The sequence below is a fragment of the Saccostrea echinata genome, unplaced genomic scaffold, assembly GCF_033153115.1.
Source record: "Saccostrea echinata isolate AGI-Se365-2 ecotype Australia unplaced genomic scaffold, CSIRO_AGI_Sech_v1 ptg000034l, whole genome shotgun sequence".
Taxonomy (NCBI): Eukaryota; Metazoa; Mollusca; class Bivalvia; order Ostreida; family Ostreidae; genus Saccostrea; species Saccostrea echinata.
This window is the reverse complement of record NW_026889783.1, coordinates 2,274,127-2,418,305: the sequence shown is the minus strand read 5'-3', so window position 1 is coordinate 2,418,305 and position 144,179 is coordinate 2,274,127. Positions and strand designations below refer to the sequence as shown.

At 34.3% G+C, this 144,179-nt stretch overlaps 4 protein-coding genes across 7 annotated transcripts; 1 reads left to right on the top strand and 3 right to left on the bottom strand.

The window, feature by feature from the left end:
- Positions 1–26,547: 26,547 nt before the first annotated feature.
- Positions 26,548–37,869, bottom strand: LOC133199543 (extracellular serine/threonine protein kinase FAM20C-like). Its single transcript, XM_061335358.1, has 8 exons — positions 37,093–37,869; positions 34,021–34,145; positions 32,330–32,408; positions 30,092–30,184; positions 29,668–29,780; positions 29,287–29,577; positions 28,398–28,479; positions 26,548–28,311 (listed from the first exon to the last, which is right to left on the bottom strand). Exons 1-8 carry the CDS (start codon positions 37,560–37,562, stop codon positions 28,026–28,028), a joined length of 1,539 nt encoding a protein of 512 aa, XP_061191342.1. The 5' UTR covers positions 37,563–37,869; the 3' UTR covers positions 26,548–28,025.
- A 7,795-nt stretch (positions 37,870–45,664) lies between these two features.
- On the bottom strand, positions 45,665–101,497 carry LOC133199542 (tubulin-specific chaperone D-like). The gene is made up of 36 exons (XM_061335357.1): positions 101,335–101,497; positions 99,632–99,682; positions 99,442–99,539; positions 99,248–99,349; positions 94,036–94,182; positions 93,719–93,857; positions 93,116–93,211; positions 92,901–93,033; positions 88,556–88,692; positions 88,177–88,237; positions 87,618–87,724; positions 87,446–87,508; positions 77,754–77,910; positions 77,429–77,516; positions 75,792–75,877; positions 75,316–75,393; positions 75,117–75,190; positions 74,908–75,025; positions 74,722–74,782; positions 74,497–74,614; positions 73,971–74,026; positions 73,452–73,533; positions 73,245–73,299; positions 72,821–72,976; positions 71,516–71,650; positions 70,313–70,396; positions 70,000–70,101; positions 69,853–69,906; positions 69,564–69,702; positions 69,297–69,418; positions 68,117–68,194; positions 67,088–67,177; positions 56,504–56,591; positions 54,799–54,908; positions 54,322–54,409; positions 45,665–45,882 (listed from the first exon to the last, which is right to left on the bottom strand). Exons 1-36 carry the CDS (start codon positions 101,495–101,497, stop codon positions 45,871–45,873), a joined length of 3,528 nt encoding a protein of 1,175 aa, XP_061191341.1. The 3' UTR covers positions 45,665–45,870.
- A 2,649-nt stretch (positions 101,498–104,146) lies between these two features.
- Positions 104,147–118,463, bottom strand: LOC133199541 (mitochondrial Rho GTPase 1-like). Of its 3 annotated transcripts, XM_061335354.1 has the most exons (20): positions 118,171–118,463; positions 117,706–117,846; positions 115,477–115,520; positions 114,253–114,306; positions 111,186–111,296; positions 110,808–110,858; positions 110,594–110,695; positions 110,435–110,476; positions 110,245–110,301; positions 109,991–110,099; positions 109,540–109,660; positions 108,898–108,982; positions 108,250–108,395; positions 107,722–107,908; positions 107,513–107,635; positions 106,990–107,115; positions 106,571–106,767; positions 106,316–106,384; positions 104,925–104,936; positions 104,147–104,395 (listed from the first exon to the last, which is right to left on the bottom strand). In XM_061335354.1, exons 1-20 carry the CDS (start codon positions 118,211–118,213, stop codon positions 104,278–104,280), a joined length of 1,938 nt encoding a protein of 645 aa, XP_061191338.1. In that variant the 5' UTR covers positions 118,214–118,463; the 3' UTR covers positions 104,147–104,277. The 3 variants fall into 3 exon arrangements, with proteins under 3 accessions (XP_061191338.1, XP_061191339.1, XP_061191340.1); XM_061335355.1 differs by lacking the exon at positions 104,925–104,936; XM_061335356.1 differs by lacking the exons at positions 104,925–104,936; positions 106,316–106,384.
- A 70-nt stretch (positions 118,464–118,533) lies between these two features.
- LOC133199369 (F-box/WD repeat-containing protein 7-like) lies at positions 118,534–132,833 on the top strand. 2 transcript variants are annotated; one of them, XM_061335177.1, is made up of 9 exons: positions 118,534–118,622; positions 122,942–123,162; positions 126,744–126,886; positions 127,765–127,945; positions 129,821–129,927; positions 130,451–130,597; positions 131,284–131,364; positions 131,682–131,894; positions 132,137–132,833. In XM_061335177.1, exons 2-9 carry the CDS (start codon positions 123,111–123,113, stop codon positions 132,251–132,253), a joined length of 1,041 nt encoding a protein of 346 aa, XP_061191161.1. In that variant the 5' UTR covers positions 118,534–118,622; positions 122,942–123,110; the 3' UTR covers positions 132,254–132,833. The 2 variants fall into 2 exon arrangements, with proteins under 2 accessions (XP_061191161.1, XP_061191162.1); XM_061335178.1 differs by lacking the exon at positions 118,534–118,622 and adding an exon at positions 118,629–118,695.
- Positions 132,834–144,179: the final 11,346 nt, after the last annotated feature.

Here is a 144,179-nt window from a genome sequence, read left to right as displayed (position 1 = left end):
GCTTGGCTTGAAAAGCAGTGTTTCTTGTATTGATTTGTTTTGGCTTTGGCTTGTTTTTTTTTCCCCCTTTGAAAATTTATTCGATTGAAATACTCACAAAATGGTATGTGGAACCTATCAATAACATAAATTGTGAGATTTCATACTAAAAATATGATTTAAGCATTGATAATAGAGGGAAAATCCTACTCTGAGAAAGAAAGAAGGGGAAATTTGGCTCTAGTCTGAGATTTCCCCTTGGAGGAAAATCCTATTCTAGAGTACAGATTCCGGGAGAAAAGCTGGCTATGTGGGAAACTTACCCAAAACACCGGTACTTATCGAAAACGAAAATAAATACCGTGGTTATATTTTCCCTGCAATTCAACCCTCACCCTATCTTGTCCACCCCACCCTACCTTCATAATTACAAGGGCAAGCTATAACTGTTCAGGAAACAAGTGTAGTCATGAGAGTCTTATCACTTGCAACTATGAAGAAATAGAGGATTGATTATTACACGTCAATATTAAAATACAGAATACTTTCGTGACAAACCAATCTGAATGGAACGTAAATATCTTGTCATTTCACTTACATGTGTTGTAGTCAGGTGACTAATCAATACGTCTACATAGGTATGAAGTGAACATGTAGACTCTGCTTAGTGTTCATCAAGGATAATGTTCCAGAGATCGAGAGTTCGCATGAAACCTTCCAAAATAAATTATACCTGTTCCGCAATGGGAATATCTGACGAAGACATTGACAGCAAACTTAACAAAAGGTTTAATAAATTCTCTGTTAATAAGAATGTTCCCAAACTCCAGGTGTTTTCACAAAATGGACATTATTTTACTTTGAACAATGCAGAATTACACTGGTGTCGCGGACTGGAAAAACGAGGAACTATTAAAACAGTTTCTGTGAAAATGATCTCCAAAAACAAAGTTCCAGAAAGTGTGCTTGAAATGCTGGTACCTGGCGAAGGACCTCCCACTAAACGTGATATTGCAGAGTCAGGTATGTTATAAAATGTTAGTTATGATCAGGTCTCAGTGAAAAACACTGGTGTTTTTAATTGAAATACATATATCTTGATTTCAAACTGATAGCAAATAATTAATGATTCATTTCAGCATGAAATAAAGTTCAACGATGTAGGATAGTTCGTAAGAATATTATCAATAAATTTCATGAAATTTAAATGTAAATTTTGATATTACATATTCAAGTATATCATTGAAAGAAACATCTTGGTAAAATAATACGTGGATTTAACATCCCTATTATCCGTTTAGCCGAGCGTTCGCCTCAAGTGAGGAATTTTTATTTATTTTTGAGGGGAAAGGGCGAGGGTGGGTGGGTGGGGGCACCAGGTCTGGTCTAAGATTGCAAAGTGTAGTGTTTGTTCCTTGCCCTAACTATCGGCACTTGAAGGTTAAAGTCACTGGTTTTTTGGATGAATTCTTATAAGTATTCCTCTAAATAAAATGATCGGGAAATGTAATACTAAAATCCGTTTAAGCCTTCTAAGAACTTTATGATTAACTTGAGGCTATCTTTTTAATGCTAGGTCCATACTTCATTTAAGCTTACTTTTTCCCACACTTTACGGCTTTAACTGAATTATCTGTAAAATGAAATATTTCTGTGGAATTCAATCTAAAATCATATGAAAAGTAATAAGGATATCTATATTCACATTATTAATTTTACAAAGAAGAGGCCAGGGACATATAAATTTCAGACGTTTACACTTCATTTGTCTGAAAAGGGAAAAAAAAAAATAAAATTAAACTGGTTTCCTTCATTTATTAGCCGACCTGTTTTCATATTCTTATCAAGTAGTTTGAATTTGTTCAAAAAGTTTACATGAGACGAAAACTCTTCCTGTGGCCTTCAATGCCACATTTTGTTATATCGAGGATATTCAATCATTTTCATTTATAAGTCGACTCGGTATATCCCATTGAACTCGAAATAAAAGGCACCACAAAGCTTGCCACATCTTTTTAATACTCGGATATTTAACTGACCATAGACGTTTATGGGAAGCTAACAACTAAGCTATAGGACAAACAGGTGACTTCAGTTTTTCCATCATCTATGCTTCTCTATTTAAAAAGCAATATTCCACTATCACTCGCATATGGTATTTATGTCTTCTAACCGATTCGGGTACCGAATGTTCTGAGTACGATAGTTTTTTTAAACAGAGACAGGCTACTAACAAATAAATAGATGTTACAAGCTTTCAACAATCTCATTTAAAGTCAGCATTTTGCAAATTTTATGGTCGGTATAACATTATAACATCATTGACATTATTTTCAAACACAACCTATCGTTGGGTCGTATTTCTACTGACATGTTTCATGGCAATTGTTAGGCCATTGTGTACATACTAATTATGATTACGGATTATTTTATCAATATAGAGGTCTAAGGGCGGATGTGACCGGTCGACTTTGGATGCTTACTCCTCCTAGGATCTGATGTTTTTCATAGGTCTGTGTTTTTGCCCTGTTTACGACTCTGGACCGGATATTTTTAGAGGTCTGTGTTTTTTTGCCCTGTTTACGATTCTGGATCTGATGTTTTTAGAGGTCTGTGTTTTTTGCCTGTTTGCGATTCTGGATCGGATATTTTTAGAGGTCTGTGTTTTGCCCTGTTTACGAATCTGGATCTGATGTTTTTAGAGGTCAGTGTTTTGCCCTGTTTACGATTCAGGATCTGATGTTTTTAGAGGTTTGTGTTTTGCCCTGTTTACGATTCTGGATCTGATACTTTTAGAGTTGAGTTGACCTGTTTGCGATTCTGGATCGGATATTTTTAGAGGTCTGTGTTTTCGCCCTGTTCATGATTCTGGATCTGATGTTTTTAGAGGTCTGTGTTTTGCCCTGTTTACGATTCTGGATCTGATGTTTTTAGAGGTTTGTGTTTTTTGCCCTGTTGAGGATTCTGGATCGGATATTTTTTAGAGATGTGTGTTTTGCCCTGTTTGCAATTCTGGATCTGATGTTTTTAGAGGTCTGTATTTTGCCATGTTTACGATTCTGGATCGGATATTTTTAGAGGTCTGTGTTTTTATGCCCTGTTATCGATGCTGGATCTGATGTTTTTAGAGATCTGTGTTTTGCCCTATTTAGGATTCTGGATCGGACATTTTTAGAGATCTGTGTTTTCGCCCTGTTCATGATTCTGGATCTGATGTTTTTAGAGGTCTGTGTTTTGCCCTGTTTACGATTCTGGATCTGATGTTTTTAGAGGTCTGTGTTTTTTGTCTGTTTGCGATTCTGGATCTGATGTTTTTAGAGATCTGTGTTTTGCCCTGTTTGCGATTCTGGATCGGATATTTTTAGAGATATGTGTTTTTATGCCCTGTTTACGATTCTGGATCTGATGTTTTTAGAGGCCTGTGTTTTTGCCTTGATTACGATTCTGGATCTGATGTTTTTAGAGGTCTGTGTTTTGTCCTGTGTAGGATTCTGGATGGGATATTTTTAGAGGTCTGGGGTTTTTTTTGCCCTGTTAACGATTCTGAATCTGATGTTTTTAGAGGTCTGTGTTTTTGCCTTGATTACGATTCTGGATCTGATGTTTTAGAGGCCTGTGTTTTGTCCTGTATAGGATTCTGGATTGGATATTTTTAGAGATCTGGTTTTTTTTTTTTTTTTTTTTTTTTTTTTTTTGGCTTTGTTTACGATTCTGGATCTGATGTTTTTTTAGAGGTCTGTGTTTTTTGTCCTGTTAAGGATTCTGGATCGGATATTTTTTTTTTCAGAGATCTGTGTTTTGCCCTGTCTACGATTCTGGATCTGATGTTTTTAGAGGTCTGTGTTTTTTGTCCTGTCTACGATTCTGGATCTGATGTTTTTAGAGGTCTGTGTTTTTTGTCCTGTTTACGATTCTGGATCGGATATTTTATTTTTAGAGATCTATGTTTTGCCCTGTTTACGATTCTGGATTGGATATTTTTAGAGATCTGTGTTTTTGCCCTGTTTACGATTCTGGATCTGATATTTTTAGAGATCTGTGTTTTGTCCTGTTTAGGATTCTGGATCTGATGTTTTTAGAGGTTTGTGTTTTGTCCTGTTTAGGATTCTGGATTGGATATTTTCAGAGATCTGTGTTTTTTTTTCCTATTTACGATTCTGGATCTGATGTTTTAGGGGTCTGTGTTTTGTCCTGTATAGGATTCTGGATTGGATATTCTTAAAGATCTGTGTTTTTGCCCTGTTTACGATTCTGGATCTGATGTTTTTAGACGTCGGTGTTTTGCCCTGTTTACGATTCTGGATCGGATATTTTTAGAGATCTGTGTTTTTTGCCCTGTTTACGATTCTTGATCTGATGTTTTTAGAGGTCTGTGTTTTTGCCCTGTTTACGATTCTGGATCTGATGTTTTTAGAGGTCGGTGTTTTTGCCCTGTTTAGATTCCTTTTCAGGATTTGTGAGGGTGATCATTGTTCGTTATCTTTACATTTTTTTCATTTTCATTTAAACTGACGGTTTTAAACACTTTTTTCTCATCTTTTCTCATCTCTTTTTTTAAATCTAAAATTATGCACCGATACACCTTGTTTGACCAGGCTTTAGTTATTAGGCATCATCAAAAAAATTAATTTCTCAACTTTGAGAAATCTCTGGACCTCTTTCGTTTACACGATCTTCACATTAAGGTAAAAATTACAAAATGGCACAGAATGTTAAAAATATTTTTTTTTTCAGAATTGGACTCTTGTCAGAAATCTGATGAGAGAGGATCTGAAGAAAATGAAGACAAAGACAGCTTGTCATCCATTAAACTTGACTCCGATGTTGAGAGTGGTATGGAAATCATAACCGTTTTTTAACATACACGTAGACTTACAACTTAATATCACTGTTCGGCGAGTACGCCAGTCTTAAAAACGCACATAACTTTGAACAATGGAAAAAGAGCACTGATTTTTAAAAACTTTTCTGAGAAATGTTTTTACTTTTCCTCTTTATCTTTGATTTGCATCAATTACAACTGGAATTTTATATGATATAGGTACACTTCTTCATTTGAGTCAGACAAAAGCAACATGTTAAAATAAATTTCAAAGATTTATAGATTTTTAAGCTACCTTTTCAATTTTTCATAGAAAAACAGCGACAGTATTCATCGAAATTAATTAACACCTTTCCTTGATATTTAACACTATGCATAGGGAAGTACACTAGACAGACGTGTTACAGCTTTTTTCCAATCAGCGTTAATTAACTGTAGGAGGGTTAGCAACTGTAATCAATATGATCTTATTTCTATGAACTGATGCAACTCCTTATTTAGGATCAGAAATCAATTAACTGAATGGTGAATCTTGATGTCAAGACTTGTATCAAGTTTGATTGGAGTCAAGCTTGCAAGGAATATCGTTTTCAAATTAATTAATAAAATGATACTCTTTTAGTAAACGTCGATTTAAAGGACATTCAACGGTGTTGACGTCATTGCCGAGTTAGAACGGCAATCACGCTTAATTAATGCCCTTTGAAGTAACAACATTTGCATCAGGGTAACTGCGCACCAAAATCTGGTTTCGTTCTTTCCATTTTCTGGTCTGTTTTATAAATAACGATTCTGTATACTTTACTGGCTCTCTTTCAGTCGACAGCATCCCTGATCCTTATCTAAGCTCGCCGCCAGAGAGCAGCACGGACGCCAGCACGGAATCCGACCTCGGGGAAGATTTGGAGAGTGCTGTTTGACCTCTCCTTCATCCAAGTTTCCTCTGGTATGATGGTCAGGTAACCTGTAGAAATGCAAACACATGAAGCCAAATACAGCTCAGCCAGTGTCTCGGCTATAGTTCTAGACCAATTGTGGCCGTATTTTTTCTGCCTTGAGGATTATTTAGTTGTATACTAATTTTTCCAATTTCAGTTGCGGTGTGGTCTCAGTCCACAAAATAAGATAGGGATGGCAGATTTGCTGAATTGTGCAGTTAAATATAACTAATTTTGTAGGACGAAATCATCAAACAGAATCAGAGGATATGAATTCTCATTTGTTTATATATTATTAACGAAGAAAAAGTCCGAAGTACTTAAAAAGTCCTGAAATATTTTCAATATAATAAAATTATTCTCTTGTATATACAAGATATCTACCACCTTCATGGTGGACAGTCACATATTTTGGGGTTCATTTTTATCTATATGTCCACTATACTCTCTTTTACATAATGATTGGAGACATTTTATTAATATTATAATATGCAGGACTTACCCAAGTTGTAGGGGAACCTGTTCAAGCAATTAAGATTAATGTTAATACATGTACTAAACTATTCTCTTTAGAGAAGTGGACAGGCTTTCGCCTACATCCACTTCTCTTCGCAAGCCTTCATGTTTTGATTCTGGAAAACGTGTAAATTTCGAACCGGTGACGGCCTACACTTCAACTGACATTTCGTCTAAATTACGTCTGAATGTACGTAATAGACGTGTTATATTAACAATTTTAACATGAATACACACAATTGTCACTAGAAAAGTGACTTTTTACGTATTGTTAAATCCATTTTCACAAGTTCTCCATCCGGGATTTAAATCATGTGCCAGTAACTCTTGAAGGATTAAAAAATCTCTAATTCGGATAAAACTGGAAACTATTTTTACAAAATAATAATGAAACAAGAGAAATCGTCCACTCTATTTAAACTAACGAGACAGTATTTCCCCAAGTTTCGTTCAAATTCTTTCGATCTTTGTTTTAAATCTTTTTTTCATTTCTCGGGAAAGGTAGAGTTAATATCGTTTAAAAATGAAAGAAAATATTTTTAGTATTGACTGAAAGGAAGTAATGAAGTATTTTTTAAAATAGTAAAAATAAGTATAAGTAATAACATTCATTTTGAATAATATGCTAAATCAAAAGTGAATTATCAAAAACTTTTTGAACATCAAAATACGTTTTCGCCAATTTTTCCAAATTATCCGAATTAAATTTTTTCATTTTTTTCTAATAAGCTGTGGTAGATAAACATTAGTTTAAATCCGGGATGGAGAACTTGTGAAAATGGATTAACAATATGTAAAGGTTGGTTTTCTTGTGACAGTTGTGTCTATTTTTGTTGAAATTGTTAATATAATACGTCTGTTACCGTACATTCGAACATATTTTAGACGAAATGTCAGTTGAAGTGTAGGCCGTCACCGGTTCGAAATTTACACGTTTTCCAGAATGAAGGCTTGCGAAGAGAAGTGGATGTAGGCGAAAGCCTGTCCACTTCTCTAAGAGAATAGTACTAAACTTGAAACTCAGCACATAAATAAGCCATGCAAATGAGAGGAATATTGTCCTTCCTGATATACCTTATTTTAGCAAATAAAATATACAACATGAAAATAAAATATACGACATGACTATCTTTTTTATTTGCTAAAATATTAAATAAAGCATATCAGGGAATACAATATGAATTTCTTACAAGCAACTGTTAGTGGCATTGTAGTAAAATGCAGCTTTATATAAATACATATCTATAAAATTACTGATGTGAAATAAGAAAATGTGTGAATTCAGGAGATAGAGCAAGACTCTACCATAATCCATTTTCTGTGGCTGGCGCTCTGTACAGAACTTGTTTTTTTAATGAATGGTGGTGTTGATATCGTATGCAAAAGTGTATATGAATTTTCTTGATATTGATCACTATATATATGTAAAAGTAGAGGTAAATCAGTCACAATCAGTCCTATAAATACATTGTATAAGACTCTTATAACTGTGGTTTAGGTATAATAAATTATGTAACGAACGGTATTGCACGTATAGTAAACACAAATCTAGAAGAAAAACGATATTTCTATACCATCTAACTGTATTCAAACGAGATTACCAAGAAGGTGTAATGCATATAGAAAGACATATAACACTATGAGTATCAACATTTCTAAAGGTCTGACGACACGTTCCTCGAATATCTGTTTTGTGTCTCTTCACAATGTAGAAAAATAAATGTTCATAATCATCGTTATCTTGTGAAACTTTTTTTTCTGAAACTGAATATCCAAACTATTTTCAAATTGTCTTAAAAATAAATACATCAAAAATTGTAAAATTGACAATTCAAGAGATTTCCAATAGGATTATATAGGAAACACCATCCTCTGTTATCTTGCACAAATACCTGGTAAGACACCTCAACCTTTATATATAACTAACAGTATATATATAGAGAGAGGGAGAGAGAGGGAGAGAGAGTGATTTTGAGCAGAGATGACATAAAAAATAAATCCCTAAGATATAAAGAAATCGTAAGTTTTCTATTCTCTGGTGCTTAGATGTGCAACTTTGTATGGTATTCTATGCTATCCTATACAAATATTTGCACACATTTTTAATATTGTTTATTTTTCAAATTGTAACTTTTGAAAATTCAGAATTGATTTTGAAATTTTCTTTGAAAGAAAAATTTCTCACCTACCTACCGACTCAATTTTTTCATCCTGAGTCGGGAGAGGGCAAGCAAACATTATTTTAAAGTTGGCCTAACAAAAACTTTTTAAAAAATTCCACTTTACATGGCAACCATTATTTAGGTTACCTATTGAAATATAAATCTGCGAGAAATGTTGCTGATTTCTGAAAAAAAAGTTTGTGTTATTTATCCTTAAAGTTGCAATACTTCTATGAAAAAATTCTTGGGAAAAATTATATATATTATTGAGGAAAGTGTCGTCTGACTTTAATCATGAACATTCTATGTAAGTGACATCCTCTAACGTTTTGAGTTTTACCTTTTCTCCTTAATCAAATATTTTCTAGTTTCAAATTCGCAGTTAAAACACTTTTAATTTATTCAGTGCTGCTTATATTGTTTGCAAACACATTGAATATATGTTTAATACTCCACAAAGATAATAATGGAAACTTATGCTGAATGCAAAGTCCTCTTATTGTATAATTTTGCTCTTTAAAAAATCACGGAAATAAATTTAAATGTGAACTGAAAAAGCACATGATATTTTAATTTAATTAGTTTCAACATGACTTTATTACATTTTATATACATACCCCAGTTTCATTTTCACTTACTCTGACAAATATCGAGAGAGCAAAATTATATAAACCGAGGATTTATTTTCCAGTTAAAAGTTGTGTATAGGCCCTATTCCTTCTTTAAGTGCCATAGAAACAGTAGTACCATTCCTGACAGTAACTACATTTAGGTCATTGTTAATCGTGTCTAGTAGTTGAGATAAATATATTCCTTAAATTTGCTAAGAACATTCAATCTGTCACAATTTCGTTAAGTAGGTACAATTTACAAAGAATTCGGAAACTTTTTTTCTTTTGAAGAAATATTTTGTGATGGGTGACATTTTAAAATTGCTAGATAAATCATCAATGAATTTTTAACCACAAGCTTTTTGTAAACCAAAAAAATACTGAAAGCAGGAAGACCAAGGAAAATGTTGTAAGAAGGCCTGTAGGAACTTTTCCGTTTGGGAAGGGGGCAAAACTACATTTTCAGTTTGGGGAAGCTACCAACAAAAATTCCTTGACAAACAAGCCACAAAAAAAATTAAGGTCATCAGACTTTATTATTGAGGAGGGGGGGGGGGGACAACCGTAGCTTAGCTTTTTAGCTTTTTTTCTATAGTATACTATATATCGGCAAAATTATAGGGGGGGGGGGGGTTACGGCCGATTCCTATGGGCCTAGTTAGAAAAACATTTAATTTAGTTAATTACAATAAGCAATTTCAAATATCAAACCTCTGTTTCATATAATAAATGTGGAACGTGTCAAGTATCTGCGGTATCCTCGTTAATGTCAGATGTGAAGTGTATTTCGGGTTATTTTACTTAATGGAGAGTGAATAAGAATCACATTGTGTGTGTTTATTTATCTGAAAATACATTTTTTAAAGATATGTGATACTCTAAAGTCCACACGATTTGGGTGTAAGTTTATCGCTTATTTAATAATCTATTTTTTTTACAATTCTTGTGGTGTCAGATTTGTGTACTTTTGCTAACTTTTTTTCCAGGAAGTAGATGCATAAAATATATGGGCGAAATATCAAATATATGAAAAGGTTTATACAGTAATAGAGCTGCAATTTTTGTTTTGATTTTTTTTTAATTGTAAAATTGTAATACAGTAAATCAATGACAGAAAAATTGCAGGCTTATACACTTCTGTTACTCAAATTTACGTTGGAAAGACTGTTTAGAAGCTCTGATTGAAGCAAAATACATTTTTGTTATCCTGTACAAAACTTGATTTTTATATAAAACTACATGTATATTAAACTTTATAATTCAGAAATCTTTCTTCCGGTAAAATCGAAAGCTTAGTTTTACTCATATTAACCACACATTTTAACAACAATATGAAATTCTCAAAAAATATAGCTTGTACATGTATATATAACAAAAAGTAATCTATGTCAGAAATCCAATAAAAAGTACGTATAGTGAAAACAGTAAAAGGCGGACCTCTGGAAACAGCAGAGGTTGGATCAGGTGCCTACAAGGAGTAAGAATACCCTGTCAACCGATCACAAGAGTCCTGAGCCCTCAGGTAAAAGGAGTAATAAGTATGTGAACTACTGTGGAATCATCATTATTCGTGGGGAACCAATGTTCGTGGATTTCGTGGGTCAACCGTACCCACGAATTTACATCCCCACGATCGTGTATTAGTAAACATATTAATTCGTTAAATCTACCGTATATACGAGTAACCCACGAAATTTAGTCCCCTCGAACAAGTAAAATTTTGCTTGCCCACGAACATTGACCCCCACGAATTAAAATGATTCCACAGTATGGCCTTACAATTTTGTCATGTTACATGTGTAGTTTAATTGTTAGTTTGCCATTAATGTCCACAATCAGTAAAATATTCAAATATGAAACAGACTCTGTGTTGTGTTTAATGCGTGTTCAATGGAATATATAGAGTCGACATATGAATAAAATGAATATTGTAAATTGATAAAACATCTTATATCTAAATGTCAAATTGAAAGTCACAGCAAGACCTTTCCATGTAGGAGATTTTGAATCTGTGCCATTTGATAAATTTCAACAAGATCTATAACTTCTTTCATATTATTTGGTCTGAGCTCATGCACACATATCTGGAAATCCTCAATAACTGTTTTTTTAACACTAAATCGTAGAAGCTGTTTAATTACCCATGAACTTCTTTTCTGCCATACTAATGAGATAAATACTTTTCTGTACGCTCCTGATAATCCTGAATGATTCTTTAAATCTTAATCTTGCATGTTGGAACTTTTCTCTATAAGCTTCTAAAGTTAAATGATACCGATAGTATAACTTCTTTGATCTTAACAAACTTGCCACTTTCATCGTCACTCACGTGAGGATAAGCTTTATATAATGTCTTACCTGTTAGATGTAAATAAAAGATAAGCCCATTCTGACTATTCTATTAGCCCATTCTGACTATTCTATTAACCCTTTCTGACTAATCTATTAGCCCATTCTGACTATTCTATTTGCCCATTCTGGCTATTCTATTAGCCCAATCTGACTATTCTATTAGCCCATTCTGGCTTGTGCAATTCTGCCAAGTCCCCAAAGGACATGAGGAATACATCTACATCCTGCCATTCTTCCAGTACTGGAAGTTTTTTCTGAGACTTCTGGACGGATGAACTAATATTCACTTAACTCTAAGTGTTTTTGCTAACTGAATCTCCTCCTTCTTTACCTTAAGCTCTTGTTCCAATGCAGCTTTCTTTATCTCAGCATATCTATCCTGTTCGGGCCTTTTGTCCTTTTTGTCCTCCTCATTAACAACCGCAACATTTCTTAACACCCAGACAAAGGCACACCCTTCTTAATGTAAAAGGGGACGATAACGAGTAGTGATCAATCTTATAAATCTAGTGAAGAATACGAATGGTGAACAGGGGAAAAGGGACCCCTTGAAACATCAGAGATGGGATCAGGTGCCTAGGAGAAGTAAGAATCCCCCTCGACCGGTGTTGTATAGTAGCTTTTCCACATCGAAGATTTTCTTTCCGGAAAACTGCGTGGCTATATAGTAGCTTTTCCCCTTAGGGAGAAACTAGAAAATAGTAGGTTTTCCCACATAGCAGGGTTTCCGTCTCAAGTTTTTGGTTCAAATTTAAAAAAAAAAAAGATAATAGAAAGCCAGTCTTCCTTTGATGTTTTGAAAAAAGAATACAGAAAGTTACATTTATTGGAAACTCTTGAAAAAGTGTGTGTATTTCATGTATATAAATGCATATAAATCCATAAATACAATGTTTTAATTTGTTTCATCGAATCACGAAAAAAAAACTTGAGTAATGACATGATAAATCTACAACAAATGATATAATTATGCTAATACATGCAAGCATATACCCTGACTTTGGATCGGCTTATTTGTAAATGACAAGGACTTGTTTATTTCCAAATAATTCGAATTTTAAACGTTAGAATAATGATAATGATGATGAAATATGGAGATAACGAACAGTATTCAAGCTCATAGTCCACTAAAACAATACAGATTGGAAGCAGAGCAAACAGGGACCTCCAAAAACATCGGAGGCGGGATCAGGTGCAATAAAGGAGTGAGCATCCCCTGCCGTGTGCTTCTTGTATTGATTGGGAAACACGGAAAAATCTGTAGACAATTCGGTCTGAAAATAATGGCGTAACAATTAGTATGAAAAACGTCAGTCAGCATTTGACTTAATCATAGATTGTATTTGCTGACAAGGTCATTGTATCGACCATAGAGCTTGCGAAATAAAGACTTTAAAATGATGACTGAAATACTTTTGGAAAATTTGAAATCACAAAATTTTACCAAAATCAACAACATAAAAACTACGACTTTTCAACTTTTCATACAACCATTCCCCATAAATTAAAGTCCAGGCTTTTTGATGAAATATATGGAGATAACGAACAGTATTTAATTGACAGCTAACGAACGATAACGATACGATAACGATGTTGATAACGAAAAAATATCATTCACAGCTGCTTTTTCAATAAAAATGGAATTCATAAATTTACTTACCTTGTCATTGGTCATTTGCAAAATTCTTTTGTTAAAAACATTCCGATCGTACACACAAGTACTCTGAAGTTGATATTAAAAAAATGCTTGAGTTTCTGATTGACAATATCTTTGTGGTTTTCGAGAACAGGTCTTCCAAATATCTATTGGAATTCCCGTGGGAACCATTTGCGCCCCGTTATTAGCAGACTTATTTTTGTATTCATATGAAGTAGAACTTTTTCAAAATCTTATACGTGAAAAGAAGAAAAAAATTGCTGTGGCCTTCAACTCGACATTTAGATATATCGACAACGTATCGTCAATTAAGAATGGTTATTTCATTCTTATGTCGATACGATGTATCCCAGTGAGCTTGAAATAAAAGATACCACAGAGTCTGACACATCTGCTTCATATTTGGATATTTTACTAGAAAAAGACGTTAATGGTAATCTAACAACCAAGCTTTGTGATAAACGTGATGACTTTAACTTTTCAATCGTCAACTTCCCTTACTTATGCAGCAATATACCTTCATCACCTGCATACGGGGTTTATATTTCTCAGTTGATTTGATACGCAAGAACATGCTCTACTTATGAACAATTTCTAAAACGAGGTAAAGTCGTCATTTCGTAAGTTCTATGGTCGATACAATGACCTTGTCAACAAAACAATGTATCATTAAGTCAAATGCTGACTGAAGTTTTTCATACTAATTGATAATTATTTACACACTGAATTGTCGTCGGATTTTTCCATTATTTCCCGATCATGACAAGGAGCACACGGCTGATGTGATCGGTCGGCAGGGGATGCTCACTCCTCCATGGCACCTGATCCCACCTCTGATGTTTTAGAGGTCCGTGTTTGCTCTGCTAAAAAAATTGTATTATTTAATGGACTTTTGAGCTTGAATACTGTTCGTTATCTCCATACATTTCATGATATTTGAAACGAAATCCTTTTACATGGTCAGTATAATAACAATGTTCATGCAAGTATGCGCCTTTCCTGCTTTTTGTTATCTGTTGATAAATTGCTTTCAGATGCTATATTTATCCGACGATATAGTAAAATAAGAGAGCAGAAAATTTGCAATGTGGGCTTTCTGAATTCCTCTGACCTCTATGTTAATGAAGACAATACTGTTCTATTGTAAAAAGTTTCAAGAATTTAAAAGAGCGCCAAATTAACAGTAACACAAAAAAACGATTACATGCCGGTACTTAATTGTTTGAAGATATCATCAAATGAAAAATTAAATGATTATAGATCTCTTCAATTTTGAATCACTATGCGATTTATCTCAATTGTTGATAGCATTTATTACATGTAATTTGTTACATTGATCCGTGCAATAATTCAATTGTTGCTCTTTTCAAATAAATTAATATTATTCGATTAATGTGCGCGTGAATTTTATGAGAGAGAGCAACTATGTACTTTGTAATATCTTCAATATTACAAAGCTATAATTTAAAGAATGATCTAAAGAATGATTGAATGTACTGTCCTCTTGAAAAGAATTGTTGCGAGCATTTATTCTTGAATATAAGATATTTTCAATTAAATCAAAGAAATCGTTTATGTAGGGTTCGATTTCTGATGGCAATAATTATACAAGTTTCTTTAGCTATACATCATGTCAAATGAATTAACGCGAGCTTCGATTTTATTCTTATTTTATATTTTTATACTTTTATAAGAGCATGGATAAACTGTTGCACCCATTAAACCGTTTGTAAAATAACCACCACCCCACCCCCACCAAAAAATAAGACAAGAAAAAACTAAACTTAAGCTCAACTATGGAAATAAGATAAGAATGTTTATTATCTAGATGTGATTACAGATAACAGGTCTTGTAGAGTAGACTTTCCCCTCTAAAATCCTTTCCCCTGGAAAACTGGCTCTAGAGTAGGATTTCCACCACGACAAAATGATTGTAGAGTACTAGAGTAGGATTTCCCCTACGGAAATCCCCCACCAGATTCAATTTTCCGGGGGGGGGGGGGTTCCAACTCTGTGTAATAGTTCTAGAGTGCAATTTCCCCGGCCCCAGATCCAGTTTCCCTCCAAAAAATATTCGGGAGTAACATCCTTCTTCAAAATGGCGACCAGTTCCATTGAAACATGCGAAATATGAACATTGAAAAATTTTCAGTCTCATTTTTCTCAGTAATTGTCCAACCAATTCTTTTAAAGTATTAAAATCTTATTCTTTTCATCTGGTCAAAGTAGTTTCTGAAAAATAAAATATTGGTACAATGTAATCAGTTGGGCAAATTTTTAACTGTATCCATAGGAAAAAGGGAATTTTGTTTTAAATGGATTTTTTGCAAAACTTTAATATAATATTTCCTCTCTGCTTTCAAATCTAATATTACACCGTTGAGGTCGAGGGGACATATTCCCCGGCTTACAAAAGCATCGTTTCTTGTCTTTTACTTTGGTTTTGGCTTTTTTAATTTTTTTTTTAAAAGAGAGTCTTCAGATTTTTGAGAGACTAATTTTACAGTTTCTTATGAGTTAAAACTTTGGGTTGAGACTCCATGATTTGAAATATATATTTTAAGATTTTATACTAAATTCGACAATTCTTGAGTCGAAAATACTCATATTTCTATTAAATAATCATGTGACTTTCATATAAACTTACCGCCAAAATATTGTCGATATGATTTAAGCATTGATAAAAGAGCGGAAATCCTAGTCTGAGAAAGAAAGAGGGGAAAATTTGGCTCAAGAGTGAGATTTCCCGGGGGGGGGGGGGGGGGGTCCGGATCCCCCTAGAATTTGCAGAGTTACTAAAAGTATATACTGAAGTAAATAAAAAAGTCTTTGGACCCCCCTGGAAAACGTGGACCCCACCATCACCACCACGAAAAAGGTGTTTTTCACGTTATGAAAATGGTTTTTAGGTTGTTGTTTTTTTTTTTTTTTTTTTTTTTTTTGTTTGTTTTTTTTTTTTTTTTTTTTTTTTGTTATTGCTTTGTTTTTTTTTTTTTTTTTTTTTTTTTTTTTTTTTGTTTTGTTTTGCTTGTCAAGAAACTTTGGGTTTGAATTTTTTTTTTACTGGGGTGGACCCCCCCGCCTGAAAAAATTCCTGGATCCGCGCCTGAATCCGTGGGTAGGGGGAAAGCTGACTATAGGGGAAATCCTGGGGGAAAACCGGTACATTTGCTTTCTTTGAGACTTACCTTTTTAGGATTAACACCCATACTTTTTCAAGGTTACAGGATACCAAAGGTAAAAGGAATTTCATTCATGATAGCAGTCTTTTATTTTAAAATTGATTTGTTACATAGGAAAATTTGAGTTAATCTATAATAATTTTGGTTGGATTTCATTTTTTTGGGCATAATTTTGCATTGAATTTTTATTTAATCATTGAATTCTTTTTTGGTAGTAGGTCGAATAACAGCACCTGGTCGTGTCGACAATTTGAATATTGCGCGGTATGATAATTTGTCGGCACGGACAGGTGCTGTTACACGACCGACGACATCCATAAGTAAGAATTCGATTCTTATATATACATTTTCTAATTTTCTCTCTTCATAAATATTAATTTCCTTCATCTTTATTATAAATTTAGCACCTTTCAGAACTGGTGTGGTTAACAGACGTAAGAGCCGTTTTGACATAGATCGTTAAGTAATGAATATTGAGAGGAAAAATTGACAAATTAATTTTAAACGTACAATTGTTATATTTTCACAATAATTTAATAGGGTAATTGTTTCTAATAAAATTGAGCCAAAACAATATACAAATTGGTGTTCCTAGTGTATTTAAAATGCATGTAGTTCGTATTGTGTATTCTACCGCACCGCAACACGCGCTTTCATTTGTGTTGCTGTACATGTATATTTTCAATTGATTTCATAAAGAAAAATTACTCTGAATGTAAGCATAAAGATATATAGACAAGGAGAATGCAAAAATAACGTTAGCTTGATAGAAAAACTTTGTGAAAAATATGTTGTGGCAATGATAAAACATGTAAAACTGTTTTTACAAAATTCTATAACATATTTTTTTCAAGTGTCCCATGTCCATGATGAATAATTTATCAATCGGTAAACTAGTTATAAAACCTAGTAATAAAGTTCAATCAAAACGCAAGAAGAAATTAGAAGATGCTGATAAATGTTGAAATCTTCGTCATTGTTACTACATTTACTGCTAAAAGTCCAAAGAAACCAAGTCTATTCTTAATGACATTTAATCAACTACTCTTTTTTCAGGTAAACTATGATTATTGAGCGGCAAAGCTAATGTACAATTTGAATTAAAAAAAACATAGATGAAATTAAATGTACATGGTTATGTTTAAGAAACAATCTTTTTAAAGGATTTTTACTTTAATGTTTTACACAGCTTAATATATATCTTATATTACTTTAAATAGACGTTAATGGTAATCTAACAACCAAGCTTTATGATAAACGTGATGACTTTAACTTTTCATTCGTCAACTTCCCTTACTTATGCAGCAATATACCTTCATCACCTGCATACGGGGTATATATCTCTCAGCTGATTCGGTACGCAAGAGCATGCTCTACGTATGTACAATTTCTGAAACGAGGTAAATTATTGACAAATACGTTGATGAGACAAGAATATCAGCTGTCTCGTTTAAAGTCATCATTTCGTAAGTTCTATGGTCGATACATTGACCTTGTCAGCAAATACAATGTATCATTGAGTCAAATGCTGACTGACGTTTTTCATACTAATTGTTAAGCCATCATTTACAAACTGAATTGTCGAGGATTTTTCCGTTATTTCCCGAACATGACAAGGAGCACACGGCGGGTGTGACCGGTCGGCAGGGGATGCTCACTCCTCCATGGCACCTGATCCCACCTCTGATGTTTGGAGGTCCGTGTTTGCTCTGCTCCTATTTTGAATTGTTTAATGGACTTTTGAGCTTGAATACTGTTCGTTATCACCATATATTTCATAGCTAAATCGGAGGTGATAAAAGAATTGGAAAGACTACAAGAACAATATGTTATGGTTCCAGCATACAAGGCTTGTAACAATATCGTCTTTGTTTGTAAGGCTCATTATTTTAACTGTATTTTAGAAGAACTTGGTTTTAATTCTACGTCTGGAAATTCTAATGATGAAATTCTTCAAAATCACATTTCAGTAGGTTTTTTTCGGCATTCCAGTCAACCGAGGTGAGTTCGATCTACCCTACCTATACTGGATTCCTAATCTTCATCAAAATCCTTACAAACAACGCTATATTGCCGGGTTCAGCAATGCTCTACCAAGCCCCTATCTTTACTTCTCACTAAATATGAACTGCTGTAAAGGAGAACCTTCAGAAGTACTGTGCTCAAGCATATTCTAGAAGTGGTGTCAATCAGACGTGGATTCTCAAAAACAAGAATTTTTAGAAAATTCAATTCACCAAATTTTTCAAAAGTCAGTAACATCAAAACGTACGACTTTTCTACACGTTATACACCTTCCTCATGATAAATTAAAAAATAGGCTTACTGATATCGCAGACAACTGCTTCTTCAAATAAAATGGTACTTAGAAATTTTCATTTCTTGTGATTGGTCATCAACAAAATTAATTTGTTAAAAATCACTCTTATTCTACACACAAGTACTCGGAAGTAAATCATATACGGTACCAATTTTGATGCACCAGATGCGCGTTTCGACAAATTGTCTCTTCAGGGATGCTCAAGCCGAAACGTTGGAAATTCAAAATATTTAAATAAAAAAGACTTAGAAGAGCTGAAAAAGATGCCAAAAACTTGAGCCAAATACGTCGAAGGATCAGAGCTATGCATAAGGGAGATAATCCTTATTCTTGAAATAAAGTTGATATTTGAAGTTGATATTAAAAGGAGATGGATTTTCTTCATTGACAACATTTATGTAGTCTTTGGAGACCAGGTCCTCCAACAAACTTTTGGAATTTTGTCGGGCACTAATTGTGCTCCTTTATTATTTTTATATTCATATAAAGGCAGAATTTATTAAAAGAAACTTCTAAATGAGAGGAAGAAAACATTCGCTGTGGCCTTCAACTCTATATTCAGATATATTGACGACGTTTTATCAATCAACAAAAGTTATATCAATTCATATATCGACTCGATATATCCCAGTGAACTCGAAATTAAAGACACAACAAAGTCTGCCACATCTGTTTCATAATTGGATGTTTTACTGACTATATACGATAGGACCAACTAACAACTAAATTGTATGACAAACGAAATGACTTCAGCTTTTCCATCGTCAACTTTCCTTATTTATTTGGTAATATTCCGAAATCACCTGCATATAGAGATTTCATCTCCTAACTAATTCGTTACTCAAGACCATGCTCTAAGTTACAGCCTTCAACTCGACATTTAGATCTATTGACGACATATTATCAATTAACAATAGTTACTTCCATTCATATGTCGACTCGATATGTCCCAGTGAACATGAAATAAAAGATACCACAGAGTCTGACACACCTGTTTCATATTTGGATATTTTATTAGAAAAAAGACGTTAATGGTAACCTAACAACAAAACTTTATGATAAACGTGATGACTTCCACTTTTCTATCGTCAACTTCATTTACTTATGTTGCAATATACCCTTATCACCTGCATATGGAGTTTATGTCTCCCAGTTGATTCGATACGCAAGAGCATGCTCTACGTATGAACAATTTCTAAAAGGAGACTGGAGTTTATGTTTCCCAGTTAATTCGATACACAAGAGCATGCTCTACGTCGGAACAATTTCTAAAACAAGGCAAGCTATTGACATACAAGTTGATGAAACAAGGACATCAACAGTCTCCTTTGAAGTCAACATTTCGCAAGTTCTATGGTCGATACAATGACCTTGTCAGCAAATACAATCTATCATTCACCAAAACGCAACACATATTACAAAATCTCTCCTACCGTTTTCTATAAACATTTGAACAAGATGATATCAATTATCTTGAATTTGGTCGTTTAAGACACAAAACAAAATTGGGAGCTAGGTCAACCAACCTTGGCATATTCATGCCCCCTTCCACCCTTAAGGACATACGCAACGTACCTTACCCACTGATAATTTTTCAAGATATTCTTAATTATGTTCCCCAAACGAAGTTTGGGAACATATTGTTTTTACTCTGTTTCTTATTATTATTATTATTATTATTATTATTATTATTCTTATTCTTTTTTTCTACTTTCTTCTCCGGTACTTTTTTGTCCGGGAGTGTTCTCATAGAACCACTCATCCGATTGACATGAAACCTTTTTAGGGTTAATAGGCATGTTGTGTAGGTGTTCGGAACGAAGGTCATTTTGCGCGCACATGCATGCACGTGCGCGCGCGTGCGATGAGTGAAATGACTGATATACTTGATGAAGCCGTAACTTTTATATTTCTTGATGAATTGCTTTGAAACTCAAAGTATAAAGATATATTAGTAGTCTAGACAAGAAAACATGGTCAAATTAGCGTGAACTCACGCGCATGCACGTGCGCTCTTCTCTGATTGGCTGATACAAAAATCTCAATAATTTCCTTGTTTTTTGACAAAATACTTTGAAATTTAGAATATAAGTATATATTATAAAGTGCTACAACATGTTATATAGGAAATTTCTTGAAAACACGCGCATGCAGGTGTGCTGCAATCTGATTGGTTGAAACTTTAAATGTCTATAACTCCCTTGGTTTTCAACAAAACAGAATGAAATTTACGACATGGATAGGCACATAGAGCCCCCACATTATGATACTATCAAAATTGAATGCAAGGCCATGCATGCGCTTATGCTGAATTCTGATTGGCTAATACCTAAAAGGTTACATCTCTTTTATTTTTCAATGAGATCCTTTAATATTTAACACAAATGTATGTATTGTGAGACACTATAAGAAAATTAATGTGAAAAATGTAGAAAACATGTGCAAGCACATGCGCTGAAATTTGATTGGCTAATACCCATATGGCTATATCGGAGTAGTTTCCAATGAAATACCCTTAAAAATAAAGTGTCCATCTATATTACTAAAGTATTGTTTAATTTATTTAAGCTTGTAGGGAATGGAGCATCATAAGGGATTGGGGAGCCGTTTGGGGAACATCTGTAACGGTTCCCGTTACAATTAGCACTAGTTTAAGATTATAGTGCCATTAGATGTTCGTAGACAAAAAAAATCAGCATGCATTACCAGGGGTTTTGAAAAGATATCAATTGATGAAAATTCATGTATAATTCAAAGAAAAATATACAAAAAATACTAAACATATATTCTAGATGTTTTATTTATCCAAACTTGTTTTAGAAGAAGTGTACACCAGCATAAATAGACATCAAAATGGAGCACACAGTTCCTTTAAGTATTGGAACTCTTCAACTCCAGGGAAAAGACAATAAAGTTCAAACTACGTTGCGTATGTCCTTAAGCTTGAGAAAGGGGGCATATTGCTTTGCACCAAGTGGTAAGGCGATGTGTCGATCAGTCTGTATAGGTCTGTAGACCAAGTGTAGTCCGTTCAATACTGTATGTGTGGGCTTCATATTTTAGCGGCTTTGGCGCGCACAACAATGCGCTAATTCATGAATACCGCTTATAAATCATTTATTAATACAATATACGGCGCGTTAGTATGTAGCGCTTATTCATGAATACGCCAACAACTCAATACATAGTGATTGCGCTAAATTTTGAATACGCCAATTTATGTACACGTACAAGTATCATGAGAACCTTTTGCTTGACAGACATCAAACTTGGTACATTGGTACCCACTGGAAAAAAGATGACCCCTATTTATTCTGAGATCACAAGTTCAAAGGTCAAGAGTCAATCTATTCTGGACTTATGAAGATATTGTCTGCTTAAAAACCCTTTGCTTGACAGACGTCAAACGTTTTACAATAGTTTCCCATAAGGAGTAGATGACCTCTATTGATTTTGATTTTACAAGGTCAAAAGTAAAGGGTCAAACTGGACATAGGAAGATATCTTAAGAACCTTTGCTTGACTGACATGAAACTTCGTGCAAGGGTTCCCCCTGAGGAATAGAGGACAACTATAGATTTTGAGGTCACAAGGTCAAAGGTCAAGGGTCAAACTTTTCTAGACATAGGAATATATCTATATTGTCCGTTCAATATCTGAGAACCATTTGCTTGAAAGACATCAAACTTACTATAGTAGTTCCCATTAAGGAATAAATGACCCCTATGTCTTTTGTGGTCACAAGATCAAGGTCAAGGGTCAAACTGGACATTGGAATATACAAACCGCTCAATATCTTGAGAGCCCTTTGCTTGACAGACATCCAACTAGGTACACTGGTTCTCCTTAAATAAATATATTTCTATATAGATATAATTTGTTGCTGGGGAATTTTACATAGTAAACGTTAACCACAAACGAGATGCTTATAGATAGCATTCCACTTCCCATTACAAAAACTTTAGTCCCCAAGGAGTATTCATTTATGTGTTTTTCATAAATCATTCAATTATTTTTCCAGCACATATTCACAAAGTACTCAACTTGAATCATCTAAATATAAAAAATAATAATAATGTAGAATAAAACGTTCATGAAAATAATTTAAGAAACAAATGACAAATCCCTGCAGCCAGGTTGTACATGGATATAAATTCGGGGTGGTAGGGGGATGTTTCCTGTCTGCAAGTACCTGTTTTTTAATAGTAATCTATAAAGTTCATTTTAAGTTGTTTTTTTTTTTTAAAGTTTACGTCAGAAATCCTGTCACATATATATCTGAATATATCAATGTATGTATTTAAGCAGTTTCTTCCTAGCCTAAAAATTGAGTCTAGGTTAAAATGCCCTTATCACCTGCATAGGATGTTTATGTCTCCTAGCTGATTCGATAGGCAAGAGCATGCTCTGAGTACAATTTTTTAAATCAAGACAGGCTTGTGACAAATTAATTGATGTTTCAGATATTTCAATCAGCATTTCGCAAGTATTTCGCAAATTCTTTATTGACTTTTACAAATACATCCTATCGCTGGGTCGTATTTTGTCTTATATATTTCATAACAGTTGTTAGGTTATTGTTTTAATACTTAATTTGGCTACAGATTATTCCATCTACATGATCAAAACATAACGCTTACGGCGGGTGTGACTGGGCGACATAAGATGATTACTCCCCCTAGGCACCTGATCCCACCTCCTGGTATTTCCAGAGGTCTATGTTTTGCCTTATTGAAGATTTGTATTCTATACTGGATTTAGGAGATTGATCACTATTCGTTACTTTCGCCGTTTCAGTAAAATCGAAATGGATTATACTTTTTCTTCAATATTTCTTCAGCTGACAGCCTGTACATCGATATCTTATTATGTAGTTGACAATTCTATCTGCATTTGTATCCCTTTTGCCGTCTGAAATGAAAATGTATCTATAGAGGAAAATTTATTTTAGAGTTGCCTCTCTTGCGTTACCCTGGTTTCTCTCATTATTTCTGGATACAAGAATGTACTATGTTGTTTTAATATAAAGATAGATGCTGCATTTCCTCGCTTTATGTATAAACAATCAGAGTGGGAAGGGTCCAAATAACAATTAATATAATGATAAAATAAAAACACTTTTGAGATGGGGTGGGGTATATTTCTTTACTACAAATGAATATTTTTTACATACTTTTTGGAAGATGTGGACAGTGTGATATTTTGGATTGAATGCTGTCTTCTACATAAAGAGACAACATGCCTTCCGGTCAATCTTATTTCATTTTGAAGCAAAATCATGTTTAAAAAATAATACAAACATTGTTAATGCAACCGCATTTTAAATTTGTAATTATTTCCAAGTGTTGCAGTATTTTATCTTTGAATTATATAAGGTATGCTTTTTAGACAAGCATGTTTTTGTATTCAAGTTGCCTAATAAGTGATAATTTAAAAAAAAAAAATAAGAAAATTCAGTAGAATTTTCTAATTCACTATTACGCAAGCTTTTACTAGAAATTACATTGCATTAAATGACAATTTTTTTTTTTTTTAAAATATAAAATCTTATCTTAGGAATGTTTAACCATTTCTTCTTGAATTCTATACATCGTACGAAGAAAATCTAATGCTGTCGAAAAGTAGAGTATCGTACTTGCATAGACAAAATATCAGTCATATACATGTATGTTACGACTAGACTCGGGGTAGAAATACGTCGTATTTTGAGATTGTTTACAAAAACATTAACAATTTAATCAAAACTAAAACCTATGACTTATATAAAGTTCATTCTGTAGACAGAAAAGAATATACCTTAAGCAGTTTAAATTTTACGGCACCAGTGCAACTTTTTGATATTTCAACTGCTGAGGGACACAGCTTTATATTTACATGATTATATTGCTGTTTTAAGTGATACTGAATGGGCAGATCCTGGATTTTTTTTCGGGAGGAGGGATGGGCAAACCCCCTCCCCCAAAAGTATTACTTTTATGCATTATGCAAAATTTAAATCTACTTTCTTATATTTAAGTACATGTATTCTCCATTCTGCAAAATCGATATTCAATACTCAATGTAGGATGTAGAATACTGAAACATAAGAAAGTAGATTAAATTTTAAAAAATGCAAAGATTGTTTTTCCTTACATCATATTTTCTTAACTTTGAATCTGAAGTAAAAAAAAATGTTTTTACCAGAACCACCATTAGAATTGGCTTAAAAATACTTTTTAGAAGGGGGTATGGGGTATGGATATCATAACCATATTCCAAAAGATAATAAGTTCCTGCATATAATGCATATGTAAGAAGAATTCTGAAAACCAGGTTTTTGTAGAATTGAACAGGAAATCGTAAATCGTATTCTTTTTCCAGAAGTTCTGGAAATCAGGTTTTCGTAGAAAAAAAAATTCTTTTACGATCCCAAATGGCCCCTAGGGTGAAAATGAAAATTCTAAAAACCTTACTGCACATCTACAGGACACCACCAATCAAATTCCGAAAGATGAAGTGGTCATAATACATAATGTAAGATCAGGTTTTCGTAGAAAAACATTTTTTTTTACCCCCAGGGTGAAAATAAAAATTTAAAAACCTTTGCACATCAACATAACATTACCTATCATATTCCAAAGAATGAATTGGCTACTGCATAAGATGTAAGAGAAATGCTGGGAACTAGGTTTTTCTAAGCAAAAAAACGACGATGAGGGAGAAAATGGTGTGATGGACGGACGGACCAAGATACCAAAAATAGCTGACGCCTGAACTTTCTTTAGAATGTGCGGGTTTCATAAATGAAACAACCAAAAAAGACTTCGTCGGCGGATCTGATCCGACAGGTAAGATAAAGTAATAGGTTAAACTGATTTGCTTGCTTGTATCTTTTATCGTCACCTTTTGCACAGGTATTAAAGATTACCGGAAACACAGAAAAGGGTAATTAGCTGCATGCAGAAATGCTGGAAGATCCAGTTAACCTTGCCACATAGGAAAAACAATTAGCACTTAAAAGTGTCAGAAAAAAAAAACAATTTGAAAGACCATGAAATTCAATACAAAATCAATGACTTCTTTATTTGAATTCAACGAAAATAAAAGGAAATCAGAGAATTTAGTAATTACGGTATATTGAAATTCTAGAAATAAAAGCTCAAAGACGTCATCACTTACTAATGTCGAAAGGTCCACAATAATAAATTACCGAACCAGCGAAAGAATTTACAGGCGCAATGTAGGCGGGGTCCTTCCTATAATCATGATGACAATTTTCATTCTGATGCAAATACTGAACATTCCACGGACAGAGTGTGAAATAGGAAATATATATCTTATATCACAAGAAATTATGTAACAGGGACGGCGCAGGATAAAACAGGTCTACCTGATTCCAATCCAAAGGCAGCAGTGAAATTGACACTTATTGAGAAAACGAAGACCAAAATGAAGATCTAGAAGGACTAAAGAAAAAAATACTGTACATGTACATAAATTGACGTATTCAAAATTTAGCGCAATCACTGGGTATTGAGTGGTTGGCGTAATCATGAATTAGCGCTACACACGTCCGCGTCATATTTTGTATTTAGAAATGATTTTTTACGGTATTCATGAATTAGCGCATTGTTGTCCGCGCCAAAGCCGCTAAAATATGAAGCCCGTTTTTTTAAGTACTCATAATTAAGTAACTGAAAGAAACAAAGACAGTACAACACAAGGTAAAATTGATCCCAAAACAGGAAGCAGTAGAAATCCCTTGTCCTTTATGTGCAACACAGAAGGAAAATTGATAATCTCTTGAAGCGGACCTCATTTTCTGTGATTCTAATTTTTTGGAGCTCAACTTTTTTTTTCATTTTTCACAATAAATGACTTAGGGGCCCTAATCCCCCCCCCCCCGTAAAATTACTTTTATAAGGACATAAATGATAGCAGGAATAAATCCAACAAGCCTCCGTAATAAGACGGACTATTTTCATTTCATTTCTGCTGTTCCATTATTTAGATAAATACAAGTCATATATAGCTTTCAAACCATTTTATTCATGTGCATTACTCAGTAACAATCATATACATACAGAAGAGACAATACAACTCCAATAAATTATTGCACCAACAAACATTATAGATTTCATCCCAAACATTCTTAATAACAGGGCACACATGCAATGATTCTCTCTATGATATGATAATGTAAGGCCTCATTTGGCGTGGAATGTCACTTAGACGACTAACTCTATCAGGAATGTAGGTTCGCAGACATTGTCAATGACTGTTGATTAAAAAAAATAGGAAATTCAAACAAGCCTTCATTTCACTACGCTTGGTTGTCATACTGTGGTATAATATTTGTATTCTTTTGATCTGGTCTAACTCTTCCACTGCCCACTGTTTCATTAATGAAACATTTTTAAAACAACGTTATGGTATCACATGAGTAAATCACTTTGAAACCCGTCGAGGGTAAGTAAAATCATTTTTACTTTTCTAAATCAGCTGAATAACATTAATCTAGATTTTATAAACAAATGAAAAAGTTAGAAACTCTTTTACCTTAATACTTTTCTTTCATTTACTTAGTTTGTGTAGAAAATAAGACTACAGAATTTAAACATTCTTAGACTAGATGACCAAGTACTTTGAACAGCAAGTCAGGTTCAATAGCTACCACGTCAGGTTCGCTAGATCCTAGAATCAGATTCACGATCTCCAGTCATGTTCACTTGATCTAGACAGGTTGTTCAATAAATCCCTAACCAGTTCACTAGATCCTCAAGTTGGTTCACAAAATACCAGTCAGGTTTAATATTATATAGACTCAGGGTTAAAAATCGTTAAGAGGTACAGTATAACCAGCTTGAATAATTAACGATGTCAGCACCACATGAAGTAAAGACAGATATCCTCTAATTAAAATACCTCCATGTAAACAAATACATATGATAAATAAAAATGCAAAAATACTCTTCATATGCTTTCTTCATATCTGCATATGTGTAAAATTTCGTATTTTTCTTATTTATGGCATGGAAATGTAAACAAGTGCTATACAACATCCGACAATAACCTGTATCTATATCGTCTTTTTTTTGGGGGTGGGGGGGGGGGGTGGGGGGTGGGAGGGGTCAATAACAGCATGATGTAATTTCATTAGAATATACAAAAGTTGAAGCCTTTATACAAGGGTTATCCATATATAAAAGCAAATATAACATCAATTTTTAAGATGATTCACCGCTGGTAGAGATGTAAACTCGGTGAGCTAAATCTTGCACTACAAAGACGACCTCAATTAACATGTAAGAAGTATTAATGATTTATAAGAATAGTCTGTCACGAAGCATACGTTTTGTAGAAAACTGAAGCACTATTCCTGGGTTAATTGCGTGGCCAGCACTGGCCCTTAGTTCCCGTATGAAGAATCAGGTCCTCGGAATCCTTCAGCACTTTTCCTTTGAATCTACTGAAGATTTTAATACCTTAATAAGGTTTGTAACAATTCTAGAAAAAGTCGTCGACTATAACTTCACTGACTTCTAGTCCTTTTTCCAGACATTTGGCAATTTCTTTAAGAATAATTACAACTCGTCTGTCCAGTGCTATCAAATGTGGCTCCAATAGGATAGGTCGTACGCTGTCCTTTTTGAGAGATTTCCTTAGTGAGTTACTCAGTCTCTCTGGACCTACGTAAAATTTGGACAGCTTGATGAACGTAGAAAACCTTATTACGCAGCACTGAGTTAATGGAGCCAGAATAGAGAGGTCGTCTTTCTTTGACTTACCAAACCTGAAGTGCACAAATAAAAATATCCATCACTGAAAGTAAACAAATAAACAGGGAAGTACATATTATAAGGCGATGTTTCTACTTACGCTCGACCATTGTCTAAGTGCATGTGGAATGTAACGTTTCCGAAATCTCTGAACGTTTCGTAATGGTGACGATCAAGATTTCCTGCAACATAAAACAAAAAAATCTGATGTGAAATCCTTTGTGGTAGAAGCTCTGCGAGAATCTTAAGGGGCCTTTGACCATTAATGTCTGTATAAAAGCAACATACCTTTGGCTTCCAAAAGAATGATCAATCATATTGAATATCACTATACACAATGTACTAGACATAGTATATACTAGATCTTAATAGGGAAAATATTAATTCTACTAAAGTCTAAGTACATCAATCTATCTGATGGTCAAACAGACTGTTCAGAAGCAGATTACTTTCAGGTACCCCTGATATATTGAGAATTATCTTATATGCACTCTTGATATATATTGGTTATGTATACTGATCATATTAAATAATGAAAGATAATCTGATGAACGACTATAGATGGAGAAGAAATGTCCTTGGGACTGGTTGTTAAGAAGACAAGACTTTAATTAATATGGAAATAGAATTCGGTGTTTTATGAATAACACAAAATCGATGCATAATTTCAGGAAACCATTCTTCCTACACCGGAAGTAGCTGAGTACAGCTGTTGACAGGGCTTATATTAATTACCCCCGGAATTGTACATGCTGAGGACGAACGTCATCTGACGATGCTAAAACAAAACCTAACGGAAATGTCATAGGCTACAACTTCTTAACTTCACTTTGTAGTAGAATAAACGAGCTGTAACGTCACCACGATATAGACACAAAGTGACAGATATTGATTTGATACTTTATGGCCGAGGGTGTAAAATCCAAAGTATTGCCAAAAAAAAATAAAAACAATGTATAGTTTATCTATCATCTCGGCCGTCAACTTACCTGTTAAAAAGTCAAATATATGCATGTCTATGAGATCCTGTAGTCTTCGTTCGTTGTTGTAAGGGGGCTTAGTTCTAACCTTGTCACAAAGGTCATCATATACTTCCCAGTATGCTTTGCGATGTTTGCTGTATGATCTTTTCCATGGGTTCCTCCATGTCTTTCTCCTGGCTATTTTTTCTGGGGGTAAGAAAGCTGCTAGGGACGCTTCTACCGTGTCGGGGTTACCACAGATCGCATGACCAGAATCACAATAGTAAGAGCACGAGCCATGGAAGCAAACATTGTTGGCTGAAATTAAAAAAGAAAGACAACCCCTACTGAATAGTCTTCAGACATTTGGAGGAGATTCGGGAGTGTTCTTTATATAATGGCATTTACCAGGTGAAATGAAGAAAGTTTTGGCGAGTTTTCGATCTGCTAGTCTTTTGATCTCTGATGTCATGTTAAATCTTCTTCCCGCCACGGGTGGAACTCTGTAGAAAGCCAGTACTCTAAAAAGGAGAAAGAGGTTTGTTAATCGTTACCTTTTCTGTTCCATTTCTTTAAAAAGTTAGGCTCTGAAATATTGTTGCCGATTTCATTTTACATTGCCTTACAATTGAGAACGTACTGGAGTATTACATTACAGTGTATCAGATATAAAATGATGCTTCTTTGTAATATTAAGTGATAACCAATTTGTGAAGTAATTCTATATCCATAACTTCTATCTTGTGTTAAGAATGCATCACAGAAATTGGCATTTATTAATAAAATTCCGTTATATGTCATTGTCATTGTGAAATAGAAGGTAATTACCGACCTGTCTAAGTGGAAGGCCCCTATTTCCGCGTAATGGCGCTCATAGTCACTAAAGTAAAAGTGATTTGGCAAAGTTTCAACTTCCCGAGGAAACCTGAAAAGGATAAAGTGATCATAGGAATAGTACCTAAATAAAAGAAAACTGGAACTACTACTTCATTAACGTTTCAATAAAAGTTAGTCTTGTAGAGGAAATCAATCAACACGACTTTTCTTCCATAATTAAGTGTTGTCTATATGCATTTCAAAGCTGCATGTCGTCAACTTAGAATTAACCATATAAGGTTAATTTGTACAGCTGATTAAGCCGGTGTCTACATTGTATAATTAGCGTAGGCATTGTGATAAATCATTTACTTCCGTTCAAACTTTTTTCAAACCTTTAGTTTTACACGTTGTAGCGTCATATACAGACTCTGTACAAATACATATACAGACTCTGTACAAATGCATTACGCCATCACAGATAATTAGATGTCCATTTCTTCATATGTTTTTTCCAATGCAGACTATCTCGCCTTTTTGTTAGGTGCTACATGTATAGTTTGTTTTTTCTGTTCATTCATTGATGTTTTTTCTGAAAGTCCTTTTGCAAAGACAGAATTTTTAGAGTGCATAACAAAGCCTCAATATGCTCTTAGATATAAATGTATAAAATGTAATTTTTTGAAGGGGGTGGGGTGGGGGGGGGGGTAACAAGTAACCGATAAATGATGAATAATTCCTGTATTGCTTGTGTTGTGCTTGAGAAATCGGAATAATTAGGTAATAATTTAACATGCATCTTGGAGGAATGTGATTCAATCAACCCCTCGGTGCATCAAGCACATGAAATGTTGCGGTTACCACATTTAATTAACTCTGCAGTGTATCTGTAAGCTTGGATTATTTCAAAGCTGAATATCATCACTCGCTGATTCTCAGGCAATATTGGAACGGTTCGCTGATAATAGCTTGAATATTAAAATTTCAAACCAAAAATTATATCAACAACATTGAATCATTTGCAATACAAAGTTGTTCATCCTGCACACCTGTCCTTTTCACAAAACTTGAACTATTATTTTGTTGCAGTCGACTGACATTTTTTTAAAGAAAAGAACATTGTATGACAGCATATAAAATTATGAAACCCTAGGATCTTAACGCTCACCTGAGTCCGTTTTAACTTCATGCATAATGAATATATACATGTTTACAGATAAATGATGATTCTTTATATTTAAACTAATTCATATTGAACTTAAAAATATATATATTACAGTGGACCGTTGCATATCAATGTGATAATTTGTTACCCTTTTACTCTTGAAATCAGTAAAGATTTTAACCTATTATCCCTACGTATAAGTCAACACCTTATTGTAGCCCCATCATACCCCGGGGGCATAAACAGAACACTACATAGGGCTATATTTAATACTTTGATTAACTATAACTCTGTTGTTCTTGAGAAGATCGTTCCTATATCATGTCTTAAGTTTAACCCCCTATTTGTAGGCCCACCATACACCTATATCATGACTTAAGGTATAGATGGATACTTAAGGTTAGAAAATTATGTCCTTTTATGGATCGGATACCTAAGTTTAAGCCCCTATTTGTAGGCCCGCCTTAGCCCAAAAGGTCATGATGTGTACAAAGTTGAACTTACAAGCCTAAACTATTTAAGGAAGCTTACTTAATTATAAGCTTGTTTTCCTGATCCAGTGGTAAAACTTTTTTTGAACGATATAATTACATTTTTACTATTATTTGATTCAAACCCTTGAAAGGGGGCATTGCCCTTTATTGAAGAAAAAAAAACAAAACAAACAAACAAAAAAAAAAACAACAACAAACAAACAAAAACAGAAACAAAAAAAAAAACAAAAACTTGCATCCCTTCTTCTCAAGATGATTTGTGGTTAAAACTAGCCATTTCCTTGATGAAAGGACAGAAATATGAAAACTTTACAGGTACTTTACAAAGGTAGGCACAGACAGACTAAATTTAGATGAGAATAGCGTATTGTGCCTTTGGCTGAGAATAGCTCAACTGTGCCTTTGGCTTAGGTAAACAAATTGAAACATTTAACGGGACATGCTGGGAAAAAAAGCAATCTGAATCTGAAGACACCACTCCGAAAATGGATACTAGCACATTTATATCATATCCTGTACCAAAAATAACGATGTTTCATTTCATTCCAGTTGATTGACATGTAATTGGATGATATTGGTAACATTATATACATACCTCATTGGTTTGAATAATGCCTGCCCCTCGTCCTCGAAGGTGATGATCAATTTGAGCTGTGTGCCGCCATCTTTTTGCTCTGTAACAAAGAGCGCACATGTTTGCAGTTCTATTGAAGGAATTTGAAAACGGTAGCATTCATGTCTTACGTAAGTTCTATATTCGTCTGTTCATTTTGTAGTAATAGTTATTATAATAGTGAATAATAGTTTTTAAACCGGGGCAAGCTACTGACAAATAAGTTGATATTAACATGGATTCATCAACCCTGTTTAAAGTCAGTTTTTCGCAACTTCTACGGTCGTTATAATGATTGTTTATAAATACAACCTATAGTTGGGTCGTATTTTGTCAGACATGTTTCATACCATTTGTTAGGGCATTGCTTTTATGCTAAATTTGACTACGGCGTATTCCGTCTACTTGATCTGGCTATACACAGGGCTCACCACGGGTGTGGGGGATACTTACTCCTCTTAGGCACCTGATCCCACCTCTGGTGTTTCCAGGGACCTGTTTTTACCCTGTTCACGATTTGTTTTGTCTACTGTATTTATAAGATTGATCAGTTTTCTTGATCTTCACCTTTTACATATATGACGTTGGGGAAATTCATTTATATTCAAATTCATAGTTACTGTAAATAGAGACATACCAATCTAGTTCACTCATAATCAACTAATCATTAGTATGGTAGTATCCGTTGTAACTTTATATTGTTATTACACACAGTATTTCAAGTTTACTTACTAATATATATATTTTATATTCATTTAAGCACATGTTCAAAAAAAAAGATCTCTAGGAAAGTATATTTCATTTTCAAGCAAGGGTACTTTGAGAAATACTTGTAACTATGGAAGATTGAATGAAATGGAATTTCTAAAATATAGGAACTAAGTTACATTTGGGCCACAGAAAATGAATTCTTTGTTTTACGTTCCTGGGAGGATAGCTTTTTCATAAAGATCCAGTATAAAATCAAACGAAAGTTTGTCAATTTTTCAACTTTTTTTCCGGGCATTTTCTGTAAATTTTAGACAACTATTTACTTTATCTTTTAGTCATATTTAAAGAATAACAACACAAACAACTTTCTTTCTCACTTATTAGGCTTAGTCAAAATTTTGCTTTTTATTGAATGAGGTTTCAGAAATGAGTTTGTTTTTTAGTCGGATTAGAGGGTACCATTCAGAAAAACCAAGGGTCGTTAAACATATATATAATTTACCACGGCCTTATTTGTAAACAATTTTAATCAGTGATGGACTACATATTTCGTTTTCCATGGATTTCTACACAAAATAGTCGGCTACATATATTCAGATTATTATAATTTTATTTTTCTTTCGGTATTCAATGTAAATGATTATTTTTAGCATCGCTTCTGCAAATAAATGAGTTGAACGTCTAGCGATTGAATTTTACTACTCTACATTTTATGTCACTTTTGTGTTTTATTAATGTAACATATTGCAAGTTAAATATATATTTAGACAGTTATTAGAATTATTTATGATTTTATGCTTGCATATTGTAAGTTAATGAAATATTTGTTGAGTTTCCTTCATGCTGAAATAATGTGTGCAGGCTATGAATAATTCAATATGTGTTTTTGCAGTCATTTTCTAAAAATAGATTATGAAATAAGATTTTTTTAAGTACTCGATTAGCAAAGTCATAATACATACCAACATCAATAACGGTTTCCCTTTCCATGTCCGTCAACAAACCGTCAATGGCGGGGTCATCGGGGTCATACATATAATACTGATTGATTCCCCTTTGAAATTTCTCCCAGTTATCGGATCCACCCCTGAAAAAAAGATCATACCATCTACTGAAGATGTTCGTACCATCTACTGAAGACTAAACGTGTGCTAACTTACTTTTATTTTCAAAACACTATTTAGGTCAGAGTGGTTTATCGGAGTAAAAAAAAAAAAAGTTTCTTACTCGGTATCTTGTTTACTATGAATAAAGTGATGTGACGAAAAAACTTTGCGTCGCTGTTTTATTAAGCAATGTCTAAATTGTTGAAGGAACAAATATTAGGCACCTTGTAAAAACGTACTAAAAGCTATGCAGTTAGTGTAACAAGAAATTTGACTATTTAAAGCAGAAAAATGGTGCTACAATCGCATCTCCAAGGCCAAAAAACGAAATCGAAGCCCTTAACCCTGGTCAACTTACAAAAAGTCAAAGAATTCCGTTTTGAACAGACCATAATTTACATCTTAAAAATTCAAATTATGGCATAGCAAATGTATTTCTGGTCGCAAAGGGGAAACTGTTACAAATTAAATCTGTTTGTTTGGAAAGAAAAATTAGGTATAGACTAAGTGAATATGCAGAAAAATTGTCGAGAACTAATGAATTTGTTAACTTTCAGATCCTTTTCGCATTAATAGATTTATGTACATTTTCTCATCATATTTAAAACATAGTTCTAACAGCTACTGCTGACCCACGGAGGTGGGGGTCAATGACGAATCATCAGATATATACAGTACAAAATGTCTCATTTATGTGGTGCTAGGTAAAATATCACATTCTGTATGGATTCGATATATTTTTTTCAGTCTACGTAATCTATGCCACCAAATCAGGAAATCGGCGTAAAAGTTTCACTTTATGTGTAAAAATGGTAAATACAGATATGATCTACAAATTTTAGATGAAGGGGTACCTTGCAAAAGAAAAAAAAATAATAATGACCAATATTATGTCCACTGAACACGATTCTTTTCTTCTTTTTTTTTCTTTTTCTTGCAGAATAATATACATATACATTGTATTTTTTTTTAGTTTGAACATATATTACTGTAATTTATAATTACAAATGGATTGGGCACAAGTTCTAAAAAATTAATGTGCATTTATTTTATTTTTCTGTGTAAAATGCAATTAAAGAAGAGCGACTTAGGTATGCCCAAAACGCTTTTCTTTCAAATCAAAGAATGAAATTAACTTTATACAAAAAAAGAAGTCTGAAATTATTAACACTGGGATGTTAAACAATTACCGTTGTCATCCCTCATCGTTTGTCGGGTGAGAGCGACACAGAAAGACAAATGGCGACTGACGGACAGCCTGGGGCCAGCATTAGAGGACAGTGACGTCTTTCTTAAGTGTCAATTCTAGCACAAGAATTAGTAACATATGTACAAGGTGGTATTGGCGATTATGCTTGTGAATTAGAACAATGTATAATTTATACAAATGTTAATGAGATGTTACTCCTTCACAAATCTCAGACGGTTTAGGAACATGTTTTTTTTCCCAAGAATATTGACTGAATATTTTAGTTATATATTCCAATCTCTCACTTGTATAGATTCAATTTAATTTTATTTTCGATACAATTAAATAAAAATCCATCTTGTAAAAAAAATATCCATCGTCTGATGCTTTCAGTGAACATAAAGAAAATATTAGCATAATTGAACAATTAAAAAAATCCAATCAAATATGTATATATAGACATTCTTTGTGACGCATTTAGCAACAACAATCCACAAAAACGTTAAAATGTTCAACCGGAATTGTGTTAAATAAAAATTTACATAATGACATTCTGTGATATTTCAAATGTAATTTGCTAACGTGTCATAAATATATGAGTTGGTGTTTCGGTAGAACATTTGTTTCGGTTGAAATGATCCTGTAGTGTGTATATGGTGGCTTTCTTAAGGTTCTGCAAATCAAACTTCTGGATGTCTTGCATAAAAAGGTTAATAAATAATTAATAAGCTACCACTTGTAAAAATGTTTACATAAAACCCTGACAATAAAATGTAAGAGTCCTGCTTCCTTACATCGAAAAGGTTTTCCATGTCTTCGCGCGATTAGAGACTTTAACACTTGTAACAGAAGGACGGTTGGGGCGTGAAGTGTTCCAGCAAGCTTATTTACATCCATCAGCCGAAAACCCATCATCATCGATTCCAATAATACCATGGCATGAAATTCATCTTGTCGGTTTGATAATGGCTTATTACGAATCATTTTCACGGGAATAAATATATAATTCTATTGTGTGGTTTTAATCACTCTCTTCTTTTCTATATTATTGCTTGCACTTTGTGGACTCTTCAAATCGATGGAAAACTATTGCCCATTTCGTATCGACTTTAATTAAGGCTCGTTTGTGGTATACAAACATAAAATTCTTGCAGATAATAATACGTCAATACTTCAAACTCAAAATTTATTTTTAAAAACCATTTATGCTGATGTATCGAACTTCAAAAGAACTTCGGAGATATTGAGTCTGTACCTGAAAATTTAAAAACTTTACACAAAGAACAAAAAAGGTGACGAAAAGGGAAGGATAAAATTGAAGTCGACAAATTGGATAAAGGTTGGAGAGTGTCTGAATAAGATCGATGTCACAAGGCGAGGAACTGAATGACAGGTTTCAGACATAATGGATAAGGGTCCTCACCAAGCTTTAATGAATGGAACATGAACTAATCTCATTACCTAATCTGTAAGAAAACCGATAGAATCAGTTGGGCATTGAACTTATTTATTTTAGGGGGGAAAGAAGACTGCAATTAATTGATACCCACAAGTCAATGTGTAAGTCTATATAGGTTCCTCTCCCAAAGGATAAACAAACCTAAGCCTGACCTTGGGTACAAGTAGTGCTGTAGCTATGCCATTCCAAAACTCACCGGCATAGCCACAAACAAAATTGCTAAATAAACAAAACTAGAAACATCAACAATTGATAAATCTACCCCGACAGCAGACCTTACCCGGCATCCTTCTGATCAGCATATCCAGGTAAATAAATCCCTTTTTTATGACTTCGTTTCTTAATGTTCCACAGTACAGTGTCGTATGGAGTCACACGTAATTCATCCATATCAAACATCTTAGGATGTGTCCTCCCTAACTTCTGTAGCATAGAGTCCACATCTTCGTCCGTAAACTTGACGGGAATTTCCTCGTGGGGTTTCCCGTCTTCCAATCCCCTGGACTGCCCTCTCTCCCCTTCCACAGCCTCCGGACTGAATTCATCACTCGTGTAATTACTCTTGTTTAACCTTTTCCTCAGAGCCGAGAAATGAGCGTCCGTATCCACAATTCTAGGAATTAGTTTCCTGACATGATAGGACGGTTTAGAGTACTCTATGATTTTTGGCAAAGTTTGTAGTAAGTAGATACAGGTTAAAAGAAATGAAAGTCCTACGATAGAACCCAGCACACGGTGCTTTAACTTCATAGTAAAGGTGACCAATCCCCGTCTCACTTGATAGCAGTAGCACCCTTAAAGACAGGGACCATGCTTCTGTTACACAGAGCCCGCTACTGATGACATACCTCTGCCTGTCACTCAACTACCACTACAGCACGCCCTCCCAGTAAGGCGTTCAACTTATAAACTGCCTCAACTTCTGTTTTGCTAATTATTTCTAAGCTTCTCGTAAATCCAGTCAGTTATAAAAAGTTTAAAAAATATTCGACCACAGAATAAAACACACAGGTAAATTACGGCAAGTAGATAGAGACATTAATCCAATTTTCAGAAACGATAAAAGTTAAACCTTCAGAATCTCTGCACTTCAACACGCGCTATTTAACTCATGCTGTTCTATATATTTGCGGTCGATTGAATCTACCAAAGTGACGAATGCATACGCCGTGGCTTCGAAGGTAAACTGTACATAAATATCTGTCATAACCGTCAAATATTCTATAAAGAATGTTTTCCTCTATCGAGATCAATACGAAACAATATCATATGTAATTCAGGATTTCTCACAGTTTCCAGTGGAAACAGAGTATTATAATCCTCCAAGTATTGGTGTCCATACTCATGACAGTAACACGAGGACTTTGTTTGCGCGGACAACAATAACTATGCCACGTAATGTATGTTATGTACAGAGTGTAAACAATAAGTATATTACATCGCCCCGGGGTCGGTCACAACATGCACGTACAAAGGACACCGTCCCTATCGCTTGTACAGAGAAAAAGTCAAGCTAGCTTTATATAGTTTGTGCCCCGACACAACCATACGCCTCCAAGAGGAAACATAACATCAGATGTGCATTATAATTCTGTGTTGTTTCTTCTCGTTTATCATCACTTTATCCTGTGTAAAACAGTTTTAGTACAATTTATCCATCGTCAATAGTCTCAAACGTCCGAAATTCTAAAATAATTTCCTTTCAGACACATTTTTTGTGATAATCTATTCTAAAGTCCTTAATCTTTTACTTTGAAGGCTGCATGGTCAACAAATGACCCAACAGGTCCACCTATAAATACGAAATATGATTTTTTTTTTTTTAGCCATAAACTATTATCTAGTGAAGAAATAAACCCCCATATGTTCAAGTTAAAGTTTTATACAGAGCTGGTTTAAAAAGTCATGACAACCCAGTCCTCTTAAATGCAGTTTGTTTTCAGAGTCCACCCTGATCTAGTCAGTATTTATTAAAATACAGCTGTTATTGACGATAGCTACCCGGTAATAGGAACAAATATGGATGTTGGTCTTTCTGTAAAATGTACCACATAAACTGTATCTATAATAAGTATCAAGATACTGAAGTTATTCGTCAGTCCGGGATGAGGTAATGATGCGTAAGATTTGCTCTTTCTTTCTCGTGGATTTCAGGTAAAGGATACATTACAGTTATTCGTTCATGAGTGATTTAATAGTTACCCATTCAAAAGTTATTCAATAATTATTTATTCAGAGGACTTTCAATGATTCAATATGTAAATGTAAAAAGATTATCATATTATCTGCATGTTTTTGGATGAAATGTGCTAGAGAACGCTTGACGATAAAGTCAATAATTAGGTAACGAATAAACACCCATGCGTCATCATAATTTGATGAATAAATTCATGGATTGTATCAAAGAAAAAAAAATCTTTCATGGAAGTGTAGACATCGATCATCATACGACACAAAGAGGGCGTCCGAGTCATTAATTCTCAATAATAGTAATAATTATCAATCACACAAAAAAATCACAAGGGGCTTTATATTCAAAGATAAACTCAATAATTAGGATTAAAAGGTTGTGAAAGAATTATCGCCACTAGATCAGATGATATCTGTGTTATTCAGTTAATAACATGTATATATACTGTCGATGACCAGAAATCGGAATTCTTATTACGTGACGTGAATCAGCTGGGTGGAGGTGTCAAAATGAAGGTCGTACAAGGATTAAAATTGCCGCAGTAATCCAGTAATATCAGTTATTTAGTCCACCAGGCTCAATACTCACAAGAAATATTTTTTACATTTATAATATGGATCTATTATGGACTAAAGAGTAAGTACATTGGATAGACACAATTGTGGCCATTTTCATAAGACAAATCAGCATTTAGAATCCAGCAAAAGTATCAGCAAGGGCCAGTCAACCAACAGTCAGCACTGCAAACAGCAACCGTTGTAAACAACAAGCCTTACTCGATCACAATCAGCAATGCCAAGCAACAAGCAATCAGCGGTAAAAGGAAGCAACTAGATTAACAGTAAGCAACTAGAGTTAACACTTAGCAATCAACGTTAACAGGGAGCAATCAGTGTTAACAGGGAGCAAACAGAGTAAACAGGGAGCAATCAGAGTTAACAGTAAATAATCAGAGTTAACAGTAAGCAATCAGAGTTAACAGGGAGCAATCAGAGTAAACAGGGAGTAATCAGGGTTAACAGTAGGCAAACAGAGTTAACAGTAAGCAATCAGAGTTAACAGTAAGCAATCAAGGTTAACAGTAAGCAATCAAGGTTAACAGTAAGCAATCAGAGTTAACAGGGAGCAGAGTTAACAGGGAGCAATCAGAGTTAACAAGGAGCAATAAGAATTAACAGAGAGCAATCAGAATTAACATTAAGCAATCAGAATTAACATTAAGCAATCAGAGTTAACAGTAAGCAATCAGAGTAAACAGGGAGCAGGGTTAGCAGAGAGCAATCAGAGTTAACAGGGAGCAATCAGAGTTAACAGAGAGCAATTAGAGTTAACAGTAAGCAATCAGAGTTAACAGGGTGCAATTGGAGTAATCAGGGAGCAATCAGAGTTAACAGGGAGCAATCAGAGTTAACAGTAAGCAATCGGAGTTAACAGTAAGCAATCAGAGTAAACAGGGAGCAATCAGAGTTAACAGGAAACAATCAGAGTTAACAGAGAGCAATCAGAGTTAACAGTAAGCAATCAGAGTTAACAATAAGCAATCAGAGTTAACAGAAAGCAATCAGAGTTAACAGTAAGCAATCAGAATAACAGAGCTACAGCAATCAGAGTTAACAGGGAGAAATCAGAGTAAGCAGGGAGCAATTACAGTTAACAGGGAGCAATAAGAGTAAACAGGGAGCAATCACAGTTAACATGGAACAACCAGAGTAAACAGGGAGCAATCAGAGTTAACAGTGAGCAAACAGAGTAAACAGTAAGCAATCAGAGTAAACAGGGAGCAATTAGAGTTAACAGTAAGCAATCAGAGTTACCAGGGAGCAATCAGAGTTAACAGGAAACAGAGTTAACAGAGAGCAATCAGAGTTAACAGTGAGCAATCAGAGTAAACAGGGAGCAGGGTTAACAGGGAGCAATCAGAGTTAACAGGGAGCAATCAGAGTTAACAGGGAGCAATCAGAGTTAACAGTAAGCAATCAGAGTTAACAGGGAGAAATTACAGTTAACAGGGAGTAATATGAGTAAAGAGAGTTAACAGTAAGCAATCAGAGTTACCAGGGAGCAATCAGAGTTAACAGGAAACAGAGTTAACAGAGAGCAATCAGAGTTAACAGTGAGCAATCAGAGTAAACAGGGAGCAGGGTTAACAGGGAGCAATCAGAGTTAACAGGGAGCAATCAGAGTTAACAGGGAGCAATCAGAGTTAACAGTAAGCAATCAGAGTTAACAGGGAGAAATAACAGTTAACAGGGAGTAATATGAGTAAAGAGAGTTAACAGTAAGCAATCAGAATTAACAGTAAGCAATCAGCGTTAACAGAAAGCAATCAGAGTAAACAGAGAGCAATCAGAGTTAACAGAAAGCGACCAGAGTTAAAAGTAAGCAATCAGAGTTAACAGGGAGCAATCAGAGTTATCAGAGAGCAATCAGAGTTAACAGTAAGCAATCAGAGTTAACAGTAAGCAATCAGCGTTAACAGTAAGCAATCAGAGTAAACAGGAATCAATCAGAGTTAACAGGGAGCAATCAGAGTTAACAGGGAGAATTTAAAGTTAACAGGGAGCAATTAGAGTAAACAGAGTTTACAGGGTGCAACCGGAGTTAACAGTAAGCAATCAGAGATAACAGTAAGCAATCAGAATTAACAGTAAGCAATCAGTGTTAACAGTAAGCAATCAGAGTAAACAGGGAGCAATCAGAGTTAACAGAGAGCAACCAGAGTTAAAAGTAAGCAATCAGAGTTAACAGTAAGCAGAGTTAACAATAAACAATCAGAGTTAACAGGGAGCAATCGGAGTAAACAGGGAGCAATCAAGAGTTAACAGTAAGCAATCAGAGTTAACAGTAAGCAATCAGAGATAACAGAGCTAGAGCAATCAGAGTAAACAGGGAACAATAAGAGTTAACAGGGAGCAATCAGAGTTAACAGTAAGCAATCAGCGTTAACAGTGAACAATCAGAGTTAACAGGGAGCAATCAGAGTTAATAGAGAGCAACCAGAGTTAAAAGTAAGCAATCAGAGTTAACAGTAAGCAGAGTTAACAATAAGCAATCAGAGTTAACAGGGAGCAATCGGAGTAAACAGGGAGCAATCAAGAGTTAAGAGTAAGCAATCAGAGTTAACAGTAAGCAATCAGAGATAACAGAGCTAGAGCAATCAGAGTAAACAGGGAACAATAAGAGTTAACAGGGAGCAATCAGAGTTAACAGTATGCAATCAGAATTAACAGGGAGCAATCAGAGTTAACAGTAAGCGACCAGAGTAAACAGGGAGCAATCAGAGTTAACGGGGAGCAATCAGAGTTAACAGTAAGCAATCAGAGTTAACAGTAAGCAATCAGGGTTAACAGTAAGCAATCAGAGTAAACAGGGAGCAGTTGGAGTTAATAGGAAGCAACCAATTTTAACAGCAAATGATGAGTCAACGGCAACATGCAATCAGACTTAATAACAGCAAGTAATCAGTAGTAACAGTGTTAACAACGAGTCAAAGTTAACAGCCAGCAATCTGCTAACAAATGCAATCAGCATACCAAAAATGTTCATAATAACCAAGGATATCAATTTTAATTGCATATGGACAAAAAGTATTTAGAATTCAAATGCTAAAACAGCAATCCTAAAATTTGGTACATATACATCATCTGGTATTGGTAGCATCGATGCTACTTCTGGTAGCATTGATCTCATTTATCCATCATGGTCGGAAAAATGATAGAATTTCTTAATTAAAAATATTCATCATAAAAAAACTTTTATTGAGCTTTGGGTGTCTTATTTCGTATAAATTTTACTAAGGACAGTACATTATACACTTAAAGGCTATCCACCGATCCCAAAAACCTGAGAGATTGCTATCCACAAATCCTATAAACGTTGTTATTGATATCCACAGTCCTACAAACCTGACATTGCCATCCACCAGTTCTACAAATCTGACATTGCTATCCACCAATCCTTCAAACCTGACAATATTATCCACCAGTCCTACAATCCTGACATTACTATCCACCAATCCTTCAAACCTGACATTGCTATCCACCAGTCCTTCAAACCTGACATTGCTATCCAACAATCCTTCAAACCTGACAATATTGTCCACCAGTCCTACAAACCTGACATTGCTATCCACCAGTCCTACAAACCTGACATTGTTGTCCACCAGTTCTACAACCGTGTCAATGTTATCCACCAGTCCTTCAAACCTGACATTGTTGTCCACCAGTCCTACAAACCTGACATTGCTATCCACCAATCCTACAAACCTGACATTGCTATCCACCAGTCCTACAACCCTGCCATTGTTATCCACCAGTCCTACAAACCTGACATTGTTGTCCACCAGTCCTACAACCGTGTCAATGTTATCCACCAGTCCTTCAAACCTGACATTGTTGTCCACCAGTCCTACAAACCTGACATTGTTGTCCACCAGTCCTACAAACCTGACATTGTTGTCCACCAGTCCTACAAACCTGACATTGCTATCCACCAATCCTACAAACCTGACATTGCTATCCACCAGTCCTACAAACCTCACATTGTTGTCCACCAGTCCTACAACCGTGTCAATGTTATCCACCAGTCCTACAACCGTGTCAATGTTATCCACCAGTCCTACAAACCTGACATTGCTATCCACCAATTCTGCAAACCTGACATTTCTATCCATCAGTCCTACAGTCCTGAAATTGCTATTCACCAGTCTTACAAACGCTGTTATTGATATCTACCGGTTCTGTTATTGCTGACATTTTAATAAAGTTCATCTTGTTGACACACATACTTTACTCTGGGGGATACTTCATTCAGTATTGCTGAAAATGAATATCGCTTGTCTATTGCACCTTCTTATATCAGCATTATGGTAGATTCAATTGATTGTTTTATATATAAATTGTGTATAGAACAGAATTTAGTAGTATATACTGTATTTCTATGTTGTGAGTCAATTTATTCTGTACAAACAGTTGGACACATCTAATTCCATTTTTGTGATATTACATGCGAATCAAGTTTTTAGAATTTGTGCCCAATCCCATGGGATACATTAATTGCAATAAAATATGTTCAAACCAGTGCTTCGTATAACCAAGAATACTGATGCACATTATTATATATCAGACCGGGAGATTTTAATGTCTCAAGTTTATCTCTATATGATATAATATGTGCAGTGTTTGAACAAGTCAATTTTTCATTCTTTGTACAAGGCCTTTTATTGTACACTATATAGTCTACTATACAGTATGAAATTACTGTTCCACATATAGATAGAAGTCATAAGCTATATAAATGTGTGTAAAATGCCGTATCCTGCATCAATAGGCCAAGGTATGAGCAATCGGATAGTACTAACCAAGTGTGTTTAATGGTTAAAGTGTTAAAGCTGGTTCACAGGATAATATCAAATTGTTGCAGTCGAAAAAATAATCGGCAGTAACATGTTGAATTTTTTGTCAATAGTCTCTCCCGTTATACCTTTGTCAGCTTCCGCATCAAACAAATGGCGATCAAAAGCGCTTATTTACAATGGCGGACAGGATAGCATTACAATGTAAACACACGTTCAAAGTAGGTTCACAAAAGCAATCATAAGAAATCAGACAGTGTTACATCGAGTAATTAAATGTAAATACCCCAGTAATTGACAAAGACACTATGCTATAATCAAATTCCCCCTTCACGAATCGATGATTTTGCATCCTTTTCCAGTGAACAGACAATATCCAGAAATCATTCCAATTTAAAAAAGCTGTAATAATTTCATCAATTAATTATTGTTCAAGACTCCCTAGGAAGGTTTATATAAAGTAATATTAAAAACAATCTAGAAGTAGTAACCACAAGCTACCCTTCAGTGTATTTAGCCGAATTAACCTAGTAAAACTTGTTCAAACAATGTCGTATTTCCTTCAACTTGAACAAATTTATACATCTAAATGACAAAAACAAATCAATGAATATAGCAAGTCATGTATATGTGTGAATGAGGTTATTGCTCGTTCTACTACATATTGGATCCAGGCGCACTACTCCAAGGTGTCATCAAAATTATAATTACTTTGCGACGCCGCGAGGTATGGTAATGAAAAGAAGCAATTAAAAATCCTCGTCTTGGTTTGTGTTCTCTACATGGTTCTCGTTTAGGACTCCAAAATGTCTGCTGCAAATTCTCAATGAATTTTGCCTTAAAGGCATATAATACTCAAAAATTATCAAATAAAATTTTGTAAAACAGATTTTGAAGGCTTTACTTTTGAAAAAAAAAAAATGTATTTACCATGAAGCTTTCCAAAAACCCATCCATTTCCTTGCATTCTCACAATTTATACTTTATATCTATATTGAAATTCAATGCTATACAGATTTCTATACGGTTTTATATGAAAACTTCCTTAATCAATAATTAAGCATATATATATATATATATATATATATATATATATATATATATATATATATATATATATATATATATATATATATATAACTTTTCTTTTTTATCCTATGATCCTAAAAAATAAAACAATTCACCTGTCTTCAGCAACAGAGGGTGTTTCTTTCAGAAACAGCACGAAGGACCATTTCACATTTTTGGTAAGTAATCAAGAGTCAAATCATCTTATATTTGTACTTCATTAAGATAGGAAATCCAATATTAGTGTTTCATATTGCTATTTTATTAACCTTAATGATGCGATTTAAGCGACAGACAGAAACAATAAAAGATATCCGTGATTGTTCATTAGCAAGGGATGAAGAAGACGATTGGTATCCGCGGTCCCTGTGAACACCGATTTTTCACCTAGCGTGACATCCTGACACGATCGTGCTTCTTTGAGTCCTCCTTCGTGTTTAATATCTCTAAGTTCCCGCCTGAAAATGAAAAACAAAAATATCAAAGTAAATTAAAAGCCTCTTTCCACTGGTTGCCTACAAAGCAGAATTGAAATAAGGGAACATTTCGCAGGCTTCCATACCGAAAAAGTTTGTGTATGTAAACCTAGCAATCTGTGTACATGACGGTCTACAAGGATATAAATGGATTGGAATTTTTCTCTTTCAAACCTGAAATAGGCTCATTTAATAACAATGTACTATATTCAGAAATTAATTTTTGTGTACGGCGCATATCACTTGTCACGACGTTGTCAGACGCAGATACGGGGCTGTTCTTAATAGTTCGGAAGATGAATTTCAGGACATTTAAGTTGAAGGCAATTAAAAAAATGATGAAAACGATGAACACAACACAATGAGAACAAGAAAACGGACAAAGTCAAGTAGGACCTCCTACATTAATCGCCTTGAACTTCCGATGTTGACCTTTGGCTCAAAATCTAAGAATGTCTTGAAAATGTGGAGTGAATATTTGCATACAAGAACTTTTCTAACTATGGCGATACGGTACTTTGCTAACTGTAACATCTAAATACCCGGTAGTTTTGACTCTTTGACCTTTGTTCAAGACATAGACAGTTTTAATCCGGATAATTCGTTCTCCAAGGAGGAATGTTCGAACTCGAGGAAATTACAACTACTAAAATAAACAACATGGACGTAGTATTTATTTCAGTCACAATTCTAGTCTATACTCACTGAACACCAAGTACCCCCACTGGCTTGTAAGTTTATTTAGAAGAGACACTAACTCTAAATACGATCCCTTACACTGTGTTGTTGTCATTCACGCACTTTATCACAAATAGACACTAAATTCAAAAAATGTCCTCTGAACATTTTTCTTGAACTATGTAGTATACATGCAGGTTATATGTTTAAAAGTAGTCAAGTTCCTACATCATGTGTTAAATTACTTCGAAAGCTGACCTTGACTTTTGAGAAAGTAACCATCTAAAAAGTTCCAAATTATTTTTCACCTTTGTAGTGATTATAAAATCGTCTAAAAAAGGACAAAAAATGTACTAGTAGGTAACAAAATATATTGTATCACAATGGTCATACAGGTTAACAGTAATTTAGCCTTTGACCTAGCTTTGAAAGTATGACCTAAAAAGTAACTGAATGTCTTCTAATTATCCTTCATTTATGCTGTATGCATTTTTTTAAATCTCGATGTTCGATCCAGAAATGTACTTTGTTCCTATATAAAGTCTGCTGTTAAATGGCATGTAAGTCATAGCCCTATGACAGACGGAAAGGCGCGTACGGTGATGTGGAAACGTATTCCACTTTCAAGTAATATATATTTTGCTTCCAGTTCTACAAACACAGAGCCTATACAGAATTTCTTTATTATCCAGTTCTCTTTTCTTATCCAAAAAGTACAATTGTTGCTTAAATTAACATGTACAGAAAGACTGTACTGATTTTTTTTTTTTTAAAGCCGTTTGTACACTTTCTCCAAATAAAATATGCATTCATGTAACAGCTTCGATGGATGTTTTTGAAGTAACTCTTCAATGTTACTTCTAAACAGTAAGAGCATCAAAGACAAGTTTCTTAGGAAATTATTTCTATCAAGTGCAAACATTTGTGTGCAGTTGTTACTGCATAGAAGAAACTCAAAGAACGTCACGTGATCGCTGATGCTAAGATGAAATCTTAGATAACTATACGATAAGAAATCATAGCGATATTCAAACGCTTTAGAAGTATTTTAATTAGCTTCCGTATTACATCCGTTATCGTTGAACATTTTCAATTTTCTTTTGAGGGGTGTTTGCTGATGTAAATTAATGGCACGGTAAAGAAGTGCATTACTCGCATACATTTTATTGCCATTAAATACGTATATTATAAGAAGGAAGGTTCTTACTGAGGCGCACACAAGGAGAAAAGTTAAGTGTACACACCGATTTATTGCGTCTAGAGAGACTTATTGTCCTATCTAAAAATTCATGAAACAATGCTTACATTTTTATTCAACCATTATTAAATTTCATGCTAAGTAATTATTATTGAATTGATAACTGCCTCATTGATATTTGGTACTACACATCTGTGACGCCTTATACCTGATTCCGACATTACAAAGTAACAATGAAGTACGCAATGGAAACGTTTCTGGGGCAATTAAGCAATATTTCTCACCAATAAGAGTAATGCATCTGTATTAAACAGAAATAACAAATAATCTTTCTAAGCTTCTAACCAAGAGAAATCTGGAAAACTTACACAGAAATCTTGGTCTTAATTCTTGGTTTTGCTTTTTTAAAATCCATAATAATTCACACTACAGGAACTTGAATTGTTGAGGAAACATATCTGACTTGAACAGTATATCTTATGAATAAAACATGGTCCCATATGTGGAAATTGATGTTGTGGTTACTGCTGTACAAATGACAGCACAATTTTTTTTTATTTCCAAATTAATCGTGCAAAAAACAGTTGCATTAAGTCTACTGTTCTAAGGCGACAGGTGCGCTTTACATGAATTGGAGTTTGCTGGCGACATTAAGTTATTTGCAAGCTTTCTTCATAAAGCAATACGTCTTAATAAAGCAGTGTAACACTGCACAAACTATTAAGTGTGTTTCTTTCATCAATGAAGAGGAAATTTGCTGTGTCTGTGAAAAGCCTCATCTAAGCAGTTGTAAAAGTGATTCTACAAGCCACCGCTGTAGCTTCAGTTCCGACTGACTGCCTTGTACCTCTAGAACTCCCCATGCCTCCCATCCCCCACGTCTAATTGAAGTCTTATAAGCTCCGACGATTTTAATATCACCTGCTTTTTCATGTTTCCCACAGCAAATTCTCATTAAAAACAGCATTGTTTCTACAGAAAATCTGTTTATAATGCAATAATTATTTTGCATAAATTATTCTAGCACACAGCAGATCGCAGACCCTCTTCAATATACAGATTTTACCCTAACTTTGGTACAGTGAATGATATGATCACATAAAAGACAATCTCAAAGCAGATATCAGAAATATTTTCACCATGTAATATTTTTGTTAACTGCCATGTATTACAGCGTTTTACGGTTTTAACCTTTCGATACACCTGGTAACTTATTTGCCAAAGGTCATCTTCTGTTTCGGTCAAAACACGAGGTCTCTAATTTAGTGGAAAAACGGCAGTGGAAAATATTTTTGAAACATTATAAAACTATCTTCAGATCCATGTATCTGCCAAAGTGAATCATGTCATTCCCGAATGACAAATAAAAAAAATCTTGCTTTTTAATTCACATATTTTGGCCCCATCTATCCTTTCTTAAACACAAAGAGAAGGATTTCCTATTAACTCGACCTTCTTTATACATTGATTGCATAAAACGTACATGATGTACTAGCGGTATAACAATATTTCGATGCAGTAAATAAATAAATAAATAAATAAATAAATAAATAAATAAATAAAAAGAACAAAAACGACAGAAAACAAAATTCCTAGGGAACTTAAAGGAATACAATCCTTTTTTTAATTAAAAAGGTCGTATGTATGGTAATCATGGCTATAACTTTATGATAAAAAGGAATAACACTTAATCTTAAAAGGAATAACACTTAATCTTAAAAGGTATATGAGGGGATACATAATTAAATTCATTTTGTCATGTGTGGTTTTTGACATATTCACACATGAGAAATAAATAAAGTTTATTTCACCAATATTTCAATGTTTTTAATGAAATATGAAATTCAAAGAGGTCCAATCGCTTAATTTTGTGTTTGATTTATGTACAAGACAAATATCTAATAATTAAAAATGCAAATGTAAGAAATAACAATAAATATTCCATACTAAAGAAGGTAATAAAATCTAAATCATTTATGTTTCAATTTCTAGGTTTTGCAAACAAAACATCTCTAAAGGTGCTCTTTAACTCATCATAAGGACTGGGATTTTCATATCCATGTAAGTTTAAACACAGTAACCAGACATGCTATAAAATTAACCCATGTTTCATTACTGCAAATAAAAGATGTACAGGGAAATATCACAGAGTTAAACAATTGAAACCGAGGGAACATTTTGAAGGGCTATGTCACAATTAACATCCAAACATGGTTCCACATATTTTAACATACAATTTTTCACTATGTAAATAACTAACTTAAATGTTATAACTGTGTTCCATAACATTTTATTTGCTCAGTATAATTTACTTGGCGGGTTTAAATCCGTGCCGTTTTATAGTCAGTTTGGTTGTAGCAACTGAGTAGAGCAGACGGACTTGCTCGAGTATTTACAGTAGTATTCTTCATAAAGAAGTAGTGACCAGACTTTCACATCTCTTCTGAGGTAAGTTTGTTTTATAATTTAAAGGTTTTTATCTTATACAGTTTCCTGAAATGACCAAGGACCTTAGTTCTTAATTTTGATGTAAATTATGATTGAGTAATTTGTGCATTGCTATCATTTCATGTATTATTCTAATAGTATACAAGTATATTAAAGTATGTAGTAGCTACAAGGTATGGTGTAAAATATGTGTGTATAGTACGCAAATATTTCGTATATTTTGTGGATTATGCAGTAAAATGCTTGAGTAGTTGCAGTAAAATGCAGTATCAGTAAAATGCTTGAGTAGTTGCAGTAAAATGCAGTATGCAGTAAAATGCTAGAGTATTTGCAGTAAAATGCAGTATGCAGTAAAATGCTAGAGTATCTGCAGTAAATTCAGCATGTAGTAAAATGTAAATTATACAGTAAAGGTTATGATACGCACGACCACGAATCAAGTTAATATATTTTAGATACAAATGTTATAATGTATGTAATTTACAATAATTTTGTAGATCCCATTTGGTCCAGGAAGGCATTCAACCCAAACAACGTTCCATTTTGAAATTTCAAATTTGTACAAAGCCAATAAAATGTGATTCATTCAAAGAACTTAGTCCTTGTTTTCCTATTGTGTGGTGACCACTCGGCCTACCTACTGCGACAGACTACATAGTCCAAAACGATTCACACAAAAGATTTTGCTAAAAATATTTCGTTGAAAAAAAAACATTCAACCTTCCACTGGAAACTGTGGGCATGAAATGAATTTTACTGATAAAACAAATAGAAAGGTAAAATAAATTCAAAGCTCTAGGTAAATCAGTAATCCTTGAGTTCTTGGAAGAAAGATACAGGTCACCATACAAAAAATAGAAGACAATTAAATTTTTTTCTTCAATTTTTAAACATTGGTGTACAACTTTTCAAAATTCATTCATAAGTAATGAAAATTTTCAATTGTTCAAATAAAACTGATGCCTATAGTTTACCAATACATTTCTTCATATTTACCAATTCACTACTAAAAAAATTCAGAGAAATGTGAATAAACCAGTAATCACCAGGGATCAGAATTGCTTTATTTTTTTTACCAAACTATAAATTAGTTACTTCACTATAAATATCATTTAAGGAATGAATGTCTAGCTTTTGGTTTATGATGTGATCAATCAGTATGCTCACATGATAATTTGCATTAACGCTAAAGGTGTTTATGCATAAAATTATCATGCAACCTTGACCTTGTCTAAATGACTTGCTAAGGTCGTGACAATGATATCCTTTGATCACTTCCACTCTAAGGGTAAAATCTTCTGGAGTTATTTTATTATAAATTAAATAATGCTTATATGGAGAATTTTATATTTCACAATCAATCAATGATCTTGACCTTTTCTAAATAACAATGATGCAAGGATCTTACATATCCTCTGGTTACAAGCAACCTATGTATGGGTTCATTCGCCGTAGACCAGATAGCTCAGTTGGTGGAGCACCTGACTGGTGATTCAGGGGGCCGGGGTTCGAATCCCAGTCTGGTCTGTCCTTTTTCTCCTGTTATATTTGGTGCCATGCCATGCCCTGGAAGTAACAGGTGAAGAGCCTGGGTTGGTGTCTTTGGGGGCCAAAGACTTTTAAAGAGGAATGAATGTGGGGATCAGATGGGTTCAATTGCCTGTGGCCAAATAGGTCAGTTGGAAGAGGACCTGACTGGAGATTCAGGGGGCAGGGTTAGAATACCGGTCTGGTCCGCTGCTCCTCTCCCATTACAATAGTATAATCTATTGCCCTGTTGACACAAATGCGCATTAAATTTTACTTCATAGAAAATTAATTCGAAGCAAAATAATGTGATTTAAATCAATGCAAATTTAATAGCATCCACACATAAATGAAAGTAAACCAAAGTGCATTAAAATTTGATAGTATGACGTTATTTGAAAATAACATCATCTTATGCACAGCAGATATATTATAAAGTCTGTATGTGTTTTTTGTAATTAACATTTACATGTAGGTACCTATATATATCTGACCACCATCATGTTGACATTATTTTGATATTATGCATCAAAATTTAATTCGAGTTACCTCTGTTTATTGTTCACATAGCGATAATGCGAAGTTAATTAATTTGAATTCAACTAATTCACATTTAATTTTATGTGTGAATGCGTTCAAATTAAATTCACAGTAACTTATCTTTAATTCAAATTAAACTCTCCATGTGAAGAGGGCATAATATTTTTCTCCACTAAAGTCCTAGCTAGCCAAAGTAAGATTGTTTTACTTCTAGAACCTTTGACCTTGACCTTGTCAAAATTACTTTGGATTAGGGTCAAGATATACTCTTGAAATGCAAACAACCTTTGTCTCCTGTAAATGCTTGTTTAGTTTCTCCATTAGGATTAGAGTCAGGTCAATAACTCTGCAATACAGAAACACTGGATGCAGAAATTTTTTTGGGGAAAAAAGCTGCTGGAGGGTCTCATTTTGTGAGCTTGCTCATACATGTAGTTCCTCTAGTTTTCATTTGCTGGTATTCTTTGTTGAAAATTTTATTTGACATTATGTAGGATCTCTGTAGTCCAATGTTGATGATGGTTTTGTCCCCATCCCTCAGGGGTCAGGGACCATGAAATTTACAAGTACTGTTCCCCTTCATCCAAACATTCTAAAACTGGTTGGAAGTAGTACAGCCATTACTGAGAATTTTTCCGTGAAATGTCTTTTCAAAATACTTTAAAAATAAAATATTTAAAGATTGAAACAAGTTTTTTCTCAAATGACAAAACTTACTACTTTCTTATTTTATAAGCAGTTTTCAGGAATAACTCATCGTTTTCTTTGTATACTTCCAGTTGATTGCTAATATTCAAAACAAGTGTGTTTGAAAAAAGAAAGCCTATTGTAGATGTTTATTATCAAAGAATTGCAAAACTAGCTATACTTTTGAAACACTGAGTATTCCACTGTCTACTATTGATTCCAAGGGACAAAATATTGAAAAATGGAAAAGAATTTTGCAGAGGGAAAGAGCTGGTAGGACCAGGACTGAAACTCCATTTTTGAACTACATGTAATATCCAAGTCCTCTTTGATCCATGAATGTTAGTTTATTAGGCCTACAAACTCTTTTCCTTAACTGAATTTCTCTTCTTTTTTAATATTTTGTACCACACAATACAAAGCAGATGTACTGACACAATACAAAGTAGATGGTGAAATAATCGGTGTTTCAGAAATATCACTAGATTTAACAATGCCTTACTTATACATTACTTAAATAGGCTTTCTGTTTTCAATGGCAGTAATTCTGAGCATCAGCAGACAAGAGGAATTATATTAAATAAATGGGAGTCTATCCATGAAAACTTCATATATCATTGGAAAGCACTATTATACATTTATTGACTGGGTTCAAAGGCAACGTGTTTTGTTGGAACGGCCTCAGGCAAACAGTTTGGTTCGAGGGGTCAACAAAACACAGTCAGTAAATGTTTTGTTATACCTTTTTATTTTCTTGATATATACATGTACATGTATCTTGTGCTGGCTTCCCTTCACCTGCACTTAAACTCGTTCAATTCTGTCATTGTCGAACATCAATGAATGCATATAAGATTTAGCTGATCCCACCCACAGTGTGACGTAAGCAGTACATCCTATATCTCATCGACAGGTCCAATATCTCACTCTGCGGTCAAACATTTTTTTTTTATGACCGCTCAGTAAAACATTGGAAATGTTAGACTTTTTTAAGTATATTATATTTATATATTATATAAGAACCAACTTTTAAAGGTAAAACAATAAATTATTTTGGTTATGAATCCAGTTATTTTATCAAATGTCCTTGAGGTTTTTATCAAGGTTATCCCACTTCCAATTTTTACTTCTCTCAAACACTAAATTTAATAAATCCTTCAATGCTGGGAGTAAAATTTTAACCAATATTAGAAATGCATTCAGCATAGTAATGTTTTTTATCTAATTTTTCACAAAAAAAAAAAGTCAAACATTCCATAGGAGTGAAAACCAAAACTGGTACCGATTTTCTTTCAATATGTAGATATAAGACTTTAAATTAACTTTCAGTCATGAGTTCGTACCTTTTTCAACACTGGACAAGGAATTTTCATTAAGTCGCACAGGTTATTTCTGACTGGTCTTATTTTAACCACGTCTACTTCATCATCCCTAAAATATAAGTATCCTTTTTACAGGAAATCAAAAATTACATTATCAATAACATTCTTATGAGAATAGCAATTAGTGAAAGCCATTATTATAAGATCTGAAAGCACAGAAAGGAAGTTTAACATTTACACCAAATTAGAGGTGAGATTTCACCATCAAATATAGATATGCTAATAATAAAATTCATCTGCAGCTGCTCTGCTTTCAGTAAATCTCTTTAAAGTTAGTATTAAGTATAACCTGCAATATTGCCCAAAAGCATTAAATAATTCAGGTAGATTACCAGCTGACATTATTTAAGGAGACACCTTTCTACTAGTTTATAGGTCACTCCTGTAATATTTCTGGGGATGGTCACGACCCCCCTTTTTACCACCTGAGCTACTCACCAGGTGAACTCACTGAGGATGGTAGTGATCTCTTCTAGACTGTCCTCTGGCACGATGTCGTCGTACGTCACTAGGGCCTCGTATAACTTATTAGCTGTTGCCTTTCTAACCTACAGCATCAAAAGAGGGGAAGATCATTACTGTGTGACCTATAAATGACTCCTCATGCAATTTTATCACCTATTCTATAACACATCTAAGTGTTATGGAAAAGCCACATACTCTGTCTCATTCTATTAGATGCATTTTGCCCGACAGCAAATGGCAAAATTACATAATTCCTTCATCAATTTCCATACTGATTGCAAAACTTTTATAGAAAAAACGTAGGTATCAGAGACTACAAAGCTTACATCGAACAATTTCATCCAGTAAGTAGTTATTAGTATTAAAACAAAGTTCACAATTATTAAGAAATAGACCTGTTCTAAAACCTTTGACCTTTTCACTCATCAAGCAAAAACAGTCTAAATGCAACCTGCTAAGCATGTCTAGGAATATGCATCCCAAGATGCATCATCCATGCAAGTTTGCTCAGAATAGGTCTCAAAGGTATTTGATACATTTGGTGGTGTATTCTATTTAGCACCTTTGGCAGAAAGTAAAAAACTAAAAGTAAAAAACTAAATCGCTAAATGTCTCGTATGTGTAGTAAAACTCATTTAATACAAACAAAGATATTTCAATTTGATGGATATGGCAAAAATTTTTTTGATCCCTGTCAAAATTCTTAACAATTCTTTGTAAAATTTTTACGGTTATTTGTGTCCTGTAGAGGTTAAAAATAACAAATTTACATCTTTCATAATGAATTTTTAAATATCTTAAAATTTAAATTATAGAAGTGACATTTTTCTTCATAAGTATTTACAACTGAACTTCAATATCTCAAACAATGATGTCTTGAAAATACCATGAATATGTCAAAGAGATTTGAAAGTCCCAACCACTTATTCTGTAAGTGTTTTACCCTTGATATCTCAAATCCTCAAATATTTCTTGGTCCCAATAAGTTGGAGATAACAACATATCTCACATCTCTAGTATTAGAGTTTACCCTTGGATATCTGAGAAACAAGATGGTAGTATGGCCACAACAGATATCTTTTGTATTAGAGTTTACCCTTGGATATTTGAGAAACAAGGGATATGTTTTATATTAGAGTTTACTCAGGCATATCTGCAACACAAGACTGGTAGAGTGATCATGACAGATATCTTACATCTCTTATATTACAGCTTACCAATTGATATATGAGACATGAGAGTGGTAGAATGACCATTGCAGGTATCTGTTATATAAGAGCCAATTACCATTGGATATCCAAGACACATGTATTGTAGAATAATCATGACAAATATCTCCTACACAAAAGCTGTAACTGGAATATTTGTGAAACAAGTCAGGTAGAATGTTCAAGTCAGATATCTCTTATGAGATTTTATCCTTGGATATATGAGACATAAGACTATTAGAGTGGCCATGACAGACATCTCATATTTTTTATGATAGAGCTTACAAATGGATATCTGAAAAATAAGACCGTAGAGTAATAATGACAGATATCTCCTACACTAAACCTTACAATGGGATATCTGTAACACAAGTCTGGTAGAAAAATAATTTTAGATATATCTATAATTAAGATAATTTACCCCTGTGACACAAGTCTGGTAGGGATATCTCTATAAGTAGAGCACTTACCCTTGGATATCTATGACACAGCAGTATAGTTAACTGTTGAAGAGATTTCTTTCTGGCTTCTCCTTGAAACTGAAGGAGACCACAGTACCTATAAGTAAAGAGGAATGTGTAAGAGTAAATATGAAACAACACTATAGTGAGCTGTCTACCCTGCACTACCTTTCAGGGGTTGAAGGGATTTGTCAGTTATTAATTTCTGGATACTGCCAACTTGGGACTGATAAGCTTGTGATAAAAATAAAATTTTGGAATCTCTTGTCACAAATAATGTGGTACCGGTTTACTCACTAAAAACTGTCAAAACTGGAAAAGGGCATCTATGTCATTAAAATATGTTGCAGTAAATATATAACATCTGAAACATATAAATTAGACTCATCTTCACAAACTGATGATCAGTGATGGCATACTTTTTTGTTAATCACATCCACTTTCATTTTACATAGATTCTTATTATATGACAAACTAACAATCTTTTAAAACACGTGAAATTTTGGGCCATGACTTTGATTGACCTTTCTAATTAATGACAATGCCTACTGGAAAGTTTGATTATAAAAGGAAAATGCTGTTTCTTACTTATTCACTATGCTTTCATAAAATTTTTAGTAATCATGAATGTAGACTTTATACTCAACTTTTCAGAATCTGAAATAGAAATGTCAATGAACTATGTAAAAAATAGTGTAGCTACCTAATACAAAGATTACAACCCAACTGAAAAAGCTTTACATTAAGAAATTACAGCAAATTTTATCAAGAAGTCCTAAACCAGAGGCCCATAAGGCTCCCGAGTCACTACATCCTTGCTGTTCTTCAGCAGATTTATCTCATATATTCCTATGTAAAACTATGATTGCATACTATGGCCCCATCCTACACCTGGGGGTCATGAATTGAAGGAACTTTAATTTATACAACCTGAGGATGCTTCCATATCCTTATCACTAATCATGCCTTTGCTATTCTTGAGAAGAAGATTTTAAAGAAGATTTTTTTCTATGTAGTCCTATGTTAAAGTTTGATCACTGTAGTAGCCCCACCCTAATCCCGGGGGGGGGGGGGGGGGGGGGGGGGGGGGGTCATGATTTGAACAAATTTTAATCTACACTACCTGAGGATGCTTTCTTATCAGTATAACTAATAATGCCTTTGCTTTTCTTGGGAAGAAGATTTTTAAAGGCTTTCTTTCCTATATATTCCTATGTAAAACTTTGATCATCCATTGTGGCCCCACCCTATCCCTGGGGGTAATAATTTGAACAAACTTGAATCTACACTACCTGAGGATGCTTCCATATCAATATGACTTATCATGCCTTTGCTGCTCTTGAGAAGAAGATTTTTCCTATAAACCCCATTTTCATTCCTATATAAAACTTTGATCGCCCTTTGTGGCACCAGGGATTTGAAAAAAAAATTGAATCTACACTATAATGAAGCTTTCACATAAGGGTTCTTGAAAACAGGGTTTTTAAAGATTATATACCTATGTACAGCTTTGTTTGCCCATTATGGCCCCACCCTACCCCGGGGGTCATGATTTGAACAAATTTAAATCTATACTAGAGAATGAAGCTTTCACAAAAGTTAAAAGTTTTCTAGCTCAGTGGTTCTTGGGATGAAGATTTTTGAAAGATGCTATTAAATTTTCACTAATTCTTCATTTTCTCCCCTTGAAAGAGAGTGTGGTCCTTCGTTTGAACAAACTTGAATCCCTTTTATCCAAGGATACTCTGTGCCAAGTTTGGTTGAAATTGGCCCTGTGGTTCTTGAGAAAAAGATAAAATTGTTTATTATGACAATGATGACTACAATGACAGACAACAGACAAATTTTGATCATAAAAGCTCAATTCAGCCCTTGGCTCAGGTGAGCTAAATATCTTCACCAATTAATTAGATATGCTACAACAACCAGAACAGAATTGTTTAATAATAATAATAATAATTATCATTATATATGTCTTGACAGATACTTCATTTTTAAGTTTCCAATGAACATTCCAGACCTATAATTTACATTTTGGTTGTTTTTGTTTTGAGGATGTGAAGTTTCACTGCCTCCACCAGTGGGTTCATGTTTTTAAGTTTGTCTGTCTGTCTGTCTATTGGAAGGGCTGTGGGTTTTTAAGCCAACAGCTTATAGCCTAGTGACTGACATGGTCTTAGATTTTTCTTCTTTGGAATGTGTAAAGATGGAATGTATTGGATTTGTCTGAAAATTCACAGAGAAATGAATTCTAAATGTTGTTACAGTCTTTATATGAGTTATCTTTCCTGTCAGTAATTTGTCAAATATTTACTGACAAACAGAGCAGTATTTCAGCTACCCTGAAAATATACTTGATAAACTCTCAAGATGTTAGAGAGTCTCCTTTGCACATACCTCTTTTTGTTTTAAATAAGCCTCTCATTTTAAAGAAGTGAAAATATAAAAAAAAACAAAAAAACATACATGTGTACATTCTACAGAATCTGAAACTTTATCAACCAGAGGCTTTTTATTGTTTTAACATCTTAATGGTGTGCCAATAAGGGAAAGAAAAAAAACACTCAAATCAATCAATCTTGCACATAGGTTAAAAAATCTGGACGAAAGTGCAAAGGTGCACCACTTTAATACATCTTTCACTAAAGGCACACACCTCATTAGAGATCTTTTTTTAAACCTTATTCATTAAATTCTTCTGTAAACAACCTACAACTTTGATACATGTTTTGCCATAAACAACCAAGTCCTCAGACCTCACAAGGACACTGGGTCTGTAGCTAATGTCAGTTTTTCAATGTATGTACAGACCACTCCCACTGTTTTTTACTGAACCAGTCAAGCTGATAAAATATACAGCATCCAAAGTGATTACCTAGCCATAGATTACACAGAACATGACAGAAAGCCTTCCTCTGAAAAGTGACCTTGTGACCTTGATATTTATGGTCTTTAAGGTCATTTGTCTTGTTCAGGTTTGCCTTCTCTGTGTTAAGGTGACACAGAGATGTACAAGTCTCGGTGACATTTAACGGCATACAATTCGCCATGTGACATATGATTATAGTGACATTTATACTACATCAGCTGTTGATTTAATTTGTTCCACATAAAAGAGATAACATCATCTATCATTATCTGTAGAAAATGCTTTTAGATTCAAAGAAACACAAGCCTGATGTATCATTTTCTAAACTCTACTGGTAAAGTCCAAAAAGGATTTCCAATATGATGGATTATTTCTGACCTTTTTAACAAATTTCATGTGATGATAATTTAATTGGGCCAATGTTTCTCTAAATTGTACGTGCTATGGACTTTAACATTTAACTTTCTAATTTAGAAACATTCATTTAATGGTACTTCTCTACTACTAGAAGTAACACACTCAGTTAACATCCCCATGCTCCTTATATACCTCGGCGCCAAATCAAAAGTACTGTAGATTCCTAAATATATGCAAGAAATAAATTATCGTGTATTTTAGCTAGAAGCATCATTTGGGAAATAAAATCACTCGCTATTATTTTTATAGTGCTTAAATGTATGCAAAATCTCTAGACCAATCATCCATTCATGAATTACTTGCGATTTGATGCCCCTGGGCCATTTCTCGGTATTAAGTACTCACAAAAATAAGGAATCTACAGTATCTTGCCTTGAACCACTAGCATAACATGCTGGAGTAGGGAATGTTCGACCTACACTTGCACTCTGTTCAGATAGAGAATTTATTTTGAATTAAACATAAGTTCCTGCCAATTACTGTAAACATATTTTTTTCCACAGGGTCACATTTCTGTGGAATCATAATTTTCTAATCAATCAGTGGGTAGAAACTTTTATGGATTTCCTGGATTGTTATTATATTTCCTTAGTACATTTTATGTATGCTGTGACAAATTTCTAAGGAAAAATTGTCATTGCGTACAAAGTGTAAATTAATACCAAACGGAAAAAGTACATCTACAGTAAATTTGAACAGCGTTCACACAAAGAAGTTAAAGCAAATTAATTATTTGGATTTAATTTACTGCACATCAAATTGCTTTGCATGATATCCATGTCAACACTAAGCAAAGCTATAAAATTTGAATTAAATTTTGTTGCATGCATAATAGCAAATAAAACCACATGTCTCATGTCCATGATGCTCTCCAACCAGCAAGAACAGACAACTGTTCCAAAATATAGAAATTCTTCATATCTTTGTTCTTTCTTTGTTCATGCAAAATTGACATATTGACTCATATCTAAGTTAGCAATATATATTTCTTCATACCTAGTTCTTTACAAGGAAAATTCACTGTTTACCTACCCAACAAAATTTATATGAGAAAATGTGATAGATATAGAGATTGTATTATCATTATTGTTCAGTTGACCCCAAAATCTACAGGTGTCTTTCTTTTACCATCCTTTACCTACATGTGTACAGTGCCTACAGTGTGAAGTGAGTAATATTTTAAATGTAAGGGTCATATTAATAATCTTGACCTTTGACCTAGATCTTCAAACAAATAAACCCAACATCTACTTCCTGACTTCCTCTAGCCACCCTCCTACATATAAGTAATGTGTGTTTGTAGTTCTAAGGGCATTTAAGTAACTGAATCACATAAAAATGTTGACAGACCTTCCGATCTAGAGCACTAATACTGTAAACATATTACATTTAGCTGTGTATTCTTTTTAGCACCTTTGGCGGAAAGCAGCTTCCGCTAAATCAAGTACATAGCTAAATGTCTAGAGTATATATATTTATAACTAGCACATTCAGATATGTACTTAATCAGATTTATGCTAACTTGTTGAAAAAGCAATTTCAGCCAAATATTGTACATGCTAAATAATATACATTTACAGCAATTGTCTTCCTCACCCCACATCCTCTTTTTAAGATTTAAATGGTGTATGCTCTGAGTTTAACTTCTTTAAATATGGTAAACTATAATACCCTGTGATGGGAACTTTACAATGTAAAAATTACTGAAATTGGTCTTTGTACACATTAACCATTCCTCACAAGGTAAACTCCATGAATAAATTTATTTTGAAATGTAAATTAATACTTTTAAACTATTCTAGGCAGGAAAACTTTAATTCTTTCAAATATCATAAAAAAGATAAAATTCAAGTTTGAAACAAGAGCACCATAAAGTGTGGTGTTTCCTCCCAACAAAAACATAAAATAGAGTGTATTTATAACTATGCCTGCACTGTTATGTCACTATATCCCTTGTTGCTATAGGATAAATGAGTGAAACATTAACAGTACACATAAACCAGAAGTCTCTGATGAAACTGTAGCTCTACTGGTTTGTACTTACGACAAAGGAAGAGTAAAGTAGCACTTGGACTTGAAACTATGGCAACAACTGTACAATGAATAATTATCCAAGGTTTTATCTCTTTTTATGGCAAATTTTATTGCAATTGGATTAAAACTGTAGAAGGAGTAACCTTTAGAAAGAATTTCATAGAAATTTCTATTCTTAGTAACCAAGGCAACACTGTTCCTCAAAATCAAAAACTGATACACAGAATTTTGTATCTTAGACTGTAGTCTACTTGTACACTAAGTATTTGAAATCAAGCCTAAACTGTGGGAGAAGTAGCATTTTGAAAGAATTTCACAGAAATTTCTATTTTTAGTAACCATGGCAACACTATTCATCAAAATCAAAAACTGATATAAAGAATTGTCTACTTGTGAAGAAAGCTTTATTAAGATCAGATCAGAACTGCTGGAGGAGTAGCATTTTGAAAGAATTTCACAGAAATTTCTATTTTTAGTAACCATGCCAACACTGTTCATCGAAATCAAAAACTGATAAACAGAATTTTGTATCTTAGTGTAGTCTACTCATGTAGAAAGTTTTATTGAGATATACAGAATTATGTAGCATAGTCTACTTGTGTACCAAGTTATACTGAAATCTGACCAAAGCTGTAGGAGAAGTAGCATTTCGAAAAAATGTTCACAGACAAACAGACAGAAAGAGGGATGATGGACACCTTACCATCACATAAGCTCTTCTGGTCTCTGATCAGGAGAGCTTAAAACTGACAATGTCACACAGGGCTCCCCAGTATTCTTATTTCAATAATCTTGACCTTTTGACCCTGACAATTGTGCAAATGGCCCAAAAATCAAAAGGGTTCTGCTTGAAATGTCTAGTGAATAATAAGTTTGGATGTTAAAATATTTTTTGGTACCATTTATATGACTTGATCAAACTTAAATCCATACAACATAGGGGAGCTGAACATTAATATGACTGTGGCCCTGCTGTTCTGGACAAGATTTTAAAGATTTTTTTTAAAATTTATTACTGTCTAAAACTTTTATCCAATTCTAACCTTGATGGGACAATAAACTCATGATTAGAATAAACTGGAATCTACACTACATTTGTAAATGAGGATGCCTGTATACAGTATGGCTTGTAGTGCTCCTGCCATTCTTAGAAGATTTTTAAATATTTTTCATATCATATACCTAAGTAAAACAAAAACCCTCATTTCTAGACCCATCCAAGCCCAGGATGGGGGCATAAATTGAACAAACTTTAATCTATACTATGTAAGGAAACTTTCATATATGTTTTGCCTTTTCTGTCCCAGTGGGTCTCAAGAAGGTGTTTAAATGACCCCTCTCCCTATTTTTGATATTTCATATTTATCTCCCCTTGACATGAGACTTAACCCTTTATTTGTATAAAGTGGAATCTCCATTTCACAAGGATGCTTTGTGCAAAGTTAGCTTGAAGTTAGTCTGCTGGTTCCTGAGAAGTGAAAAATGTGAAAAGTTAACATACACCAGACAACAAATGACAGATAAATCAGAAAACCTCACTTCAGTGTTTGGCTCAGTGAGCTAAATAGTAAATAGAATAGAATAGTAGAAATAGCAAAGGTCTCCTCCTCTAATCCATCCTCTGTATATGTAGGAAATATGAAGTTTTAAAGTTGAAAGGTACTCTTTTTATCATTTAACATAAATGTGTTGATAGATGGACAGAAGATGAACCTGGTTATTGCTTAAGGGTACCTTAAAAGAACATCACACATAACTGTACATGTTTAGTCCACTGAAAGCTGTGTTTCCCCTACCTGAAGTTGATCAATGGCAGAGAAAATGCATCATGGTTAAATCAGAATACTGACTTAAGATCACCTACCACCCTTTACCCTGGGACACTCACTGATGAAGTTTAAATAATATAGGGTCAGAGGGGGAAGGGGCATAACTTCGAAAAAGAATCTGCACACCTTCTATAATGCTCTTGACCTTTTAGCTTAAAGCTACAGTAGGGGGACAAAAGTGTTGACAAAAACATGGCGCCCGTAGAAATTATGTCGCGTCTGTCCTATCGTAAATTTTTATTTTTTATTTTTATTTTTTACCGACTACGTCATAGGGATTCCCTTTAGACACAAATAGATCAAGACTTGATCATGTGATTTCATACGTCATGTTTTCGTCTGCTGCATATATTGTTTACATTTTGATGTCAAACAAGTGATGGAGGAGAAAAGGAAAGAACTGTCGATAGCTTTGAAAGAGGTCATCGTGCAGCTTTACAGAAATGGAGAAAAAATTGCAGACATAGCACAGGCGGTGAACAAGTCCCTGTCTTCCATTTACCGTGTGATTAGAAAATTTCAAAATTCAGAAAGTCTGGAAAATAGCCATAGATCAGGCCGACCACGACTGATTGACGAACGTGAATATCGAAGGTTGCAAAGGTTAGTTAATGTTGATCGTTGTGCACCTTTGGGTGAAATTACTGCTAAATTCAACGAAAACAGGAATGTTGCGGTTTCTAAGAAGACTGTAAAACGTAGATTGAAGGAACATGGGTTTTCCAGAGGCATTTATAGGAAGAAAGTAACAGTTAAAAGTGTGAACAGGAAAAAGCGGCTGTCATGGTGTCGGGAGAAAAGATGGTGGACTGTTAACTTTCAGTGGAGTAAAGTAATTTTTAGTGATGAGTGCCAGATATGTGTTGGGGAAAATAAACGTGTGTATGTGTGGAGAAAAGCCGGTGAATGATGGAGACCGGACTTGGTTCCAAAACAAAATGGACTCAAATTCAGTGTGATGGTATGGGAATGTCTATGTTTTAATGGAGTTGGAACTTTATCTAGAGTTAATGGCAATATTAATGCTCAGAAGTACATAGAGATTTTAGACAACAATCTCTGGCCTGTCATTGCCCGTCATTTTCCAGCAGGAAACTATCTTTTTCAGGACGACAATGAACCGGTTCATCGGGCGCGGATCGTACAAGAATTCATAGCAAGAAATCATATAAAAAATATGAGTTGGCCGGCCCAATCACCGGACTTGAACATTATTAAAAATATTTGGTTGTACATTAAAAGAAAACTGCAGCAACGTATAGTATAAATTCGGATCATGAGCTGTACCAACAAGCACTCAACATCTGGCAAGATATTACTCGCAATTACGTACGGAACCTCTACCAATCTATCCCTCGCCGAATTTTGCAAGTAATTCGCTTGAAGGGACACTTGACTAAATATTAAGGTAAGTTTTTTCGTATTTTATTTCATCCAACTAAAGCAGTTACCGTTTTTCTATCCGAGTTATCTTTCTTACGACGGTTGCGCGGCGCCATTTTTGTCAACACTTTTGTCCCCCTACTGTAAGTTCAAGGACACTAAGTAAGCTTGGAAAAAATATGATGTTCTCCTTTTTCCTTGACCTATGAGTTAGAACCTTGGTTCAAGGTTATTACACACCCTATACTGAAGGACATTGTAGGTAGAGTATAACTGATGTTGAGTCATAGAAAGAGAATATATACCAAACACAAAAATTTCAAACAATGAATTGTTCTGATCAGGACCTTTGTGTAAGAGATTTGTTTTGAGGTCACTGCACATCCCCTATCCAAGAAAATTTTATAATAACAAATGATACTGAGGTAATGGACAATAAAAATATGATTTGCTTCTCACAGGAATGCTGGACGTGAAACTGGATGGAAAAACTGATTGCTACTGGACGCCTACAAGGAAGTCCTTAATTAATTTTGTTATGTCTTCAGGGTTGTAAATCTCCTAAAACACTGAAGTGTCTATGCACAAATGAGATGAATTCTTGCACAATAAGTTTTTCTTCATTAAAAGTTCACCACAACACACATTCAGGAATTCAAAATAAGCATGTCCTTTAGGTGTTGACAATAATACTTGCAATTTTCTAGCAAGAAAATTCAATTTGCAGTTTACTGACAGAAAAAATACATCTTTCATTTTTTTATTAGTCTGACAATTATATAAAGTTTACTGCTGGTACAGGTATCTCCAATATTTGAGATTATGGAGACCAGGGCTGACAATGGTGCACATTTCTGATTAAATGGATAATCCATTTTTCAAAAAAGGATTATGTAGATTTTGAAATCATGAGAAACCGTCATCAGACTTTAATCACAAGCTGAATAAGAAAAGGTAACATTTTTCTAGGGAAAGAGGCTCATGGACAACAGAGCTCACATAATTCACATTTCTCTCACAGTCTTACAAATGAGCAGAAATAATAAAGCCTGTACTGTGGACCTTACCTAAGACAAAGATAATGTCTTCATTGATTTTAATAAACATTGTTTATTAAATTATAAACTTAAACCAAGATAACCTTGTTCTTGTATAGGAAGCTAAATATACTCTAAATCCCTACTGGAGCTCTGTTTATCAAGCTGAATCTACTATATGCTTCCATGTTCATAAAAAAAAAAAAATAAAAACAAACAATGAAAAAACAAGAAATATCTTTATTTTTGAAATATGACCCACACCTTAAATCATCAACTTTAAATTTATAGGGGCAACCACAAAACTGAGTTTGATCTCTTTCAGGCAAACGGTTCTAAAGATATTAAGTACTGTATATGGGATTAATTCCAGTTGTAATTTTCACATTTTTCCCTCTTTTGGCTCAATTGTGGCTTGATGAGTTCACAGAAATTTTGTGAAAGAAAAGAAGTTACTTCCCTTTTGCTGGTGTAATTACATTTGTATAGCAAAAACAACAATTTGGTATAAAATGAACTTGACCTCAACTTCACTAGACTTGATTAAATATCCGTGGTTCACTGAATGACTCAATAATTTAATTTAATTCAAACAATCTTTCTATTGCATCCAATCCTAAACCCGAAGACCATGTTGTGAATTAATTGAATCTAAATCACATGGGTGTCTTACATACCAATTACATCCTTCAGTCTTGAGGACATCTTAAAAGATTTTTTTTTCAAAATAACTGCTATGATTGCTTCATGCAGTAACCTCATATGTAAGAGTCTGACTCCAACATCAGTAGTTAATGACAAAGTGAAGAAAGTTTGATTGAATAAGCCTGAATGGTTCTGGAGAAAAAGTCAAAAATGCAAGAAGTTATGCATGACACTAGATGAAAAAAAAAACAGAATCACATTTCCTACGCTACAGGACTCTTGTATACTCATATAAAGTTGGGGCATGTCTGGCATCAACTACAAGTGAACTGATTCTGTAACCTGCCACATATATATTATTTATATAAATGTGACTTACACATCCACGCTAGCGATGAGTTTATGGGGGTCTCCACAGCGTGAGATTTCTGTACGTACTAATTCTATCACAGACAATGGGAACTGATGTCTGAAAATAAACACATTAGGTAAAAATGAAACTATTTTTTTATTCTTTATTGAAAGACATTCATCAGATAGTTGATTTTAAGTGAACAAATTTCAGGTGACAATTTTCTGCCTTGCCAAGTTTTCTTTAGTTTGCATAGAGGTTTTCTTTAGTTTGTATAGAAGTTGTGATTTCTTATGTATTTTTCTTTAACAGTTTACATTATTTTTTTTCACACAAATGATTGTTTTGACTATTGATTCTTTACAATTAAACACTCAACAAAATCAACTTTCCTCTAAAAAAAAATGTTCCTCTTAAAACATAAAGATGCCAAAGCTTGACAAAGTTAGTTTTTTGATGTACATCATAATGAATCAAAATGTAAAACTCATTTCAAAGAGAGATTACTCTAAGATCTGAAAACTTAACTGTTCTATGCTTGTGAAAGATTACCCCAGGATCTGAGAACTTACTGTTCTATACTTGTAAGAGATTACCCTTTGATCTGAGAACTTATTGTTCTATACCAATGACAGATCACCCTATGATCTGAGAACTTATTGTTCTATACTTGTGAGAGATTACCCTATGATCTGAGAACTTATTGTTCTATACTTGTGAGAGATTACCCTATGAACTGAGAACTTATTGTTCTATACTTGTGAGAGATCACCCTATGAACTGAAAACTCATTGTTCTATACTTGTGAGAGATTACCCTATGAACTGAGAACTTATTGTTCTATACCAATGACAGATCACCCTATGATCTGAGAACTCATTGTTCTATACTTGTGAGAGATTACCCTGTGAACTGAGAACTTATTGTTCTATACTTGTGAGAGATTACCCTATAATCTGAGAACTTATTGTTCTATACTTGTGAGAGATTACCCTATGATCGGAGAACTTATTGTTCTATACTTGTGAGAGATTACCCTATGAACTGAGAACTTACTGTTCTATACTTGTGAACACATCAAAACAACCTTTAGACAGCAACTGGTCCAACATTTTCAACATAGGATAGGACACCCTAGAAAAAAAACAAGATGTGTTTGTGAAACACTGATGCCCCTGTATGGCAACTTATAGCAAAGGTTAAACTTTCTCAAATGCAAATCAAATATGTTGGTACCCAAAGTAAGGTCTTGTCTCGATGAATATACCTGTGCAATATGAAAGCCCCAGCAGCAACCATTGAATAGATATGGAAAAAGTTAACGTTTTTTCAAAAGTATGTCAAACATCAAGGTCAAGGTCAAATGGTCAAAACTGATGGTGCCCAAGGAAAGGCCTTCTCCCAAGAAATACACAGGTGAAATATGAAAGCTGAAGCACCAATCATTCAAAAGTTATGACCAAGGTTAAAGTTTTCCAAAAGTAGGTCAAACCCCAAGGTCAAGGTCAAAGGGGCAAAGCTGTTGGTATCCAAAGGAAGGTCTTGTCACAAGGATTACATATGTGAAGTATGAAAGCCCTAGCATCAGTGGTTCAAAAGTTATGGCCAAGGTTAAAGTATTTCAAAAGTATGTCAAACTCCAAGGTCAAGGTCAAAGAGTCAAAGTTGTTGGTATCAAAAGAAAGGTCTTGTCACAAGGATTCCATATGTGAAGTATGAAAGCCTTAGCACCAATCATTCAAAGTAATGGCCAATGTTACAGTTTTTCAAAAGTAGGTCAAACTCCAAGGTCAAGGTCAAAAGGTCAAAGTTGTTGGTATCCAAAGGAAGGTCTTGTCATAAGGATTACACATGTGAAGTATGAAAGCCCTAGCACCAATTGTTCAAAAGTTATGGCCAAGGTTAAAGTTGGGGAAAATTTTGCAAAACTGGGTCAAACTCCAAGGTCAAGGTCAAAAGGTCAAATATGGTGGTACCCAAAGAAAGGTCTTGTCACAAGGAATACACATGTGAAATATGAAAGCCATAGCTCCAACCAATGAAAAGTTATGGGCAATGTTAAAGTTTTTGCGGAAAAACAGACAAACAGACAGACAGACAGACGGATGGACATGGCAAAAACTATATACCCCTGAATCTTCGATACGGGGGCATAAAAAGAACAGTGCACTGAAAAATAACTGTACTCTTGTTTCTATATAACAAAATTAAATTATTAAAATAGATAAATACATACCTATCTATTTTCTGATAATCATTAAATATTTGTAACACAACTTCTCCAAAGTGGGTCATCTTCTGTAAGTCTTTACTTATAGATCTCAGGTAAACATGCAGAGAGGAGCTGGAGTTGATCACCTGTAATTAATGGGAGATAGGAGTGAGGCCAGAGCTCCACCTTAGTACAGAATTACAATAGAAAAGTAGGAAAGCTGAAGACAGAAAAGCCTAACTAAGGGTGTGATAAAGATACATATCCCATGCTGTTATAAATGATACTGACCAGTGACTCAGTCAATCCTCCTACACTGACTGTGAGGCCCAGCAGTACATTATACATGTAGGTGTCCAGTCCAAGAAGCTGAGTAAATCTACAGAATGTGTCTGAAGGAGCAGACCAGTTAATATCTTCTATCTCATTCCTAAAAAAAATTACAAAATATAAAAGAATAGGACATTTTTCCATCCAATATATATTTACTAAATATTTTTAAACCACTTGTATTCAGATTTTCAGTCTCTGGTCCACATGGATGAACTTCAAAAGAACTAATGATTAAGAAATATCTTACCTTGGAAATATACTATGTAGCTCTGTTCTATGGGGGATATCAGGAATTTCTGGACTAAAAGAAGTGTCAAATGAGACATTTCAAGGTTTATCAATAAAATGAATTTAATTTGAGTTTTTCTCAGATCTGCTCAGTAAGAATACTAACTCGTGATACAGAAACTGTGAGAACACCTGTCCAGCATGAGCTCGAGTGCGGTCAATCTTCTCACAACACTGCTGAACCAAACACTGCATGGCTCTCTTACAACTGAAATATTAACAGATCAAAGTAACCAAATTTTGTAAAATTTACACTAAAAATGGAATTAAGTCCCCGGACAAGGAATGTGTGGTTCTATTGGCAAAATTCAAAATAAGAAGCAAAGAGCAATCATACACAATTCGGAGTTCGGGACTAAAAGACAACAGGAGAGAGAGAGATAAAAACCAGCGTGTTTCAGCATGAGATTTTTACTTACATGTCACTAGTGAAGAGATCAGGTCTGTTGTTCACCAGCAATGAGGTCACCTCTATCAGTCCAGTCATGCTTGCTTCTCGGACCCTGTACAAAACATTTCCATGAAAACAGTCATCTTTCAAAGCACAATTTTGAAATACAGTGCGCTAACTCTCCTTTGTAGCTGCGATATACATTTGTTCAGTTTTGTCTTTTGTGCATTTCTATTTTGCCAAACATTTTGTTTATAGTAGTTATTGCTTTGTACTTATACTTTCTTCAAAACAAATATTTGTGAGTTCCTTGCTCTCTTGAATCTTATTTTAAGATTCCTTTCAAAGAAAATTGAATTACAGAATTGCACTAAAATCAATTCAAATTACGGTATAACCATAAAAAACATTATACTTTGAGAAAATGAGTCAAAAACTAGAGGTACTGTGAGCACTGAGCTCACTAAATGATACCCCCGCCTCCCTTATGATTATAAATGCAAAGTCCATGTTTTGCTCCAGGAGACCCGAAATAGTGTCAGATCAAAAAGTAAAATAAGAGGTGCACAATGGCATTATGTAATAAAGAATCTGTGAAAGAATCATTAAATTTTATTCAGTGGTACAAGAGGAGTTGTGGATAAGAGATGGGTACCCCAAAGTGTAACATACGGATGTACAGACAGAAGGATGGACATACAGGAGGAGTTGCGGATAAGAGATGGGTACCCTTCAATATAATAGAAAGAATGACAGTGTCCATGTTTTGCTATGGGAAACCCAAAATATGTGTCTGAACAAGAAGTAAAACAGGAGGTGCACAATGGCACTATGTAGCAAAGATTCTGTGAAAGTCTCATTAAATTTCATTCTGTGGTATAAGAGGAGTTGCTGATAAGAGATGGGTACCCCAAAGCGTAACAGATGGAAGGACAGACATACAGATGGACGGAAGGACAGACAGACGGACATCCAGATCACTATATACCCTCTCACTTTTCAAGTGGGGGGTATAAGTCAGGAAAAAGGATGAAATATAAGAATAATTCAATAAATTAGAGGAGTCATTCCTTTCCACAACTTTCTGTATTGCCGTACTATTTAATTACATACTGAGTGATTTTCCTTCATTTGACATTTATCCCTCTGTTATAAGATTTAATTTTTGATACTACTAAATATTTAGAACTTTTTGTCCACTTGCTAGAAACATGTCAGAGTTGACACCTACCAGGCTCCAACATCCCCACGACTATCTAAGGTGTAGTCTGTCATGGCCGTTAGCAGAGAGTTGTAGACTGCTGGAACATTGTCAGCACACAGACTGTCTGTAGGTGATTTACCTACTCCCACCGTCTTACACACCCTGTAATAAATAATACATAGACACCCTCACAGACAAAACTTAATATCTTACTCCCACCGTCTTACACACCCTGTAATAAATAATACATCGACACCCTCACAGACAAAACTTAATATCTTACTCCCACCGTCTTACACACCCTGTAATAAATAATACATCGACACCCTCACAGACAAAACTTAATATCTTACTCCCACCGTCTTACACACCCTTTAATAAATAATACATAGACACCCTCACAGACAAAACTTATGCCCTGTTCACACGGAGAGTTTAATTCGAATTAAACGTAAGTTACTGCGAATTAAATTTGATGCGCGTTCACACGGAGAATTTAATGCGAATTAGTTTAATTCGAATTAGTTTACTGCGCATTAAATTACTTCGCATTAGCTCCGTGTGAACGCTAAGCGAAGCTAATGCAAATTAAATTTTGACGCATGCGTAAGGGCAGAATTAAGTCACAGGCCACATGTCGATGATCAAATATGGGTACTTGTGCTATTTTTGAGTGGAAAATAAAGGAAAATTATTTTAATCACTAAAAGGTGCACAGACACTGTGACATAATGTCAAATGTATATCTGCTCTGCACAATATGACGTGATTTGTAAATGACGTCACAATAGCCTCACTGAATAGCCATGTTGTGGAAATAAAATTATAATTCGCATTAGTTTACTTCGCATTAGCTGTCGTGTGAATGCAATTTAATAGGCATTAGTTTAATTCGCATCATTTTACTTCGCATTAATTTACTGCGAATTAAACTCTCTGTGTGAACAGGGCATTAATATCTTACTCCCACCGTCTTACACACCCTGTAATAAACCATACATACACACCCTCACAGGTTAAAAACTATCCAGTCTTAAATGTACAATCTCTAAAGCATAATTCAAAAAATTTTTCAGATTGGAGTACATAAATGCTGAAATTATTTCTTCCTTCTGAAACATATATGCATAATACTTTCATTATACTGTCACTCTTAGTTTGCTTAATCCATTGAAATCTCCTGCTTTTCAAAAATGAAGTTAAGCATGACAATATCAATTAATACTTTGTTCTTAGCTTGAGTTTGTTAGACTAACACACTGTACAGACAGAATATGAAACTCTTCCCTATTAAAACCAATATTAGAAGTCTCAATGCTCTTTGACACTTACTCTGTAATGGCCTTGACAGCGTCTCTCCGTGCCTCCACCCATTTTTTCTCCTTCTCAGTTATGGCAGTGGCCTCCATTAAACTTGTTAATACAACCTCTAATTTTCCTTGAATAAAAAACTTTGGTAATGCTCCAAGAGCCAAAGAAAATCCCATTCTGAAAGGAAATATACCTGTACAAAATCTTTACTCTCTGAAACACTGTACTCAAGCTAGAATTCAAATATGGCATTATTAGCAAGAGTGTTAGGGAACACTAGAATTGACATAATTAACCCTTCATTCTGCATCGCAAGTAAGAGTTCCCTTTCTTGGCATAAAAAAATCTCTAAATTTACTTCAGCCAATTTTTCAGGACAAAGTCCTTATTTTACTTCTCACTAAAAATTCCACATATACAGTATTTAAAGGGAGACAATACACACCTGCAAGATTCCACATTACTCTTTAGTTCCTGTGTGTACTTATTTATCACAAACTCTGAAACATAAATCAACATGTAATCAATGTTGACATTATAAATTCATGTACATTTAAAAATGAGAAAAAACTATTTTACTGACTAATAATTTTTAGGCCCAAGGAAAGAATTTCCCACAGATGTAACTGTAAACAGAAAACAATGGAGTCACCCTGTTTATCTTTCTTTGGTCCTCCATCACCTTCCATGTAATACTCTCTGTAAAACGCAGGAATCGCCTGAGCTGCTGCCACCTTACAATAAACATAAACAAATGTGAAAAATTGCTCAACTTTGAATATACCAAATTCAAATACTGCGAAATCACTAATTTTCTTGAGGAATTCATTTTTCTTCAATTTCTTGGTATGAAGAAACCCACGAATTCATGTCGCCTACGAAATGTAAAATCTCAAATATAAAATAACACAGCACTTCATCAACCATGAAATCACATCCCTACGTACCAATATTTTTTCTCCAAACATTGAAAATTTGACCCCATGAAAATATGTGATTTTACAGTACATTTACAGTAAATGTATATCTATAAATTAGAGTCAAACAATGCTTTAAGTTTTCTTTTCCAAGAAGCAAATTCACAGACAACACATTTGACATTTAAAATCTGAATGTGACCTAAAACTGAAAAAGACTGAAGTAAAACTCAGTGACAAGAATTAATAACTACCTGAATATCCTGCTCTATGTGTTGTAAACATCCACTGATCAACTCCTGCCACAAATCTGAAAAAATAAGTCATATTAATCGTATTGTATTATGCAACATTAAAATAATGTAATTTACCGTATAGGATCCCCATGGAAGGATAGTTTAGCCAGGTGTTTTTTATTACATGTTGTATTAACTTACCCAGTATAGGGTGCCCATGGAAGGAGAGTTTAGCCAGGGACAGCTTCTCTATCAGACAGGTGTTTTCTTATTATTAGTAACTTACCCAGTATAGGGTCCCCATGGAAGGGTAGTTTGGCCAGGAACAGCTACTCTATCAGACAGGTGTTTTTTTTTATTATTAGTAACTTACCCAGTATAGGGTCCCCATGGAAGGGTAGTTTGGCCAGGAACAGCTACTCTATCAGACAGGTGTTTTTTTAATTATTAGTAACTTACCCAGTATAGGGTCCCCATGGAAGGGCAGTTTAGCCAGGAACAGCTACTCTATCAGACAGGTGTTTTTTTATTATTAGTAACTTACCCAGTATAGGGTCCCCATGGAAGGGTAGTTTAGCTAGGGACAGCTTCTCTATCAGACAGGTTACTGCCTTCCTCATCAAGTCCCCACCCCATCCACGGAACAAACGGGCTTCATTCAACTGTCAAAAAATAAGTAAATATAACAATATTTAATTGCATAGTGTTAATTGCAATTCTGCAACTCAAATCAATTTGGACCTCAGAAAACATCCAATGACATTATTACCTGTTTTACTATGTCCTTCATATCACCTATAACCTGTTGACTTAATACATCTGTAATTGATCTGAAACACAAAGTATTATTGTCTTTAAAAAAATGTGTTAAAGATATACATGTATATCTAGGGTATTTCAAATTACATTTGATATTATGCAACATGCATAGTAAACATGTCACTGAGACTCTTACTTGTTCTGGTCCTCTGCAACTTTAGCGAGGGCATGTGTAATCTCTGCTACCGCTAAAATGGAGCCATGCCTAGCAAACAGATCCATACCCGTTGTCAAGGTGATCAGCCGAGGCAGCACTGTTATACATTTAAATATCATTACTACAAACCCAGTATTATTTACAATTTAGTTAACACTTTTCTAAGAGAGTCTACTCAGTGAAAATACCTTGGCTTGCCATGTACTCTGGTGCTTTAGGGGTCAAATTATGGAGTCCTCTAGCTGATAACTCTCTTACTGCACTGCACACAAAAATAAAACCCATTAGCAACACATTTTGCTTGGTATTTTGTAACAAAGTAATTCATTTCTTTAATCTTGATTTGCATGTGTTGTTTGATAAAGAGATACAGGATGTTTTCCTTACCTATCCCAGTGTGTGGCCTTGACCTCCAGGTGGTTAATCAAGGCAATAGTGTATTCTGGAAACTGGGCAATGTACACACTGAAATCAAAGAGATTTATTTAAAACCCTGAGGTACTGTGAGCACTGAGCTCACAAGATGATACCCTTCTCCCATAAGCATAATGGCGAAGTCCATTTTTTGCTATGGAAAACACCAAATATCTGTCTGATCAGAACATAAAATAGGCAGTTCACAATGACATTATGTAATAAAGATTATTTGAAAGTCTCATTTAATTTATTCAGTGGTATAGGAGGAGTTGGAGATAAGAAATAGGTACCCCAACAATTCATATGTCTGATACCCAACACTATATATATATATACCCCCTCCCCACCCACTTTTCAAGCAAGGGGGGGTATAATAACAATATACTATTTACAAGCTTTATCACCATAGCAAATCTCTTGCAAAAATAAGCAACAGGAGAAAATACCTCAAATCCAGATAGCAGTGTGCCCTGTTTCCCACAGCAAAATAATCAGCATGTGTTAGAATATCAATACCATGTGGGAAAATCCCCTGTAAAGATTATAAAATATTATCTTTTAAAGCACTGAAATTGAGAAAAAATACTATATGGCAATAAAATATCTAAACAAGTACCTTTTTTTTTACATATAGATTTTATACTTTCTTGTTATGCCCCTGAATTACTTTTTTTCTGTCACACCTCAATATTACATCTTACATGTCACCCCACAGAATTATATACTGTAGAAGCATAAATTTGTGGGGAAAAATTTTGTTAATTTGTCCTCTAAAAAGGTTTCATGGGCATTTAATTTCGTTGTTTCGGAAGTCATCCTATTCAATATATAGTCATATAAAAATTTTGTGTGGGATTTAATTTTGTTGATAATCATTAACACTGAAAAAAAAACGAAATTTAATCCCCAACGAATATTTCTGTTTTTACAGTATACATGTAATGTGCCTGTAATCTCACAGAATAACAATAACAGAATAACATCCTACAAAAATTATATCTTACCTGTTGTCCTACAAAAATTATAGCTTACCTGTTGTCCCACAGAATTATATCTTACCTGTTGCCCCACAGAATTATATCTTAACTGTTGTCGCACAGAATTATATCTCACTTGTTGTCCCACAGAATTATATGTTACCTGTTGTCCTACAAAAATTATGCCTTACCTGTTGTCCTACAAAAATTATATCTTACCTGTTGTCCCACAGAATTATATCTTACCTGTGTTCCCAAAGAATTACATTTTATCTGTGGTCCCACAGAATTACCTCTAAAATGTTGTCCCAAAGAATTATTCTTACCTGTCCTCCCACAGAATTATATCTCACCTGTCCTCCCACTGAATTAAATCTCACTTGTTGTTCCAAAGAATTATATCTCACTTGTTGTCCCACAGAATTATATCTCACCTGTTGTCCCACAGAATTATATCTTACCTGTTGTCCCACAGAATTATATCTTACTGTTGTCCCACAGAATTATATCTTACCTGTTGTCCCACAGAATTATATCTTAACTGTTGTCCCACAGAATTATATCTCACTTGTTGCCCCACAGAATTATATCTCACTTGTTGCCCCACAGAATTATATCTTACCTGTTGTCCTACAAAAATTATGTCTTACCTGTTGTCCTACAAAAATTATATCTTACCTGTTGTCCTACAAAAATTATGCCTTACCTGTTGTCCTACAAAAATTATATCTTACCTGTTGTCTCACAGAATTATATCTTACATGTGCTCCCAAAGAATTACATTTTATCTGTGGTCCCACAGAATTACCTCTAAAATGTTGTCCCACAGAATTATTCTTACCTGTCCTCTCACAGAATATCTCACCTGTCCTCCCACAGAATTATATCTCACCTGTCCTCCCACTGAATTATATCTCACTTGTTGTTCCACAGAATTATATCTCACTTATTGTCGCACAGAATTAGATCTCACCTGTCCTCCCACAGAATTAGATCTCACCTGTCCTCCCACAGAATTATATCTCACATGTCCTCCCACAGAATTATATCTCACCTGTCCTCCCACAGAATTATATCTCACCTGTCCTCCCACAGAATTATCTTACCTGTCGTCCCACATTCTCTTGAAAGGCTGCAGCAGCTGCTCTTCTGACATTGACCTCTCTGTCAAATATTGACACCTTTACCAAGGCACTTTAAGAAAAACAAATTTCAAAGGTTAAAATGTGTAAATAGTTAGTGCATAAATGAAAAGTATCTTCATACAAATGAAAATCTTGTCAAAGATCATATCCATGTACACTTTCTGTGTTTGCCCTTACTGACATGTACATGGACATTAGACATTATATTTCTATGAGCAGTGGTTTTATTTTGAGTCTCTGAACATACATGCATAATTAACTATATATGGTGCAAACATAAACTTACTTGGCAATATCTTTGACATACTCTGCCAGATCTCCAGGTTCATAAGCACGGGCAAATGCCCAGCAGACATAACAAGCTGCATCCCTCACATTGGCTCCCACAGAAAAATCTCCCCTCCTCTCATCATACTCCAAGGACTTTAACACAACAGGCACCACTGAAGATGAACAAATGAGTATATCATACCAGAACAACGTACACTCACCAGAGCAAGAAATTCATGGAAACTGACTGTAAATCTAAACAACATGTACCATTTACAGATATCAATTACACTTCATCTTAAATAACAACTTTCCTTCGCTACTTTCTTTTAATTAAGGTCTTCCGTTTCCAACGGAAGACCTTCTACTGATTGTGATGATTAAGATTATTCTTATTATTCTTTTTTTTTTTTTTTCCTAGACGCCAACTTTGACGCTTCATATCTTCCTCATTTTTAAACAGATTTTGTTCAAATTTTCAGAGCTTTTAGACTTTACAAAACACTGTCAGAATACCGTAATACAATTCCGAAATTACCTTCTGTTCACGAGTTATTCCCCTTTGATTGAATTTAGCATGCCTCCGATTTCCAGACAAAGGCTCAGAAATGGTTATAATTGGAGCACAAAACGCTTTGAAATTGAAAAGAGGAAGCATTGAAGTTGTGCACATCGGTTTTTGTTTTTTGATTTTTGCATTAAAAATGGCGCTAGAGAGGGGTCAAAAGTTAGAACGCGGAAAACAGCAAAAAATTTGACATATTTTCCTTTATATCTTGAAAACTAGAAATATTTTGTTAAGACATGTAGAACAAAAGTTGTGCATAATTGCAAGGGCTTTCATATCATACTATTTAAAAGGGGCTGGTCCCTATGATTAGGGATCTTGGGCCCTTAAAAGTTTTTGCTTTATAACTCAAAAACGGTAAATATTTCGATCTGGATCTTGGGAACAAAATTGTTCTTTTACACCTTTTTGATCTAATGAAAATGTTGTTTTGTTCGAGTATACCATGGGTATTGCGTAATACGTATTAGAAAGCAGGCCAGGTAAACAGGTAACGTTTTTCATTCGGCAAGGAAATCAGACCTCTTCATGTGTATAACTTAAACAGACTTGCTATCAATAATATACCCTGCGGTATTTAATGTTAATTTTCTTTTTAATAAGGTTTAAAACGTGGTTTATGGTTCACTATTAAATTATTTATTACAACTAGTCTTTCTTTTCTTCTTTTTTAAATTAGATTAATAGTGTTCAAAAGCGGAGAATATTAAATCTATCTTTCTACGTTTATTATTACAACAAACTTTGTAAGTGATTTTAAACTGTATGCATTGAATAATTCACGATCATTAGCTGTATGCATATTACGGTCTCCATGTTCAGCTCGATGTTTAGTTATGTAACCCAACGCGCGAATCCCACGCTGTTGATCGAGGTCACCAGTGTACTAGCCACCTGTGGCCATAAACAAAGCTAGTATTTGTGATCGCGTATAATGTCAATTTTGTACAAAGAGCTATTAATTAATGGAAAGGTATGTTTTTAATTATATCGAATCAGTAAGATTACTTTACCGATCTTTTATAATCTTAATTCCAAACACTGGTGCAAAAAATCATTTTGAATTTTAATCGCTGTTTTTGTCTGTTCACACATAATACATTTTAAAAAAAGTTGCTCTATCCCGTGTTGTTGTATTTTAATTCATCTGCAATTGTAATTGAATGGGGGCTTCGGTAAATAATTGTAATTACTACGCATGCTACGCACATATTATTTTTACCATCACTCTTGTGAATGTCCATTTATTATTTATAGAATTAAATAAACATTAACATAAATAAAAATTCCTTCAAATGTACTATAATTCAAGTCTTTGTAAGATAGCAAACAGTTTCATCCATCTCTGCCGCTTTGTGTCTTAAGTGTTGTAGTCCAGTCCTCGTTTACATACACGGTGCCACAGAGAGCCGCGGGCACCTCGATGTTGAAATACATTGTGTACTCTGATAGTTGCTCTACACCGCACAAACAACTAACGTGTACATGCAGTGTAGTAATTGGCAAAGATTGTTTGAAAAATATAAACTCGCATGTGTTCGCTATGAAGCATTCAGTTTAAAATTTTATTTACATGTAGATACCTTATAAGAACAAAATAAAGTAAATGTATAACACCTAGAACAATGTTTAAAAATTAAAATACAAATATCGTGTGCTCGGAAGGGAAGATGGCTTGAAAGGGTGTGTCTGTGAATGCTTGGATCTAGCAACACACTTCGCAAAAGTAAGCATACTTGTGTCCAAATTCTTTAAAAGTGGGGGCAATCCCCAATCCTCGCACCCTTCCTCTTTGAATCTAAAAATATATACCATACTGAGAGTTGTATATAGAGCGGGAATGTTATTTTATTAGTCCTTAAAGGCACAACTTAAGAAATGACTTATAAATTTTTTTTAGCTAAGATTGTTTCGCGATACAGCTGTGATAAATCTTAGGAACTTCTAAAGTTATAACTTAGGCATATCTTAAGATAACTTAGGAAACGTTTTTGAAACAGGCATGTCAAGCATTCAGTCAGATCTATTACGACGTCCATATTACCATATAAGAGAATGAAATTTTGTTTTGTATATAAAGTGGTTATTACAAATATGCGTGTTACAAAAATGTATGTTGAAATCTTCAAAAGCTATCGAATTATTTGCATACGTGTACTCGTACATATGAACATTGATCAACACTGATCAAGTGTATACCGGGACCCGGGATAGTCTTATTGTAGCTCTTGCTTTGTCAAATCATTACTTTCATACCCCTTGCATTTAAGAAAAACAATGTTATAAAAAAAATAATAATCTGACATAAAACAAGTATACATGTAGCGTGTGCAATTTATTTGGCTAGGGGCATGTACACACGTGGTTCGAAACTGTAGGGGGCTACAAATGCGGCCATAACTAGTATATTTTTGAGGTGTTATAAAAAACAAATAATACTCACAAAAGCTTATAAAATTGCCGTTCTATCGATACCTTATATGCCATGTTTCATCCACCAACAACGCCACGACATCGATGAGAAATACGTTTCTACACGGGCATTTTCTTCGAAAAGGATAGGAAGTTAATGAATTAAAATAATTAATTCTTTTAGTTAACGCATTATGTTTACCTCTTTATTTGTTGTATGCAATAAGTATAGACCTTACTAATAATGACTGTTTGGTTGTCACACCTGTGCATGTGTCGTGTGAGGTACAGCGGTAAGGTAAATTACCGAGAGTCGCGATGTGCGGGGTGATTCGGAATACCCTAAATGACTGTGGTCCATTGAATTTCTACTAGTAAATCAACCTGTCAAATCTAACATGGGCCCACATCACTGGCGGATTTAAGGGGGGGGGGCGTGGGGGGCGCACGCCCCCCCTAAAATTTTCAAAGTATGATATGACTAATATTAATAATGCCATACTGTGGTATATAACTAACCAATACCACTATTTTTGTGCCTGGTTTTACTCTTAAAATACACGAAAACCCAGGAGCTTCCGGGGGCTTCGCCCCCTGGGCCCCCTCTATTCAAAGTATGATATGACTAGTATTAATAATGCCAAACTTTGGTACAAATAAACTAACCAATACCACTATTATTGTGCCTGGTTTTACTCTTAAAATACACGAAAACCCAGGAGCTTCCGGGGGCTTCGCCCCCTGAGCCCCCACCAGGGCTTTGCCCTGGACCTACCCCCAGACCCCCTGCCTAAACGAAGTTATCCACGCCCCCCCCCCCCTAATCACAAATCCTGTATCCGCCCATGCACATAATACGACTAAATTCGTTTCATGAATGAACTGGTTCTTAACAAATATATGTACAGTATACACTATCTTTTCTTTAGATCTGTTTGTTTATTATTTTCAACCACAATCTGCAGTACATGTATAGTTACACGAAATCCATGCACAACGGCGCTACACCTGTCAATCAAAATCACTCGATATTGTGAACTCAGTCTGGTGTTACGGCAGCATTTCCGAAGTGATTCAAAATATTCTATCGGCTAATTCTAATTTTTCGCGTTGAATAATAATATTCTGGAACAAAGTTGGAATTAAGGCTGGAGCTGCATGCTGTGAATTTATCACACCTGCAGTCTGCAGTCTTCCCTTCTTACATGTATATGAAGCATCTGTTGAGTAATGAATCAGAGAGCATAATATGCGGAACAAGTTTGATTGAGATTTTTACTTTTCCTTTAAGATAAAATGATTAATAACATAATTTATGCATCTAATAGATACATATAAATGTACATGTATAGCTTATTAAAAACAAGAATCTGTAATTGAAAATGTGAAAGTGAAGAGTTTAGGTAATAGTTCTTAGCCAAAATTTAATGACAGTTCATTCCTTCCTAGTCTCTATATAACTTTTAATTACGGCCGTGCCCTCTCCCCTTCAAAAGATGTCTAATACATGCTTTTAAATTCTGTTTATGTATCAAGAAATTTATACAGGTACTTGTGGACAGGATCCCCCCCCCCCAAATTCAACCCCAATGTTTGTTGGACATTTTTTTCCACAAATTATATTTATTACACTTATTCATCATGTGTACCATAGGAAAAAATCGAGTACAAGTACCTGTGGAAATTTCTATTTGCCCCCCCCCCTTCCCAAGAAAACTGAAATTGTTTTCTACGGGCTTGACAACAGGTACTTGTGGACAGACCCCCCCCCCCCCCCCCGATATTCAACCCCGGGGCTTGTTGGACATTTTTTCCACAAATTATATTTATTGCACTTACTCATCATGTGTACCATATGAAAAAATCGTGAAAACCCCAAAATAATCGTTCCACACAAAAAATGCCTCACTATGTATAGTTAAAACATTAATTTTTCATATTTCTTGATGAAATTAACATTAATAAAATCAACACAAAATTAATACCGAATTACATATCACTTGAATTTATCATAAAGCAGAAAATCTGTTCTGCGGGCTTCAAGGCCAGCTCAGGAACCTAAAGATGTCCTCATTTAATTTCCAAGTCCAGTACAGAACGTAAATTAAATGAAATAAATCACACGATCACTGGGAAGAACTCAAAGAAAGAAGACTCTTGAGGAAAAGATATTTTGATTCGACTTATAGACTGAAATAAACCGATATTCTCTTTTTGCCACTCTTTCCTGGTGCCCTGGGACTCTGAATGTAGGATCAGTATTTTTCTCACAGGTCCGTTGTACGGATTGTACGGGGGGGGGGGGGGCAGACCTTCTGAAAATAGTCTTTTGTTGTAGTTTTAATATGTAAATTTTGATTTAGTTGCTGCTTGCACCCTCCCCACTCTTTGTTTCTCTACGGTCATACATAGGCGAATCCCAGCAAAAATGTAATGACCCCCCCCCCCTCCAACACACACTTTTTTTAAAATGTGTATTGCGATAGGACTTAAAATTGGAAAAATTTTCTGTATATCTCTACATCGAAAAATATAAAACAAATATTTTTTTTATATTTCCTTTTTAAAACAACATAGATAATTATGCATAGCTAATTAAATACTGAATTAAATATTTATCTTTGCAGACAATATGCTCTGGGTTATAGAACATGATGTGAAAGCGTATCGTAATGCACCTTGTAATCCTTTGGATTTTCAGATTTAAGGCCAATGCGAAAACCCAAAGACGCCGATATTTTATTATGCTACTGTAATCGAAGATCCGGGGGGCATACAGTTTTTGTCCTGTCCACCTGTCTATTTGTCTGTTAGACTGTGTTAGCCTCTTTGTCCGCAAAAACTTTAACTATGCCCAAAAAAATTGTTTGGTTGGAACTACTGCTTTCATATTTCTTATGTGTATTCCTAGTAACAAGGACTTCCTTCAGGTACCAACATATTTGACCTCTTGACCTTGAACTTGGAGTTTGATCCTCTTTCGCAAAATTTTACCAAACTATAACCTTGGCCAAAACTTTCGAACAGTTGGTGCTATGGCTTTTATACTTCACATCTGTATCCCTTGTGATAAGTCTCCTCCTTGGGTATAAATATGTTTGACCATTTGACCATGACCTTGGAGTTTGACCAACTTTTAAACAACTTTAGCCTTGACAATAACTTTTGAATGACTAGTACTAGGGCTTTTATATTACATAGGTAATTTTCTTGTGACAAGGCCTGTCAATGTATACCTTTAATTTTGACCATTTTACCTTGACCTTTGAGTATGTCCTACTTTTGAAAAACTTTAACCTTGGTTTTAACTTTTGAACAGTTGGTGCTAAGGCTTTTTTAATACCACATGTGTATTCCTTGTAACAATTAAGACCTTCCCTCAAGTACAAACAATTATGATCCCTTGACCTTGGAGTTTGACCTTTTAAAGAAATTAACCTTGGCCATAACTTGTAAACTGTTGCTGCTGTGGCTTTCATACTAGTATATATTTCACAGTATATTCTTTGTTCAAGACCTTTATTTGGGTAATAACATTTTTTTTTTATCTTTTGATCTTGACCATGGAGTTTGACTTGCATTTGAGAAACTTTTAACTTTTGCCATAAGATGCCATATGGGGCATCAGTGTTTCAAAAATCACATGTTGTTCAGTATCCAAATCGGGCATAAAACATTTACAATGATCCTTTAAAGCAGTGAGTTGAACCTAATAAATTACGACTATAGAAATTATGATAATTTATTTCGATGTATGGTCTAAAAAAACGTTTATTATACCTCTGTGAAAACTAGCTTACAAGTGAAAAATCACTAGTAAAATAGAATTTGATTGGCCGAGAAAGTCACGTGTCCATCATGTTTGCCCTGCAACAAAACGTCGTGTTTCACGATTGTGACGTCACAATTAAACGAGTGAGGAGTTAGATTGTTTATAGCGACGCTGCTAACTTCGTTCGCGCGGTAACAACAACTAAAAATTCACCCCAAAAAATCACCTTAATTAATGGAATTGCATACAGATAGTAGATTAAACGTTCTTTGTTAAAATGTTTGCACTTTTCAAAATTCGTTTATGGAAATACAGCTAACATACGTCATGAGACGTCACAGTCTAGACGTTCCAAATGTCTCGTGCTGTTTGAAGAGGCGGATCTTAAAATTAAGTGAACAATGCACTCGCCCAACGGTCGCACCGTCAACATATTATCGTTGATTGATTGTGTCGATTTAAATATGTAAAAGTGTAATGGTGTTTGAATGTTACTGGTGTGATCACACAAACTTGTCACGTAGGAATTTTTTTTTTAATGAAGCGAGGCTATTGGTGTACCTGTAACTTACATCTCTTTCATATCGTTCTCATCAAATGCATGTTTGCTTTATTCATTGGATCTCCTTTGTAATTCCTGCATTTTGGTTAATTCGGTATTAAAAAAAATTTATTGCATAATAGTGAGGGAGACATAAGATTTCTTCGCAAATGAAAAATCATATTTCCCTCGGGCGTTGCCTCCGGGGAGTATGATTTTTCATGGGCGAAGAAATCTTCATGTTGCCCTCGGGGAATATGATTTTTTATGGGCGAAGAAATCTTCATGTCTCCCTCACTATCATGCAATAAATGCAAACTGTGAACTTGTCAATTCCGAAACACACAAAAGGGTATCGCTGATATCATACAGAGTGTATCATTGCCTTGATCAGGCCTATAGGAAGCAAATTCAGGGGGGGGGGGGCAGCCATACATTTTCAGTCGACAGTTCAGGGGGCACTACTACCATAAATTTCCTGACAAGCAGAAAAAAAGGTCACCAACTACCAAAAATTCCTTGACAAGCAAAAAAAAAAAAGAAGGTTATCAGACGTTTTTATTGAGGTGGCACAAGCTATAGTATCTATGTCTACTATAGTAATCTATATATCGGCAAATTTATTGGGGGGCCCTCCCTCGGTTCCTACGGCCATGTTGATTAAATTTAGGGTCACTAAGGAAAGAATGTTTTGACTGGATGAATGGTCTGAAAGAACATGTGTTAACTTGTCGAGTCGGTAACACATAGATGGGGTTTGCTTATAACCAGAGTGTGTCATGGTTTGATGCAAGGTCATTTGAACGAGTTCAAGGTCATCAACGGAGAAACAACATTCCTTAACTGTCTTTCTACTGGTGAGACATTGCAAGTTGATACCCCTTACAAGATTGCTTATAACCTTAGAATGTGGCATGACCTTGACTCAAGGTCACTTCTTCCTGTTCGCAGCTCCAACGGAAGACCTACTCGTTGCTTTGCAACGAGCTCTGCTCTAGTTTTTTTTCTTTTTTTTTTTTGCCATTTGAATACACTACAGATTACCTTGTCTTCAGTACTGGTAGTCTAAGTACATGTAATAATATTTTCAAGGTACAAAGAGCATTTTTCATTCATGGTAATGTGATAAAATGCTACATTTTCTTACTTAAATAAATGGCATAAAATAGAGCTGTTTTATTTTCCTGCTAAATATATCCACACAGGCAACACCAAAGTTTTTTGTGATTTCCGTGAGATTATTAATTGTTTCTAGTGATTTTCCATGAGATTTTTTATTGTTTTTTGTGATTTTCTGTGAGATTATTAATTGTTTCTAGTGATTTTCTGTGAGATTATTAATTGTTTTTTGTAATTGTTCCGTGAGATTATTAATTGTTTTTTGTGATTTTCTGTGAGATTATTAATTGTTTTTTGTGATTTTCTGAGAGATTATTAATTGTTTTTTGTGATTTTCTGAGAGATTATTCATTGTTTTTTGTGATTTTCCGTGAGATTATTAATTGTTTTTTGTGATTTTCTGTGAGATTATTAATTGTTTCTAGTGATTTTCCATGAGATTTTTTTATTGTTTTTTGTGATTTTCTGTGAGATTATTAATTGTTTCTAGTGATTTTCCATGAGATTTTTATTGTTTTTTTGTGATTTTCTGTGAGATTATTAATTGTTTTTTGTGATTTTCTGTGAGATTATTAATTGTTTTTTGTGATTTTCTGAGAGATTATTCATTGTTTTTTGTGATTTTCTGTGAGATTATTAATTGTTTTTTGTGATTTTCTGTGAGATTATTAATTGTTTATTGTGATTTTCTGAGAGATTATTAATTGTTTTTTGTGATTTTCTGTGAGATTATTAATTGTTTCTAGTGATTTTCCATGAGATTTTTTATTGTTTTTTGTGATTTTCTGTGAGATTATTAATTGTTTTTTGTGATTTTCTGAGAGATTATTAATTGTTTTTTGTGATTTTCCGTGAGATTATTAATTGTTTTTTGTGATTTTCCATGAGATTATTAATTGTTTCTAGTGATTTCCCATGAGATTTTTTATTGTTTTTTGTGATTTTCTGTGAGATTATTAATTGTTTTTTGTGATTTTCTGTGAGATTTTTTATTGTTTTTTGTGATTTTCTGTGAGATTATTAATTGTTTCTAGTGATTTTCTGTGAGATTATTAATTGTTTTTTGTGATTTTCTGTGATATTATTAATTGTTTTTTGTGATTTTCTGTGAGATTATTAATTGTTTTTTGTGATTTTCTGTGAGATTATTCATTGTTTTTTGTGATTTTCTGTGAGATTATTAATTGTTTTTTTGTGATTTTCCGTGAGATTATTAATTGTTTTTTGTGATTTTCTGTGAGATTATTAATTGTTTTTTGTGATTTTCTGTGAGATTATTAATTGCTTTGTTTTTACCATCAGGAAGCCTCTGCGGTAGTAACAGGCCTCTTCTTCCAAGTTCTGCTAATGTCAAACAACCTACAAAGTATCACGTACATGTAATCTCTGCCATAATTATTCTAAATCAGAGACAATGATCAAAATAAATGTACAGCATAAAATTGAATATTGTGAATTGATTATTTACCTCCATGCCAAGCCCCTTCAGTTTCCTGTAGAGTGAACAATTGAAGAACAGACTCCACAACTTCATCTGCCAAATCCCGTGGTAGACGCCCAGTGACTCTACCAATGCTGAAAATTAGGAAAATACTTGAAGTTTTATCATCAAAAAAAGCACATTTTATGAGTATGGTGGAACTTGTCTAATCCAGATGTTGTGTCCTTAAGTCCCTTGCAGTAAATTCAATTCTTAAAAATATTGTCTAATCTTGTCAGTTTCTTTGGAACTGGTGGAGTCTGGATTAGACAAGTTTTACTCTATATCATTTTTGTAATTTCAAACTCTACCAAAATTATAGGGAACAGATTATCTGACACATTCATGATAATAGCAGTGTTTTATATATGGTACGTACTTCATATACTTGTACATGCATGTAATGTGTATTTTGCATTGTCCTGCTTTAAGCCACTCACAACAGAATAAAGCTACAGAACATGAATAATGCAAGTATAAGTTATGACTCTAGAAGTAAATGTATATACTGATAAGAACTAGCTCTGAATGAAAAACATGTCATTACCCTTTTGCAGCAGACCATCTGACAATTGTGTCTTTATCCTTGAGTCCACCAAGCAAAGTCTCTGAAAAGGATGAAAAACTTTTCTTTCAAAATACAAAACACCATTAAAATTAAAGCACATCTTTCATACAGATATGATCAATTACAATGTAACAATATTTTAATTACATATTTGCCTTTATTTTGTATGGATTATCCATTGATTACATATTTGCCTTTATTTTATTTTGTATGGATTATCCATTGATTACATATTTGCCTTTTTTACATTTTGTATGGATTATCCATTGATTACATATTTGCTTTTATTACATTTTCTATGGATTATCCATTGATTACATGATTGCATTTATTACATTTTGTATGGATTATCCATTACCAATGACATCCTCCAGTTCCTCTGGAATATCGTATTCCTCTTCTTCCTCCTTGACTTCCTGTCTCTGGTTTATGGTCTGCTGAACAGATCCTCCTTTCTGAAGATTGTCCATTAAAGAACGATTACCACGCTGGTATCTGAAAAACAAGAGGCCCAAGGGCCTTGAATCACTCTTCTGATAAACTGTATAACCTATCACTTCTATTTGAAGCCTTTAAGTATCCTGTATAGTTAGATAAACCCTTAAAATTCCAAAGGTAGGTCATCATGACCTACATTTTAGATGAAACTCTGAGAACCCAAGATGATTCTAAGCCAATTAGTACTTGAGAGTTGGTCATGGTGACCTACATGTCACTTGTCATTCTCTGAGAACCCAAGATGCATCAACTAAGTTTGATGATTCTAAGCCAATTAGTACCCAAAATATTTAATTAAAGCCATAAATTTTCAAAAGTAGGTCACAGTGACCTACTTTTCAGTCAACTTACTCCAAAGACCCAAGATGCATCAACTGACAAAGTTTGATGATTTCAAGCCAATTAGTACCCAAAATATTTAATTATAGTCATATAAATTGAAAAGTAGGTCAAGGTGACCCACTTTTCAGTCGACCTACTCAGAGGCCCCAAGATGCATCAACTGACAAAGTTTGATGATTCTAAGCCAGTCAGTACCCAAAATATTTAATTAAAGACATAGATTTTCAAAAGAAGGTCACGGTGACCTACTTTTTAGTCGACCTACTCCGAAAACCCAAGAAGCATCAACTGAAAAAGTTTGATGATTCTAAGCCAATTAGTTCCTAATATATTTAATTAAAGCCATAAATTTTCAAAAGTAGGTCACGGTAAACCTACTTTTCAGTCGACTTATTTCGAAGACCCAAGATGCATCAACTGACAAATTTTGATGATTTCAAGCCAATTAGTACCCAAAATATTTAATTATAGTCATATAAATTGAAAAGTAGGTCAAGGTGACCCACTTTTCAGTCGACCTACTCAGAGGCCCCAAGATGCATCAACTGACAAAGTTTGATGATTCTAAGCCAGTCAGTACCCAAAATATTTAATTAAAGACATAGATTTTCAAAAGAAGGTCACGGTGACCTACTTTTTAGTCGACCTACTCCGAAAACCCAAGAAGCATCAACTGAAAAAGTTTGATGATTCTAAGCCAATTAGTTCCTAATATATTTAATTAAAGCCATAAATTTTCAAAAGTAGGTCACGGTAAACCTACTTTTCAGTCGACTTATTTCGAAGACCCAAGATGCATCAACTGACAAATTTTGATGATTTCAAGCCAATTAGTACCCAAAATATTTAATTATAGTCATATAAATTGAAAAGTAGGTCAAGGTGACCCACTTTTCAGTCGACCTACTCAGAGGCCATAAGATGCATCAACTGACAAAGTTTGATGATTCTAAGCCAATTACTGTAGATTCCTTATTTTTCGCGAGTACTTATTATTGCGAAATGGCTCTTTCACGTCAAATCGCGAGAACAATAATTCGCGAATGCACGGTTGATCAAGGGATTTTACTTTGATTTCAGCACCATAAAAATAAAAGCGAGTAATTTTATTTTGCGAGTGGTGCTTCTCGCGTAATTACGCGATAATTAATTCCTCGCGTATATTTAGGAATCTACAGTAGTACCTGAAATATTTAATTAAAGCCATAAATTTTCAAAAGTAGGTCATGGTGACTTACTTTTCAGTTGTTGTACTCCGAGGACCCAAGATGCATCAACTGACAAAGTTTGATGATTCTAAGCCAGTCAGTACCCAAAATATTTAATTAAAGCCATAGATTTTCAAAAGTAGGTCACGGTGACCTACTTTTTAGTCGACCTACTCCGAAAACCCAAGAAGCATCAACTGACAAAGGTTGATGATTCTAAGCCAATTAGTTCCTAATATATTTAATTAAAGCCATAAAATTTCAAAAGTAGGTCACGGTAAACCTACTTTTCAGTCGACTTATTTCGAAGACCCATGATGCATCAACTGACAAAGTTTGATGATTTTAAGCCAATTAGTACCCAAAATATTTAATTATAGTCATATAAATTGAAAAGTAGGTCAAGGTGACCTACTTTTCAGTCGACCTACTCAGAGGCCCCAAGATGCATCAACTGACAAAGTTTGATGATTCTAAGCCAATTAGTACCTGAAATATTTAATAAAAGCCTTAAATTTTCAAAAGTACATGTAGGTCACAGTGATCTACTTTTCAGTTGTTGTACTCCGAGGACCCAAGATGAATCAACTGACAAAGTTTGATAATTCTAAGTCAATAAGTACCTAAAATATTTAATTAAAGCCATAAATTTTCAAAAGTAGGTCACAGTGACCTACTTTTCAGTGACGTTTTTTGAGGACCCAAGATGCATCAACTTACAAAGTTTTATCATCATAGGCCTTAAAATGTCTAAATTATGCCTCTTAAACACTTTGAAATTGAATGCCTGCAAGGTTCAAAAAGTAGGTCACTGTGACCTACTTTTTAATAAATATATTTTATGGCCCCAAGATGCATCATCTTACAAGATTTAATGATTCTAAACCTCTCAGTATTCGAATTAATGACCTTAATTGTTTTGAAAAAGATTAGCTATAAAATTCAAAAAATAGGTCAAGGTGACCTACTTTTTAGTCGATGTACTCCGAGGACCCAAGATACATCAACTGACAAAGTTTGATGATCATAGGCCTTAAATTGTTCAAAATATGCCTCTAAATCATTTTGAAAAAGAATAGCTGCAAAATTTAAAAAGTAGGTCATGTGATCTACTTTTGAGTCAACATGATATGAGGTCCTTAGATGCATCAACTGACAAGATTTGATGATCCTAGTCCTTATAGTAAGCAAAATATCAACATTTTAATAAAATGTAATTTTTGGTCAACTTTGAAGTGACCTTGAGACCACACCCTTTGCCCCAGGGTAAATCCCCATGCAAATTTTTATCTACAACATATCCTCATCCTTTTGTGTAAGTTTGGTGATAATCTGCCCAATGGTTCTTGAGAAGAAGATTTTTTAGCAACCAGTGCTTTTGTTTCTATTTTCCTAATTATCTCCCCTTGTTTAAGGGTTACAACCCTAGTTTTAGTATAAACGGGAGCCCTTGGGCCAAGGATACCCTGTGACAAATTTGACAATAATTGGCCAAGGGGTTTTTGAGTTATGGCCCATATTCTAAAAAGTTTACGCACACCGCACACCACACAAATGGCCACAGCATTAGCTCTTTGAGCCTTTGGCTCAGAAGAGCTAATAAAACATCTATTTTGACATGATAAAGTAACCCAGAAAGAGAACTGGTTGATTACACAGGCTTAACTACAGCTGAATAACGAGTATCTAGGTCTCTTCAGTGACCAGTAGATAAAATGCTGGTTGCCAGTTTTGGGTAACAAATATCTCAGTAATGATAATTACTGGATCTAAAGCTTAAATGAGCAAATCCAAGCAGAAATGTGAATGTGTATTTTTTCATTTAATTCAAAAATAAGGGGGAAACACAAAATCATGTAAATACATGTATTAAGAGGGAAATGAAGTCGTAACTGAGATTATCATTAAATCTTAATTACTTAAGCATAATAATTTTATCCCCCCCTGAACTGCACTTAAAAAATATGTATTATATTTATTACATTCATTTATTACAATCACATCTTCCTCATCTGATAACATGTCTAAAAGAAGGATATTCACAACCTCAGACAAGAGGCCAAAGGGCCATATTGCTCATCTGCATCATCTTACCTTTCCAACAAGAGCCCCAAGGGTCACGATGCTTATACTAGTCACTTAACCTTTCTGACAAATATGTGCATAAATGAATAACCTTAAAGTAGTCAACAACATATTAAATTCCATGATTTAAGCCATCTTAATTAAGTATATTGAGTCTTGAAGTCAAGGGTACAAGCTATAGCCTTGTTCCTGCAGAAGTTTTATATCTGTGTGAAACTATGACACATTTTGAGGTCCCAACCTAGCCCCAGGGACCATGAATTTTCACTACATGGGGATACACACATATCACTATGACTATTATTGTAAATCTTTAGTGATGAGAAGAGGATTTCCTAAGATTTTTTCCCTGTTTACTCCAACATCAAAATCTGACCTACTGGGATGGCCCCATTTTTGCCCAGTTTTGCACAAACTTGAATCTTTACTTCATAGAGATTTTTGTGTAATTGCAGCCCTTCTTTTCTTGAGCAAACTTGAATTCCCTTTACCCAAGGATGCTTCGATGCAAAATGTTTACTCGAGCCTTTGGCTCAGGTGAGCTTAAAAGTATACAGACTATAAACACACCTCCATGTTGCCACCCTTGCCTTCAGAAATGTCAATCCAAGCCTCTGAGTGACTTTAATGGAAGCCTTCCTCAGCAGTGTGTTGTTGTTCTTATTTAATTCTAACCTCTCTACAACTTCAAGAACTTGTGCAGCTGGAAAACAAATGGAATCTAATGAGTTTGTTTACAAAAGAACAGTTGCCTAGATATTATCAATATATCTTTTCGTTCTTACCATACTGTAGCAAGTCTTCTCTTTTCCCTTGTTTAAACAGTAGAGCCAGCATTGTTAATACTCCACTGACTTGATTGTTCCCAACTATTGTGTCCACTAAAATAAAAAAACAAAACTTTCAAGAAGTGAGCTAAGAATCCTCTTAAAGCATTCATAATCTTGTGTCCACAGTGTTTGTGAGGAACTTGTATATACTGTTTGCATTGCAAAAAAATTGTACACACATGTACTGTTGCATTGAGTACCTGTACATACTGTTTGCCCTGTAGGGAACTTGTACGCACTGTATGCCCTGTAGGGAACTTGTACATACTGTTTAAATTGTGAGAAACTTGTACATACTGTTTGCCCTGTAGGGAACTTGTACATACTGTTTGCATTGTGGAGAACTTGTACATACTGTTTGCATTGCAAAAAACTTGTACATATTGTTTGCATTGTGAAGAACTTGTACATACTGTTTGCCCTGTAGAGAACTTGTACATATTGTTTGCCCTGTAGGGAACTTGTTCATACTGTTTGCCCTGTAGGGAACTTGTAAAGACTGTTTGTCCTGTAGGGACCTTGTACATACTGTCTGCATTGTGAAAAACCTGTACCTACTGTTTGCATTGTGGAGAACTTGTAAAGACCAGTCAAGGAATTCTGGCAATTTCTCTCGTTTGACATCAGGACGAGTACAAAACTTGGCAGCAAGGAAGGCAGCTGCATCTCGACATTTATCATTTACTGTTAGATAAATCTGTAAGAGATTCAAACCAAACATGAAAGAAATTGGGCTTGTTAAGTTAATCAATGTAAGTACAACCATAAGATTTAATAATTCCTAAAAAGATAAATTTAACCATTAGTATTTAGATAACTGCAGCTTTAAGGACCTGTCTGAGAAGATGCTAACATATCATTATGGCACTTCTTACCCGAGCGGTGTTCAGGATTCGCTCCATCACAGGAATCTTTTTCTCTCCGCCCTGAGATGGAATATTGCTGTCCAGTCTGGCCATGTCAAACGGGATCATACATACCACAGACAACCACAACAACAGCATGTACCGGGTCTCCCAAGTCTATAAAACAACAAATCACTACATCCTACATTACTGTACAGTCTGACTATGTCAAAAGGAATCTTACAAACTATATAAAACCACAACAACAGCATGTACCGGGTCTCCCAAGTCTATAAAACAACAAATCACAACATCCTACATTACTGTACAGTCTGGCTATGTCAAACGGGATCATACACACCACAGACAACCACAACAACAGCATGTACCGGGTCTCCCAAGTCTATAAAACAACAAATCACAACATCCTACATTACTGTAAAGTCTGACTATGTCAAAAGGAATCTTACAAACTATATAAAACCACAACAACAGCATGTACCGGGTCTCCCAAGTCTATAAAACAATAAATCACTACATCCTACATTACTGTACAGTCTGGCTATGTCAAACGGGATCATACACACCACATACAACCACAACAACAGCATGTACCGGGTCTCCCAAGTCTATAAAACAATAAATCACTACATCCTACATTACTGTACAGTCTGACTATGTCAAAAGGAATCTTACAAGCTATATAAAACCACAACAACAGCATGTACCGGGTCTCCCAAGTCTATAAAACAACAAATCACTACATCCTACATTACTGTACAGTCTGGCTATGTCAAACGGGATCATACACACCGGGTCTCGCAAGTCTATAAAACAACAAATCACTACATCCTACATTACTGTACAGTCTGACTATGTCAAAAGGAATCTTACAAACTATATAAAACCACAACAACAGCATGTACCGGGTCTCCCAAGTCTATAAAACAATAAATCACTACATCCTACATTACTGTACAGTCTGACTATGTCAAAAGGAATCTTACAAACTATATAAAACCACAACAACAGCATGTACCGGGTCTCCCAAGTCTATTAAATAACAAATCACAACATCCTACATTACTGTACAGTCTGGCTATGTCAAACGGGATCATACACACCACAGACAACCACAACAACAGCATGTACCGGGTCTCCCAAGTCTATAAAACAACAAATCACAACATCCTACATGACTGTACAGTCTGGCCATGTCAAACGGGATCATACACACCACAGACAACCACAACAACAGCATGTACCGGGTCTCCCAAGTCTATAAAACAACAAATCACTACATCCTACATTACTGTACAGTCTGGCTATGTCAAACGGGATCATACACACCACAGACAACCACAACAACAGCATGTACCGGGTCTCCCAAGTCTATAAAACAACAAATCACAACATCCTACATTACTGTACAGTCTGACTATGACAAAAGGAATCTTACAAACTATATAAATTAAACCACAACAACAGCATGTACCGGGTCTCCCAAGTCTATAAAACAACAAATCACAACATCCTACATTACTGTAAAGTCTGACTATGTCAAAAGGAATCTTACAAACTATATAAAACCACAACAACAGCATGTACTGGGTCTCCCAAGTCTATACAAGAGGCCCATGGGCCACAGTGCTCACCTGAGTAACTTTGGCCTTGCTGTTTTTCACCTGATTTTTCCCCCCCCCCCCCCGTAGTACTTATTGTGGCCCCGCCCTATCCCCAGGGGTCATGATTTGAACAATTGGAATCTACACTACCCCAGGATGCTTCCAAGTAAGTTTCAGCTTATCCGGCCCAGTGGTTCTTGAGAACAAGATTTTTAAAGATTTTTCCTATATATTTCAATGTAAAACTTGGACTCCCTATTGTGGCCCCGCCCTACCCCCGGGGGTCATGATTTGAACAATTTAGAATCTACACTACCCCAGGATGCTTCCAAGTAAGTTTCAGCTTTTCTGGCCCAGTGGTTCTTGAGAAGAAGATTTTTAAAGATTTCTCCTATATATTTCAATGTAAAACTTGGATTCCCTATTGTGGCCCTGCCCTACCCCCGGGGGTCATGATTTGAACAATTTAGAATCTACATTACCTTAGGATGCTTCCAGATAAGTTTCAGCTTTTCTGGCCCAGTGGTTCTTCAAAAGAAGATTTTTTAATGACCCCACCCAATTTTTGTATTTTCTTGATTATCTCCCCTTTGAAGGGGACTTGGCCCTTCATTTTAAGAATTTAAACTCCCCTTCACCCAAGGTTGCTTTGTACCAAGTTTGGTTAAAATTGGCCCAGTGGTTCTTGAGAAGAAGTCAAAAATGTGAAAAGTTTACAGACGGACGGACAGACGGACAGACGGACGGACAAACGGACGGACGACGGACAACGGGTGATCAGAAAAGCTCACTTGAGCTTTCAGCTCAGGTGAGCTAAAAACAACAAATCACTACATCCTACATTACTGAACAGTCTGACTAAGACAAAAGGAATCTTACAAACTATATAAAACCACAATACTGTATAGGGGGAAAATAACTCGCGGTGTAAATATTCGCTATATTCACGGTGTTAATAAATCCGTGAATTCAAGAAACAGTGAATAAGTCTTTATTAAAAATACGTTTTTTTTTAGTATGAGTCCACGCAAGCGGTAGATATGTAAAGATATACATGTAAATTACATACTCTTTCAGTAATTAAGAGTGGAAGTTGACGTTTAATTATTTAATTTCTTTTTGTTCAGATCACCCGATAATAACCTACATTTATCATTAAACACCTGTTAGAAATAGCCAACTACCTGTTTGTTCAATAAAAACATATTGTCAGTCATGATTACCCGTGCGTCACAAAAATGACCTCGGGCACTTGTCGCATAACGGCAATGTAACTGAAGATTAATTTGTATTGTTTTGTTTACATTTTATTTATTGAAAAAAAAAATTGTTTTTTTTAAATATGTACATTACAGACTTTACATGATAAATGCAATCAAAAATCTCCAATCGAATATTAACTTCATCACTGAACCAGGCTAACAAAATCCAACCATTTAAACCACTAAACCCGCACTTATAAACGACTGCATTATCACATCCTTTTGTTCGGCTAGTTTGTTGATGGAATTCACAATCCACTGAGCATGTTTTTCTTTAATGTAGGACAGTTTAAGGTTCACTTCTAAATCCTCAAGACCGACTTTTTCAAGTGATTTTTCAATTTCTGCAGCGTAGTATTTTTTGAAACTCGTTTCGCAAATGCTGTTTGAATAAGTTGTTTGGAATCAAATCTAGCGGTTGTAATTTATCCGTGCATGCAGCTGGTACAAAAAGGACTCTGATTCTTTTTTTTTGCAAGATAATCCAGGAAGTCGTCACTACGATGAGCTGCAAAAACGTCAAATATGCACAGGCCTTTTTGTCCCAAAGGATAGTCATTTTCTTCTCGGATTTTCTGTAGATATGGGATAATTATTTGGTCAACGTAGCGAATCATTGTATTAGTATTTGACCAATGGTTTTCGCTATGATATATGTCGTATCCCGTCGGAAATGGAAACCTCGGGTGACATGTGTTTGTTTTACCTTGATAGAGCAGTTGTGGAGGTAGGACTGCACCACTCCTCGAAATGGCTAGCAGGGCTGTCATATGACGTTTGTCGTCGAAGCCCTTTAAGGGCACTTGTTTCGATCCTATAACAAAAACATCTTTTAGTACACAATTTCTTTATGTATTTTCAAACAATTTTCAGTTATCAAGTAATCATGAATAATTTAAATTAAAAAAAAATACCTGTTTCGGCCATGGTCAATTTTCCACATGAAACAAAATTTACTCCCGTTTGATCCCAATTTATTATCATCTCATCCGGTATAGAATCTTCCTTCATAACTTCTTGGAATCGTTTAACAAATGAGTTCTAAAGGTCATCAAAGTCGCTTGGAAGAGATTTTACCCCTTTGGTGGCACGGCGCTTCGAAAACCCCATTCGTTTCGTCAATGACTTAGCCCATTCGGTTGTCAGTTCTATGTGACCCCCATTTTCGGCCAAAATAGATTTGTTTTGGTGTGAAATAATTCCCCTTGCTGCCCCGATCACAACAGAGGAATTTACAGCAGAACCTTTTAATCGAAGTTGTCGTATGTACAACTGGATCATTTTGTCATATATTTCGACTTTCAATGGGCGGCCTCTTGGTGAACGGGGTAACGATGGAGGGGTATTTTTATTTTCTGAATTCGGTGTTTTAACAGCCTTCAAATAAGCTTTCTTTATGCTTCGAACTGTACTCTCATTTACCGTTCGCCCTAGCTGTTGGGAAAAAAACGGGCTGTTTTTGCGGGTCCTGAATCTATACAGTATCTGGCCATTTTTCCTCTCGTTTCTGGCGAATACTGTCCATAATCCTCTCTTTTTCGTTTTTTAGACGAGCACTGACTTTCAGGAGCAGAGTCCGAAGCCGAATCAGCAGTACGCTGTATTTCATCTACCATTTCATTAGCCGAAGAAAATGCACAAGCTTCCTCATTGTCAGAGCACTGTCGCGGATTGGGAAGTAAATCTGATGGAGGGGGTTTAAAGTTAATTTTCCCATATTTCAACCAGTTTAGCATGATTCCTAACGAGTGAACAAATCTACTGAACACTTTACTACTGAACACTTTATTTAAACCCCCCTTGAGTATAGATCATATAGTAAATACATCTCACTGACATACACTGGTTTTCAACATAACAATACGAGTTGTCGTTCTTGCTAAAACGATGGAAAAATATATACATAGGGAGGTAATTTTTGTAAACAAAAAATCCGCGAATTCAACAAACCGCGATCGTGTCAGAAGAGAAAAAATCGCGAAAATTACAACCCGTGAAATTAATCCCCTATACAGTAACAGCATGTACCGGGTCTCCCAAATCTATTAAATGTAGCTGGATAATCTCAATAATAAACAAAAAGACTTGAACAAAATATTTTCATCTTATCACATTCTTTTATATATCAAGGATTAATGATTGCTTGCTATAGAAAAACTTCTGGATGAAGTTTAACGATTCTAAAACCAAAAGGTTCCCTTATATAAATAAGTTAAAACAACTGGACATAGAAGGAAACCTGCTCACATTTAACCTGGAAATCATATAATGAATCATATAATGGACATTTTCCTTTCCTGGCCAATTTGTGTTAAATGATTGTGATTATATAATTAGATTTTTCAGATAATGTACCTGAAAATCCTGTGGATCTTGCTGACTCATTGCTGACAGAACTGGCTCAACATCTGACACTTCATGCGGAAAATGGCGAATGACAATTTTGAATCCTCTCATCTATATAAAAAATAAAGATTCTGGTATTTGGTAGTGCTGGTATATTGAACAGTTGAAATTCAGACATCATCTATCATTGAAAACAGACTCACCTTGGTGATGAGATACAAATACTTGTAAGCCTCCTGTTTTAATGCAGGTGGGTAATTTGGTTTTCTTACAATATCAACAATTTGCATCATTAAGGATTCTGAAATGCAACAAAATTTGTTCCTTGTTTAAGAAATTTCATGCAATATTCAACATTCAAAAGTGAAAATATGAAGTTATTTATTGGCATACCAAGATGTGGATCTATAAGGTGAGGTTGTTCTTGATACTGATCAACAATGACTGAAAAGGGGAAAAAAGTTAACATTAGTTTACTGTGTTTAATAATATTAATATAAGTGAGGAAACACAGAACTCTTGATCCAGCAAACTGGATAGGATAAAAATAAGTCACAGCAGGCTGTAGCTGTAGCTGACATGAATGATTATTACCTGACCTAACATATAAACTATAATTAGGCATTTTGAACTGTCTCCTCATATTCTAAAATATTTTTGCATATTGTAAAACTGTCAATCTGTATCAGAGTCACAGAAAACTTTGGCATGGTTAGATTTACTGAACAATCTTTTTTTGTTGAATTTTTTTTTTATTCAATGCTAAATGATATGGTGATTTAATTCATTTTAACTTCTTAAATTTTGTTTCAAGTTTACATGAAATGTAACAAAGTGTTGTTGATTTTGCAACAGAAGTTATATTTTTAAAAAGTCCATTGATTAATAAGCCTATATGTTATTACTTAAAAAATCATGTAGTAGGTAAGGTATCTTATATCATGGATACTAAGGAAACAGCCAAACTCTTGTCCTTCGACAGCCGAAGGCCTCGGTCAACAGTTTCCCAGATCATCCCTACCACCTCGGGAAAACAGTTTGACTGTTTCGCCCTAGCTGCAATAATGTAGCCCTCTCAGATTTTTTTAATCTGATATTTTCAGGAGAGGGCTACAATTCCACTGCATCTCCGTAATGGTGCAAATATATTTTTTAGATACGGGCGACTGCAGGCAAAATAAATTGTTTTTGCATTCAACTTACTTCCAATAAGACGGAATTTTTATTCACTATCAACATCATAGCCCTTTATACGCGAAAACCAAGTAAAATAAATCTGCGTGTTTTCCAGTCGTTCACCTCAGCAGCCATGACAGTTCTCGCGTGATGTACTGAGACTTGGGCTTGAAATTTAGAATCACTTGATAATGTAAATGTCGGTGTTGATAAATGTTTGTGTAGTATGATATAACTAAACATCGATAAATAAAAGCATTCCACATGATTTTTTTATCATAAACAGTGATATTTATGCTTATAATAAGGGAATTCCATACAGATCCGCTCCCCTAGATCCCAAATTCTCATTGGTTGTCCCAAAATAAAATCGATCAAGGTCAGTAAACATGGCGGATAAATTCAAGTTGTGATGTTGACATACACGAAAAATAACCGATATACGGATTGTTCTGTATATTTTTGGATCAATTCATGTCCTGCATAACTACATTTTATGAGTTCAGGTAAGATATGTTAATAAAATACCCACTTACTGATAATTTGAGCCGAAATCTGTGCGGTAGTGAATCACTCCCGCACTTGCACCATTACGAAGATCCTAAGGAGTTGTAGCCCTCTCCCAAAAAAAAAATTAAAAAAAAAAAAAAAAAAAAAAAAAAAAATTGGAGAGGTCTACATTATTGCAGCTAGTTTCGCCCATATTCATAAAATAAGTGTGCATTGTTCCTGTTACATACTCAAAAAAGCATATAAAAATTTTGACCCCCCCCCCTTTCGTTATAATCAAGCAAGGTAAACCAGTAAGAAATAAGTATTGTTAAGATGGGAAGAAATAAGTCTGCAGTGACTTCAAAACTGCAGAGATAATTCTAATGAAAAACAAATATGAGTCATCGCAAAATAAAAATGCACATTACATGTGAATCTTTCACATGACGCCTCTCTCGCGATTTGATCATTGTAGATGTTGTTAAGAGATCCAATCAGACTCTTTACTTCCTCAATTTCTTTAAATTCTTCCAGTACATGTCCTTTTTCACAGCCCTGATCACCATCCATGGCGTCCATGGAGGCCGTCATCTTGGAATTTTGTTAACTCGTACCTTGTTGATTCTTGTTAAAAGTGGCCAAAACTTTTTTCGTTTGTGATATTTCTAATTTATGTTGATAAACCATTTGATAATATGTATTGTAACAAATGCATATATCCAGTATTTTCAATACAAATAAACTTTAAAGTTCGGGGGGGGGGGGGGGGGTGGTCATAAACCTTCAAAGTATGACATATTGCTAATTGAATTATAAAAGTTTATATACCTTCTGAACCTGTGACCTTTTATCAAATGGCATTGGCTCAAGGTCATGACACATTCTCTAATCAAAAGTAACTGTGCCAAGTAGCTAGCTTCTATCATTCCTGCATTATAAAGGTATGCTCTTGAAATTGAACTTCGGAAATCTGCAACCATGACCTTGATCAAATTGGTTCTGGACCATGACACATACATGTGTACCCTCTAGTAAGAATTTGTTTCTCCATTACATATTGAAGGTCCTAAAAAAATTTTTAAAAGAATTTTGTCAAAATAATCCTAGTCCAAGGTCAAGACACACTCCATGGTCATCTGCAACACCTGAGCCATGAAAAAATATGAATTTCTATCATTTCTCCATTAAACACCTTCTGGTCAGAAGCCACATTTGTGCCCAGTATAAGGTTTTATCAATTCTACATTAAACACCTTCTGGTCAGAAGCCACATTTGTGCCCAGTATAAGGTTTTATCATTTCTACATTAAACACCCTCTGGTCAGAACTCAAAAGCCACATTTTGTGCCCTGTATAAGAAAGCCACATTTGTGCCCAGTATAAGGATTTAATGTTTGACTTACTGTATACACAGTATTACACAAACAAATATTTCTCATACAAAAATTTTATATTTCAGAGCCCTATGACCTTGACCTAGTCAAAATGAGATTGATTCAAGGTCATGAAATGGTATTTGGTCACCAACAACCATTATCTCACCATCACATATGAACTTCTATTGTCTCTTTATGACAAAGATATTAAAAAAAAAGGAATGGACAGCTGGAAAAATAGACGTCAAAATGTTTCCTACGTATCCCCTACTTTGTTTGTGTACTATGGGGGTATATTTATTTTAACACACTGATGATGCATCAACAGCTAAACAGGTAAACATTAAGAAATCATAGATTAATTTGGTGTTAATTGATGATAAAAATAATCAATTGACAGGAAGCTCATTGAAATCAGAGTATTTACAACTTCATAAAAGCAATACTAAATGTCACTTGGCAAATGACGTGCTAAAGCAGGATTTCAATATTAACGAATAAATATCATTTCTTGAAAATAATGTAAAAGCCAATTTTCACTTAGTCAAGTACTGAAGCATAAATTTAAAGATTTATTAATACTCAACGTTTTTAATTTGATGGCAATTAACATCCTTTTACTGAAAAATTGGCCCCTGATAAGTGATTTTGGAGATGGAAAAAAGTAACAAGTTCACAAATGTCTGACAAGAAAGCAATATGTACAGTATACATGTATGTTAAAAATTCACTATGAACTGCTCACTTGATTCTTTGGCTTCACAAATCTAAAAAAAAATATGCTTTTATCACTGAGCATAATCTGTGATGTAAAACTGTTAATTATTCACGAACAGGCTGTTAAACAAAATACTTCGCATCTCTCTACTTGTATATTATGTATATATGTTATAAATTACAACTCTCATACACATTACTCTGCTTTATCTTTATTCAAAGGTAATTTACACTGTTACAGTAAAGTTACCTAGAAACATGCATACACTTGAAGATCTAGTACCAAACCCCTCTTATTCTGCAGTAATGAAAAGTGAGTAAAAAACAAAATTTTCCTAATTATCAAAATATTAAATTAAATGTAATACATACATGAAATGTTCTTTTTTTGTGTGTGTCTTATATGTATTAAACAGCTAAACCAAAAAGCACCTGGTTTCAATTTTAACAAAGAGAAATCAGTTAATTTATACTGGATTTACATTGTGATTTCATCGATTCTGATACTTTATACCCAGTGGTCCATTTTCCTGGGATTTTCAATGTAACATTGAAGAATGCAATAAAATACTTTCAGAAGGATACTGACTTCTGTGTTGTACTTATAAAGTTACAATGAATGTAATGCTTATACATCTCTTAGAGTTGACAATGCTTAACGAAAGACATTAACTAGGTCGGAGTAAGGACCTATTGGTCGAAAAGAAAAAGCATCTATTGTCAACTTTCTGCCTTGTTCAAAGGCTTTTTTTCCCATCTGCATACAATTATATTGCTTAAAATACATGTACAAATATATTAAATGAAATAGTGTACTTAATGTCATTTTTTAGCATAAAATTAATCAACATGATAAATTATCCTTGGTTTGACCACATGATGATGATCTGACATCAAAGTACCCATGCATGTTTACAGATTGAGAACTCACAGAGTATCATACACACATTGTACACAACAGTAAAACCTGTAACACAACCAAATGGCCTCCATAACAGCAGTGTATCATATAAAATAGTTCCACTCTAACATGATGTTTATGATAGATACATGCTGTGACAGTCACTGAAGAATGTACAGATCAGTGGCTTGGTGCAAAAAATTCTGCATTTATCAGAGATCCTTCAAACATTTCAAAATGTTTCAGTTAAGTGTACTTTGTAACTAAGGTATTTCAATATCAAAGTTTAACTTGATCACATTTCATGAGTATAATCAATTCATCATCTCAATATGACATGCCTATCGTCAGCAGATACTAGAGATGTATGTTGATTATTAACTAGAGGAGCGGTTCATTCGATACACTAGGAATCCCAGCCCAGCTAAAACTGCAGTGACTAGACCAATCTTCAGGTACAATCTCTCATCTCGAGATATAATCTCTCTTACATGCCTACAAAATAATTACACAGTTTTAACATTCAACATTTCTGGTGGAGTATATTCAAGGAATGAGTATTACTGTCTTGTGTACTGGTCAATAACTTTAAATAAATTCCACTTTGACCTATATTAGAATAGCCATTTCTGTTACTTTTCTATAGTCTAATCACATGAATTACACGTAATTAATAAAGGAATGAATTTTTACTTTAAACATGTCATTTCTGAAATCAAATCTATGATCTAGATGAATTATTCATTTTCCAAAGTTATTATACTTAATAGGAACCAGGGGAAGAAAAACACTTCTTCACATCTGATTATGATTATAAGGTGCCCTCAAAAATAATTTTTAATCATTACACAATACACTAGCGGAAAGTACAACATCAAATGGAAACCAACACAAACTTCAAGAAGACTCAATCTTCAATTCACAAAGGTTTAGAAAAAGAATTGATATCATATTGAATTTGTTAGTCAGTTCAGAATGTTAATAAGATCAAGAAAAGTCAATCTATATATTATATATTACTTACATAGCACCACATCTGTTTCACAAACCAAAATAAGTTATATCATGTCTAGTTATTGTAATATACTGATTAAAATGGGGCATACCCCCTCCTCCCCCTCTCCATATCCACCCTATATAATATATATATAATATAACCAAGTTATGTACACCGATGTAGTTGAATATTTACACGTAGTTAAACTACAAACTTTCATTGTCAAGTATGAATCTGAGATAAATATATCTAACTGTAATTTCCATAAACAATTTTTATATAATACTTTCAGCAAAAGGCAGGTTTCAATGAGGTAAAATTTTATTATAGGTTATTATATAATTGTACTGCACTGAATGTCTGATGAGTGTTCTTGGATGTACATGTACATGTATACAAAGTTTTGGCACTTATAAAAATATGATGATTGCATAACACTGAAAAATGTCGAAAAAGTACCTTCAGTTGGTACTTTTTACTTTGATATGATCGATGTGAATTTTAATTTATACCATCTTCCAAACAAAATTCCAATAAATTTTAGAAATAACTGCAAAAACAGAAACCTTAAGTTTAACTGTGATAGTCAGTCTTACCCAGGTAAATGTCCTCTAATTGCAAACATAAATTCAAATTTCTGGGCAAGTCTTAAAAACAGGCATGAACCCAACAAAAAAGCATACAAAAACATACAGAACAAAGAGATAGGGACAATAAGGGAGGGATTTTTATACAGTAAACTAAGCACTTTATCATATTTAAACTTTATCATATGAATAGAAAGTCACAGATCTCCCAATAGCTTTACTTTTTACATTACAAAAATCTGACATCCTTAAATACCATGAACCACTTACTACCTTTCAAACCCTTCATAATAATATATAAACATGATTTTTTTAAAACTTTTAATTACATTGGAACCAATTTTTAAAGCTTTTTAACCCTTAAAGTCAATATAATCTAGGCACTGTTTCGTTGATTTCCTGCAACCAAAGTTACATTGCTCAAAAGCTGTTCACCAAATAGTTATTTTTGTTTATAAATCCAGATATTTGTATGCAATAATTACACATCCAACAGTGGGATCTACATGCACATTTCATACCCAATGTTTGTAGCTTAAACAGTAACTAGACAACATCGATCATGAAACAATCAGGGTGAAGATTTATCTAAGGCTAAAATAAAGTCTTATTGCCCCTTTTCCTACATGAAACAAGGAATTCCAAACAAGAAAACCAGAACTGAGGAATGAAAAAATAAAACACCTGGTGATGCATGCATGTACAAGTCAAACCTCCGTGAATATGGAAAGAAGATATAATAAATAGATACATGTACTACATAATATTACTGTTGTTATCAAGCACAACATGCAGAATACACCAGTATATATGGGACAGACTGAGAGAGACCTTAATCTTTCTTGTAGCCAGAGTGGGTTCTGCTGAACAAGCAGCATATGGACCAAACGTTTCAGGTTGCTGAAAAAGGACAGGGTTATATGTTTACAACAAAGTAAGCAAAATGAAAACCCAGAAAATATCACCAGGTTTGATACTCATGCTTAAAGAGAACCACTTAGAGATATGACAAGAATATCATAAGACTGAATCTACTGTATAATATTTAACGTTGCGGCTGTATGATGAGTTACGCTGGAGACTTACGGGTATGCAGCCATGGTGGCTAGTTTGATGTACACTTCCTTGTTGACCTTGTCTATACAGGTAAAACTCTGGGGAGGGGGGAGTTTGTACTTATTACAAAACTGGGCTGGAGTCATGATATAGTCCTGTCTGATGGCTGGATGTTCTGTCTTACAGGCCACCACAAGAGTTGGTATACGACTGTCCAGAAAATGTTTCTACAAGACAATGAACCAGTAGTTAGATACTGTACATACATATATCCATGGTTTTTTTTTTCTACAATACATGTACTTACTTTTTGCTCAGAAAGTTGTATCAATATATATATGTGGAAAAGAAATGGAAAAAGACAAGAAATGAGAACAAAACAATTTTCTAACATACTTTTCTTTGGTTTATAATTAAATCTTTCAAGGAAATGTAAATATGACCTTTACCATGTACATTCTGGCACAAAATTCAAATGTCCGTGGGTTGGTGACATCATAGACTAGACATGCCACATCACAGTTCATCTCTGTAGGGTTCAACATGTCACTAACGGCCACATCTACTTCATGTAGCTATAATTAATCACAGATACACAACTCAATAAGAATTTTGTCCAATTACATGTAATTCAAACTCTTGGGATACTTATTCACATGCGATTAAAATTCTTGATTCCATGGTTGTTAATACATGTATCAAAAAAGTCCAAGAATCATCACTAAAGCTTTTTTATCATCCAGTTGGCTTCTCACATCTAATGAGTATTTCTAATACCTTAAAAGATAATGTATCATTTTATCAGTATGAAATATTTTCTAACATTTCAATACATGTAACAGCAAACAGTGTTTGTAACATCTTACCAGTAAGTATTTCCCCTGCCCATACACCTGTACTGAGTTAATGGTGAACTTACCAGTAAGTATTTCTTCTGCCCATACACCTGTACTGTGTTAATAGTGAACTTACCAGTAAGTATTTCTCCTGCCCATACACCTGTACTGTGTTAATAGTGAAACTTGACAGGTGTTCTTTGTTCAGAGTAGCCACATATCTAAGATTCCTGTTTAAATGGCCTTGGAGTAAAGATGTCTGAAAAATTTCAAAAGGGTGTTATAAAAAAAAATTAAAACCTACAGTGCTTAGTGAATACTATGAATGTAATAAGGTGTTGGTACCTTTCCCACTCCTTTGGCCCCTAAAACATGACACCTGAACACATTCCTACTGGTCTGTTTCTTTTCCAGGTCGATTTTCTTGTCTCTTGTCACCGTGACAGCTGATAACTGGCTGTCATTAAGGTATCGATATCCTAAATAGGCTAGATACTCTATTGTCCTTGGGACATCTAAAAGTGTAGTTAACCTGCAATATAGAAAATCAGTGAATATTCTCATAATTCATTCAATGACAAGTACTTTCATAGCTTGTGCATTCTACATTTTAAAGGAGATACTAGCAATGCCCATATAAGTCGCACTTCCCTTTTTCAAAAATGAATTAACATTTTAAGGAAATTACATGTACTCACTTTGAAAGTTAACAGACAATAGACAGACACCAAATATATTTATCTCAGAAAAACTCACTTCAGCCTTTGGCTCAAGTGAGCTCACATGCTCCATTTATTTACATAGACATAAATAAATAGAGTCATTTTCACAATTGACTTTCCAATATTGTACTGTGTTTTGCAAAAAACTTACTCCCACTGAGCCAGATATCCATGTAATGATATCCAGCCATTATGATTGGTACACACTGTGTTGTTAACATCTGGACCCCAGGGCATCATGGGACAGGTACTGAACAAGTTCTGTAACTCTGGCGGAGACAAGTGGCCATCATTGTCCTGAAATCATAACAATGTAAAATTCATGTAACCAGGTTAGTGAATCAGGCCAAGTTTTACTGTATATAACAGATAAATCTTTCTCCGAGCCATGAGGCTGGAGCTTATATCCAGTTTCTGTGGTGCTAAGCAGATGAGAGTCATTGAGCCCCCCTGGATGAGAACCAGTCCATTGCAGATTAACTCTCAGTGTAAGCCGATAGCAAATGCAGCTTTGTGGACTGAGACAATGCAGATAGAGTGTCTTGTCTAAGGACACAACACAAAACATCATAATAAAACTCTTGCCATTGCTACTCATAATTTAAATACTTAAAATACTATGGAGTAAAATTATCTTTACTTCACTAATACACATGTATAAAAGATAAAACAGATAGAAACTTATATATCATCCTCCTCATAACTACTTACAAGAATTACCATGGTACCTAGCTAATGCATAGTACCTAAAGCAAAAAGTGGCAACACATACATGTATGATATTCTTATAAAATCCTACCTCATCGTATTTTTGGAATAAAATCTTAAGAAACTGTAGACTTTGAAAAGATAATTCTGTTGTGCATCCTAAACCAACATGAATCCTGAAAAAAGAAATTGCTTCAATGAATTTTTCATAAACATGTACATGTAACTTAAGGTCAGACGGCATCTTCCTCAATAATACATGTATATAACTTTTTTTTTCAAAAATTCACATTGAAGTATTGCTACTTTAGCAGGTTTCCTCACAAAAAATTGCGGTACCTTACCAGGCATTTGTGCAAGATACCAGAGGATGTTATAAACTATATAACCCTACATAAACCACTAGCATTGCCAATATCACAATTTTTGGTGTCTTTATAAATCTACTTAGACATCTTGAAAAAGTTTAAAAATCATAAGATAATGATAATTATGATTAATTTGTTGTATATTACAAAGAGATACACAAAACAAATATTCGAGCAACATGTTGTCAGACCTTAAGAAAGTATAGAATGAAAATCAGATATTGCACCAATACACATTAATGTACAAAAATAACTGGCAGTCACTTGTCCATCAAGTTTTTACCTTTCTCAATGTTAGAATTATCAAAGCATGAATCAATTTAATTGTGAATAAAATTTATTGTTGATATAAAAAAAATGGTTACTTGGGTGATAAGTATTCTTTAGTGAGTTGTAGGTTGTCATCATAACCAAAGGCCCGTAACACAGTCCACGTAGTCTCATGTCTGCCTCTTTGAATAAATAGTGTGTGGAGAAACAAAAATCCTGTACAATAATGAGAAAAGTCAAACATTCCTGGTCAATAAAAAGAAACATAAAAAATGAATTTACTTAATACTATGAGAGTACAACATTAAATCATATTTACTAGTTTACCAAAGGAAAGTCAATTTTACACCTAACAAAATTTTCATGAGCTTTGCTTAAATGTCAGGGGTGTAGCTACTTATATGCAAAAATGCAGTTGCAAATACATTAATTTTCAAAAAATAAATATATAAAGTTAACAACAGAGTTGAGAAAAAGATTCTGAAATCATTAAAAGCCCAAAAGTTAAACGAATTTTCCGTACATTAACACAGTGTTCAGACTGACCTTTGAGAGATAAACCATTATTGACTACACCATCAGAAATGTTTCTTTTCACTATGGCCTTCACATCCTCCAGTGACTGGGCGTGGAGGGGAGCATGGAAACATTTTAACTGTAAAGTACATCGACAGCATAATACATGTGTAATACACACACTCCACAGAATTCATCAATACTGATTACAAATTTACAAACAGAAGACCAATAAATTTCTTATTCTATTAACAAAAATATTTTTAATACTGTTCAAAACTTACTTGAAATAAGTTCACTTCATCATCATTTAAAATAGAGTCATTATCTAAATCACAGATCTGAAATCAATCAAAATGAATTATTTAATTTTCATATTAATTCTTCTGCAATGTAAAATTATGTGGATATACCAATAGTAATTAAATGTGATACATGAATACAAATAAAATATTGAAAGCTTTGTTGATCTACCTTAAATATTCTAGTGAGAGCTTTCTTGCACTGCAATGTTAGCTGAAATTGATAACAAGAAAAAAATTGTTCAGTATGTCACATACATTGTAGAAATAATAAATAATCCACAATTCAGAATTTCCTGATTTGACAACATAACACTTTTCTCCCACCTACCTCTTTTTCCTCTGAGTTGTAAACAGCTGCTGTTGGGTGTAGTACAGCCTTCTGAGCATAGTAAAACATCTCACTGATGTTTTTTAGAGTTTTGGCTGAACACTGAAAATTGGAAAAACAATTTAAAAAAAAAAAATAAAATCACACCTTGAATAAATTGTAACCTTAATGTATTGTATATTTATTATCAAAGTCATGTAGATAAAACAATCACCTCTACACAAGTTTCCACTTCAGCAAAATCATTCATTATAGGTCGCATCACCTTAAATAGCAAAACAAATCATGTACATTGTAGGTTGTTTCAGCTGAACCAGGCAGTAAACAAGATTTATATTATAACTCAAATTGCCATGATAAAATTGGACAGTTGAAAAAAATATATTGTACATGGCATGAACTGAATCAGTTAACAAAATTCCTTTTTATGGTTGCATAGTCAAAACATTTTTTTTTAAATTTATTCAAAACACCTGTAACATATCTGGGTTATGCATATTTTTACTAGCAACACAGTGTAGAACACAAAATAATTTGTGTATTGACTGTCCTGTTCATGTGTCAAAGATAATAGTAAGATGAGTGGACAGACCTCCTCTGTGCTAAAATCCATCAGATCACACTTGTTTCCCACCAATATAACAGGAGTCTTATGATCCTCCCCGAGGTGATTCCGAATGTAAGGCAACCAATAAGAGGTGATCTGTCAATATTAAAGATATAAAATGTATTTAATAGCACAAAAAAAAAAAAAATCGCCTGACTCCCCCTCTACATCTTCACAAGCAAGAACACTGAACAAATTATTTTGGAGCACACCTGACCACAATCTGCTTTATATAAACACAAACAAATTTTGTTATAACATGCAAAATATATAATGCCTTAGGGTTATACCATTGAAAAACTAGAACTATCCAAAAGGGTCAAATACCCCCCGCTGGGTTTTTCAGAGAAAGTACCAAATCACTAATGTTTTCTAGATGTGAGAGGTGTTCACAATTTCCTTAAACATTTACAGTGAAAATTTAATTACTCATTATATATTTTTATACGTCCGTCTTACGACGGGACGTATTATGTTATAGCATTCATGTTTGTCCGTCCGTTAGCTTTTTCATGTCCGGCTCATAACTTTAATACTATTATGCCTAGAATTATCAAACTTTGTCAGCTGATACATCTAGGGTAGAAGGTGTGTCGCACATTAAAACCACGTCGTTCTGACCTTTAATAAAGACGCTATGGCCAAATATGGAAAAATCATAACTAGAAAACCATTAGACTTAGAATAAAAAAACTATGTCTTTTAACTTTTAAATTACACAATCCCAAAAGATGTCAGAGTATTGCAGTATCTTTATTAAAAAAGTGTTAAATCAAGAAAATACTAGTCTTATTTTTTTCATTATGTTCTTTACAGCAATCTGTAACAACAAAAATTCCACCTCTCCCATGGGTGTAATGATCAGGCACTGGTCAAGGAAAATTTTGATAGCAGAAAATTGCATGTCAAATTAGAGATAAATTAATGAGTTTAGTGTGAGGAGATAACTGGCAGAGCATCTCTGATCAAGCAGGTGTTATCTACATCTCTTGGGAAATGGGCAAAAGGAATCAGTCTCTTAATTAATTGCTTTTGTTGTATTGAATTGTTCTTGTTGGCTAGTCTTACTTTCAAGATAAATTTGATGTAATTAAAACTAATTTGATATTGTATATAATAATTAAAACTTATATGATATTGTATAATATAATTTGAACTAATTATTTATTGTACATTTTTTATTTGAATTTTTATATCTTTACAACAAATTGCAGACTGCCTTGTCTCGCTAAGATGTCATTCAAACAATTGAATCTAAACTGTTTATGATAATTTAACAATATTTGATGGGCGTATCATGCTGTGGTGGGGCACTTTATTAAATGAATGAAACTAAGGTGCAGCCTAATAAAAAATCAACACTAATAATTACAGTGTTTTTTATTACATTGAAAAAATAGTTTGCAACTATCTGCCATCTTTGTGAGACATGACACACAGCAAATTGATTGTTGAAAAAAAAATATCATAATTAATTATAGAAAATCAAATTGATTTTAATACCTTTATATCAAACTCATTTTAAAAATAAAAGGCTGGTTTTAGTAACTATGTATTTTGACAGACATAAATTACAATTAAGAGACTTAGACAACAGAGATCTTTATTTCTTTCTGCCCAATTCCCCTGAGATATAGATAAGACCTGCTTGATCAGAGATGCCCTAACAGCTTCCCACACTGAACTCATTAATTAATCTTTAACTGGATGCATGTCCACTCATTACTCCCAAGGGACAAATGGATTTACACTATCTGCTGTGTAATGTAAAAACTGTTTTTAATACTTTGTGTTTTTTTTAGCTCTAATGAGTAGTTTTAAGCTGTAGTTCACATTTTTGTACAGATGTTCTAGATTCTATGTCTCAAACCTTAGACATGAACCCGAAATGACTAAGTCAATAAAAATAAAAAAAAAAAAACACCTGTAAAATGCAGAAAAATTATCAAATAATGTTGAAAATACCAGGTGCACATCTTCATATGGTAAATAATAAGTGTACAAATTTTCATACAAATCTATGCAATAGTCTCTGGGAACAGATCCAGACAAAACCACATAATAAAAATGAAAAAAACACCTGTAAAATGCAAAATAATTATCCAATCATAATGAAAATACCAGGTGCACACCTTCATATGGTGAATAATAAGTGTACAAATTTTCAGACAAATCCTTCCAACAGTTTCCAAGAAATGGTCCGGACAAAATCTTGTCTACAGACAGACGGACAGACAGACGGACATGCTGATTCCAATATACCCCCCCTAAACTTCGTTTGCGGGGGGTATAATTATCTGAGGAAATTTCTCAACTCCCACTTGGAGCTATATAAAAATGAATACAGCTGCCAGTGGAATTTTTTTGTCAACTCCTTGCCAATTGAAAAAAAAATATCTATATGCAGAAAAAGTTCTGTTAAGATTTTCTTTTCTTATTTTTGACCTGAGATCATTGTAGAGATACACTTCTATTCTCTGTATAAATCTCCCCCTCACCATGGAATGAGAAATCTTTTCATAGAAAAAAAAATCATTTCTCGATTAGAAATAGAAATATTCCTTTATATCAAATTAATGTTAACAACAATGCAACTCATCCTTGGTGTTTCCATTAATGATGTAAGAAAAAAAATGATAAGGTAAATTTATCAATATGGTTGTGGGGAATTGTATCTTCTAGATCTTTTTTCATGAAAAACGCTTATGTGTAATAGACACACACAGGCATTAAGAGAACTTTTGCTGGTCTAAAGAATGGAAAAAAAAACTTTATTTGCTTATGTTGAGGAGTTTAATTAATTTGTGGGACTTCATCTAACCTGGGGTAAATAGTGGATAACGACCCTGCTAAGAATAATTATTCACATTGTCAATTCCCATTAATTGTCAATTCCCATCTCCAGAGAATTAAAAAGAAAACACAAACTCTACGAAAACAGAAAATAAGTTGACCCTCCTTAGATAATTTCTACTTATTGAACCCTAAAAATGTGTATTACGGAAAAAATCTCACCATTTTACCTCGGTGGTATAGAAAAAAAAAATCTTACCCTTTCAATAGAGTCATCATCATCCACAGAGTATATGATGCAAACCACATTGGACTGAAATAATTTAAAATACATATAACTTGAAATAAAATGTGAAAAATTTTAGTCCTGTGTCCTCACTGTATATGTTCTTAAAGCTGAACATTCGTAAAAGGAATGTGTACGTCATATTCGAATGGTCTCTCGCTATATCTGAGGGCCCTTATATAAAGCCGCTCACTTAGTCACTGTTCAGTGTAATCTACTATAGCACTTGGTAGCGACAAAAAATAATTGAGTACTTCTTCTTATGCAGGAGAGTAAGATACCAAAGAAACTTACAACAGTTGCACAGGTCAGTGCAGTATACAAACAAACACAAATACATGTTACTGCAATAAAATGTAAACAAAGGTAATGCAAGATAACCAGCACGAACACAGGTCGCCATTCCACGCCAATACCCGTGATATTAAAGCAGTCAGGTGTAACGAATGCGAAGAGTATATCCTGGTGTTTATATCGTAGATACTTTCAAAAATGACGTATGCCTATTTATGAGTCGTGTTCAGCTTTAAGAGCCCTCTATACACTGCACACTAGAGAGTTCTGATTTTGTGGTATTTTTATGCAGATAGAGTGATCTGCCCTTTGATCAAGAATAAAATAAATTGAAATGTACAGTTTATTACTTAATTTGTGATCAAATCAAGCATTCATAACACTTTAATAGGCCAAAATGAATAGACAGAACACTTCATTTGCAGGTATTTTGCCCACGGAAGTAAACAACAGTGATTTATGCTCATCAGTACTTCATTGTCTGAGAACATTTTTCCTGGGGGTAAATGCAAGGCACCCTATGTTGAAAATGTGATAGATAAGCTCAATACTTACACCTTTACACACTATAATTTTCTCAATGTCCAAAAAATATTTTCCTCTAGTGTATAGAGGGTCCTTAAGAAATCAAAAATATAGCCATACAAGTACACTAAAAAATGCTTTGTATAAGGAATTCTGTCCAATAGGAAACTTACATAAGCTATTCTTATTAATAGAAAATTTATGTCATGTAAGGTTAAATGACCTACAGATAACAGAGATAACTCTTTCAAATTTGTAATGCAAAGTATGCCAAAATTATGCGGATTTTAATTATAAAATAGATTTCTTTTGGAAAATCATTAGTGTTAAGTGTGAAAACCAAATTTTATATGAATGATCAGAGGGATGAAAATTCACCTTTGACAATTCTTCTTGAAGAACATCTTCATCTTGCTCTTGTGCTACAAATAAAAATGAAAAATGATATTCTTCAAAGAAATATATTTCTGGGCATGTATAACTTAGAGCTGTAATCCACTACATGTGTGAGGTTTTTAACAGTCATGTATTCTTAACTTACAGAGCTCTTTAGTCCAAAATATGTGTAGGGAGTGACATGTATGTATAACTTACAGCTATAATCCACTATATGTGTAGGAGTGTGACATGTATGTATAACTTACAGCTATAGTCCACTATATGTGTGGGAACTCTCTCTGGTATGTATAACTTACAGCTGTAGTCCACTATATATGTGGGAACTCTCTCTGATTTGACATGTACATATAACTTACAGTCCACTATATGTGTGGGAACCCTCTCTGGTGTGACATGTATGTATAACTTACAGCTATAGTCCTCAATATGTGTGGGAATTCTTTCTGATGTGACTTACATCTATAGTCCACTATATGTGTGGGAACACTCTCTCATGTGACATGTATGTATATAACTTACAGCTATAGTCCACTATATGTGTGGGGGTGTGACATGTATGTATAACTTACGGCTGTAGTCCACTATATGTGTGGGAACTCTCTCTCATGTGACATGTATGTATAACTTACAGCTATAGGGCCAAAAATAAAATTAGCTTTGTTTGGCGTTGCCGGCCGACTCACATAAATTGGTGCGTCCAAAGAATTTTTTCAACAGATACTGATCATAATTTTTATTTCGTTATATTCATCCAGATTTTGGTGTTTGTTCGTTTGCCTAATATATACAGAATGGGAAAGAATCATGTAAACGCTTGATTGATCAAACAGTTTTCATTTATAAGCATCTATGTGATGTTGAATAAATGCGTATCACGAATCCAAGCATGGCTGTCGAAAGCAGTTAAATGTAAACTCGGTAAAAACAGAAGTTGATGGCATGACTCTCTGTGGTATAATGTGGTTTTAAAAGTAGAATAAACTGATGAATAAGATATACCAGTTTGAAATAGAAATTTCACGGTACAATGTCCTGTCCGATTTGCTAGATGAATCTAGCTGCCATGCTTGGATTCATACACATGATAACGACTTTACACTAATGTCAGTGATTTTTAAATACCATGTATATTAAAGGTTTAAAACTAATAGGGTTTGAAAATCAATGACAAAACTGGGAATCAATTCGGACTGTGGTTGTTGTTAAACTCTCTGAAACCCATGTCGTTTGGATACTAACAACATGTACCATTTCTTAAATTTGAATTAAAAAAAAATATTTTCCTACCTACCGACCCAAACGTATAAAGACTAAGTCGGCAACGCCAAACCAACAATATTTTAACTGTGGCCTAGTCCTCTATATGTGTGGGAACTCTTTCTGATGTGACTTACATCTATAGTCCACTATATGTGTGGGGGTGTGACATGTATGTAGTATAACCTACAGCTTCAGTCCACTATATGTGTGGGAAACCTCTCTCATTGACATGTATGTATAACTTACATCTATAGTCCACTATATGTGTAGGAGTGTGACATGTATGTATAACTTACATCTATAGTCCACTATATGTGTGGAAACTCTCTGATGTAACTTGTTTCATATGTTTGTATAATTTACATCTATAATTATGTGTGGGAATCCTCTCTGATGTGACATGTATGTATAATTTATAGCTATAGTCCACTATAAGTGTGGGAACACTCTCTCATGTGACATGTATGTATAACTTACATCTATAGTCCACTATATGTGTGGGAACCTTCTCTGATGTGACATGCATGTATAACTTACAGCTGTAGTCCACTGTATGTGTGGGAAACCTCTCTCACTGACATGTGTGTATAACTTACATCTATAGTCCACTATATGTGTGGGAACCCTCTCTGATGTAACTTATCTCATTGTCTGTATAATTTACATCTATAGTTATGTGTGGGAACCCTCTCTGATGTGACATGTACATATAATTTATAGCTATAGTCCACTATATGTGTAGGAACCCTCTCTGATGTGACATGTATGTATATATTACATCTATAGTCCACTATATGTGTGGGAACCCTCTCTGGTGTGACATGTATGTATAACTCACAGCTCTAGTCCACTATATGTCTAGGAGTGTGACATGTATGTATAACTTACAGCTATAGTCCACTGTATGTGTGGTAACCCTTTCTCATGTGACATGTATGTACAACTTACAGCTATAGTCCACTATATGTGTGGGAACCCTCTCTGGTGTGACATCTGCTGGTATGGTTATTTCCTCAGCTTTTGCTGGAACTTCATCTGGAAACTCTTCACTCACCAAAGTTAGTATCAAAGAGGTCTTCCCAACACCAGCTGAACAAATCAATTATAAAATATTACATTCATACAACTGCCAGACAGGAGCTTAAGCCTAACTACTATCACTCAGTTTCAGTTTGTTTAACACTTTTAATGGTAGATTGTAAATCTTTTTTTAAGCACAATTATTTCAATCGGTGTTACATTAACCACAAGCTTAAGAAGGATGCATGGAGTGGAAATGAGAGGAAACATCCCTATCATATTCATGATTATGCAACATCAGCAGCTGCAGCTCTCCACCCAATATTTAAGAAAGACAAATTTCATTCGATTAAATAGATATAAACAAATATCAGTCTCGAAAATCATGCTTACGATCTCCGACAAGTAAAATGCGAACTTCTTTCTTCGATGTCATGGTTGAAAATGAAACCAACTGACTTAACAGCGCAAAGGAATTAGAAGGTCATCATTTATTTTCCAAATCCTCATTTGCTGTGGACATGATGAGTAAAAGCAATGCATAAATAGATCACTTTAATTGTCTATCAGATGAGTATTGAATAAATAACTCAATGTTCACTACATATTCAAGTAAAATCAACACTTTTCACAAGACATGTGAGGTTCCATTGAAAAAAATATAATCGTCGCCATGATTGACCTCTCTGAATTTTAATATAAATCAGAGGTAACTCGAAAAGTGTTTCCGGTCTTTGTGCGCATATTCAGTGAACCAAGAAAGCGTCTGCAGCAACCAAGTTGACCATTTGATCCTGTCGCTGTGTATTATCTGACTATTTCATTTTTGTTCCAAAGCAAAAAAGGTATGTGACAAACAAAGCCTAAAAATTTTTAACAAGCACAATAATTTACGTCCTAAACTACACAGCTTTTAAAGTATGCGAGAGTACATATTTTTGCTCGAATTTCCTCTACGAATATTCCTGCAGTGGAATTGGAAGGTTTTAGAGAGAATTTTTTGTCATAGTTATTATATATTAAATGCATCAGACTGATAGGTCTCTCTATCCATAATAATCTTTCTCTCTAAAAATTTATCTAATTTAGTGAAAATAGCACTTTGAGTATATATTAAAGCAGAGAAAACCCTCTGCTAAGATCCACCCAATCAACTGATTTACTGGTAACTTACCAAACACCTTTCTAATCTGCACAAATGATAACAGACTGGCAACCCAGATTTCCCAAATTGGTGTTGGACTTTAGGGATTAATCTAGGGCATATTTACTACCGATATTTGGTATTTTTCCCAAAGAGAAAATTTCCCCATAATATCCCCTTTTCCCCTTTTAATGAGTAAAAAATTCCCCTTACAATAATAAAAGCTCAAATAATTTTTTTTCCTCCATAGAAACTGGAAATTCAAAGTAAAAATTTCAGAAGATGTGAAATATGGCTTTACTTTGCTATTTTATGCATTCTAAATGGTCATTAAAATGCTGAAATTCAATTGGGCCCCCAAGTAGGGCTCACCCTGCACCCGCTGAGGGTCTGGAGTGGCCCCCATACCCCCGGCTGATTTTCCCAGTTTCTCCAGAAAGGGAATTTTTCCCCAAAATCTAGATTAATCCCTGAACTTAAAAAAAGTCAATGTGAACAACCCCATCAGGTTTATAAAATATTTTGTTGCTACATGTTTAAAATACCTTGCCCCTGTTTTTTATGTTCCATTTTAATATTTCCTCCCTCTCATTCAATACATGTATTTTTTAATTTATTTTAAAATGAAAATCATTTTTTACCGAGTCTTTGGAACACACAGTTCCATATTTTTTATGTTTTATTTTTTATCAATTACAATGATGCACATTGAAATGGTAGAGATTCTTTCATTTAAATGGAACTTTTTGGTCTCTTTATAGTATGTTGATCATTTCATAATTGCATGCCCAGAGATTTTCCATTCCATTTTGGAATTGAGAATTTAAAGACTTTTTACCACTTAATTATTGGAAAATTTTATTTCATAAAGTTTTTCAAGAAATAAACACTTATCATGAATAAAATTGATCTTTTATTTAATTACTCAGAACTATAAATCAGAGAATAGATCAATTGTATAATAAAGTTGCTTTCAATCAACTTTCTTAAAAATTTTGGTCATTCCATTGATTTCCAAACCTGACCACGTATTTTGATCAAGTAACTTTGTTGAGTTTTTGTGAAGTCAAAAATTGAACATATGCAGTTCTTTCTTCTTTTTTTTTTTGGGGGGGGGGGGGGGGGGGGGATGGGCTGCAATTGGGAATGTGGCCTATATTTGGGGCTCTACATGGGGCAGAGGAAAATCCCTGTGCCCATTTCTTTAGAATTGAGAAAGCAATATTCATCACAAGTTTTAAGACATCCCACTCCCTGCTACTAGCATGGCGAAATTTGCTGAAATGGAGATTTTATGCAGTTAGGAGAGAGAGTGAGAGACTTCATGTTTTTGTAAAACTCACATATTGCAATGAATATGTACATAATGATGTATTTATGATGTTTGTTGAAGTTATCACAACAGCTGTATTGACCAAACACATGTTAACCTGGTGTTAATGTAGACTGCCCATCTGATTGGCTATTGTATTTACCTGGTGTTAATGTAGACTGCCCATCTGATTGGCTATTGTATTTACCTGGTGTTAATGTAGACTGCCCATCTGATTGGCTATTGTATTTATGGAATACCTGTTCTACAGGTATTTGATTGAAGCATGTGAGAAAATCTACAACATTCAAGGGCTCTTTCGCTATGCAGACTGGTATTTCCCCACCCTGACTTACCCCTACAATATGTCATCGTCTGTTATTTCTGTTTAGATTTATTTGTCTTTATAGAGCCAGCTAGAGAAATGAGTTTCTAGGAAGATGAAGATGCACCTTTGAAAGTGCTTCTGCATACATGTTGTTATTTTTTTCATAAATAATTAATGTTCATTTAATTTAAAACAAATAAGAATATAACCCACTTTCTCCTTTTGGAAGAATTAGATGTGTCATTAGGTAACAACCAATGTTCAAAAGAAAGCTCAAAACATTCCATTCAAATGGAAAATTTTACCACTTTAATGTCCATCATTGTATTTTTTCTATATTTATTTTCTTTTCATATATACCATTATCACTTGAAACACAATACATGTATCAATCATTGCTTCAAACATGACAAAGTTGGGTTTGTAAAGTAATCCTAGTGGGTTTGAAAGTTCTGAAAAATCAACTCCCCAACACTAACTGCCCTTTACCATGAACTACCAGGAAGACAATGAATAAGAATTAATATCAAACTGAAACTTACTTCTACATTTATCATGAACTTCCATTTGAAATATGACAATGAAGACAGCCAGACAAAACTCACAATATTTTTTTGACACCTGAAATCGATAATAAATTGGTGGTCTACTTACAGTCTGAGACACACTGATCACTGCATATTGTATTAATGAAAATATGACTATTTGAATATAGTTATTATTTTACATATTATTTTTTATTTTTTTTTTTTTTTTACAAAATTTGTTGACTCAGTTGTTCCTACTTTGGTAGAAAACTATGAAATTAAAGACTAGATTACAAGTGTAAAGACCGGTATATTGATTTATCTTAAACATCTCCTGTATTTGTCACAATGCTTAAAAGATATTAAGCTTACTGAAAATAGTCGAAGTGTGTCTTATCTGACTTAAAACAGGTATAGGAAAATTACAGGGTTAATCTTGAGTATATGATTAAAAATGTATCATAGGTGTTAAAGCATTTGGTAGTGTCTTAAGACAAATCATTATGTGATCTGTTTTAGACACACAACTGATTCCACAATTACAAATATACTTGAACTTCAGTATTTTGAACACTGATATCGCAAATACCATGGATATGTCGAAGTGAATTTAAAGTCCCAATTAACTTTTCCTTTACGTTTTTAAACATTGCTATCTCAAATCTTCAAACACCTCAAATTTCTTTTTTCGGTCCCATCAAGTTTGAGATAACAAGGTTTGACTGTACATTTAATCTTTGAAAAAAATAAATCTTCATTTATCTGCCCTCGGAAATCTGCAAAGAATATAAATATCTAAATTCACCTCTTTAGTAAATGACGATGCCAACACTGTAAACAATTTGATTAGGCTTTTACGTAGAACTAGAATGAGCCAGCTATTTAGATTGTATTGTGATCAATCATTGATCTTATTAATTTAAAGGTTATGCTGTAAACTGTTCAGTCTAATACCCTGGGCTTTGTATACAGAGTGCTCCACTTAGAATTCAATGACCAACAAGCTCTCTCAGTAAATATTTTTAAAGTCAGGTTTAAAAACCTCATGTAACCTTTATTGGATAGCATTGTTTGTATCTTCTTTTTTTTTGCACTGTGAAGTTTGTACACGAAAAGGTAAGGAGCTTTTTTCATTTTGTTTTGAAAAAAAAATTGTTGATTAATTTTCTACCCTTTATTGGTTTAAAGATATTTCATTGTAATTTCTAATTATAAAGGAATTTGGCACAAGTTCTAAAAACTTATTATGCTGGTCTCCCTGATATATAGTACTTAATTATTATAGTATTTATTCACATCTATACATGTATTGCAAGTCATGTAACTTCACAATTACAAAAGGTAGAATAATGATAATAGAATAAAATATGTTCAATTTTAAAATCCAGTACTAGATTGATTTATCATAAGTTATATATTGATATGTAATAACATTGTATTTTTGATATACATATCTGTTAAAACACTGTACTAAAGCAAATTATAAACAGTCCACAAAACTACATTGTCCATACCTAGGTATACAAAAGAGACTTTAAACTATTCTGCCATTAAATAAAGCTTTAAGAATCCTCATTATATATGCATTTTACACAGTGAGTTCAATATTCTACAGTGTATAGTGTGTCAGAATTGATTAATAGAGCTAACTCTTCACTAAGAATGTGGAATTTAAATGTCCTCAAACTTGGTGATCAGAAAATTCAAAACAGGGACATTTTATTACATTTCTTCATAAAACTTAATGACACTAATCTATAATGAACAACTTTAGTTTCTTCTTGTAAATGATGCCAAGCTTTTTATTTTAATAGCTGTTTGTCAAATTGAAAGTCATTAAAATCTTTTAACAGGTTGAGTTCCGTAAAACTGTTCTGCAGGTGTCTGGTTTGGACATGTATTATATGTAAGTGATATTTGAACGTGGCTGTATTAAGGCAGAGAGACATTATACGTGTACAGAAAACCCTGTGGCTGCTTCCTATTTTGAGAAACATATAAGTTTGTTGAAGAAAAAGAAGAATGGCTCGACGCCGTCAAGAAGCACTGCAGGCAGGACAAGTAATTGAGCAAGGTAAGGGAATCCAGACAGGTGGAGATACAGGTATGTTCTTCACTTGTAGACGCAGGCATTTGCTGCATTGTGTAGAGATTAGGTATTCTGTAAACTAGCTTTTATACATCTATAAGAAATATCCATGAGATTCATAAGAAACTTCAGCTTGTGGATATTCATGGTTACAAAACTGCTAGCTGTCAAAGATTTGTAAACAGGAAACCTCAATCATGGATATTATTTTGCATGCATCTGTTTTCAATTGGCAATATGAAGATAAAAAATGTCTTGTATATGATTGAAGAATAGTTTGCTGATAGTACATGCTAGAGAAACAGGTATATACTTCACTTTGCAGACAGAAGTAATATTTCAAAGTGCAGACAGACATGTACTTTATGTATAGCAATATATGTTATTCTTAAGTTATTCATAAGCCTCCGGGGTTTGAATCCCAGTCTGGCTTTCCACTTATCTCTGGTCTGAAAGTGACAGGTGGAAGAGCCTGGGTTGGTTTCTTTGGGAAGAGAAGACATTTAAGGAGGGAGAAATGTGGTCAGGCTGTTCCAATAGCCAGTGGCCAGATAGCTCAGTAGAGCACTGTCTAGAGTTCAGTTAGTAGAGCACATGTCTAGAGCTCAGTTGGTAGGGCACGTCTCTAGAGTTCAGTTGGTAGAGCACCTGTCTCGAGTTCAGTTAGTAGAGCACCTGTCTAGAATTCAGTTAGTAGAGCACCTGTCTAGAGCTCTGTTGGTAGGACACCTGTCTAGAGTTCACTTGGGAGAGCACTTGTCTAGAGCTCAGTTGGCAGGGCACCTGCCTGGAGTTTTAGTTAGTTGAATACCTGTCCAGAGCTCAGTTTGTAGGGCACCTGTTTAGAGTTCACTGGGTAGACCACCTTCTAGAGCTCACTAGGGCACCTGTCTAAAGTTCAATTGATAGGCCACCTGTCTAGAGTTCAGTTGGTAGGGCACCTATCTAGAGTTCAGTTGGTTGAGCATCTCCTGGTCTGCTCCATTAACATTTTTTCCCTACATGTTGCATTTGGAGCCAATGCCATGTCCTGAAAGTGACAGATAAAAGATTTAGTGCCACGAAAGAGCCTGGGTTGGTGTCTTTGGGAGTAAAGACATTAAAGGAGAGAGGAATGTGGAGGTCAGGCAGATTCTATTGCTATGAAATAGGGAGATAACGAACAGTATTCAAGCTCATAAGTCCATTCAAACAATACAAATCAAGAGCAAACACGGACCTCTAAAACATCAGATCTGGGATCAGGTGCCATGGAGAAGTGAGCATCCCCTGCCGACCACTCATACCCGCTGTGTGCTCCTTGTCACGATCAGGAAAAAAGAAAAAAATTATAGACGATTCAGTGTGTAAATAATGGCCTAACAATTAGTATACATCAGTCAGCATTTGACATAATGATAGATTGTATTTGCTGACAAGGTCATTGTATCGACCATAGAACTTGTGAAATGATGACTTTAAATGAGACTGTTGATATTCTTGTTTCATCAACTTAATTGTCACTAAGCGAAACAAAATTTTCATGAATTCTGACTGTTGTCCTATATATCCTTAACAAATAAAAATATACGCGAGAAGGAAATTTTCGCGAGGAGACGGTCTCGCGTAATTATGGGAAAATAAAGTTCTCGTGAATAAAAAGTGATTTACAGTATTACATGTATCATGATAACTTGTAAGATATATTCAGTAAATTATATCAACATTTAGGATTAAGTTCTTTAAATATTGTTTAAGCAGTTAATGTCTTCAGAAGTGGTTCTACACAGTGCCAATATGATTGACAGATCAATTGTTAAATCTGTTCAGTGACTCTTTATTTCCCTCTATCCTTGTCAGATTTATTGTAGAGTCATTCTCTGTTTAATGTGCTGATGTTCAGTTGACAGGGCTAATAACTACTAGTAGTAGATCCAACATCAGCCCGTCTGTGGTTATTTTATTGTCAATCAGTCAACCAATAGCCTTACAGAATTCATTTTACATTCCCCAGACTCATTCTCTAGATTTAATCTCAGCCTGCGATGTTTGAACATGAAATCAATTATTATTGATTTTTTTTTGTTAAGGTGTAGAATATGAACTGTATGGATTAGATTTTTTTCAATTGTCGATTTTAATATTTTATGTTAGAGATTGACTCAATCTGGTTTAAAATCATCATTTTTATTACGTGCAATTTATAGCTGTCAGCTTTTTTATTTGCAATTTGTTACAGTGATTTCTTCCTCAATCACTGTATATATATACACTATATAGTGTTAGTCTCTTTAGAGAAGTGGACACGGATGTAGGCAAAAGCCTGTCCATGCACTTCTCTAAAGAGAATATATATAGTGTGAGCAGTATAGTAGTATTCACCATGTTCAGTGTGCAGAAATTTGAGCATTATGTATAGTTTAGGATTTCATTGAAATTTTTGTACAAAAACAATTTTACTTTTACTGTGTAGCATGAATCAGTGATAAAGTTAGATATACCAAGAAAAAGAGTTGAACAAAATAATGGATATTGTTTCAGAACTTATAGAAAAGGGGTTAGATCAAAACCCGCAGTTTGTGATGATGAAAAACCACAAAAAGCTGACTTGCATTGCAATAAATGGGATGATTTTGTTACCTGGAGATGATGTTCAAAACGTTAGTTTGCTTCTTAGAAAGCTTTAAGTATGGAAGAAATTCATCTCATAGAGGGATTTCTCTAGCACACCCTGATCCCCTTAAAAAAAGTTTAAAACTTGTATATGTTAATGTGTCTACTTCCATAACAATTTGATACAAGTATTATATTGATTGTATGGTTGTCAGGCAGATTTGATCAACAGTGACCAGATAGCTCAGTTATTAGAGATTCAGGGGTCCTGGGTTCAATTCCTGGTCACCACATTTTTCTCCTTTCCTTTTACATTTGGTGCCATGACCATGCCCTGAAAGTGACGTGTGAAAGACCTGCCAGGGAAGAGCCTGGGTTGGTGTCTTTGGGGGTGAAGACCTTTAAGGGGGGAGGAATGTGGATGTCAGGCAGATTTGATCTCCAGTGGCTTCGAAGATCGTTCAGTTGGTAGAGCACCTGACTCACAGTCGAATCCTGGTCTGGTCCATCATATTTTTCCCCTTTCCTGTTACAATTGTTATACTTTATGCATCCATAGATAAATTATTGTTCCAGTATGTAGTCATTAAGTTCAGATACAATTTTTCAGACCTTAAATTTATAAATAAAAGTCAGTTTTTTCCCTTTATTTCAAAGTAAAGGGTTAGAGATCAATTATAACAGGCTTGGGTTGAAGTTTATGACAAATCTCTGTTGACCTTAAGACAATTAAATTTGATTTTTTTAATTTCAAAGTGGCATTTTTATCAACTGAAGTGGTCAATTTGGCCGGTAGCCAGTTCTTAGGGAAAACACTGAAAGCACAAAGAAAAGTAGCTATACAAATAAATAATAATCAACTTCAGCACTAAGATTTCATAACTTTATGACTTATAAAAATTTATAACTTAATACTCCTCCTTAGCTACTTGTATATCTGTAGTACAGAGAAGTTTTTGGTTTTTTTTTTGCAGGTAAGAATTGGCCTGAAAAGTTTACGAAGTTGGAGATAATTAAGGAGATTCCTTATGACCCTGCCCTGGACCATATCTACTCCCTCCAGTACTCTTACAATGGGGAACAGCTGGCTGTGGGCCATGGAAATGGGGCTATTAGGGTAGGGACACAGCTATTTTTAACTTTAATTATTTCATTATTATTGATTTGGACTTTGTTCAGACAACTGCCATTGATCAGTACTGCTTTATTCTTACACATTTTTTCCTCTTTTTCCAAGGAAACCCAGATTAAATTCTTACTGCAGTATTAATTCAGTTTACAAAGATCTATAAAGTATGATAATCATAAGGAACAATGAATCATAAACACAACACAAATATAAAAGTATTATTATCCTTTAGAATTATACAGTCAATCTGATTGGTTTAGAGCATGTCATGTGCAGGGAGACAATTCATGATGTCTCCCTTCTAAACAGTCCATAATTGTATAATGTAATATAATGATAAACTTAATATTCTCAGACAGCAGAAAGTAAAATTGAGTCTTTGAAGTATATATGGAAGCTGTGTCAGTTATCTCTCCTTAACCATCTGCCATTAAATAGTACTGCATTTACAGGATTTCAGCTTTATTTTTAAAAGAAAAAAAATCAATGTCCACTGCAACATCAGGCAAATGCAAAATTAAAGGTTTCAATAACAAAAGTGAAGTAAAGAAAAACACAAATTAATAAAAGTAAGACAAAATACAAATAGAAATCTGATGTTCTCCTCTATTTCTGTGTGAATGAAGCAGTCTGATCGATAATGATATTTATGTGTTACCGCAGTGTTCAGTAATGTAGAAATCTAGTCATAGGTTCCGTAAACATGGAAATTTATGCATGGGGGATATTTACATTATATTATGTTTGATATTTCATGATTATAATTTGAAGACTATTTATTTTGCAATATTTCTTAGTTAACTCCTTTACAAAATTCTGTTTTTGAAAAAGGTTCTTGCAGTTGATTGATTCTGTGATTCTTGCAGTTGTACAGCTCTGCCACAGGGGAGTTAGTGTCCGAGCTGAGGAAATCTCGCTATGGTGGAATGGCCATCATGTGTATGAGGTTTCATCCTAAAGCACATCACATCCTACTGGCAACAACCTCTGATGGAAAAATCTTCTCCTGTAACACTAACACTGGTGAAATTACAGAGTTTGCAAAAGGTACACAGCATTTAAACTATAAAATTTCATGAAACGAAATATTCACTGGAGGATTTAGAGGAGGGATGGAGTGCAACCCCCCCTTTCCAAAAAAAAAATTAAAATAAAAAATGAGGTTACATGTATATAATTTAAAATATAAAGGAAAAAAAAAATGTCATAATACATTTTATTGAAATGTACATATCAAAATACATTGAAATAGATAACTTTATATGATTACAAGATTTGGCTGACTTGCAAAACCAGCATTATTCATATGGATTTTACTTTTCAAGCAATCAATATCAAAGGGGGGGGGGGGGTGAGAATGGTTTCCTTAATTGTCTACTTCTACAATAAAAACCTGCCATCAGTTTCTTTATACCAAAAAATTCTTAAATCCATTATGGATCAGCAAGAATTGAATGCACTTGCTCTTCTGTGGCTGATGAAGGCAATTTAAAGAATTTCTTAGAAAAATAAAGTGACAAAATTAGTGAAAAGTCATAAGAATTTTTGGCATAAAATACTTTGAGAAAGGGCATTTTAGGAAAATAAGTCCAAAAGTTGTGTGTAGCTCTATGATCTGCCAATTAATTTTTTTTTTTGGGGGGGGGGGAGGGGGGTTCAAGTTCTGCAGCTAGATGTAAACATATACATATATTAAAAAAAAGTTTAGTTTGAATGATTTTAAATTTATACGATATTATAATTAAGATGAAAATAGATATTAAATGCCTGACTAAAACAATGCTCTGAAATTGTACTTAAAAGTATTTTTTAAAATGACAGTTTCACATGTAAGTTTTATGAAATTCAAAGAAAATGAAAACAATTTACATGACTGTATTTTTTCCTTGCCTTTCTCATTTGCACAGGAAGGTCATTCTTACTCAGAAATCATGCAATTTTTTTGTCTAATATTTTCTAAAGTTGCAAACCTATTGATTACTACAAAAACAAGAAGACATGCATTGAGGCGAGAGGCATATCACACACGAAGAAAAAAAGGGGGAGGGATAAAATCGAAGAAATATAAGTAGATGGACTCAAACCCCAGCTCAATGAGGAGCAAATCAGTTTGACTAGAAAGAAAATTTTTGATGAGAAATTTTGCATAATTTGATTATTGATACTACAATTTGTTTGTATTTGTTGGAAGAGGTGTAAGTACACCTATGAAGACTAAGTATAAGTTTAAATTTTACTCTTAAATCTCTAAAATGCAGGAGCTTCTGGGATCTTTGCCCCCCCCCCCCTCCCCAGACCCCTTGCCTCTGAAGACCCCCCCCCCCCAACCCAAATTCCTGGATCTGCCCTGATATTAAAGTAATTTTTGCAAAATATGGTTAGGTGGAGCCCTGTTTTTCATATAACATATTGTATAAGGTGTAGCTGAACCTTTGCACATATTAACACACTTAAGGTTTTCAGTAGTTATTATTACAAAAGATGAATTCTGAGTCAGAAAATCTAGCACAAATGATTCAGTAGTGGTTCCAACCTCTACCGTTTTTGCTATTTTCACAACAAGTTCAGGAATTACATATACATTTACAGTTGGCAACTTGCTTGCATGTATGTTCATCTGAAAGAATAAAAAAGACAAATAAAGATCGTCTTCAGCTTTCTTTTTCATATTTGCTAAGAGTAAGTAATGAGGTTCAATTTTTGGCTCAAAGATTGAGGTCATGAATAACTAACTGTGTAAGTGAAAAGATAAAACTTTAAGGCCAGTTTTACCTCTACAAATGTCTGAAGTAAAATTTGTGGTGTAAAAGGTCATAAAGAGGTATTAATAGATATTAGTTGAACTATTTGACATTTGGCACTGTTTGAATGCTAGCTGTCAGTTTTAACTTACAAATGCCTTTGACTTTTGTTGTCTTACAGAGATTGGTAATGAAATTAACTGTCTAGATTTTGATTATGATGGCTTGCGATTTGCAACTGGGGGGAGAGACTTGAATGTAAGAATTTATGACTCCAAAACAGGACAGGTACGTGATATTTGTATGAAATTGAGCAAATTTATACAGGATATTTGAGTTTTTCTGACTTGCTTAGACACACATATTTATCTCTGATAAAATTTCAAAAAGGTTTTCTCGATTCTATTGATTTCCCTTGGCTATCTGGATCCATGTTGTTAATTAATTAATATGTCAAATGTTATAATAGTACTTGTAGAAGAAAAAACATAGTTGTATTATTTGTTCTAGTTGAAGCTAAAGTACTCAGAACGTGTGTCATAATGTTTATGTTGCTGAAATATGTTGAGAAGACTTCAACAAAGAAGCTCACAAGGACACATATCCCCCCTTCCAGTCCACATACTGTTAAATATAGAATGTGCTAGCATTCTCCTAATATGTGCATAAATTCATAGTTAATTCTTATTTTCTAAACAGCTTGCTTATCAACAAATTTCCTTGTATGTACAGACTGTATTTTATTTTCTAAGGTAGTAGGATTGCTGTCATTGTTTTGATTTTAAGGTTGTTTAACATTTTGATTTTTAAGGTGGTTCATACATATGAAGGATATAATGACAGAAAGAATCCAACAGAAATTCAGACAGCAGGGTGTGCAATGCGAGTTTACGCTCTTAAGTACCACCCTGAGTATGATGACATTTTCATCACAGGTGGATGGGAAAATCACCTTAAGGTAGTCGTCATTCATTACTCCATGTCTGACAAGTCCTGTTGATAAATGCCTATAAATTTATAATACCTCCTGATTTCATAATGTAGAATGAACTATTGATTTGTTGATACATGTAAATGCAGACTTATAAAAATTTTGTAGTTGCACTATTAAGTGTTGCGTTTCTGACAATTGCTTTTGTGGGTATGATTTTCATTGTCTTTACTACCATGCAATGAAATGTCAAATAAAAAATGAAATAAAGGTGGCAGTGAGTACCTTTCAGTGAGAAACATGCAGGTATAGATTTACAGCAATTATAACATCATCTGTGGGAGGAAAGACATAAAATGCAATCAGGCTTTTCTTTAGAGTTGAAATCATTAGGCTTTTATGTTTATGGACTGTAAATGGAGGCTGGTTAATGATTACAAATTGTGCTTATTTTTACCTCCTGCGGAATCCATCTTGAAATTAGTAATAATTAAACACTTCTACCTGAGACAGCAATTTCTCACTGTTTATTGTTTGTGCAGTTTTATATTGAAAGTGCAGGGGCAAAAATGGACTAAATTCTAGCTCAATAGCAAAATAATAGCAAAAGCAAGCTGAACTGATGTAATATAATCCTCTTGTTAGTTCCAGCAATTGTTTATTAATCATAATTACTGAGTATTACCCTGGGGCTACATTGATTTACTTTACAGATCTGGGATGCACGTTCTAATGATGGCGTAAAAAGGACAATTCATGGCCCCCACATCTGTGGGGACAGTCTGGACCTTAAGGTACAAGTACAGATGATAAATTCAGTCAAAAGACAAAAGGCCTGTTGGCCACAATACTTTACTTCACTCTCTGCAATTTACACACATGGACAAACTTTAACAAAGAATTGTTCTTTTTGAAAAATATATATGAATGTATGTGATGTTTAGTTGATCCTATGTGAAAATCTTGAGCCCCTTTTATAGCCCAATCTCACCGGAGGAATTTTTTTGGGGGGGGGGGGGGGGAGGAGGAACTTCAGTTTATATTTTTTTATTGAGGGCAAGATTTTCTATGATGCACTATCAGATTGTAATCAAGTATATTCTTTATTTAGGGGATGAAAATCTTAACTGGATCATGGGTAGCAACACATGCACTACAGGTCTGGAATTATACAGAGGGCAAGCTGGAGAAGGACGTGCCCTTCAACTACCAGGGACATGATGGAGCTTACCTTTACTGCGCCCAGTTCTGTGATAACGACGTAGTGGTGGCAGGAGGAAGTGGCACCAACAATGTACAGGCCATCAACACAGTCACAGGGGAGGTAAGGGAAGAAAAAAATCACTGCATTTAAAATAAAAAGAAAGAGACACCCGTTGCCTTTTTTTACTTCTTAATTTATACACATAATTACTTTTCTGTTAAGTTTAATGATTTAACTTTCTTCTGGAGTTAAACAGTTTTACTCTTGAATTTGGCTTGCAACTTATGTTCATCTGATTTTGAATTGACAGATATTTGTTCTGTAATTTATGTAATATTGAATTGTCTCCCTTTTTCGATCAGGTTATTGGTAAAATACAGTTGCATCACCCTGTACAAGCCCTGGACACTGTGATGGGGGGACGATTACTAGCTGTGGGGGGTGTGGAGAACAGCCTGGTTCTTGCAGCATTGAAATAGGGAAAAAACTTGTGTTCAGCATTTGTTACATTTTAAATTGCTTTGTTGCCAAATAGGAAACATATTCCATTTCATGATGAGCCATTTGAATTTTTCTCTAAAATTTTGTAGGGCACATTTTTTAGTCACTGAATAATGTAAGTAATTATACTACTTTGCAGCACCTGATTTGAACAACTGCATAAGATTTTTTTGTATGTGTGCCAAAGCACTATATATAGACTGAAGAAGAAAAAAACTAGTCTGTTGCATTATCAAACAGGGTAGTGTAATGCCAAATATAGTAAACATAAAAACATGTATATGATGATGGGAACTGTGTCATTGTCCCATATACAGACCAGCTGTATCTTATTCTGATGAACAAAACTGTGACAGGTACATTGATAAACCGACTTATTAACATTGTACAGTATAATTGTTTTATGCACAGACACCTGAGATATATATTTTATGATTATTATTTTCTTTTTGAATATTATTATTAATCCGTCCCTCTGATATTTTTGCAAACAAATTATTTCTTCCATATTTAATACTTGTGAAAAACTGAAGCATAATAAATGAGTGAGAAGATGAATAGTTCTGGTCAGATGTGTTCTGTAAAAGAAATTGTTACTTTCTGGAATTCTGCTGTTTCGATATTAAATTTGAAATCATTGTCAGTGGGATGTACATTGATATTGCTATTATTGAATGGTAAACTAGCTGTATGAAATAAGCTCCCGACAAACATTTGTTCCTGACTATATGGCGGTGCTTGTCTGCGTGATGTTAGTCATTAGCAACAAAATATTTCATCTATTTCAAACTCAGCAGAAATAGCTTTTCAATGACTGTTGGACATTGAAGTAGTGTAAATAAAATTCCAACACACATGTTATATTCCCATTGTGACATTGCGAGCGTGTGTGTTTTACGACCGATGTCGTGTCCCGAGATACATTCACACGCGCAAGCGATCGCAACAGAAAGTACTTCCCCCCTTTTTTAAATTCAAAAATTGAAAAAGAAAGACGACATGAGAATGACAGAGGTTAATGCATCGGGCCAACAAGAATTGGAAACCAAATAAACTATCTTATTGAAGTTCATGGCGTCCAAGCTTCAAAAACACTGAAAATGGATGTTTCCAAACTACAATAAACATGATAAAGACGCGGGTTTCCTCAAATGGATACCTGGTGGAAAAGTATATGCTAAATCGTTAGCATTTCGTTCAGCATATTTTAAATGAAGCACAACTATACTCTTAATCATTGAGTACATAATTATTTATATAACATATCTGTATTTTTTTTTATTTTTCTATATGACTGTATACTAGTATAAGAAAGCCCATTGAGCTCATTTTCATAGGTAAAAAAAATTAAATTTTTCGCGTTATAACGCGAAACTTTCGCGAATAAACGCGTAAATAAACGCGTAACTTTCGCGTTATGACGCGTAACTTTCGCGAATAAACGCGTAACTTTCGCGTTATAACGCGGAATTATACATATATAGTCATGTTACTCAGGAACCTGTGATCTTGACTGACAGATAAAAAGCATGAACGCAGAGGGGGACTTCTATGAATTTATAAATGACATTTCTTCAGAAGATGTAAAAGAGAATTGATGCGAGAAATGGATAGATTAGTGTTGATTTTGCATTTAATCTCAAAACCATACTAATTAATGAAATGAATATTCCTTTAAAGATTTTCTTGTTTTTCACTTGTTGAATCCAAGAAATTAAATTCTTTAGACTAATTTTTTTTCTCAGGAAGATCTCCACTCGTTGCTTTCTTTGAATAAATTGTCAATGTTTTCGTAAGTAATGGTATGACCAAGTGGTGCAACCTTAAAATACAATGTTGTATTTCTACAGTGAGTCTATCGGAGATTATGGTGGCATATTTCTGCCCCATGTGTGCAAGTTATTTTTCTGTCAAATATGTCGACATGCAAGATAAATATGTTGACATGCAAGATATTTATGTCAACATGCAACATAACTATGCTGACATGCAAGAAAATTGCAATCAAATAAGAATTATAAAAAATCTTTCAAAAATCACAAATATTGCCCACATGTGACTTCCAATTTGTTAGATGCTACTTATTTATGTCGACATGCAAGTTATTTATGTTGACATGCGAAATAAATATGTTTTAATGCAAGTTATTTATGTCAACATGCAACTTAGTATGTTAACATGCTACTTATTTATGTCAACATGCAACTTATTTATATTAACTTGCAACTTAGTTATGTCAACATGCAATTTGTTTATGTTGACATGCGAGATAAATATGTTGACATGCAATTTAGTTATGTTGAGTAGCGGATATATACATGTCATGTAGATAATTTTAAAAAAGTAAATATCCAAAAATGAAATCACAAATCGATGTAAATGTCTGAAGACCCAGGAATGGCGAAAAGGTTTACATTGAATATGATCGATTTGTGAATTCATTTTGGATATATACTTTTTAAAATAAGATCGATTTTCAAAATGATAAGATTTTGAATTAAATGATTAAATTTAAATGCAAAAGAAATTATGTGATACACAATTTGAACATTTGTGCGAGCGTGTACGATAGATTCGTTACTACCCAACTACGTTCAATGAGGCACGATTTTGTTTATTTTTTGTCGGTAAAATTGAAGTTGATTTTCATGATCGAAGAATTATTGGAGCAAATGTTGCAGTTTAAATTATTTTCTTTAATATGAGGTGGACAACAAAGTATAGATTGAAGTTCTTTAGATGAAATATCCTGGCGATTCAGAAACGTGACCGTAGATGATAAAACGTTTTTAGGGCCCCTCTCTGCAGGCGACCTATAGTAATTAGTGTGTCCTTCCGTCCATCTGTTCGTCCGAGGTCTCTTTTAAAGGGTGTGCAGTGACCTTGAACTATGTTTCAAGGTCTACGGTTAAGGTCATAGCAGAACTGTATCTGAAAAATGCATGAAAACATAAATAAGTTGTATGTCGACATAAATATGTTGCATGTCGACATATTTATCTCGCATGTCAACATAACCAGGTTGCATGTTGACATAAATAAGTTGCATATCAACATATTTATCTCGCATGTTAACATAAATAAAGAGCATGTTGACATAAACAAGCATTCTGAGAGTATTGCATTAGCAATACTAGTCCCCTACCGGCAAGTGTAATCTGGTTCCCGTTAAAAATTGAAAATGCCATAATTCTGTCAAAAATCAATGAAGTGGAACGAAATGCAAATTTATTCTATAACTCATTAAGGTAAAGTCACATACTAAAAATCAGCTCAGAATTTGCAAGCGTTCAGAAGAAAATTGCGGAAAACCCTGAGAAATTGAAAAGGTCATAATTCCGTCAAAAATCATTGAAGCGGAACGCAATGCAAACTTGGTCTGTAACTCATCAAGATACACTCACATACCAAAAATCAGCTCAATATCTGCAAGCGTTTAGGAAAAAAGTGCGGAAAACCAAGTGGGACAGACTGACAGACAGACAGCTAGACGGACGGACGGACAGACTCAGAGGAAACCTATAGTCCCCTCCGGTTTCACCGGTAGGGGACTAATAAGTAGCATCTGGATGTCACATATGGGCGATATTTAAGATTTTTGAAGTTTTATTTGATTGCAATTTTCTTGCATGTCAACATAGTTATGTTGCATGTTGACATAACTATCTTGCATGTCAACATATTTATCTTGCATGTCGACATATTTGATACAAAAATAACTTGCACACAAGGGGCAGAAATATGCCACCATAGGAGATGAATCATTTGATACGAATATTTGTCATCCAATTTTCACATTAGGTTACTCATGTGATGTGACACAATTGTTCCGTGAAATATAGAAATTTACCTATTGTTGTCAATTTTCTGAGATTTTTTATTTCAAATTCTATAGAGAGTGTTCAATCTAATTAAAATTAGACTTGTATTTTCGCTCCTCTACTATACGCTTCAACACTTGTATTGAACAGCATTGAGAAAGACAAAATGTGACGTCAAAAAAGATTTAGAAAGAGGAGAGACACATTCAATGGCGAGAAAACATAAAATTTCAGCTTGTGATAATCCAAGTTCAAAATAGTCTTTCGTTTTTCATTGTAATGAATAAACTATAGATCATTAAAAAGTAAAACAAACTGTAGACTTATGCAAATGTCTCTGTTTTACAGCGAAAGTTTCGCGTTTATTCGCGAAAGTTACGCGTTTATTCGCGAAAGTTTCGCATTTATTCGCGAAAGTTACGCGTTTATTCGCGAAAGCTTCGCGTTATAACGCGAAAGTTACGCGTTTATTCGCGAAAGTTTCGCGTTATAACGCGAAAAATATATTTTTTTTTACCTACGAAAATGAGCTCAATGGGCTTTCGTTCTAGTATATATGAGGACCGTTCAAAAATTACGCGGATTCTGCCATTATTTACTCTTAAAGACGTCAAAGAAAAATTTTTTAGTATTTTTCAAATTAACTTCTCATAAAATTATAGCTGTTTTGATTTTGCTGATCGTGGTGTGCGGAGCACGACAAACATTTTGAAAAACAACTGTGCGGAATCCAAAATTTTACTCATTTATTTTCTGTAATTCGCGATATTATTCGGCAGTTTTCTCTAAAGTTTCTTTTTTTATTGTTCTATTATTATGTATTTAGACGTCTGACGTAATGTTTAAAGTACTTAGAGAAATATTGTGATTTTTGTCCGACGTGATCCCTTTGAAAACAACTGCAGAAATGACGTCATGTTGATTTGACGGAGCAGCGCACTTTTATCAAATTATGTGTAAATGCTCCAGAAAACGCCAACATAGACCCAAACATGTTTGATGTAGTAAACCAGCGGTATTCCCGACATACATGTATATGTCTACAAATAGCAGAAGAGAATTTTACAGGGTTAGACCTCAATAAAACCTGGGCCTGAATTCTGGATCCAGGGGTCATGATTTTCAAAATTTTAGTAGAGGGTTGACTTCTCATTATTCCTTAGTTGCTTGCTATATTCAGTATTCATTAGTTGCTTGCTATATGTGCAGGGGTACAGAATAAAGATTTCTAAAATATTGCATGAATTTAGATGCTTTGGATCCAACCCTCATAATAACGCCTATTTACTTTTAAAAGGCGTTAAAACACTTTCAATTTCGGTTAATACGTTTTCTTAAGGCATGTCACTACATATTATAACGCCTTCTTCAAAGGCGTTATACTACGCCTCTTTTCCACAGGCACCTGATGGTTGGATGAACTCCTTATTAGACACGAAAACAGAAAAATACACGAATTTTTAGTTCATATAATTATATATTCTGATATCTAATATTATTTTCCAGTTTTGTTAAGTTTGAGAGATTGCCCCCAGGCGCGGATCCAGGAATTGAAGGGGGGCGCAAAAAGTAGACAGGGGTCTGGGGCGGCCTTGAGACCCCCATTGGGACCAGAGCAAAGCCCTAGTGGGGGCCCAGGGGGCAAAGCCCCCGGAAGCTCCTGGTTTCTAGAGATTTTGTAGCGTAAAAAATAGGTCTACCGAGTAGACATTTTTACATTTTCTCACGAAACTATGATTTACGCTAACTTTAACAGGTTTTTTTTTTTGGGGGGGGGGGGGGGAGGGGCGCCGGGAGTTCACTTTCGCACAATTGCACCATCCAGCTTTGGGTCGATAGTGCGATGACGCAATTATGATGGTTTGTTCCCGTTATGCACACATTTGAATTTCAGTTTCTTAATGAGAAAAATTGTATTTTAAATATAAAAATATCATAAATTCTAATCAAAACTTTAATTATATTCATATGATACTAACTGGAGAAGGTAATTTTTTATTAATTAGTTCTATACCTAATTATCAAATGTGTGCAATACGGGAACACACCGTTATGACGATGAAGTGATGGTGTGATGATACGATGAAGCGATGACGAGATGGTACGATAGCAGAGACACAATGACGATGAAGCGAAGGTACGCTGACGATGTAGCGATACTCACTACCGCTTCCTGCTCTCATCGCATTATCGTGTCATCGCATCATCATTGCATTGCGCTTTTACTGCATCGCATCATCGTCATCCCACCATCGAATCACCGCGTCGCGGTGACACCATCGATGCTCGATAGTGAGATAGTGAACTATATTGAATCTGTGGCCCTATTCGGATTCCATAGCATGATACGCTAGACAATAATGTTTTTTTTTCAGTTACCTATAGTGTAATTAAAATTCTCAGAAGATGGGAGGGAGGGGGGTTACACCATCCATACGTAAGGTGCCAGTGCATTTTTTTTTTTGCGTTAAATAACGCCTTTCCACTTTGCGTTACAACGCCTTTTAATTTTTATTATACTTGTCCCTGGAAGAATATCTATTTTGATTTTGATTGCTTAAAAGGGTGTTTCTAAAATTATTTTGGGAATTAAAACATCGTAGATTATAAAAAAAAAATAATGATAAAAGTATAGTATGAAATATTAAGATAACGATTGGAGCGATATAAATTGGGAGCAGAGCAAACATGGACTTCTAAAAACATATCAGATGTGTGATCAGTTGCCATGGAGAAATATTATGTTCATTATTTGCAATATTTAAATATTGCAATTGAATTGCAAACCCTCTGATTTTAAATAGTTTTTTCTGCCTCAGAATACTACTGTTTGGCGAGCAATGTTTAGACGTTGTTTTCGGAGATACCTGAAGAAAAAAAAAACAAGCATGCCATATATGGCTTTGTAGATAACTTATCGAAGAAGAGAATGGTAGTCAGTAGTTTTTCACGGCGTTTTCTCTGTAAGCGCAATGACTGCAACTCTGGGGAGGGTGTACTCCTTGCAATCTGGAGTTAGATACCTTGTGCTACTATTATACTATGAGGTAAAAAAATTATTACAAAAACAAATCTTAGTGATTTTTATACTGTGAACTGTCCTCGAGTCACATTCTGCAAGATCTTGATTTTCATTTAATTGCGTTATTCATCTTCATTAAGCTTTTAAAAATTGTTTTCGCTTGACTTCGAAACACATTTAAAGCAAGTAAAATTTGACAGGCGGTGATATCAAAATTTTAAATAACACGCAATTCTACACTCACCAAATTATCATGTCTATTCATTACTCCAGCATGCTAGAGGTTCACGGCGAGATACTTTTGACTTGGCGCCGCGTAACGAGGGATATGAGGAGCGTAGGGACGTTAACCGAGGCTCTCACTTGTAGGAGTAGTCTGTTCATGTTCCCAGCTCATCATAACATTCGATAAATCTAGGGAAAAAATTATATAGAGTTTCACTTTATAATAATTTAATAATAACAAGCTAATTCGGAGAATTTGTGTCCCCCGCTTAAGGAAAAAAGGAGAGGGTGGAAGAACTAGACAAATTTTGCAGATGGAGAAATAAGAAAGGTCAACCTTGACCTTTCAGCTTTTAGCCTTAAAGTCAATCTGAGTCTTTTTAAAGTTAAAGAAATTCATGACAAAAAGTTTCATTTCAAAAGCTTACAAAAGAAAATTGATTATTATCTGAAAACTATATATGCAATAAATATTTCTGACCGTGGCCTTTGACCCTTTGACCTCAAAATCAATATGGTTCTTTTCAAGGCCATGGGGAGTTGTGACGTAAAATTTCATTGCAAAATATCAGTGTTTTTAAGATATAGTTTGGAAAAAAATGTTACATAGACGGAAAGATTTCTATATATTTTGTAACCATGGCAACAAATTTGATGAAATTAAAAACTTTTAAATAGAATTATGTATCTAAACACAACCTACAGGTGTATCATGTTTTTTTTAACGGGTGAAAACTGTGTGAGGTGTAGCATTTTTCCTTACTTTTGACCCCATAATTTGGTAGTTGTGCACATTCTAGAGCTATAAGGGTTTTAATTTCTTGAAAGGCGTGGTGTTTGCAAATCATTACACACTGAAAAGTTTGTGTGGCAATTACTTATATGTTTTCTACGGAAGCCGGTTGGTGCCAGGTAGAAAAAATATTTTATCTGGCGGCCGCCAGAAAGTTATCTGGCGGCCGCCAAATAATTTTCTGGCGGTCGCCAGAACTTATCTGGCGGCCGCCAAATAATTATCTGGCGGCCGCCAGAAATTATGTGGCGGCCGCCAGATAATTATTTGGCGGCCGCCAGATAACTTATCTGGCGGCCGCCAGATCTTTTTATCTGGCGGCCGCCAGAAAATCATTTAGCGGCCGCCAGTTATTTATCTGGCGGCCGCCAGATAATTATTTGGCGGCCGCCAGATAAATTATTTTTCTACCTGGCACCTACCGGCTTCCGTAGTTTTCTCATAATTTTGGTTATTTTGATTAGACTTCTTCACGTTCTTGGGTATAAATGTAATACTACTGATCGCTAAAATAAGGTAGTGTGTAATATAAGTGAAAAACATATATTTAGCCACACATCCATACCTATCATTGACCGAGATTCATGTCAGGAGTAATATAGTCATCTCTCTTTGGTAGGATCACAGTCTCGTTATATATATTTTAGTCCAGCGAAAATATGGATCCAACATCAAACTAATTGTAACACATTATTTTGTCATAAATTAAATCTAACATTTACAAAATATTTTTAGTAAAAAATCTAACAAAATCTGATTAGCCGAAGGCATAATATTAGCATGATTTAATTAGCTATGGGAATTACTATAGAAAAGGGGCATAACTCTGTAGATTCATCCAATGCTTTCCTAAATTAATCATAGAAAATTCCCGTTTTTCGTAAAAGCATAATCTGATATAAACTTTTTGGATACGATTTAATAGATCATTATTTAGATAGGTAATATATATTTGAAATAGATACTTTGTCATTGAATTTAATTTAATACTTTTTGTTAATTTGGAAATACAATGTACTAACTTTTTTGATAGATAGTGAATTCAGACTTTAAAAAGAATAAAAATAAATAAATTTAGTTTACATAAGATTTACTATGCATGGATCATTTCATTTAGTACATAAATACTAAATCTAAATTTAAAAAAAAAAACATATCCATAAAATTTAGAGACAAAATCTGACCTTTGTTTTGATAACCTCTATCCTAAAATTTTTGTCGCCCGCGTGGCGCAGTGGTAGAGCGTCTGCCCTAGAGTCGCAGAGTAAGGAGTTAATCCTTACGTCGCGGGTTCAAGTCTCACTGTGGGGCGTGGAGAACGGTCCTTCGGATGAGACCGTATGTTGCAGTAGATGCTGGCACGAAAAAGATCCCTCACTGCCCAAGAGCCCTTAGTGCCGAGCATAGGTCAAAATTTGCAGCTCTCCACCGTCAAGTGGTGGCGTCTCCATATGAATGAAAGATTCTCGAGAGGGACGTTAAACAACAAACAAACAAACCTAAAATTTTATTATTTAGGGGTGAAGAAATGCAACATACTCTGAAATGAGCCTAAACATCTGTAAAAAAAAAAATGTCTTAGGTATTAAAGGTTTTGTCACAATACACAGTTTGAATCACTTCCTTTTTCATCAGGGTATTGTTCACAACAGTTTACGTACAAGCATTATATAAATAGTTGCTGTAATCAATGATCCACAGATATGTGCGATTTAGTAAATGTTTATTTACTGTTTTCTAAATAGTTTCTGTAATCAACGATAAATACAAATGTTTGCGTATGTTTTTTTCAGTTTTTTTTTTCAAAATAGTCGCTGTATTCAAAGGTACAAAATGAATGTTTGCGATGTAGTGAATAATTTGTGAATAATTATTTTGCTGTTTTCCGAAAGAGTTGCAGTAATCAACGATACAATACAAATGTTTGCAATTTCGTTTATGTTTATTTTTCTGTTTTCCAAATAGTTGCTTTAATCAATTATATAATACAATACAAATAATTCGATTTAGTTTATGTTTATTTTTCTGATTTCCAAAATAGTTGCTGTAATCAATGATCAATATAATTTTTCGATGCAAAACAAGCTACTGAGACAGATTAAGCTAGTCTTCCTGATCATAGGGGATTAAAAATACTATATATTTCAAATGGGCCATCAAAATGTCTTTTTTTTTAACCATTAAATATTTGGACAACAAATAATATACTTGATGCTTAACGGATATATTTTTTATATACTAGAATGTGATACCCGAGCACCTTTTCCTGTTATCTTATTTTTCTTGCATGCCAACCAGGGACGTAGCATCGTTTTTAAAGGGGGGGGGGCAGAGAAAAAAATCAAGTTACCTGAAAAAAAAATTGAAAAGCAAAAAATTAATAAATTTTTTTTAAATCATTCAAACTCCTAAATCCTATTTCATGGGAGGGGGGGGGGAGGGGGGGTCGGTTCCAACCTCTTTCAGTGCTCAATGTTATTCATACACTACTACATTACCCTTGACAAGCAAAAAAATATTGTCCAAACTCTTTAATCTTATTTCGTGCGGAAGGGGGTGGGGAGGGTCGGTTCCAACCTCTTTTAGTACCAAATTTTATTCATACACTACTACATTACCCTTATCTGACTATACTGCAACAAAAAGTGGGGGAAGGGGGCTAACCGGCCTTCAGTGAACATTTTCAATAGTGAAAAGTCATGTTTGGAAAAAGGGGGGGGCAGCCCTCCCCTTCCGACCCAGCAACCCCCCCCCCATGCTACGCGCCTGTCAACACATGCTGCATGTTGATGAATTTATGTTTTATGTAACCATAATTATCATGCATGTCTACATAATTTTTTGAAAAATAACCAGTAAATAGGGGTAAGAATTATGCCATCATAAAATACAAGGCTTATAAACTGACAAGATCACTTCTGCTAAAAGTATGATTGATTTTAAAATTGTCTGCGATATCATCACATGCTACAGATGACAATTTGTTTTGTTAGACATTAATTCGTCTGAATACAATACGACGTACTCAAGACTCGGTGTCATGTGACGGCATGGACCGAAATACAACAAAATATTTTTGTAGATGTTCATTATCGTCAGTAAATATACTTACAAGTGTTAGAGAAAAGGGTAGTGATGGGGGGGGGGGGGGATGATTAAAAAGTCTTTCATTGAAGATAAATAACACAAGCATTTTTTTCTTCCAAAATTCAAATATCTTTGCTTAAGTAGGTGCCTCTCTCACTAAAGAAGTAATATATCTCTTAAACAACTTTATGTTTGGCTAAGCCACAAAATTGGGGGGGGGGGGGGAATAGGAAATGTAACTTTACAGTTGAAAAATTTAAGAAATTTTATATAATATAGGTTTTGTTACTGTTAAGTTTCTGAGAACATTTTAAAGAGTCTATTTTTACATTTTACACAATTAATTTTTTTCCTAATTAGATTTCCATTGAAAGAAACATTGAAAAAATATCAATGTTACTTTTCTGTGTGGACGACAAGAAATTTGTTTCTGGTATTGGTATGTATCGTTTAATTAAGGGTGCTATAAAATAACCTAAAACATGGGTTAATGTAAATATAAATGCTGCAATAAGAAATTTAAATACAAATGTGTAATTTTCTTAAGTGAGCAATATCACGATTTTCTTTAGTATATAGTGGCCGAACACATTTCTTTTGAATAATTATTAACTTGAATATTCTATATACTAAATTTGAATATTCAAGATATTACGATTTTTCACAATATTAAATCTACAATTATTAAATTATCGTGAATTTCCATCGTAGTATCGTTGCATTTCCATGTCCAGATCTGAGGCACGATTATAAGTCTTGAAAACAATTTAATTAGCAATAATAATAATAAAATCTTTGGTGTAACAGAATAAAACAAGAGGCCCATGGGCCAAATCGCTCACCTGAGCACTGTGGCTAGGAAGAAAGCAAAAATCAGTTCAGTATTGAAAAGCTTTAATGCATAAATGATCCCGACCTACCCCTAAAAAGGGACCAGTGAGGGGGGATATGATTTG

Coding starts and splice junctions, on each gene's coding strand:
- LOC133199543 (XM_061335358.1), bottom strand. CDS start 37,562: ATGAAGTTAAAGCACCGTGTGCTGGGTTCTATCGTAGGACTTTCATTT. Junction 34,146..37,092: donor GCTGATCAGAAGGATGCCGG/GTAAGGTCTGCT, acceptor TCTTTTTTTCAG/GGGTGGATCCGATAACTGGG. Junction 28,480..29,286: donor TATATTTGACTTTTTAACAG/GTAAGTTGACGG, acceptor TTTATGTTGCAG/GAAATCTTGATCGTCACCAT.
- LOC133199542 (XM_061335357.1), bottom strand. CDS start 101,497: ATGACGGCCTCCATGGACGCCATGGATGGTGATCAGGGCTGTGAAAAA. Junction 99,350..99,441: donor ATTTGTATCTCATCACCAAG/GTGAGTCTGTTT, acceptor TTTTTTATATAG/ATGAGAGGATTCAAAATTGT. Junction 75,026..75,116: donor AGAGTACATGGCAAGCCAAG/GTATTTTCACTG, acceptor AATGTATAACAG/TGCTGCCTCGGCTGATCACC.
- LOC133199541 (XM_061335354.1), bottom strand. CDS start 118,213: ATGACATCGAAGAAAGAAGTTCGCATTTTACTTGTCGGAGATC. Junction 110,100..110,244: donor ATGAAGTGAACTTATTTCAA/GTAAGTTTTGAA, acceptor TGTACTTTACAG/TTAAAATGTTTCCATGCTCC. Junction 106,385..106,570: donor GCCACCATGGCTGCATACCC/GTAAGTCTCCAG, acceptor GTCCTTTTTCAG/CAACCTGAAACGTTTGGTCC.
- LOC133199369 (XM_061335177.1), top strand. CDS start 123,111: ATGGCTCGACGCCGTCAAGAAGCACTGCAGGCAGGACAAGTAATTGAG. Junction 129,928..130,450: donor ATGACTCCAAAACAGGACAG/GTACGTGATATT, acceptor TTGATTTTTAAG/GTGGTTCATACATATGAAGG. Junction 131,365..131,681: donor GGGACAGTCTGGACCTTAAG/GTACAAGTACAG, acceptor TTCTTTATTTAG/GGGATGAAAATCTTAACTGG.